At 50.0% G+C, this 139,210-nt stretch overlaps 5 protein-coding genes, 4 non-coding genes and 1 pseudogene across 14 annotated transcripts; 4 read left to right on the forward strand and 6 right to left on the reverse strand.

Moving 5' to 3' along the window:
- Positions 1-255: 255 nt before the first annotated feature.
- DUOX2 (dual oxidase 2) lies at positions 256-19,046 on the reverse strand. 2 transcript variants are annotated; one of them, XM_028126681.2, is made up of 33 exons: positions 18,953-19,046; positions 18,590-18,679; positions 18,169-18,333; positions 17,392-17,579; positions 17,040-17,241; positions 16,754-16,920; positions 16,279-16,339; positions 16,049-16,145; positions 15,531-15,621; positions 15,136-15,238; positions 14,106-14,269; positions 13,376-13,551; positions 13,036-13,154; positions 12,531-12,668; positions 12,195-12,308; positions 11,801-12,003; positions 11,296-11,481; positions 10,092-10,317; positions 9,919-10,012; positions 7,674-7,859; positions 7,079-7,168; positions 6,590-6,673; positions 5,882-6,060; positions 5,507-5,737; positions 5,226-5,325; positions 4,495-4,544; positions 4,099-4,226; positions 3,702-3,855; positions 1,795-2,027; positions 1,413-1,571; positions 921-1,076; positions 684-812; positions 256-378 (listed from the first exon to the last, which is right to left on the reverse strand). In XM_028126681.2, the coding sequence occupies exons 1-33, from the start codon at positions 19,020-19,022 to the stop codon at positions 256-258; spliced, it is 4,656 nt and encodes a 1,551-aa protein (XP_027982482.1). In that variant the 5' UTR covers positions 19,023-19,046. The 2 variants fall into 2 exon arrangements, with proteins under 2 accessions (XP_027982482.1, XP_027982483.1); XM_028126682.2 differs by having other exon boundaries at positions 7,079-7,148; positions 7,678-7,859; positions 18,953-19,022.
- Positions 19,047-20,207: 1,161 nt separating this feature from the next.
- DUOXA2 (dual oxidase maturation factor 2) lies at positions 20,208-23,431 on the forward strand. Its single transcript, XM_028126690.2, has 6 exons — positions 20,208-20,354; positions 21,445-21,502; positions 21,785-21,919; positions 22,172-22,385; positions 22,672-22,886; positions 23,238-23,431. Exons 1-6 carry the CDS (start codon positions 20,208-20,210, stop codon positions 23,429-23,431), a joined length of 963 nt encoding a protein of 320 aa, XP_027982491.1.
- Positions 23,432-24,619: 1,188 nt separating this feature from the next.
- DUOXA1 (dual oxidase maturation factor 1) lies at positions 24,620-30,453 on the reverse strand. 2 transcript variants are annotated; one of them, XM_028126688.2, is made up of 7 exons: positions 30,415-30,453; positions 27,347-27,523; positions 26,949-27,006; positions 26,474-26,608; positions 26,042-26,255; positions 25,577-25,794; positions 24,620-24,876 (listed from the first exon to the last, which is right to left on the reverse strand). In XM_028126688.2, exons 2-7 carry the CDS (start codon positions 27,491-27,493, stop codon positions 24,620-24,622), a joined length of 1,029 nt encoding a protein of 342 aa, XP_027982489.1. In that variant the 5' UTR covers positions 27,494-27,523; positions 30,415-30,453. The 2 variants fall into 2 exon arrangements, with proteins under 2 accessions (XP_027982489.1, XP_027982490.1); XM_028126689.2 differs by lacking the exons at positions 26,474-26,608; positions 30,415-30,453 and having other exon boundaries at positions 27,347-27,493.
- Positions 30,454-35,723: 5,270 nt separating this feature from the next.
- On the forward strand, positions 35,724-64,949 carry DUOX1 (dual oxidase 1). Its single transcript, XM_028126678.2, has 33 exons — positions 35,724-35,781; positions 37,161-37,244; positions 37,434-37,598; positions 38,885-39,072; positions 39,223-39,424; positions 39,537-39,703; positions 40,118-40,178; positions 40,311-40,407; positions 41,970-42,060; positions 43,079-43,181; positions 43,436-43,608; positions 44,771-44,946; positions 45,158-45,276; positions 45,912-46,049; positions 46,705-46,818; positions 47,556-47,755; positions 48,375-48,560; positions 50,637-50,862; positions 51,133-51,226; positions 51,491-51,666; positions 53,564-53,633; positions 54,027-54,152; positions 54,599-54,777; positions 54,910-55,140; positions 55,679-55,778; positions 56,053-56,102; positions 57,483-57,610; positions 61,360-61,513; positions 61,931-62,163; positions 62,412-62,570; positions 63,636-63,791; positions 64,034-64,162; positions 64,827-64,949. The coding sequence occupies exons 1-33, from the start codon at positions 35,724-35,726 to the stop codon at positions 64,947-64,949; spliced, it is 4,656 nt and encodes a 1,551-aa protein (XP_027982479.2).
- Positions 64,950-67,183: 2,234 nt separating this feature from the next.
- SHF (Src homology 2 domain containing F) lies at positions 67,184-86,465 on the reverse strand. Of its 4 annotated transcripts, XM_088025107.1 has the most exons (7): positions 85,965-86,465; positions 77,134-77,275; positions 74,756-74,962; positions 73,077-73,217; positions 71,678-71,849; positions 71,411-71,530; positions 67,184-67,934 (listed from the first exon to the last, which is right to left on the reverse strand). In XM_088025107.1, exons 1-7 carry the CDS (start codon positions 86,463-86,465, stop codon positions 67,748-67,750), a joined length of 1,470 nt encoding a protein of 489 aa, XP_087881233.1. In that variant the 3' UTR covers positions 67,184-67,747. The 4 variants fall into 4 exon arrangements, with proteins under 4 accessions (XP_087881233.1, XP_027982485.2, XP_087881235.1 ...); XM_028126684.2 differs by lacking the exon at positions 73,077-73,217; XM_088025109.1 differs by lacking the exons at positions 71,678-71,849; positions 73,077-73,217 and having other exon boundaries at positions 71,411-71,606.
- Positions 86,466-91,949: 5,484 nt separating this feature from the next.
- Positions 91,950-92,021, reverse strand: TRNAH-GUG (transfer RNA histidin (anticodon GUG)). The gene has a single exon. It is a non-coding gene; the product is annotated as a tRNA-His (tRNA).
- A 1,439-nt stretch (positions 92,022-93,460) lies between these two features.
- Positions 93,461-93,532, reverse strand: TRNAH-GUG (transfer RNA histidin (anticodon GUG)). Its single transcript has one exon. It is a non-coding gene; the product is annotated as a tRNA-His (tRNA).
- A 661-nt stretch (positions 93,533-94,193) lies between these two features.
- Positions 94,194-94,265, forward strand: TRNAH-GUG (transfer RNA histidin (anticodon GUG)). Its single transcript has one exon. It is a non-coding gene; the product is annotated as a tRNA-His (tRNA).
- An 8,217-nt stretch (positions 94,266-102,482) lies between these two features.
- Positions 102,483-102,586, forward strand: LOC114226585 (U6 spliceosomal RNA). The gene has a single exon (XR_003612780.1). It is a non-coding gene; the product is annotated as a U6 spliceosomal RNA (small nuclear RNA).
- A 31,597-nt stretch (positions 102,587-134,183) lies between these two features.
- Positions 134,184-135,544, reverse strand: LOC114226562 (transcriptional enhancer factor TEF-4 pseudogene; annotated as a pseudogene).
- Positions 135,545-139,210: the final 3,666 nt, after the last annotated feature.

Raw genomic sequence — 139,210 nt, forward strand, 5'->3', positions numbered from 1 at the left:
CTGCTGTTGTATCTCTTCACCTCTACGGATGTCACAAGGCAGGGGCTGTCCCCACCCTGCTCTTGTTTGCCATAACCTGCTGTGACTTGAACCAGAGAGGCCTTCTCTACCTTCTCAGAGCATAGGACAGATGGGGCCATGAGGGAGGGGCTCTTCCAGCTTTCTAGCTGAGGCCTGAGGTGGATTCTGACAGAGAAACTGTTGGCAGGGCTGCCCACAGAGGGGAAACAGGAACCAGGAAGTTCTCAGAGGTTCTCAGAAGTTCTCGTAGTGGTGCACGAAGTGGGCCTGGTCCTGCCTATTGATGAGCTGACAAGCCTTCTCTACATTCTTGGTCATTCCTGGAGGGCCACAGCTGAACACCCCAATCTTCGGTACCTGTCAAGTGTGTTGAGGGGAACGGTTGCAGAAAGGAGAGGCCTGAAGGCTTAAGATGCTCACCCCTGGGAGGAAGCTGCTTCTCAAGCCTGCTGGAATGACCAAGGCATTGACCCTGGCCCTAAGGAGGAGGCTTGAGCTGGGGGCAGCAGGGGGTCGGGCTTGAAGCCTTCCTCCACACTTGACCCTATCCTGGGGCTGGCATGGGGTGTTCCTCCCCTCAGACTACATCTGCAGGGTGCTTGAGGGCAGGATATCCTGGAAGGGGAAAGTCAGGGTCCCAGGACAGGTGGGGTGGGACTGACCTGCGGGTGGACCTCCTGCAGGGACTTGAAGAAGGGCTCGAAGGGGGGGCGGCCAAAGTGGGTGATGGAGCGCAGGCCCGTGAACAGACTCCGGTTCAGCACCTTCTGGAAGTGCCGCTCACAGATGTACTAGGAGAGGAAGTAGAGGAGGAGGGTCACAACCAAGCAGAGTCAGGGTCAGTTCTTGGTCTAGATGGTGACCCACCTAGCCGCCCTGGCTGGCCGGCCCTGACCTACCAGCATGGTGGTCCTGAGGTCAAACTTCTCAGCCAGCTGGGTGATGTAGATGTGCACGGACACCAGGTCCTGGCGGTCATTCTCCTCCACCTCCCGGATGATGTCAGCCAGCCACTCAAACTGCCGCTGGGTGCGCGTCACCCAGATGAAGTAGATCTGGGGACACATGGCGAGAGCTCAGGACCTGGCTCAGCTCAAGGTTCCTCCACTCCAGATGCCTTCACCTGAGAGGCCGGAAAGCCTCTGACCACCCACAGACACCAAACCTCAGCAGCCCCACATCTTTTAACCAACAGACCCCAGTAGAGGCCCTTCTGTCTATACCTCCTACCCTCCCTCCAATGTTGGGCACGTGGACAACTGCGTACGAATGACCCCTAGACTCAGCGTCTAGGAGCTTAGGGCTTTTCCTCATATTACTCTGCTGTGACATGGGGACACAATCAGGCAGTCTGTCCCCATTCCTTCAAAGAATGGGAGAGAGACACTCACCTTTTTACAGAGCATTTGGCTGCCCAAGGATGACTTGAAGACCAGGTCTTTGAGGATGGAGGCAAAGGGGGTGACCCCAATGCCCCCTCCCACCAGCACTGACACCTCAAACTTATGCCACTCCTGGTGGCCCTCTCCAAATGGTCCATCAAGGTAGAGCTGCCAACCAAAGGGAGAGAAGAGATGAGCCTGGTCTGGCCTCAGCTCTCAGGTTAGAAATGGGCGTGGGGCAGGGAGAGGAAGGATATGGCAACATCCCAGCCTCTTCTGAGGTACCCCAGCCTGGACTTGCGCTGGCTGGAGCTTCTAGTCTCAGGGTTGGGGAGGGTGGGAACCCTTTGCCAATGCTGGAGCCCCAAAAGTGATTCCCAGTGGTTGACACCTTTGGGTATCTGGCACAGCCATCTCCCATTGGAGGTGAGTAGATCTCCCTGAGCCGAGTGGTCCAGGGGCCTGCTGCCCGGATGTGCAGGCTGAGAGTGTCCTCATGGGGTGCAGAAGTCAGTGTGAACGGGTGGTACTCGTTGGTTCCCAGAGCCAGGCAGGCGATCCGCACCCACTGTCCCGACTTGTACTCAAAGCCATGGGGCCGCTGGAACTGCAGGTGGGTCACTCCTGGAGGTCATGGGCAGGCAAGGGCAGGGATCAGAAGCCTTGCTCCTAGTACCTGAGGACTGGCAGACACCCTGTCTTCTCCACACACCTGAGGCACCCTCCAACTCCCACCCTGACCACAGCTGAGCTTCAGGCCTGTTCTCTCTTTGTTAAAAAAGTTGATTAAAAGAAAAAAAAAAGTTGATTTGTGAGTACCACAGAGTGCAAAGGGTGTACTAACACCATGCTGAGGCTTTGTCCTCGAGTAATCTTAACTGACATAAAGTTGAAATGAGGTTCATTTTCTTACTTAGTCCTGAAGATTAGATGGTCCCACAACAGCTAAAATACGTGGGAGCTGGGGGACAGGGGCAGGCACAGGGAGTGGGCATATGGTCTGAGCAAGTGGGGTTCCTGGGGGTGGAAGTTGGAGGATCCCCTTCTCTCTTTCCTGGGTAACCCAAGAGCTGGGTTTCTCTGCTCCTGGTTCCAGCTCTCTCTTCCCCTCCACTCCTTATTCCCACGAAAGGCCCAGGCCCCATACCACTGTCCTGAATATCAGCCTACAAGTCAGGGGACCTCAGGTTCCCCGAGGACCATCTCAGTGTTTACCAAACCTCCACCATTTGAGAATTACCTTTGTGATGGGCCACTTCTGGACACCTCTGCATTATTGTTTACCTAATGTTTTTCTTTAAATTGACTTACTTTTCAATTTGATTTACCTTGACAAACTTTAGATCACTAAGATGGGTGGAAAAACAGTATCATGTGTTCTAAATAGAAGGCACCACATTTTATCAGATTTTAACTGGATACTGTTTGGTACCTGACCACAGCTGAGCTTCAGGCCTGTTCTCTCTTTGTTAAAAAAGTTGATTAAAAGGAAAAAAAAAAAAGTTGATTTGTGAATACTGCAGAGTGCAAAGGGTGTACTAACACCATGCTGAGGCTTTGTCCTTGAGTAATCTTAACTGACATAAAATTGAAATGAGGTTCATTTTCTTACTTAGTCCTGAAGATTAAATGGCCCCACAACAGCTAAAATCATCTGTCAGCCTCCACAGTGATGTGAACCCCCACTCTGGTCAACAGGGACTGTCAAAAACAGGCTCTCGAAATGTGGGCCAATTGCCCATCTCTGAAGGGGGGTTATTCTAGGAGAAGGGAGGGGTATATATGGTTCCCCAAGCTGCACCCAGGCCGCACACCAGGGGGCGTCTGTGTTGTCCTTAAACCTCTCTGTATGAGGCCTGGGTGGCTCAGTCGTTGAGCTTTTGCCTTCAGCTCAGGTCATGATCCCAGGGTCCTGGGATCGAGCCCCCCATCCGGCTCCCTGCTCAACAGGAAGCCTGCTTCTCTCTCTCCTGCTCCCCCTGCTTGTGTTCCTGCTCTCGCTGTCTCTCTCTGTCAAGTAAATAAATCACATCTTAAAAAAAAAAAAACCACAAAACAAAAAACACCTCTCTGTATGCACTTCCAACTGCCTCTTCTCATGGTCATTTCTCATTGTTTGCAAGTTGTCCTGGGGGCAAGCATAGCTGGGGCTCTGTTCGCATCAGGAAAGTTGCATGGGTTCCCCAAGGGGCTATCAGAAACCTCAGTGGTGGTCTGGAGGCCTGGGGAGCTGTCTCCACACATCCCATGAGTTGGCTTCCAAGGCTCCTCTCCCTGGGGTCAGGCTGGGCCTGGTACCTGAAGGCAGCAGCTCCGCGTTCACCACGCTGATCTCCACCTTCTTCCGGCTCAGGCTCACCAGCTTGTCCCCCACATAGATTAGTGCTGGGACCAGGAAGAAGATGTGGAAACGGGGCAGCTGGATCAGGCCGAAGCTGCCGTGGATGATGAGCTGGAGACACGGCCAGTTAGTACAGCTCAGGCCCAGCCAGGCCCCCTTCGTGCACTCCCCTTGTCCAGACACTTCCTGCCTGGGCCCTCAGCCTGGGCTGGGTAGATGAAGCTGGTATAGACTTCAGAGACTGGGGTCTCCCACCTCAGGGTCTCACTCTGAGATCTTAGGCCCAATTCAGCCTGCTCCCTACCCTGCTCATCCCTGCCCCATGGCTTGGCCCTGCCCAGAGGAAGCCCTCACCAGCACGTAGAGCAGGATGTAGAGGTGGTGGGTCAGCCAGAAGCCCCGGAAGCTGCGGCGCCGGAAGTGGTGGGAGGCGAAGACATACATGATGGCCAGGACCAGGAGCAGGAGCACCCCTGTCATACCTGGGCGCAGGGGGACAAGGTGGGAGAATACTCTCGGGACCTCCGCGTGGGCTGACAATACAACAGAGCCTTCCCCCACTCTGCCCTCCTTCTCCGACCTCCCTGGCCCCCAGAACAGCTTGCCTGCAGGGGCTGCAGCTGGGGCTTGTCCTGGAGACTAGAAAGAAACCATGACCACGACAAACAAGGATGTACTTATGGGAAGATGAGGACAAGCAGAGATTCTCAGATAGAACCCCCAGACCCCACACACAGCCCCACTCCCTACCTGGGACCGTCTGGAAGAACCACCAGTAGAACTTTTGTGGAAGCTGGGACCTGTAGGGCAAAGGTATATGGAGCTTCTGGCTGGGGCAGGTTTGGCTCCCCCATTGGTCACAATGTGACGCTGCTCCCGCCGGCCCTGACTACTGAGCTTACTGGGCCTCCACTTAGAAGGCCAGGGGTCCGTTCCAGGAACAGGGCACCTAGCCTCCCACAGATCTACCCTCGGCTCTCTCGGTCGTTCTTCCTCCTGTGTTATCTTGAACTCTCCTACTGCAGCTGACATTTGCTTCGTAAGCTCCGTGGGGGCAAGGGTGTGGCTCTGCTCTGCTCATTGCTCTAATCCCTATGCTCAAACAATGCCAGGCACGCAGTAGATACTCAGTATTTGCTAAATGGTTGTGTGAATTTGGCCTGCCTGTTCTCTGGCACCTGGATGGACACATAAGATGTGCTCCATAGATGTTTGCCCAGTGAACGGACGATAGGCTAAGATGCCATGCTCTTTGCTGGGTACATGTGGGAAAGGGTCTCCAATTCATCTCCAGAACATCTTTCCTGGCTAATCATGGCCAGCTTCCTTCCAGGGCAAGGAAGTCACCTTTCAGCTTCCCCAGCAGGCTTCTCACTCTCATTCAAAGAGAGAGTAGGGTGTCTAGGGCCATCTATTTCTTTTCCATTATGCCCTTCGGCCTGCCCCAAGTGTCCCAACGGGGAGCCCTCCCCAGAACTGACCCATCATTCACAAAGACGTTGGGGAAGATGCAGGCCAGCAGGCTGAGGGGACTGACTGAGAAGATGAAGACATTGACAGCATGGCCAGCACTGTGCAAAACTGAGAGAGACCCCGTTAGAGATGCCACCCAGGGCCGATGGTACCTCCCACCCTGAGGGACAGAGGAGGCCCAGGGAGGAGAGAGGGGAGTATAAGTAGCTCCGGTCTCCTCACTGTTTCTCCCACAGCTAGACCCAGGGGGCTGCAACAGTGCGGAGGAGGGTGCCCAGGAGCCACGCACTGGCCAGGACAACAGCAGCCATGGCGATCCAGCGATGGAAGTCCACGGCGGCGTCGAAGGGCACATAGCGGTTGAGGAAGGTCTCTCGCAGGAAGGTGATGAGGTTGCGGCACATGGTGAGCAGGATGTAGGAGAACATGAAAGAGATGCTGGCGGCCGTGCCCCGGGACAGGATGATGCCCACAAAGGTGGTCTCTGCGATGCCCGAGGGTGGCGAGGCAAAGGCATAATCTGGGGAGGGGGCGAGGGGTGGATCAGCATGGCACAGAGGCTGGGGGCCTGGGCCTGAGTCGACACAACTGGGCTCCAGTGGGAAGAGCCACCAGAAGGCTCTCCATGTCTCCCTTCCCGCTGCCCGCAACCCGGAGCTCTTACAGTAGGCCCGCTCTGCAAACAGGCCCGCACAGATGGCCGAGAAGATGGCAACGCACACGATGTGCCGCCGGTAGTTCTCCACGAAGCGCTTGTACTGCCGAAGCTTTTGGGCCAGGAGGCCCCGTTGCATCTTCTCCTTCAGCGCCTCTGTGTACAGCTGGGGAGCGGGTCCCACCGCCCTGCAGCCATGGGAGGCAGGTGGCCGTTAGATCAGGGCGCCCCAGTCTCCCCTGAATGCCACCCCATGAAGGAGACCTGGTGACCTGGCAGGGTCAGGAGGGGCCAGAACAGATGAAGGAAACAGCATCTGGGGAGTAGACTCCTCTCCCCACCCCAACTTTTACCTCTCATCTTTATTTGCTCCATCTACCCCCACTCTTCTGTCTCCCCACTACTCCACTTCATCTTCCTCTGTCCGTCTGTCCTTCCCTCTTGCTGCTCCCTACACAGGCCTTGCTGCTGTGCCCAAAGAAGGCAGGAGCCAGGAGACCCCTTACTGCCATCTCAGTATTGCCTCTGAGTGCCAAGCCCCTGCCTGATGATGAGGGTGCAGAGGTTGGAAGATGTTGAAGAATCCTTTGACTCTGTGGCCCACCAGTCAAGGAATGAGACACATGACCTTGTGTGTCCAGGAGGGGTGGGCAGGGCCAGAGACTCTGAGACTTCTCCCCATGTTTCCTTGGGCCCGAGGTTCTGGAAAATACTCACTTTTTGCCAAATCTCTTCTTCAGCCCAGGGCCTCCCAGCTCTGGGGCTTCTGAGGCAGGGAGCTCCAGTTTCTGGGAGCAGGAGCTGAGAAATGGAAAAGGGAGCTTGTTCTCCTCTTGTCTTTGCAGCCAGGAGAAGAACCCCCAGATCAGAACTTCAGGAGATGGGGATGGATCCTGGGACCCATCCCTGCCCAGAGAACCTGCCCATAAAACTGGTCAGAGAGAAGTCAGGCAGGAGAGGCAGGGCAGAAGGAATGAATATGATCCGGTCATCTGTTTTAGTGAAGGATTCTGTCCTGGAGTGGCAGGGAGAGAGCCAGCCTCCTGAGCGACATGGGGTGGGGGAAGCACTGGAATTTGGGCCAGGATCAATCATGGACTAAGAGCTACTTTCAGAGGGCAAATATCTGGTCCCAGAGACTGACTCAGCCAGCCCTACTTCCTTCATTCTCTTCAGGGGGCCTGCCGATACCCCATTCTTGCTCACCGTTCCCCCCGAGTCCGAGTGATGAATGAGACTCGACAGCTGATGTTTGGTTTAAAGATGTCTCCAACACCTGAAGTGAAGAATGAGAGTCTGGAAGCGTGAGAGACTGCTCCCACCCACTTCTCTAGGAAGGCTGCCACTGCACTTGCTAGTGACTTTGTCACGTTCTCATCTCTTGTTCCTGCCTTGTTCCCCTCACTGCCCACACTGAGTACCCATTGTACACAGGGCAGCCACTGCTAGACGAGGTGGTGACTTGGCACAATTAGGAAAGGGAACTGCTACAGGCAGATGCAACCCTGCATCCTTTGTATAAACAAAATAATGCCTCTTCCTCTGACTAGATATGCCCCAGGCCAGTGTGCACTAGCTTAGTGAGTGGCAGGTAGGCTGGATTTCAGCCCACCCCCTGACCGCTCAGGAGGCATCTTTGTGCAGTGCGCAAATTGCACAGCTGTATGTGACATGCTAAGCGCCTGGCTCTATACTACGCACAGAAGACTTGGGGAGAAATAAAACCTGGGTCCTATCCACCAGTAACTCTCATTTTGAAGGAACACCCCTCCCTGATTCCTACCACTTCTAACATACTCACACACCTCCACCTTTGACGCAGAGCTGCGTGAATCGGAGCTCGCTGTCATGGTCCCGCAGCATGAAGTGGAAGTCCTCCCACGTCAGCTCCTCCTTATCCTGGAAGCCAGACTCCCGGAACATGGACTCCACCACCTCTGTTAGCTGGGCCTTGGACAGGCAGTTGTTGGAGATCTCGATGAAGGACCTGGGGGAGGAGGAGAGACAGAGCCGCCTGTCATCCGGCAAGGTCAGGTTCAGGCAGGCGCAGGGTGGGGCAGGCCCCAGATTATCTAATGTGGTTACCAGTGACCCAGGAAATATCACTGAGAAGGTGTTCATCGAGACTGCAGCTGACGTGAGGCTGGGTGGGGTGGCCAAGGGTTTGAAATTGAAAGTGACCTTGACCAATTAGAGAAAGCAGCCCTCAAACAAGGGGCCATTGAGAGGTGGGATGAATGTCCATTTAGTGTAAGGACACGTCCAGATGGGCCATGGGCTTCTCGCGTGGCAGGCTCTCTGCCCACTCTCTCATGTTGACACATCCCACGCCACCGCTGGCCTCCCCCTTTCACAGTCCAGTAGGGTCACAGATAGCCCGGGTGTAGGGGGAGGAGATGTAGCTACAAGGCTGCTACTTCCTTGTGTCAACACCCCAGGGTACATGCAGGAGCGTCTCCACACCCCATCTGATAGCACCCAGACTGGCGGATGAAGTGGCCATACATTTTTCTTGGGCTGTGCTTTGGGACACAAACCAACCAACCATGCACATTTGTGTGAGTCCAACAGAAAAAGACCTTTGTGTGCATGGCACAGCAAACACATTTAAAAAAGGCATCATCCAAGTGAGACTAAGCAAGAGTCACAACTGGGTAAAGGAGGAGACGGTGGTTGCTCAGCCCTGGGGGACAAGGACCCTCTCCTGGATTCCCTAGAGCCTCACCCAGGCCTGGCCCTGCAATGGCACACCCAGTGAGGGATGGACAGCAATCGGCTTCACCCTCGCCTTTTAAAGATTGATTGATTGATTGATTGATTGATTGATTTGAGAGAGAGATTAGGGGGAAGAATGGAGGGAGAGAATCTCAAGCAGGCTCCACGCTGAGCATGGACCCAATGCAGGGTTTGATCCCCCAACCCTGAGATCATGACCTGAACTGAAATCAAGAGTCAGACACTTAACCAACTGAGCCACTCAGGCAGCTCCACCCCAGCCTTTCAGATGCCCATGCCCAGTTGTGGGATCTGGGCTGCAAGAGGGATGCGGCAGTTAGGGGGAATGCTGAAAGCAATGGAAAGGCTTGAGGTAGGAAAGGTAAAAGACCTCGCACCATTTTATGCGTTCTATTTATTCATTTGCTCATTTATTCCATCTGATTCAGGTAAGTTTGTATTGAATACCTGCTGTGTGCCAATCACAGCACAGAAGAGGTGGATCCGGTGGGAAACAAAAGAGAAATAAGACCCCTGGCGTTATGGAGCTGAAGAGGACTGTGTTACCGGAACAGTGTCTTCAGGAATAAGAAGTCTATGCACTAAAAACTGGTCTTTTTTTTTTTTTTAGGATTTTATTTATTTATTTATTTGAGAGAGAGAGAGAGAAACAGCATGAGAGGGGAGAGGGTCAGAAGGAGAAGCAGGCTCCCCGCTGAGCCGGGAGCCCAATGTGGGGCTCGATCCCAGAACCCTGGGACCACGACCTGAGCTGAAGGCAGATGCTTAACCAACTGAGCCACCCAGGTGCCCTCAAAACTAGTCTTTATCAGCACACCATAACCAGAAATAGCTTACACAGCAGGAAAAAAGGAAGGGTTGGAGTATAGAGGAACTTCCCATGTTTCTCCTCCCACATGTCATGGTGATTAATACAGGAAGAGTGATCAAGGTCATCTGTCCTCCATCCATTATTTCACAGTGCAAAGCACAGTGTTATGTATGGTAACAAGAGTTTACAAAGGTCCAAAGCATCCAAAACGGGCTAGTAGACTTTTCTGTTATTAGTTATATTGGTTTGTTATTTGTTTGTTTTAACTAGGGAGGGAGAATTTTCTGGCTGGTATAGACAGTGCAGATAATAGACCCTCCTGGAGGCAGGGGCCTGGCCAGATAAACTTAAGAAGCTGGAGCCTCTGAGAGTCTAGGAAGCAGTAGCTAAGCCACCTTTCAATACAGATGGTCACACAGCCTCCTTGCCCACCCTCTGATTTGACTTTCCCTGTTTCAAACAACAGGGAGTCTCAGAACTAGAAGGGCCCATACCATACCGCATCATGGTGAAGAACTCATCCTTGGAGAGGAAGCCATTTGCATCAAGGTCATACATGTTGAACATCAGGCGGGACTTGTCCTCTGGGGAGCCTAGGAAGAGAAAGAAGGATGCAGGTCACCTCTGTGCTGAAAGATTGCTGGTTCCTGGAATGGCCCACCCTCCCCCTACCTTTCATGAAGACCACCAGGATGTCCAGAAACTCCCGGAAGGACAGGTAGCCATTGCCATCTTTGTCAGCCAGGGAGAACATGGACTCCACAAACATGTCCTGGGGCTTGAGGCCCAGGGACTCGGCAAACTCAGCTCTGCTCAGCTCACAAGTCAGGGCCTCCCGTACCTTCTGTGATGAGTCCAGGGGCAGGGTCCCTGCGTCCGCCTGGTCGATGTTCAGCACCTGCACCCGGGCAGCAGCAGAGGGAGAGAGAGAGAAGGAGGTGAGGCCTGGGCTGGATACAGTTCAGTGATCCTTCCCATCTCCCCAAAGTCCAGTTCAGAAAGGGTGAGCCCCAGTGGACACTCCCGGTCCTTATATATACTTCTGACTTGGGCTTCTGCTCTCCTGTTGAGGCAGTGACTCAAATCTCTAGCAGCCAGTCCATTTTCTCCCCAGACCCAAGATCCAGGAGCTTTATAGAGTAGGAATGGTCTCAAGGGGGGCGGGTGGGAATGAGAAAGGGCAAAGATGGGGATGCAAAATGAAAGAGCCTATCCTGGGGACAGAAGATGAAGTAGACAGGGGTGGAAAGGCAGAAAGAGGCTAGAGATATGTTCTTTCGTCAATTTAGACGGGGCTACCACATGACTGATTTGGTCTCTGCCCATTGTGCAAAGATTTTAAAAGTCCTATACATGTAACTACCATTTGTTAAATGCCTACAATGTACCAAGCACCTGGTCTAAACACTATACATAGAACAGTGTTTTTCAAACTTGAAAGCGTATCAGAATCCCCTGGAGGGCTTGTGGGCCCCAACAGCAGAGTTTCGGATTTACTAAGTTCGGTGGGGAGTGCTGAGGCTTTATATTTCTAACAAATCCCCAGGTGAGGTGAGGTGAGGTGGCTACTGCTGGTCCAGGGGCCACGCTTTGAGAACCACTGATATGGACTATCTCACTGAATCGTCACAGCAACTCAAGGTGGTGGATCCTATTTTAATCATTGTTGAATAGATGAGGAAATGGAGATACAGAGCAGAGATGTGACTTGCCCAAGGTCAGGCAAGGAGGGAGTGGCAAAGCTATGATTCATTCAAGGCTGTCTGTCTCCAGCCCACAGACCAGAAGCTTAGTTCACCCCGTGTAGGATCCTGTCCAGCCCAGGTTCCCTCCAGCCCCTGGGCCAGGTCCTGTCTCCAAGACACAGCCATGGCACCTGGGCAAACAGGTGTCTGAAGAAGATCTCCAGGATGCGGCCCCGCTGCTGCTTGGTCACAGCCCTCCTGAACAGCTCGTTCTCGCTCATCTCAGCCACATCAAGGCCCAGAGCCCACTGCACACAGAAGTCCTGCAGATGCTGCACGAAGGTGCCCCGCTCCTCCTCAGAGTTAAACAGTAGTACCTGGGTGGAAGGAAGCCTGTGCCGGTGCTCGGAGCTTCAGCTCTGGCGCAACCTCCCCTCAAAAAGACCTTGAGTTTAGGGAAGGGGAGAAAAGCTGCCCCCCCTCCAAACCATCCAGGCTGGAACCAGATGAGTGGCCCAAAGTGGGGGGGGTCAGAGGGAGGGTCACGTGGAATGTAAGGTCTGCTGAAAGGGTGCCTCTGCCCAGCATTGCCTTCACAGGGGAGCTCTGCAGCTGAGGAGAGGGTGAGCTGACAGGACTTGCTCAGAGAAGGGAGACAGAGGAGCCTTCCAGGTAGGGCAGGCAGGATGGCCATACCAGGTCATACTCCTTGGGGATCTTGAGCAGCAGGGTCCAGCGTCTGCGGTTGCTGGACAGGATGAGGTTGACCTGCTGCGGGGGCTGCAGCTGGATGGTGCGAAGCACAGAGAGCCGCCTGTCCAGGACCTGCAGACGCCTGTCTGGGAGCAGCTGGATGGTGATGGGGTAGCTCTTCTCCCTGGGGCCCGGCCACTCCATCGCTGGGCAAGGGACGATTGGGCAGAGCAGTTCAGCAGAGGTACCCAGGCCCCTGACCTCAAGCCAATTCCACTCTACCAGTCTGAGCAGGCCACCCCAAAGCCTGGCTTTCTCCCCATATCTGTACTCTGGTTTTTCTCCCAGGGCTTCCTATCCGGCCCCCAGCTCCCTCCCCCCGCCCCACCCCTCTCACCTGGCACACCATCTTTGACTGCTTCTTTCTTCACACTCTCTTTGCCTTTCTTCTGTAGCCTCTTGCACTCTCGGCTCCGGAAATAGGCCACCACCCCAGAGATAAGCAGACTCACTGAAAGGGATCAGAAGGAGCCAGTGGAGAGGGGAGCCCCTCACCTGCAGCTTCACTGAGGGCTCTGCTGTTGCCCCTCTCTTCACAAGGGTCCCCTGAGCCGGGCTTTGATGGTAGCAAGGAGCTCGTCCCACAGACCAGCAGGTTACGAGGAGCAGGGACAGTTGGCGGGCAGGGGAACGGCCAGGGAAAAAGGGGTGGGTGTGGGTGTGAAGAGCTCACCGAGCGGAAGACAGCAGAGAGCCACAATGGTAATGCCAAACCCAGGACCGCTGCCCTCAAAGTAGTCCAACATGGTCAGGGGCACACAGTGGGGCAAGCCTTGGGTTGTGAGCTGCCGAGGCTGAGGGCACGGGGCATCTGAGGGAAAGGACACAGAAGGCCTCAAAGTCTGAGCACCTCACTCATGGCCAGGCACTCCTCCTCTCTCTCCGGTAAAGGAGTAGGTACCATTTTCCTTCCAGGCCCACCTCTCTGGAGCTTGTTCCCCTCAGTAAGTTCCCTTCCATATCCTGTTCTCATCACCCACCCCAGCTTGAGCACAGAGTGCAGCCTGCGAACTAGTCCAGTCCCTACTAGGAGAGGCAGCCTATTGCAGGCTTCCCAGCACCACAGCGAAGGGGCTGCCTGGCATCTGCTTCCCTGGATAGGACCAAGTGATTCGCTGCTCCCCCATCCTTGGTCCTTTCTCTGGTTGCCATTCACTATGTTCTCCCAGGCCACCCACCTGCATGCCAGATAAAGACATTGGGCTGCAGGGCACTGGGATCCACGTTGATAACAGCCACCAGCACATCCCAAAGAGTAGTGTTTCTGATTTCTGCGATTTCCTTTTTGGAGAACAGCCTAAGTTGGAGAAAGCCAGGAAATTTTGGGATGGGAAGGGGCTGCCAGCCTCCAGCATTCTCGGACCCAGAGACCCAGATGAGGGAAGAGACCCAGAGGGGCTGAGGAGCACGGGAGGCCAGCTGGGAATCAAGGGCCCATGGGGCTGTTGACAGCACCTGCAGAGGACCTGGGGCCCAGGCCAAGGTGAAGTCTGAGGAAGGGACCCAGGCAGGCCTTACCCATTCCTGGTGTTCTCAAACCAGTAGCGGTCGCCATCCCGCAGCCTCACAAACTGGTTAAGGACGATGGTGCTGAAGAGGGGCCCGGGGTCCCCATGGCTCTCCAGGAGCCCCCCGGGGAGCAGCTCCAGCCGGGACAGGTCCTGGTTGTACAGGGCAGCTGTGGCCTCCAGCACCTGTGGCACCACGGGAGGTGAGGAGTTTGTGTGTGCCCGTGTGTGTGCACACGCGCATGTGCGTGTGAGGGAGGGCAGCCACTGTGGCTCTATCCTTCAAACACAGGACTCCATCAGCTGCCTGGCTTGCTCCTCAGGCCTGAGGGAGTCTCCTCTTCCTAGGCAGTCCCCCTCAGGAGTGGCAAGTCTGATGGGAGGACCAATGTGTCCCTCCCATGCTGAGGCCACTGTGAGGTGCCTGAGGACCATATCCTGTAACCACCACTACCCAGACTATCTGGCCCCAATGATTAGCAGCTTCAGGGTCACCCAATTCATGAGGAGGGAGCCTGTAGGAATGGTACAATGTAGTGGTGAGGAACATACTCTGGAGTCGGCTGGCTGAATTTAAATCCTGTCTCTAGGACTGACTTACCAACTATGTCATTGGTAAGATAAGGATGATGAGAGTATCTACCCTATAACATTCTTGATGTAGATTAAATGAGTTACATGTGTACCGGGCTTAAAACAAGAAAGTTTTAGCCCCTATTGCCATCATTACTATTTCTCACCTGGGGCTCCACATGGGGGTTGATGTGACTCCAGTTCCGTGGGGTGTCCAACCCCAAAGCCATCAGGGCTTGGGTATAGCTGGGCAGCCCCATATCTCGGCCACGTTGGATACTGCTGGCCACGTAGTCTGTGCGGGAGAACTTGCCAGGGCCGGGCCAGTAGTCTGAGAAGGAGAGAGGACCAGGCTATAGGCCGAATCCTTCCGACCCTGCTTTGCCCAGCAGCCTTACATTAGGCTATTGGCACTACCCGTCCCCAGCACTCCCAACATGTGACCTGTGCCCATATCAACTTTGCCTCCATGGGGGGGGCAATGTTACCATGTGTGATTGGGGGCAATTTTTCTGGCAAGAATCTTCCCCTGGGACTCAAGACTATTCTAGTCACCAAGTACTGTATTCCCTGTTCTTTACCTCCTTAACCTCAAGACAGGACTGGATAAAAATCTTTAGAGACCTAAGCACCAAGGAGATCATGCTGTCACCCCTCCGCCCACATATTCAGACACAGGTAATTTAGAATAAAAACCACACTAAACCCGAATTAAGCAAAAAAAAAGTTAAAAGCTTTTTTCTTCTTTTTTTTTGAGTTATCTCTTTAAAAATCTTTATTATGGTTTTTTCCTTTTTTTAATTTTTTATTGTTATGTTAATCACCATATATTACATCATTTGTTTTGGTGTAGTGTTCCATGATTCGTTGTTTGTTCATAACACCCAGTGCTCCATGCAGAATGTGCCCTCTTTAATACCCATCACCAGGCTAACTCATCCCCCTACCCTCCTCCCCTCTAGAAACCTCAGTTTGTTTTTCAGAGTCCATCATCTCTCCTGGTTCGTCTCCCCCTCTGACTTACTCCCCTTCATTCTTCATCTCCTGCAAAAGCTTTTTTCTTCTAATGGCTATCTGCAGTGGTGTGTGTCTGTGCTTCTGCATTGCAGGTACCTAGGGTCTGCCTGTTGATTCACCCAGGAGGGTCCCCAGGCTCCCTGGCCCCTGGGCCTTCACCCCTCTGGCTCCCAAGCTCACCTCTCAGATCTTCCACCACTGTCCTGTCCTCCAGCTCTGCGATCTGGGAGGCCATCCCCAGTAGCAGCTGGTCCACTGCCTGGGCACTGTTCACAGTGGCGTTCTGGAAAAAAAAAAACAATGCATTCAGGGTAGGCTCTTGGGCCTCTTCCCAAAGCCTGGTCCCTGTCACCCTAAAGCACTGCAGTACCTCAGGACAATGGGCCCTTGGCCCGTCCTAGACTCTTTTGAGCCGTTGTCTCCACCTAATTTTCTGATCATTCTCCCCTTCATCTCCTATTAGCTGGAGCAGTAACACACAAGAACTAGAATGGTTGCTTTTCCCAGCCTGTGTGTCAAGTCTGACATTGACCCACCTTCCCCTGACCCGGACCCCAGGCTGACCCCAGGCTGACCTCCCGACGCCAGTAGCTGTTGCAGACCCTGAGAGCTGGGGAGCTGCCAAAACCCTCGTTCAGGACCATCTGGAAATGACAGCTGGCATTCCTGAAATGGGGAATCAACGACGGGATGAGAACTCAGGGAAAAAGCTGAGATGAGGTTGAGTGGGGTGAGGGACTCAGAGGAGTTTGGCCAAGACCGAGGACTGAGCTTCTTTGAACACAGCAGGGATGTGGCAACATGCGTGGACTGAAGGTATGGGTTGCTCTTTGTCCACCTAGAGTGGGAAGGGAAGGAGGGACGAGAGTACCCAGCTGCTGGACAAATCCTGCTCTCAGCAACTAAAGTTCAGCCATTAGGAGGGGTTGTTAAGGTTCAAACTCCTACCGCAGGGTCCTATTTAGTGTTCCAAATCTGCTTCTCTTCCCCATTAAACCTTGGAGGTGTATAAGAGGCTCCAGGCCCCCAAGGTCCTTGACCCTTCACCTCTGTCAGTGTGCTAAGCCTCTCCCACTGCCAGCCCATCCCTCACCTCATGTAGACCCCAGGAGGCACCATGGTGGAGAAGAACTGCTCAGAGGCCACCAGGAACTCTGGGGAGATGCTGGGGTCCAGGAAAGGGTTGTATCCTGGGGGAAGGGGAGAAGAGAGAGGATAGTAACATTTAGCCCTTAAACCACCCACCCTCCCTCCCCACCCTTTCTCCCCCCACCTCCAAAAAACTCCTGCTAGCTCTCCCATTCTCCCTCCCCATCCCCTTACCTGCATACTTCGGGGGTGTTTTCTGCAGGAAGCTGGGCAGCCACTCATACAAAACGATGTTCTGAGGGTCAACAGAGGGCAAAAGGGAGGCAAGCGCTGGAGCAGCCACGCTGGGAGGGTCTGAGCCCCAGGAAGGCTTAGGTGGGAGGTGAGGGTCAGGCAGGGGCAGTCAGCAGGGAGGCAACTCCAACAGGACAGGTGCGGACGCCTGTCCCCCACTAGGAACACGGGATGGGCGTGGGCTAATGACTAATAACCACGGCCAAGTCTCGTGTGTGAGGGTCCTTTGCCTGCTCCTCATCTTCGGGGTCCATTCCTAGACGCTAGCTCCAGTTCTGGGGAGCAGTGTCCTCCCGGAAAAGGGCGTTTCTGGGGGCTGCTTGCGCGAGGATGGAGGGCTCTGCGGGGCAGCGGAGTCTCCCACGCAGCAGTCGGGGTGGGGACGGGGGGGGCGGGGGGAGGGCGCGTGACTGACCTGGTAGGTGGCGATGACCCTCTTGCGCGCGTGCTGGAACAGCTCCTCGTCCCCCCATTGCGGGTGCTCGCGGGCCAGCCGCTGCGCGCACAGGTTGTGGTAGCGGAACCACAGCAGGCCCAGCGCCTGCAGGAACGGGTCGCGGTTCCCTCGCTCCGCCCCGAAGGCTGCAGGCGACGCGGGGCCGCAGGGCAGGAGAGGAGCGGCGGTGTGACCACCAACTTTGCCGTCCGCAGCCCGCGCCCCGCCCCGCGCCCGGCCGCCGCAGCCCGCCCCGCGGCCTCACCGTACAGCCCCCGGGGCCCGCGCTGTCCGGTGGCGGGGTCGGGCGCCGTCCACATGAGCAGGGGGCTTTGCGCGTTCCGGGGGAAGGCGGGGTCGGGCCCCGACGCCAGCTCTCCCCCGGAGAAGCTCCGCAGCGCGTCGCTCCACGAGTGCGAGGAGCCATAGATGGCGCTGCCGTCCAGCCAGCCCGTCACCTCGTTGGTCTGCGGGGGGCACCGCGAGGGTGAGCCGGGGGTGAGCCGGGGGTCGGGTAGCGGAGGCGGGTGTCAGTGCGCGAGGGGGTGGGAGCCTCTCCCCGCCCCGCCCTGCGCTGGCCTGGCCGCGAACCCGGGACCCCGCCCGCCTCGTCTCACCAGGTCCCGGGGATTACTGGGGCTCTGTCCGGTCTCGGGGTCCCAGCGGCTCCTCTGGAAGGGGAGGACCACGTCCCCGCGCCGGTCGGGATCGAACACCGGGTCCCCGGGCGGGATGTGGATGTTGAGGAACTCGGCTGGGCAGCCGGGGGTCTCCACGCTCACCAGGTCCGAAAGCACGTGGTAGCCTGCGGCCATGGAGGCCAAACTGATGAGAATCGCCACTCCCCGTGGGCAGGGAGTTTCTCTAGGTTTCTCAAGAGTCAAAAGGCATGTTGGAGTGCAAGCTCTGCCACCGGCTCCGGGTCTTTTTTCTAATTTTCAAAGTGGGGATATAGTACCCTCTCCACCCACCTCATAACATTGTTGTAAGAATCAAAATAATATAATTAACGTAAGGGCTCCCCCACCCCAATTCCCATCTCCCAGCAGATCTTGCCCCCCCCCCTTTCTCTTCGGAGGAAAGAGGATATAATCATTCGGTAGGAGAGCGGTGGCAGGGGACTCAGCTCCTAGAGCTATAATGGAGGTACAATGACACTCCTAGGTTTGGCCTACAGGGTAAGAGAAAGATTAGAGGAGCGAATATCCCTGACTCGACACTCCCAAATCCCTCGAGATAAAGAAGGGTTGGAAGTGTTGCTTAGTGCGGAGGAGGAGGTGTCTGGGAGTCTTGGGTCCGCCTCCCCTGCTCTTGCAGACGGCCGCAGGGCCCCTCTCCCCAGGCGCTGAGCTAAGTGACTGCTCACCCCCGGCGTCCTCCCACTTTGCTCTCACCAAAGAAGACCCCCAGCACTGTGCGGTTGCGGCGGGATGGCTGCCCGGCTGTGCCCCGCATGGCGGCGTCGCTGAGTAGGCGCGGGTTGGGCAGCAGCGGCTCCCCCAGAGCCTGGTAAACGCCATCCGCGTAACTGGCTGGCACGAGGCGCTGCAGTCGGAAGCCTGTGGGAAGCAGGGAGCTGGGGTGTCAGAGAACCCCGTCCCCAATAAGCCCACAAGCTTCTCCCTACGCCTACCTCAAATCCCCATCCTCACTGGCGAGACCCCTCTTCTCCAGGGTCTCCTGGCCCCAGGAGTGCGTAGGAGTTCGCTGTGGAGACAGCCCGGCTTCTGCGCGCCGGGTCTCCCGCGGCCCGGCCCCCTAATCCATCTCCCTAAACCCTCCCGCCCCCCTCCCACCCAGGACCACAGGACGCACCCGCTGCGCCACGCTCGTGATGCCTCAGGTTGTTGAACCAGCCGTCATAGCGCTGCACTTCCCAGGACAGTGGGAGTGAGTCCTGGCCGCCTGCCGGTCAGAGAACGGTCCCCTCAGCGCTGGCCTCCCTGCGACCGCTCCGGGACGCGACGGCTTCCGCCCGCGCTTCTCCCGCTCACTGAGCGCCCCCAACCCTACCCGAGAGGCAACCCCTGAGCGGCGTTGCGGCTGCCCTGGGAAGTTTCCCATCCCACTGAGCGGCGCTGCAATTTGACCGATCTTGTAGCTGGGCTGCATCTGTTTCTTTCCCCAGCCTCAGGAGGCACAGGGTGACATCCGAAGCTAGGGGCACCGGATACTTACCCGCTGGATCCAGGGATGCAGTCAGCAGAGCTCCCAGGAGCACCACTGCCTCTGGCCTTGTGCAGAGCATGTTTACCCTGCCGCCTGGGAGGTGGGAGGTGAAAAGTGAGTGACAAGGAGCTGGTGTCCCCCATGCCTACAGCAAGCATGGGGAGGAGGTGTCTGCTGTTTTCACTTCTGGAGCAAAGCTTTTAGAAGCATCACTGAGGACCCAGGGCTTGCTGTAGGCATGGGGGACACCAGCTGCATGCCACTCTTTTCAGGACACCTGGTAGGTACTGACATTGGTCCCCACTGTCCACCTGGTGGAAGAACTAACACTGGCCAAAGAACCCCTCCACCTGCCGCAGCACTAATCTTCTGGGGTTTACCAGTCCAAGGCAGCACCTCCCCTCCCCCCCCCAACTCCCAACCTCCAATCTCCATCCCCAAGCCCTCGGTAACTGCTTCTCCTAGAGGAGGCAGGGAAGGGAAAGCAGTTAGTGAGCTGGCAACCGGGACCTGCAGCCCCTCCTACTCTACTGTGAATGCCTGTGCATGGACAGGAGGGATGGAACGATGAGGCCCCAAACTCCCTCCAACCTCTGGTTTTGGGCCCCTGTCTGGGGTCAGAAGTCTTTCCTCTTGGAATCTTTGCTTTTCTGCCCTCCTCCCAGCCTCCATCTTCCCAACACAGCACCACTCCCACCCCCCAACCCCTCCGAGCTCTGAAGATCCTCCCCAGCAGCACTCTCACCCTCTTCTCTGGATCCTCTAAGGCCAGCTGCCCTGGTGTCTGCTGAGGTCAGACCGGTGCCAAGTGTCCACCTCCTGACGGGAGGCTAGCCCTCTTACTGTGGAGGCTGGGCTTTCCTCATTTGCATAGTAGCCTCCACCTTCCATTTGCAAGATCTCTTCCCAACCGCACCCAGCTGCCAAGCCCTGACATCCACCCAACGACCTACCCAGGCTGCTATAAAAGGGCTCCAGGTCCTGCACACTTCCAAACACAGAGCCGTAAAAGTAACTGGCTATAGCCAGTGAGAAATAATTTCTCTCTCCCGCCTACCCAACCCTGCCTGGGCCAACCCAGAGCACTTGAAGGCAGCCAGCCGCTGCGCTTCCTTAGGGGCGAGTTGAGCAACTCAGACTTGACCAGCCCATTAAGTCCTGTCCAAGAACACAGGGGACCGGCTAAGGAGAAGTGGGACCTGGGCTCGGTTGCCAGGTTCACACTTTTCCCTCTCCAGCGGACCCAGCTTGGCACAGTTGCAGCATGACTCTGTGGAACGGCGAGCTGCCTTTCTACCCCCAGCCCCGGCATGCCCCGGGCTACAGCGTCCCATTGCTCATCGTCATTCTGGTGTTCTTGGCCCTGGCCGCCAGCTTCCTGCTCATCTTGCCTGGGATCCGTGGTCACTCGGTAAGGGGGTGCTAGATGCTAGGGCTTGAGGGTCATGGGCAGCTTGTCTCTGGAAGACCTAGGACAGGTAATACTGTAACAAGGGCTTCCACGAATAGTCAGACGAAACGCTGAACCAGAGGAGCATAGGTGGAGCAGACCCAGAAGTCTGGGGGCAGCCAGCACCGCTCCCTGCCCGGGGACTGGGAGAGAGGTAGGCCCCGTATAAGACATTCTAGAGACTGAACCCACCTGAATCATCCAGGAGGCTGCTGCGGCGAGTGGGTGCCCAGTCCAGTAATCCTGGGGCTAATTCTAGTCTTCACATGCTGCTAGAGTCTCCCTGCTCTCCTCAGACTGTGGCTGCACTCCAATCTTAGCCTTCAGGTGATGACCAGTGGACCAAGAGCTGAGAATGCTGTGTTTCACTAGTGTGCTGGGTTGAGATGCATGTGTATGGGTGCTCCCATCCTAAGGACTCGGGGACTCCCACAAATGATTCGAAGTTGTAACAGACTGGGTACTTGTCCTTGGACCACCCCCCCTTCTCCCAGAACCTAAGTTGTTTTTCCAGTCTAGGAGTACCTGGCCTCCCTGAGTCTCCATCTGTGTCGGTTGCCTTGGGAAACTGGTGCACCTAGGAATATCTGAGAGGCTGCATTCCTACCTCCTCTATGACAGGACCCTGGGGCTGCGCTCTCCTAGGGGTGGTGACCCCAGCCTGGTACTTCTGGACTCACTGAGCCTCATCATAGTAGTGACTTGAGTAGTTGGCAAGACCAGGACCAGGAGCCAGATAGCTGGGGGAGTGAAGGTGATATGACAACACCAGGCAGGGAGCCAGGTTGCAGGGTGGACTGGGAAATGGGGCTAGGGAGGCAGAAGTGCATGGCTAGAAAACATCAGAAATGCCAGTGGCTCAGAGGGATTTGCACAAAAAGCAAGACAGACTTTAGCTTTAAAACGTCAGGAATGTAACTCGGAAAAGGGTGTGGGGCAAGAGGGTACAGTTGCAGGGGCACTAAAGATCTAGGTGGCATGGGGTCAAGGGAGGTCTTGGGGACTCTAGTTGGGCAGTTTTCAGACCTGACCCAGGTGCTTGTTCCTGCAGCGCTGGTTCTGGCTGGTGAGAGTTCTTCTCAGTCTGTTCATAGGCGCGGAAATTGTGGGTGAGTGTGTGATGCTGCAGATGGGGAAAGGACCTGGGGTGAGGATGGAGGTGGGCAGAGGGCACCTGGGAAAATGGAGATTTGGGGGTTGTTTCCTGCTCTTTCTTCCCATTCTTCAGCTCTTTCTAGTGCCCACTCTTCCACCCTTACCGTATATACCACCTTGGACCTATAGACCCTCCATCTCTCCGCACAGTGTCCTACTTGCCATCACCACTCTCCTCATTCCATCTCCCCAATGCTCTCCCTAACCCTCCCCCCACACTGTGTCTCTCCCCACAGCCGTGCACTTTAGCGCACAATGGTCAGTGGGTGGGATGAACACCAACACATCCTACAAGGCCTTCAGTGCAGCAAGGGTCAGCGCTCACGTTGGTCTCCACGTCGGCCTGGGGGGAATTAATATTACACTCACAGGTGAGGGGGCTGGGGCAAAGTGAACTTCTGGATTGGCAGACCCCATGGCTGGGGGGTGTGTGGCAGGGGCAGCTGGAGGAAATCTCCGACCCCACGGGCTCGAAGAGTTTTTATTTCTCACAGATCCGTGTTTTCCGCAACTGCTGCCAAACCTCATGTCTCTCACACCTCTCCTTTCCTACGCGCGCTAGCTTAGTTTCGGTGTCCCGGGTTGTGCGCAGCTCCACGACCCCGGCCGCCCTCCCTTCGCAGGGACCCCGGTGCAGCAGCTGAACGAGACCATAGACTACAACGAGCACTTCAACTGGCGTCTGGGTGAGAACTATGCCGAGGAGTACTCGGAGGCCCTGGAAAAGGGGCTGCCGGATCCAGTTCTCTACTTGGCGGAGAAGTTCACCCCGAGCAGCCCCTGCGGGCTCTACCGCCAGTACCGCCTGGCGGGACACTACGCGTCCGCCACGCTGTGGTGAGCGCTGGAGGGAAGGCACCTGTGAGTGAGGGAGTGTCGGGGCGGGGGCGTGTGAGCCAGAGGATATGAGGTATAGTTACAGCCCTATGGTGCGGGGAGTGAGAATTACTGCTCAGACGGTCGGAACCCAGAGAGCCCCAGCAAAGCCTGGGAGTCGGCTACTCGGCTGGAAGGTTCCCTTGCGCCTTCGCCGTCCCAGCGCCGGCTTTCGTTCTGGGGTAGGGACACAGAGCAAGCGAGGCTGGGGAAAGCCAGCTCACAGTGCGGCGGGTCCCCTCCGCAGGGTGGCGTTCTGCTTCTGGCTCCTCTCCAACGCGCTGCTCTCCATGCCGGTCCCGCTCTACGGAGGCCTGGCGCTCATGACCACCGGCACCTTCACGCTCTTCTCCATCTTCGCCTTCGCCTCCATCTCCCGCGTGCCGCTCTGCCCGCTCCGCCTCGGCTCCTCCACGCTCGTCACTCACTACGGCGCCGCTTTTTGGGTCACCCTGGCCACCGGTGAGGACCAAGGGGGCGGATTCTGGGAGGCTGGGCGTGGGAGCTGATGTGTGTTTTTCCCGTTTGCAAAATGAGTTCACATATATTATCTAATTTGCTCCTCTTAATAGTTCCTAGAAGCAGGCAGTTATGCCCATTTTACAGATGAGGCCAGGGGCTTCTGAAGGGTTCGGTGGCTTGCCCCAGTTAGCGCATGAACTCATGTATCACGTAATCCATATTAGAGGTCTTTCTGCCGTGTGGGTTGGGGGAGGAAATGCTAGGGGTAGCCCCCAGGAGATGGAGGGGGGCAGGCCAGGTTCTGGCTTGGAGCCCTGACTACCCTGTTTCTTTCTGTCCGCGCCGCCGCAGGCATCCTGTGCCTCCTCCTCGGAGTGGCGGTGGTGAGTCTCCACTACTCTCGACCCAGCGCTCTCCGCACCTTCTTGGACGGAAGTGTCAAGGACTGTGGTAGCCAGGCGAAAAGGAACTTGTCTCTCATCCTGAACAACCCACTGCATAAGCAGTTCGGAGCCCTGGACTTAACGACTAGTACTAACCTTTGAGGGTTATTCAACCTCGGACTCCTAACCCCGCCTCGGCCCCCTGCAGGCCGGGTAGCAATACCTGCTGGGCTCAGGCCAGGAGAGCTAGCTCCAGGAGGGTCACTACGCCGCGGGCGCAGGGAAAAGCAGGCGGCCTCAGACGTGCCACACGCCTGCGCCCGGGGAAAAAGGGTCTCCCAAGGTGAGCTGTAAATAAATCCTTTTTCTTTTTCTTTTTTTCTTAAACTTGTTTCTATTACATTCAATGGCTTTTCCAAGCTTGGGGAATATGAGTCCTCGGCCGACTTCCCTGGGTTGGAAGCATTTGCTCTGTCTTGCCACAAAGCTCTGGGAGAGGGGCGCCCTCTAGTGAGCCCAAAGGAGAACCCTCCGGAGCCAGCATCTTCCTGAGTTGCCCCAGGCAGATGGCAGGTAGCAGTGACCAGACAGGTCAACCTCCCATTGGCTCAGCTGAGTGGGAGGGAATGGCATTCCTGAGGTCATTTACTAACTCCAGTTTATTCACTAACTAAGAGGTAGTGTCCAAGGGCCAAGGTAGTTGTCAGCAAGGCATAAAAATGTAAATCCTGGGATTTTTTTTTTTTTTTTAGGTCCTTGGCAAGACCTACAATCTTATTTGGCAAATTTGAGAATTGAAGCTTAAGCTTAAAGATAATGTAGCACACTTTGTTAATATTAGACCTGGGACAAGAAGTTTGGTTTCTTCTGCTGCCCAGGGCTTTCATTGTATCAGGAGATCACACAAGTAAAAGAAGAACAAAAGGGACCCAGGAAAAAGGAAAATAAGAGGTACAGAGGGATGAGGGGGACTCCATGGGAATCACACAGTAACCCCCCACACACACACACACAATATATAGATGAAGCTGAGTTTCAATAAATGGCCCCTCAAAGAGGCGAGGCATCAAGGGAAGGCAGGGTTGCTGGGCAGAAATGGGCAGCACCTGCTTGGTCTTAACATGGAGACAGGGTTGATAGGCAGCCCCAATGTCTGTTTAGCATATTAGGGCTTTTTGTTTTTGTTTTTACATCAATAGAAAGAGGCTGTTTTTCCTACTCCACCTGCAGATTGGGGCTGGGGACAGATTGGATTCAACCCATGCTGCAGTCAGTTCTGGCAGGTTTATGGGGCTCCAGTGAGACCTGCAACCAGATTAGAAGTCCAGGTGTCCACCAGGGAGAAGAACCTTATAGGGCACAGTCAGGCTCTCTGTGATGCTCCTCCTTACACCATGCCTCAGAAGAAGCCTCTGACAGAGGAATGTCCTGGGGCTCAGGACCCTCAGCTGTGGACCGGTATCTGGGGCTCAGGAGTCCCCCTTCCTCAGGATTCCACTCCAGTGAAGGATCCTTCCCCGTACTCTGGTTGAAGAAGGCCTTCAGCCTTTGGGGCTGCATCCTGTGGGCCACTGCCATGGCCAGGCCGAGCAGCATACAAAGCAGTCCTGGGAATGAGACAGCAGGTGTTCCGCCTTGGTGATAGTAATGTCCTCCCAAGGACATCTTCTCCCAAGAGCATCAGAACAACTCAAAGAGAATCGCTGGTATCCCTGTTTCAGGGCAACTTGGGCTCAGAGCAGTGACGGACTTAGGGTCATACGGCTGGTGTGGCTCTGTTGTCCTGAGGTTTGGACTCTAAGCCCAGTGCTCTTTGCATTACATCTCAGAAGAGAGAGAGAGAGAGAGAGAGAGAGAAAAGAGAACTCTGAAAACAGAGAACCTGGGGGAAGGGCAGAGCACAGAGGAGGAGGCATGAGAAAGGGCATGAGAGAAGAGGAGAAGAAATTGCAGGACAATTTAAGGCTATGTGAGGCAGGGAAAGAGAAGGAATGGGGGGCACAGAGAAGAGTGTTTGGGGGAAGTGGGCAGGAACATAAGACTGGAAGATTTAGGAAAGAGCTGGGTGAAGAGAGAGTTAGGGGATGAGGGAAATGACAGAGACAGAAGACACGGGGAGTGGGCATCTATGGAGGGGAGGCAGGTGGAACTGGGGAGATAAAACCCAGAGATGAGTGATGTAAGAGGGATGGGGCTTTAATGAGAGGAAAGGCATCCTGGTCCCCAGAGGCAGATCCTTAACCCCCACTAATATGGTGGTCCCTGGCCCTAAGCCTTCCGGTGTCTGTCTTCAGGGCTGCACCTCACCTGTGGTCAATGTGATCCAGAAGGCAGGCCCATGGTGAGTGTGCAGCGTAGCAGTACCCAGGTGCAGGGCACAGGGTGGTGTGAGTGATGTGGCCGTGGAGAACAAGAGCAGTCCCAACAGCTGGAAGAGGCCTGTGGCCAGCAGCATGTGGCCACCATAGACCAGCACAGGCATGGACAGCATCACATTGGCCAGCAGCCAGCAGAGGAATGCCACCCTGGAGAGCCAGGACCCAGTGAAGGCTGGCCTGGACACCTCTACTTGGAAGGGCCCAGGTGGAGGCTCAGGGACCCAAGAATACCCCAAAGATGTGAGGTAGGGATTTTTGCCTATAGGTTTCCCAACCAAGCACCGTGGGACTGGTGCCACCCTGTCCCACCAGGGATTTCCACATAGGTGGAGGAAAGATGGGTAGAAACTCCATTCCTGGGTCTAGGCCAGCAGGGCCTCCATCCCACCCTCACCAGAGCATGGCTGAGGTGTAGTGTCCCGCCAGGCGGTACTGGCCATGCAGACCACATGGACTGTTCGGGGTGAACTTCTCAGCCAGGTAGAGCACGGGGTCTGGCAGCCCCTTCTCCATTGCCTTTGCATACTCCTCAGCATAGTTCTTGCCTAGGCGCCAGGTGAACTCCTCATTGTAATTGATGGTCTCATTCAGCTGCTGCACTGGGGTTCCTGGGGAATAGGGCAGTTGTGCTCAGCAGGAACCCAAGGACCAGAGTGGGCATTTGCCTGGGTAGGGGCTCATCACATTGGGCAGAGGGACAGGAGCTGGTCTCAGTCTCCGGAAATATCCCTTCCTACCACCCCCCCCCCCATCCTGTAGATCCCAATTAGATCCCAAAGACACAGCAGAATCTTCTCCTCCCTCACAGGTAAGAGCCATCCCTCACCTTTGAGTGTAATGTTGACTCCTCCCAGACCAACCCGCAGCCCCACATCAGCGCTGATCCGTTCGGAACTGAAGGCTTTGTATGATGTGTTGGTGCTGACCTGGCCCACGAACCACTCAGAACTGAAATTCACAGCTGGGGTGGGGAGTTGGACATATGGGAACTCAGGAAGGTCCAGGCATTCCTGGGTTAGAGTCAGAAGGAAAGCTACACGGGGTCTAGGTCTGTTTTGCTCATAACTGTGTATCTGTTAACTAGCTCAGGGTCTGGCTCATGGTTAGTTTGGCAACAGTATGTTTGCCCAAGATGAATAAAGTGGTCAGAATCCAAGATTTCCTTTGGTGAGAGTCTGCTTATGCCCCTTCCTCCCGTCCCTCTCCCGAAGCAGAAGATGCCATGAGGAAACACAGAGAGGACAGGCTGACTGCTGAGGGAACCAGATAGGACAGAGGCAGTTGACCAGGATTATACTCACCCAGGATCACAGCCCCGATGAATAAGCTGGTCACCACCCGCAACAGCCAGAACAGCCTCTGAGTCACAGGGTGGGTGGGTTTAGAAGGAACACCCTCCTTCCAAATCCACCCTTAGTCTTTCCAGACTTGGGTGTGTGTGGTGGTGGTAGGGGGGTGTTCTAAAACTGAGGTCACTTGGTCAGTTGTGACCAAAGTGTCTGGCATGTAATAGGTGCTCAATTATTATCCATTGAATCAATGAGTAGGGAACTCCCTCCTGGGGGTGCGAGTGGGTGACACTTTCTCAGGATTGGAGTCTCTTTCCTGAATCTGGTTGTAGCCAGAGAGTCTGGCCCCCTCACCTTGAGGCCAAGATCTCTCTGGGGCTGGGGTCTCCAGGGCTGGGCTTGTTTCTCACCATCTTGCCCCGAATGCCAGGCAGGATGATGATGAAGGTGACCAGTGCGGTCACAAAGATGGCAATGACGACGGCCAAGGTGGTGTCCACTGGGAAGATCGGCTTGTGGCCCACATAGAAGGGGAATGTGTGTCCCAAAGTAGCCATTTTGCTGGGGTTGTGCAGGGGAGGCGTATGCTGTAGGACAAGAGATGTGTATGTCTAGGTGCCAGGCACTGTTCTTAGTGCTGAAGATACAGCAGAGCATAAACCAGACCGCGTCCCTCATCTCTGGATCTCACCAGATGATACCGCTCCTGCCATTCGGCTGCCCCTCTGCCATTCATCTCTATACGTTTTTTGTTGTTGTTGTAGTTGTTGTTTTAAAGATTTTTTTTTATTTGTTAACACAGAGAGGGAGACAGCAAGAGAGGGAACACAGGCAGGGAGAGTGGGAGAGGGAGAAGCAGGCTTCCTGCCGAGAAGGGAGCCCGATGTGGGACTCGATCCCAGGACCCTGGGATCATGACCTGAGCCAAAGGCAGACGCTTAATGACTGAGCCACCCAGGAGCCCTCATCTCCATACGTTTTGACTGTGAGGGAACGAGGGTCTTGGCAATCAGTCTCTGTTGCCCCGTGCTCCTTTCCTAACCCGTAGGTCCCCTAAATCAGGGCCACAACCACCCTCGAGGCTTCTCTGCTTCCTCTGGGACTGTCTTAGGAAATATAATTCTCTTTTATCTTTCTCAGGCCTCCAGCACAATCAGACAGATCACAGGACATAAAAAGACCTATGTTTACTATCAAGTGAAGGCATAAGGGTGAAAGATGGTACAGATTACAACAAGTTGGCTTTCCTTCTCAGTCCCCAAAGGAACAAAAGCCAGACAGCTCTGCTAAGTATCTAATCCAACTACATTCCCAGTCCTGGCACTCCTCGCACCGGTCTGTCCAGCTTTCTCAGGCACCCTGGCTCCTGCTCTGGCAACTCTAGAATAAACAAAATTGAGTTCACTTCATCTTACAGTCGATGAACCCAGCTCTACCAATATCCCTGTGTGCGATCTGCACTGGGGCCTTGGTTTGCCTGGGAGGCTCCATTATTTACAGTCTGACCTGGTAGTGTCTTGTTAAGAGATGCAGTGAAACAATAAGTTTGGAGTTGTGCAGCTCTGTGTCTGAATTCTGCCTCTGCCTCTTGCAAGTTATTTGGCCCCTACAGAGACTTGGTTTTATTACAAAATAGGAATGATAATGTCTACCTTGCGGGGTCATTGTGAGTATGAAACAAGATTGTGTGTGTGAAGTGCTAAGAATAATACCTGAAACAGAGTGACATCAATAGATGGGAAACAGGGGACATTTTATTACTCCACTTATCTCTCTGTCCAATCCTTCTTGGAGGGAACCCTGGGCTAGAATCAGTTCTGGGTCCAGTTCTAGTTCTTCACCAATTTTAAAACATTGGGCAGTCAAATGACAACCTCCCTGGCCCTTGGTTTCCTCATCTGCAATTGGATATGATGATCTCCAGGTCCCCTCTAGCTCTAAATTCTGTGATTCTTCTATAATACCTTGTGGAAGACTCCCAGCCTTCCACTCTTCTCCTAGGCCGGGCCACCTCCTATGCTATCTCTGGGGGTAGCATAGTGTGAAGACAGACAGTTTGAACTTTTAATCCTGTCTTTTGGACAAATCACATAACCTCTGAGTCTCAGTTTTCATGTGGAGTTTTGCTTTTTTTCTTAACTCTTCAATTCTTCCATTCCAGAGGAACGGGTATCTCTTTTCCTCCTGGACTCTCACTCCAATCCTGTCTGCCTTCACTACCACCTTTCTCATTAGTCATCCCCTTTCTTTTTTACAACTTTTCAGCTTCTCTTTCTCTGCTGGCTCCTTCTTCCAAGGATATGTGTTAATTTCTCCCATCTTAGGAACACAAAGAGAAGGGACTCTCTCCCTTGAACTTCTTACTTCCTTCCAGCTCCTGCCTTATCCCACTCTCCCCTCTTCACAGCCAGGCTTTCTGGAAGAATAGACTATGTTGGTGTTTTCACTGTTTTATCTCCTCAACCCATTGCAATCTGGCTTCTCTCTCTCTGAAAAGTCTCTGACTTCTCCATTAGATTACCACATGCTAAATCCAAAGAGAAGTTTTCACTTCTCATCTTTCTTGACCTCCCTGTGGTATTTGGCATTGTGGAAGTTTCCCTCTTTCTTGTCCTCCTTGGGCCTCCATGATACTATGCTCTCCTGGGTCTCCTGCCTTTGGCCATTCCTTTTGTGGCTCCTTTGCTAGTCCTTCCTCCTTCTGACATATTTCTGTTTCCCAGGAGCCTGTCTTGGCTTTTTTCTTCTAGCACTCTTCCTGATTCCCTAGGTAAACTCATCTATTCCCATGGCTGATGCATCTCAAATCTATGTTTCCAGGTAGACCTCTTACCTGGGCTCCAAACACAAAAGGTCCAATTACCGCACTGACATTTTCACTTGGCTTTCACATGGATGTCTCGGATTTAACAGGTCCCACACTGAATTCACTGTCTCTGCTCTGCTTTTTATTCTGTTTTCTTTGTCTCTTTGGTGGCATCACCATTGTACCAATAAAATAAATCAGAAAGCTAGACCATCTGACCTCCTAAACATTTCTTGAAGCCATCCATGCATTTCCTTCCCTACTGCCCTAGTTCAGCCTCATTCTATCTTGCCTGGTGGCAGAACATTTTTTTTTCTAACAAGCAAATATAATCATTTTACTTCTTTGCTCTAGGTAAAGTCTAACCTCACAATCACATACAAAATCCCCTATAATCTGATCTCATCTACCATTGCATCTCTATCTTTGGCCCAGCCTAATCTCCAGCCATACTCAATTATTGACTTCTCCCTGAATCTGACATGCTCTTTCAAGTCTTCATGCCTCTGTACAGGCTATTTCCTCTGCCTGGAATGCTCTTACCCCTTAGCAAACACCTTTTCACCCTTCAAGTCTCAGCTCATGTTACCCCCTCTGTGAATTTTCCTCTGAAACCATTGGGCCAGTGTGGATGTTCCCACCTCTAATATTCTGATTGCGTTTTGAATATACCTCCACGATCACAATAATTACACTGTATTATAATTATTTGAATATCAATCTCCCCATTAGCTTCTAATCTCCATCTTTGAATCCCCTGCATGTAGCATATACTAATAGTCTATGGGTTGAATGAACGAATATATGAATGAGTTCCTCTCCCTGCCGGTAGCATCTTCTATTTCACACACAAGAGGGAGCTATGCTCCCTCTGTGCTCTAGACAGTATTAAACTCTCATTCAACATTAATTGTCACAAATATAGGGCTAAGGATTGGGCAGGAAAGGATTTGACCAACCCTGCTCATTTTTAGTGCTTTCACAAAATTTTCAGAGGGCCTCTTCCAATAGTTGGAATCCAAAGCATGAGTGTTCATGTTTAACTGAATCTGAAACATGTATTTCAACTCTAGCTAAAGATAAATAAGAACGTGTGGATTAAGTTATCTTTTATAATATGTGATATGATATTTATTTTATTTATTGGCCTAACAACTTTTTATCAATGACACCTAGACTGAAGCCATTACAATTGTGATGGAAGGCTATATTTTTTAGAAAAGGCTATAAAATGTAGAATATCTTGGGTAATAAGGTAGGAAGATAAAGCAGGTTTACTGATACTATGAATACATGTTATATGCTAAAATTTCAAAAACAAATATTTGCAATATAAGCAGATAATAATGTAATGTATTTGGGTTAGCGTTAGATGTTAGCATTATTCCTACATATATTTTAATGGGAGGTTATAAAATATTTTACAAGAATGGCTCATCTCTAGTAACATGGTGCTTCAAAGAAACACTAACAAAAGGCTCTCTAAGTACAAAAGAACAATGTTAACTTATTTCCAATTCTCCAGAATATTTATTTAAGATGACTAAAGAAAAAAGATAGTTGGGAATAAAATTCATCTTCTTTAATTTCTTCTTGCTTAACTTAATGAATTCGGTTTTCCTTAATCTACATCGCCTAGTCTAAAGTTAATTTTGGATGACCCTGATCCAAAATTAGTTTTAATTATTAAGGTAACAGGCCTCCTGCATGAAGTGGTGGGACTGAAATGAAAGTCTTTTTGCCCAGCCATCCTGCTTTTCCTACAAAGCTTGTAGTTTCCCTCGGGAACATCTCCCTCCTTGGCTTGCCAAGGAGGTTCTGACAGTGGAATTTCTTCGAATCTGAGAAAAATCTCTTGTCAGTCTTCACTCACTTCTCCCCTAGCTCACCACCACGACTGACGGATATACACAACAGACACTGATATAAATAAGACAAGATACAGTCAGACATACACCTACAATTTCACGTAAAAACATTGACACAAAAAGAAAGTAGCTCTCAGTAACATAAAGACCTAGATACACAAGCCCTCAGTCAGAGGCCCCAGTGACAAAACTGAAGTGCTTTCTCAATGGGTTGGGTCAATCCCCACGCTTTCTCCCTGGCCTGGAGAAGGGAGGGCCACTCTTTTCCCTTTCTGAACTCCCTTAAAATACTGAAGCATTTCTAATGCTCAGTTGTGTTGCAGACACAGTTACCTAACCCTTACCTATCTCAGGTTGAAGTGGGGTTCCTGTGTGTGTATGAGGGGTGGGCAAGAAATAAAGTTACACATCTTTAAGAAAATTCAGCCTAGTACAGGGTCTTCAGCATTCAAAGTTGTCACATGCTTTCTTAGTGCTCTGTGGCCCCTCTTGTAGCCTCCCTCTGCCCACCTCCCCCATCTTCTGGAACCCAGACAGACTCCTAATTCTCTACAAAGGAGGGGGAATGGGTGACATGGCTGGAGTTGCCACGAGCTCTGATTGATGATACACAGCTACTAGAATGTAATATTTTGTTTCTTTGGTTGGGGTTGATCCCATTCAAAGTTTACAGCTCTGGCTGGCTACAGGGACCCTGTCAGGCACTCCTGTCCCAGCCTCTTCTCATCAAGAAGGCGTGTGGACATGTGTATGTGTGTTGTTGCACCGAGGAAAGAATTAAGGGTTGAAGAAATAGAAGATCTGAGGAGTGGGTTGAGGCAGGAGTACCCAGTAAGGGCTGGGGTGAGTAAGGAGCCCCGGGGTGCTGAATCATGCAAGTCAAACTATCTAGGCTCCAGGTAAGTCGAGATAAGGAGTCCGTGTCTGTAAACCTAGTGGCATTTATGGATGCCCTCCTCTTAATTTCTTATCAAGCTCCCTTTGAGGAACTCCCACTTGATCTAAACTTGCCCTGGGTGGACGCGGGAACCCGCGGGGCAGTGGCGGCACTCTAACGTCCCCTTCAAAACCCTCCGACCGCACCGACCCCAGCAGCCTCATCCCCGCCACTCACACCCGGACCACCATTTCCTACCTTCGCGTCTCGCAAACGACGCGTGCGTGGCAGCCCTCGCAGCTCGCCTCGTCCTTGTGGAACCTCACAAGCAGCGCTCCTGGGGGTGGGATTAGGGCCGGAACCGGGTCCAGACGTTCTGTCCCCGAAAGCGCACTGCCTTTCTCTCGGCGGAGCCCGCTTCCCACCCCACTCTTCTCCTAATGCACTGAAGGACCCGGCTTCGACCGGACAAACCGGGTCCCGGGTGCTTCCCCGCCCACCCCTGCAAGTCGCTCTCAACCTTCTCAGACCGCACCCGAGGCTCCGAGGCGCTGCCTCCCGTCCTCGGCCTGGGACAGAGGAAGGACGGCGCGCAAGAGCCGTCCCCTCCGCAGCCATCCCCCCGACCCCCATTCCTCCTGCCCCCTGCCCCCTGCCCAGAACCCCGGGCGGCTCCGGCACAAACCTAGCGATGCAGTCCGGGGACCGGCGGGGCGCGGGCGGGCCTCGAGCGGGCCTCGAGCGCGGGAGACCCCGAGAGCTCACGAGGAACCCTGCGCGGGGAGGGGTGGTGCCACAGACTCTTTCAGGGTCTTAGGACGAGGACCTCGCTTGGACGCCTGGCCTGGTCTGCCGGCATTGATCTATCCTCTTGGTCTTGGAGCCCAGCTCCGAAGGTGTGGAGAGTTTGGGGGTCCTCCCCGGTCCCCCCGCACCCGCTCGGCCTCCCGCCCACACCCCAGCCCCGGCAGACTTGCCCTTTTCGCTGTCCAAGTGGCCGCACTAGCCGAACCCTCGCCAGGGACCGGACAGATCCCCGACCTGAGCCCTGCGAGCCGGCGCCGTCTCACCTGGCGCGTCCCGGTCCCCTCGGAGCACCTCGGCGGGTCCCCGGCGCGCCCGCGGGTATCCCGCCCCACTCCGCCCCGCCCCGCCCCGCCCGCCTTAGAACCCGGCGGTGCGGTCTCTTCTTCACCGCCAGCCCCGCCCGCCCCGCGCACAGCCGCGGAGAAAGCCGGCCGGGAGCGGGCGTCGCGGCCCCGCTGCGAGCCGGGAGGGAGCCAATCCGCTCTCCGGGGTCGAGGGACGCCGCGGCCACAGGTCAGACCCAGAAGGGCTTCTCCGGCCCGCGGACCCAGGCGCTCCGGGGGAGGGAGGGAGCTCCACTCGCGTGGCTTCGGTGGAGTGTGCCCCAGCTCGGCCACGCTTTCTGAGGGAAGGGGAATTCTAGCCCTGGCCCCCATGCGCCTCCGTTATTAGCCTGACGCTAAAATGGAGCCGGTTCAGGCCTATTCCTCCCCCACCCCACCACCAAATTTTCAGGTTCTTGGAGAACTGGGAGTGTTGGGTGACCTAGTTTGCTTGGGCCTAAAGGATCTCTCTGGAGTTCTTCCTGACACAAGCACATGACGCCAGGGAGAGAACTTTGGGCTTTTAGACTCCAGGCTGCCCCTCCCCTCAACCTTCCCTTGGGACCAGGTTGGAATCCCTATGGCCTTGGCTTATATTTCCCCCACCCCAGGGTCATCACTGAAGGACTTCAGGCTGGAAAAGTAGCCATGTGGGGCAAGAACAAGGTAGGCCTGTGTTCTCTCCCTGGTTCTGCCGCTGCCTGGGGCTTCACTGCCCTGTCATAAGGTTATGCTTTCCACCCAAGGCTGTTAAAAAGTTACTGAACCAATGTTGTATAAATCATTGTGGTTACCTACCCGAAAGGAGTGGTTATTAAGCATACCCACATTCCTCTTCAGGTTTATCTGCACAGCCTGGCCTGAAAGCTCACTACATTTTTTTTGTGGGCTGAGTGGTCTCTGAGGCCCAGGATCCTGAAGACACAGTGGTACGGGGGAAGGGGCAAGGCATCCGAGATCAGGGAAGGACCACTGTGGCCACATAAGCACATCCATCCTTATGGCTTCAACCATTCAGGACCCTGCTCTTCACACACTATCAAAGGTCACCATCTGGACAGTCTCTGGGATGGAGTGGGTAGAGTGGCTGAGCTTTTGAGTTATGACAGGGCCTAAGGTTTTTCACTTGTTTAATGGGAGATGGCAAGTGGGGTTGAGATCACCCTCTGGGGCTCCTCCTCTGGGACTAGACAACCTGTTCAGGAGTCCTGAGGGTTTGGTTTGAGATAAGGCTTTCTCTGAGCTCCCCCTTTCTTCCACTAGATAGTTCCCCACCCCCACCCCCACCCCCCAGTTTCTATACCGCCTTTAGAAAATCTTTACTGGCCTGAGGCACTCCCTGTGCCAGTCAGGAGTCCCAGCCTGAGTCCCCTGCTGCCTCTGTTTCCCTGTTGCCCCTGGGTGATCTGTTGGCCTGGGGAGAGAGAGCAGAAAGTTGGCACCAAGCACAGGAGTGCCTGGCGCTCCATTCTTTGATTCCACCGAGAGGAGCCACGCTCTCCCTACATCACATTTACATAACACCTGTGGCCTTTCTTGCTTTGAATTCAACCTCATTCTCACGTTTGATGTTTGATTCCAACAACCATGCTAGGAGATAGACAGTTCAGGCATGTTTACTCCCATCGCTGGAAGAGGTAACCAAGGTCCAGATCAGATAAGTGACCTGCCTAAGACCACACTCGTGGACTAGCAGCAGCTCAGTGTCCTGGCCCCCAAGCAAGGCTCTGTCCAAGGAACATACACTTTGGGAAGCTGGGCCAAAGCAAGGTTTTTCAGTTAATCTAAGAAGGTAAGTCCAGGAAGGCAGAGGTTTCTGTCTGCTTTGTTCATCACTTAACCTCCAGTTCCTAGGTCAGTGCCTGATACATAGTGGGTGCTTGTCAAGTGTTTGTTGAATGAATGAAAGATTCTTGGGAGACAGTGTGTCTCCTGCTCTCTGCTCCTCACTGTGGTGTTGGCCCAGGCCACACCTAGATTCACAGGGGCCTGCAGAGGCCCTGGCCTGACTCTTCTGAATTGCTGGGACTCATTCTTCCTGTTCTCTTTTTCTAGGGTCTCCATTTTAGGGTGTTCTAATACCTAAGCCCTATTATCATATTCATCATGGGCTTCTGCCTGGCTCTGGCATGGACACTCCTGGTTGGGTCATGGACATCCATGGGTAAGTATAGATTGAAGAAGTATAACTAGGAACAGAGGAACCCTGCTGTGTCAGCATTTCCTCTTCATTCCTTACCGTCTGGAGGCCCTTTCTCTCTCCCCTGTCTTCGCTCTTTCTTCATAATGTAAGGACCCCTGATCCCAAGTGGGAAAAGACTGATGAGGCATACAAGATAATAAAGGATCTTGTGGTCAGACTAGACCCAAAGCTGGAGGGAAGTCGCCAGTGTTTTAAAACAATATGGAAAAAAAAGAACAACACAACCAACCACCACCACTAATAAGGTCGGTCCATTCGATTTTGTCTTGTTTCTGTCAGCTTTGGACAGTCTCTTACTAGAATCTGAGGCCATTCTCTGAAGTCTGGGTCTCTGAGAAGGGAAGTAGGTTTAAGGTGCTACAAGTTAGGTTAAAAAGAGCCAGTTCCTGGGGCGCCTGGGTGGCTCAGTTGGTTAAGTGTCTGCCTTTGGCTTGGGTCATGATCCCAGGGTCCTGGGATCGAGCCCAGCTGTTCAGCAGGGAGTCTGCTCCTCCCTCTCCCTCTGCTGCTCCCCCTGATCATGCTCTCTCTCTCAAATAAATAATTTTTTTTTAAATAGCCAGTTCCTTATCATCAAGGGTGGGAGGATACAGGAAAAGGAAGCGGAGAAGACCTTTGGAATGATCTATTCTGACTGGGCAATAAGACCCCTGCAGCTTCTCCCAGGACAGAGCTGTTCCCATTCCCATTCCTTCCAGCTCTCTCTTTGCCTTGACCTTGGATTTTCCTTTTCTAGTCAGCTCTTGCCACTTATTCCCAGAAGGCATTCTCCCTTATGCTCCCTCCCAAAGGCCCTCCTCCCCCTTGTTCTGCCACCAGTTCATCTTATTTTAGAAATCACACGTATATAGGTGTGCTAGTTGCTGCCCCAAGTCCTGGATCCTTAGCTGAGTTCTCTGCTCAAACACCAGGGCCTGAGTCATTTTCCTTCTCTGACCTGCTGGTGAGCGAGTGTGCACACATGGGTGTGCACATGCACGTGGGAGTGTGGGGCAGGAGGGGAGCTCCGAGATCTTGTTCTTGGTCTGAGTGGAAAGACAATCAGGAATGGGTCTCGCTGGCTGATGAGGGTCCTTTTCTTTGTTCTGTTCTATGAAGTGAGCAGAGAGGGAGCTTTAGCCCTATAACCTTCTAGTTTGGGGAAAGGAATCTAACTGGTCATCTGATCTACTGACCAGAAGGACCCCCATTCCACCTCTGATTCTGGACCCTTCCTCTGCCCTCACTGCCTGAGTTCTTCCCTTGACAACTGAGTGCTCCCAAGAGCCATATCCTTCAGGCTTGCCTGTCCTTTCCTGCCCGGACTCGCCCAGCTGCCCCTTCCCTCTGTTCTCACACAGGAGCTCAGAACCCCATTTCCTGGGAGGTACAGCGATTTGATGGGTGGTACAACAACCTCATGGAGCACAGATGGGGCAGCAAAGGTAGGTGAGGGCCAAATAGAGACAACCCCAGGGGCAGGGGAGCCCGAAGGGGCAAGGCCTGGCAGGTACCAGCAAAGGCTCATCCATTCTTAAGGTTTTAGGATCTGTGGTTTGGAGGGAAGCCTGGGAGAGAAGAGGTAAGGGAGCCCCACTGGGGATTTATCTTTGTCCCTACCCCTCCTACCCCAGGCTCTCGGCTGCAGCGCCTGGTCCCGGCCAGCTACGCGGATGGTGTGTACCAGCCCTTGAGAGAACCCCACCTGCCCAACCCGAGAAACCTTAGCAACACTGCCATGAGGGGCCCTGCAGGGCAGGCCTCCCTGCGAAACCGAACAGTGCTAGGAGTCTTCTTCGGTGAGGCCCTCAACCTCTGGGGGAGGGAGGCCAGTAGGGTCAGCTGGACACCTCTGTGTCTGAGGGGGGAGTCAGGGAGTGAGGGAGAGAAGTGATGGAGGATCTTAGAGATGCGTGTGAGAGATGGAGGGGGAGGCAATGGGATGGGGTATTCTTACCCAAAACTGGATTTGCCTCTCGGTGGATATTGAACCAAAAGACAAAACCAAGACAAGAATAGGAAGAGTTTTATTTAGAACAAGTAAAGGAAAACATGGTGAATATTTCCTAAAGCAGTGTCTTCCCAAATAATAAAACTGGGGAAGTTTTAAGGTAAGGGTACCTTACCTTAAGTGCATTCATGAAGGCACTTGTCCAATGGGGGATAAGCCTAGAATTTAGGCAAAAGTCATCTCGGAGTGACAGAGTCCAGGTCTTAATTGATGGAAGTCACATGGGCCGGCAAGGGTTGGCATCAATTTTCTGCCTTTTAATTGCTCTGATATCTCAGTGCTCAAAGGGGTTTGAATCCCACAACGATAACTCAAGAATGTGCTTTGTGCAAGTAGGCATAAATCACAAGATGTCTGGGGCCTAAAATGACTTTGCTTAAGTCAAGAAAGCTATGTCTTGTATTTCTTTTTCTGGGGAAGAAAAAGTAGAGGGAGAAAGTCTGGTTGGGGGAGGCATAAATTTGCCCCACATTGAGCTGTTGATGGGACTGCAGGTAGAGGCAGGAGCATGACAATAATCTGGTAGGGACTTTTGGTGGGACCCTGTTCTTACTCTTTGCCCACTGTGACTCCTAGGACAGTCTCAGGGCAGGATTCTGATTTTGACAAGAGGGCTGGTGGGCGTGGGTGTCGAAATGGGGGTGCTAGGGTGGGTGGCCGGACCCCAGTGACTGTGGGTTGTTGGCTCCCAGCAGGAATGCCAGGCTCCTGCTGGCCACCCAGGGTGCCTACATTTGATTCCCAGTGTCCAGTGTTGTAGTGAGACTGGCAGGTTCTCTGGGCAGGCTGCTCCCAGCTGCATGTTGGAGCAGGTGTTCCCAGCCTGACTGCCTAGGCACACTCACCCGGCACCTCCCAGTTACCAAGGAGAAGACCAAACTGGCAATGAAAACACTTTGGACCAGGGTGTAACAAAGGATTGGGAAGGGTGGGGGAGGTCAAGACTTGGACTTGCCAAAAACGGCTGAGGAGTCTTTTGAAGCTTCAAGGGGAGTAAGGGAGGGCTAGATACCTGATGCAGAAGGGAGAATGGTCCTTAGGCAGGTCCCTGCACGCCCTCCCCACTGTGGACAGGCTACCACGTGCTCTCGGACCTGGTGAGCGTGGAGACCCCCGGCTGCCCAGCCGAGTTCCTCAACATCCACATCCCGCCCGGGGACCCGGTGTTCGATCCCGACCGGCGCGGGGACGTGGTCCTCCCCTTCCAGAGGAGCCGCTGGGACCCCGAGACCGGACAGAGCCCCAGTAATCCCCGGGACCTGGTGAGACGAGGCGGGCGGGGTCCCGGGTTCGCGGCCAGGCCAGCGCAGGGCGGGGCGGGGAGAGGCTCCCACCCCCTCGCGCACTGACACCCGCCTCCGCTACCCGACCCCCGGCTCACCCCCGGCTCACCCTCGCGGTGCCCCCTGCAGACCAACGAGGTGACGGGCTGGCTGGACGGCAGCGCCATCTATGGCTCCTCGCACTCGTGGAGCGACGCGCTGCGGAGCTTCTCCGGGGGAGAGCTGGCGTCGGGGCCCGACCCCGCCTTCCCCCGGAACGCGCAAAGCCCTCTGCTCATGTGGATGGCGCCTGACCCCACCACCGGACAGCGCGGGCCCCGGGGGCTGTACGGTGAGGCCGCGGGGCGGGCTGCGGGCTGCGGGCGGCGTGCGGGCTGCGGGCGGCAAAGTTGATGGTCACACCGCCGCTCCTCTCCTGCCCTGCGGCCCCGCGTCGCCTGCAGCCTTCGGGGCGGAGCGAGGGAACCGCGACCCGTTCCTGCAGGCGCTGGGCCTGCTGTGGTTCCGCTACCACAACCTGTGGGCGCAGCGGCTGGCCCGCGAGCACCCGCAATGGGGGGAAGAGGAGCTGTTCCAGCACGCGCGCAAGAGGGTCATCGCCACCTACCAGGTCAGTGACGCGCCCTCTCCCCGCCCCCCCCGTCCCCACCCCGACTGCTTTGTGGGAGACTCCGCTGCCCCGCAGAGCCCTCCATCCTCGCGCAAGCAGCCCCCAGAAACACCCTTTTCCGGGAGGACACTGCTCCCCAGAACTGGAGCTAGCGTCTAGGAATGGACCCCGAAGATGAGGAGCAGGCAAAGGACCCTCACACACGAGACTTGGCCGTGGTTATTAGTCATTAGCCCACGCCCATCCCGTGTTCCTAGTGGGGGACAGGCGTCCGCACCTGTCCTGTTGGAGTTGCCTCCCTGCTGACTGCCCCTGCCTGGCCCTCACCTCCCACCTAAGCCTTCCTGGGGCTCAGACCCTCCCAGCGTGGCTGCTCCAGCGCTTGCCTCCCTTTTGCCCTCTGTTGACCCTCAGAACATCGTTTTGTATGAGTGGCTGCCCAGCTTCCTGCAGAAAACACCCCCGAAGTATGCAGGTAAGGGGATGGGGAGGGAGAATGGGAGAGCTAGCAGGAGTTTTTTGGAGGTGGGGGGGGAAGGGTGGGGAGGGAGGGTGGGTGGTTTAAGGGCTAAATGTTACTATCCTCTCTCTTCTCCCCTTCCCCCAGGATACAACCCTTTCCTGGACCCCAGCATCTCCCCAGAGTTCCTGGTGGCCTCTGAGCAGTTCTTCTCCACCATGGTGCCTCCTGGGGTCTACATGAGGTGAGGGCAAAGCGTAAACATTTGTGTGTTGGGAGGAATGGGGATGTCATTTGAGAAAAATCTGCCCTCAGGAAAGGATTATCAGTCTGAAGTGCTAATTTCCCCAGAGAACAATGAATTTGGAGGGGGAAGAACAACTGTTTAAAAAGACATCATTGTGGTTTTGAAGCACTTTATGTCCATTTTCCTACAGCTGGTGTATATATTAATCCTCCAGTTAAACACAGGCTAATTGAGGCTCAGAGGGTGAGTCACAAAGCCTGCTGGTCTGAATCTTAGGTCTTGACGCTACACTGGGGGCATTTTTAACTATAAGCACAGGACCTGGATCTTGCAAGCCTTTCTAGAGAATTATAATTAAAAAAGCGTGAGAGCTGAAGAGAAATTTTGACTCCAAAATAAGGAAAAGGGAAATTTAAACTAAAAATATACATATTTAATTAAATGTATATGGAACAAAACATGTCAGTTTATTTTTATAATTGCATTATAATTTAAAACAATTTGTAGGTTAGGGGCACCTGGTTGGCTCAGTCTGTTAAACAGCTGCCCTGAGCTCAGGTCTTGATCCCAGGGTCCTGGGATTGAGCCCTACCTCCAGCTTTCTGCTCAGTGGGGAGTCTGCTTCTCCCTCTCCCTCTACCCCTTCCCCCTGCTCGTTTGCGTGCGCATGCGCGCTCTTTGTCAAATAAATTAATAAAATCTTAAAAAAAAAACCAATTCATAGGTTAGATTTTCTTACTCTGGAACAATTTTTGGATATGCCTAATCATAGCCAAGAAATCATAGCATTTGACTTATCCATAGACAAGTAATTTCAAAAGAACAATTAAAAATCCTTTTAAAATGTTTTAACATAGGGGCGCCTGGGTGGCTCAGTTGGTTAAGCAACTGCCTTGGGCTCAGGTCATGATCCTGGAATCCCGGGATCGAGTCCCGTGTCGGGCTCCCTGCTCAGCGGGGAGCCTGCTTCTCCCTCTAACCCTCCCTGCTCTCATGTACTTTCTCGCTCTCTCAAATAAATAAATAACTCTTTAAAAAAATGTTTTAACATATATATGTATGTATATATATACATATATATACACACACACACATATATATATACACACTCACTCTTTGGGAATCAGGAGAGAAGAGGTGCTCTAAACAGAGCCCCATGCTATTTAGTAATATATACATAGAGAGATGGAGAAAGAGATGGGGGAAGGGAAGCATGTGCATGCTTTAGGCACATTTTTAAATGTTTTTTTTTTTAAGACTTTATTTATTTTTTTGACAGAGAGACAGGGAGAGAGGGAACACAAGCAGAGGGAGTATGAGAGGGAGAGGCAGGCTCCCTACAGCAGGGAGCCCAATGCAGGGCTTGATCCCAGGACCCTGGGATCATGACCTGAGCTGAAGGCAGACACTTAATGACTGAGCCACTCAGGCGCCCCATGTTTTTAAATGTTTACAGTGACCTGGGCCCCTGGCTATGTACAGTCTTGGAGACCAGAGCTGATGCCTGACTTTAGGACCCCATGGCCTCAGTCATCATTCCCCTGCTCCTTGCATTTCAGAAATGCCAGTTGTCACTTCCAGGAGGTCATCAATAGGAACTCAAGTACCTCCAGAGCTCTCCGGGTCTGCAATAGCTACTGGAGCCGAAAGGTCAGGGCTGGGGGCACATATATGGGTGGATGTATGTGTGTAGTGTGTGTGTGTGTGTGTGTGTGTGTGTGTGTGTGTGTGTGTGTGTGTGTGTGTGTGTGTCTGAGGTGTATGATGAAGGGGGGCAGTAGGGCCTAGGCAGCCAGCTTTACATGCTCGAAAGTCAATCCTCCACCTCCACCTCAGGCCTGTGTGAGGGACAGCGAGGCCTATGAAGGTGTGGCTCTACATTCATTCCTTCCTTGTAGGTTTTTTTTTCCTCCCTTGACAGTTCTAAGTCCCCCATAGGCCTTGGAGTACCCCAGCCATCCCACCCCCCCCAAGGAAATGTCCCGATTAGACATACCTAAGGCAATGTGTGAATGTGTGTGTTGAGGGGGGAACAAGGAGGAAGGAAGAGTTCTGAGATTATCAGGGATAATCTGTCCCATCCAAACCAGGCCAGTGTGGGTAAAGAGCATTGACGAATAATTTAAAGCAAAATCTGATACTTTGTGTGGAGCATTCACAAGAGGAGAAGAGAGGTAGAAGGAAAAGGGAGAAGAGGGAAGAACAGAATCAGAGTCATAAAGCTGAATTGAAGAAGACCTCAGTATCCTCCTAATTGTTTTAATTTAATTTAACTTAATTTAATTTATCCCTAATGCCCTTTTTATTAAGGAAAAGGCACCGAGTTCAGAAAGGTCCTGTGATTTGCCCATGGTCACACAGCTGCTCACTAACAGAGCAAGGACCAAGACCTAGATGTTCTAGTGTCTTTGTTGATCATACTGTCAAGTCTCCTAAAATAGAAGTAAAGTTTTAGATCCCTTGTGTTTGTGGGGACCTGTCTCCCAGCAGCATGAGCTTTGGATGGGGACATCACTCACCCTGAGTGGGGAATCAACCTATGGAGGAGGAATGGCCTGCTGGTTTCAGAGCAAACATCAGCACTGGGTGGGCCCAGGACATGGATTGTGGTGTGGGGAGAGCCTGGCTGCTCAACCTCCAGCCCCATCTTCTCTCCCCATTCCCAAAGCATCCAAACCTACAAAGAGCTGAAGATGTGGAAGCGCTACTGCTGGGCATGGCCTCCCAGATCTCTGAGCGAGAGGACCATGTCGTGGTTGAGGATGTACTAGGTGAGGCTGAGGCTGTCCCTGAAGGCTGTGCCCTGCTGGCCCCTGGGTGGGGATTCTGTTGGAGCTCCAGTGTCAGGCCAGGAGGAGTGTCTGTGCCTGGGAGTCTGTACTCTTTCACTGCTGAGAGATGTGTTGACCATGGTTCCCTCTGTGTCATTCTGGTCCCACCTGGGGCTGGTTGGAGCCTGGGTCCTGGGATAGTGGAGCTGTGGTGGCCCTGAGCTCCCTCAAACTCTCTGCTATTTCATCCCCAGATTTCTGGCCTGGGCCCCTGAAGTTCTCTCGTACAGACCACCTGGCTGGCTGCCTGCAAAGGGGCCGGGATCTGGGCTTGCCCTCTTATACCAAGGCCAGGGCAGCCCTGGGTCTTCCTCCCATTACCAGATGGCAGGACATCAACCCTGCACTCTCCCAGAGCAACCATACCGTAAGGAGGGGTTGGGACACAGAAGGCAGGGTGGGAGGGCCCAAGGCACATTGGCCCAAGTCACATTGGCCCAAGACATGGAAGGGAGGCAGTGAGACACAAACACTAGAGACAAGTCCCTGGGGAGAAGGATGGGACTCACCCAGGTGGCTTTTCCCAGTATCATACACCAGGATGGAAGTTACCAGACCAGCAGGATTTGGCAGTATATCTTGTGACTCTGCAGATCTAGCAAATGTTTGTTGAGCATCTCTTGCATGCTAGACACTTAATAGGCATTATCTCATTTGCTCTTCCCAACAACCATCTGAGCAGGTGTAGAAGGTCCTCAACCCAGGAACAAGCTATACTTTTTTATACACTGATACTCAAGCTGCCTTTGGAGAGTCAACTGTCACACCGTGAGCTATCGCCTGGGAAAGTGGTATTGCCTGCCAGCCAACAGACTAGTTTTGGTGGCCTTAGCATCTTGGCATAGTAGCATTTCTACAATTGCATGCTTGTTTTATTGCTTTCGTCCTTACCATTTTATAAGATTGTTGGAAAGTGGAGAATTGAAAGGCTGATGAAGAAGCAATACACACATGGGGCTTGTAAACTTTATAAAATCAGTATAAAGATAGGAATCACCAGGCATACCGAAAGTAGCAAATCTTTAGCTTACCTGGGCCTCACTGGAATTAAGCTGGGCAAATGTTTGTTTACATTGCAGAGAAAAGAACAAAGTAAAGGTCAGGTAGAAAATGCTGCTCATATAATGTTGAAGTCTGTCTCCAAAAAGCAATGTATATGCAGGGATTTGATTTTTAAAAACTTTTTTAGCTCTAAGAATAGAAACCTTTTCTAATACATCATTCTACCTTTCCAACTTTTGTACTGGTTTTGACCCTCAAATTTCATACCATTTTGAGCACAAGCCACATAGGGAACTGGCTGCCCGTTTTGTTCAACTTTCTAAAATAGGTAGCTGAATCTGTGAGCGAGTTCCCATAAATGAGTTAACTTGTGTAAAGCATTTGGAGCGGTGCCTGGGGCATAATAAGTGAGTGATTGTCACTGTCATTTATCATTATCACCCCAGGGGCTGATCCCTGCGCACTACCTCTTTGCCCCAGGGTAGGTGCCAGGTCCTTGCACTCACTCATGTCCCTTCTTGGCCCAGCTGCTGGAGGCCACAGCTGCCCTGTACAACCAGGACCTGTCCCAGCTGGAGCTGCTCCCCGGGGGGCTCCTGGAGAGCCATGGGGACCCCGGGCCCCTCTTCAGCACCATTGTCCTTAACCAGTTTGTGAGGCTGCGGGATGGCGACCGCTACTGGTTTGAGAACACCAGGAATGGGTAAGGCCTGCCTGGGTCCCTTCCTCAGACTTCACCTTGGCCTGGGCCCCAGGCCCTCTGCAAGTAATGTCAGCAGCCCCATGGGCCCTTGATTCCCAGCCGGCCTCCCACACTCCTCCGCCCCTCTGGGTTTCTTTCCTCATCTGGGTTCCTGGGCCAGAGCAGGCAATTCTCTCCCAATACAGCAGCTCACCACTTCTCCCACCCCCAGGCTATTCTCTGAGGAAGAAATTGCAGAGATCAGAAACACTTCCCTACGGGATGTTCTAGTGGCTGTCACCAACATGAACCCCAGTGCCCTGCAGCCCAATGTCTTCTTCTGGCATATGGGTGAGTGACCAGGGGGTGCTTGGAGGGGCCTGGGGTCTGGTGTCTCATCCCTCCTCATCCGTGGGCCTGGTTCAGGTGCAGTTGGGCAGTAGACTCCAAGGAGGCAGTGAGCCATGTTTCTGCCCTTGAGAACTTTGGTTCTGGGCACCAAGGTGGCCACATGTGGCTGTATAGGTCCCCTTCTGCACAACTTGAGAGGGTACCCAAGTGGGGGCAAGACTGAGACTCAGAGAGACCTAGGGAGGAAGGCTCCCATCAGCTGGGCTGAGCCTGGGGTGGGTGTGGTATCAGGAAGGTCCAGTGCAGTGAGGATAGCCTAATCCCACAGCAGTGACAAGGGAAGGGCTGTGTGTGTGTGTGTGTGTGTGTGTGTGTGTGTGTGTGTGTGTGTGTGTGTGTACATATGTGCGTGTGAGGGAGAGAGAGGGCTGAGGTTCATTTTTGACCCCACATGTTACCCCACTAGGCAAACACCACATTTTTGGTATACTGACAGGGGTAAGCAGCTCTCACCCCTCTGCTACCCAGAGGCCCCCCTACTCTACCCTTTCTGCCACTCTGACCTCTTCGGTGATTCTGTGCCGGAGCCTCTGGCCCGGCACGTCCCAGGACTCTAGCTTCCTCTGTCTCCCCAGGAGACCCCTGCCCGCAGCCAAGACAACTCAGCACTGAGGGCCTGCCAGCCTGTGGTCCCTCCATCATGTGGGACTATTTTGAAGGCAGTGGATTTGGCTTTGGCGTCACAATCGGGACTCTCTGCTGCTTCCCCCTGGGTAAAAGTGATGGGCAGGGTGGTGTTGGGTGAAATGCATAAGCTAAGGGGTGGCAGTGGGGTGGTTTCATCTCTAACAACTGACCATGCGGAGTACTGTTTCTTTGGGCACATGACGAAAACATCAGAGCAGGAGGGGACATGAGAAGTGTCTGACCTGCAGATAAGTCAGCTCCAGCGAAATTTGCCTTCCTGTTCTCCTGGGGTCCCTCCAGGGCCTAGGTTGGTCAGGAGTCACAAGGAATCTGTATTTCACAGTTATTTGCAGGAGCCTGGGCCTGGGAAACTGTCCAAGGCAAACCCTGCTTGAGAGCCAGTTGAGAACTAGCTTGAGACTTAGAGTTCGGCATGGCTATGTGTGAGTCCACCAGCTGCATGGCAGAGTGGGTCCAGTCTCTGGCACAAGGACTCTGGCCTTAGTCTCTGGCTGGGAAGGGAACTGAGTGATGGAAGCAGCAGAGGCTGTGTTGGCATCTTACCCAAAGCTCCTTCCCCACCCCTACCCCACTCCCCACCGGGGAGCTTCACAGTTTGAGACAATGAATGAGCCGACCTAGGAGGTGGGGAGAGCAGGGGGCCTTGCCAAGGAAAGGGGCCACTGATCTCCTCAGACTCCTACCATTCCTCTGAGCATCCTCCTGCCTCTGCCCTCTCAGTGAGCCTGCTTAGTGCCTGGATTGTTGCCCGGCTCCGAAGGAGAAATTTCAAGAGGCTCCAGGGCCAGAACCGCCAGAGCATCATGTCTGAGAAGTTCGTGGGGGGCATGGAAGGTAGGCCTGGAGCTGGCCAGGGTGCTGCGGGGGAGGACATGACTCAGGGCTGCAGACCGCTCCCACCTCAGCAGCCTAAGGAAAAGGCCTCACTTTTCTAGGCCTCCAAGCAGGTCAGGGCAGGTGGGAAGAGCCATGGAGGCATCAGGTGGAAATTGGACCTGGAGTCCTCCACCCTCCATAGATCCTCCCCGTGGTCCCACATAAAGGGGATGTGATAGACTCATGGGGAGGAGTCACAGGGCCTTGACTACATTTCATAGGCTTACCATGACTCTCTAGAATCCTCAGCAACAGATGCTTTGTGGCATCTTACACTGGAATTTCAGGCAACAGAGAAGTAATTAATGAAGGTCCAGAGTCACACTGGTGGAGGATTGGAATCTTGATTCCACCACTTGAGCTTTTGGGCCTTAGGCAGATTTTTTTAATCTCTCTAAACCTATTTTTTAATCTGTAAAACAGGAATAATAACAGCACTTACCTCATGAAAGTTTATGAAGATTATATTAACTAGTTCATGCCAAGTACTTGGTACAGTATTGGGCACACAGTAAACACTCAGGAAATGGTAGTTATTCTTCACGTGGGCTAGAGGCACAGCAGGACTACTGGGGAGCGGACGACCCTCAGTACTCAAGAAGGGGCCAGGAACTACGGAGGCCCTGACCTAACTCCAGCCCTAAGCTAGCCTCCTTTGTCCTGGCCCCAGCTGACCCTGAGCCCTGTCTCTCCAGCATTGGAATGGCAGGGCCACAAGGAGCCCTCCCGGCCTGTGCTGGTGCACCTGCAGCCCGGGCAGATCTGCGTGGTGGACGGCAGGCTCTCTGTGCTCCGCACCATCCAGCTGCGGCCCCTGCAGCAGGTCAGCCTCATCCTGTCCGGCAACCGCAGACGCCGCGCCCTCCTGCTCAAGATCCCCAAGGAGTATGACCTGGTATGGCCCAGTTGGTCCTATTCCTGGTCCATAGCCAGGGAGGCAGCCAGGTGGAGGGGAAGGAGCACTGAATCAGGCAGGGTTTCTGGCTTCTAGTTCCCAGCTGTAGTACCTGATAGAGAAACGTGAACACATTCATCCTGCTCTGGGCCTGTAGGGTGACATGATCTCCACAGTGCCTTCTTCCTGCTTAGTCTTCCTCCCCCCATCTAAGGATGCTTCGGTGGGTCCTAGCTGGGAGTCCTTGGAAGAAGCCAGGCCCTCTTTCCTGCCGCCTGATTTTAGGATCTAGTGAATTGTTAAGAGATTTTGGAGGGGAACTCAACCAGAGGCTGATTTTCAGCTCTGTCTGGCTCCCAGTCCCCTCCGTCATCTGTCCTCCCCACCTTCCCTTCTCTTCTCCAGTGTGAACAGAGAGGGAAGGATGGCTGCAGACATGTGTCTCTGAATGCAGTCTCTGTGCCTATAATCGAGCCCAGAACCCCGTCGAGCCCAGGACATAACAGTAAATCCCTTTTACAAGGGCGCTCTTCCCAGTGGCCCCTGACAAAACCCACGCAAAGCCCCTGGCCCCAGGGGGCCCTGACAAATGATTGCTCTCCCTGTTGCCACTCTGTAGGTGCTGCTATTTAACCTGGAGGCAGAACGGCAGGTGCTGGTGGAAAACCTTCGGGGGGCCCTGAAGGAGAGCGGGCTGAGGTTCCAGGAGTGGGAGCTGCGGGAGCAGGAGCTGATGAGGGCGGCTGTGACGCGAGAGCAGAGGAGCCACCTCCTGGAGACCTTTTTCAGGCACCTTTTCTCCCAGGTGTGTAGCTAGACTCAGGTCTGTCCCTGCATGTCCGCCTATGGCGGTGCCCTTACCTGAGGGTGGCCGCGGGGTGACTCCAGGGAAGTCAGGAGCCCTGACACTACTCATCAGGTCTGCTGCGTTTTGGGCCCAACCACCTGGCCTTTCTGTAAGGAGATGCTCCACAGCGCCTACCTGTGGGACTCCAGGGAGGCCATGTCAGGAGCTTATCTGCCTGTGTCGCTCAGCGTGCTCCTCAGGGCTGTCCAGCTTTTCTGCCCTCACTTAACTCATCCTGGCCAAAAGCCCGCAGAAACCCAGGGTCAGTGTGGGGGCAGTGAGGACCCTTGGTCCCCCATCCTTGGTGGAGTGCATCTGCCAGAGGCCTCCATGGGGCATTGGTGCCCACCTTGCAGACTTCCATGAACTACTGAGAGGGTGTGGGGAAACAAGCCAGGAAGAGAAATGCAAGGAACTTGCATCCATATCTGGCACATAAATAAAGCCTCCTGGGTCCAAAAGGGTGGAGAGGAGACACTTGGTAAGAGATAAGATCCATCCAGCCTAGGCCCCACTCAAAGAGTTCGTCATCCCTCTGGGAAAAAAGAACAGACACAGGAAGGAAGATAACCAGCACTTCAGAATAATGGCTACAAAACTGAGCCGGGAGCTAAGCAGTGCAGGAGTTCAGAAAAGGTGGTGGACGCTCATGGTTCGAGTCAGATTTGGCGAGGACTTAAAAAGAGGTGAAAAATTTTTGGCTCAGAGGAAAGGAGCAGGGGGTACTGAGCAGAGGTGCCCAGTAGAAGGCCAAAAAAATTAATGTTTGAGGAGAAGGAGCAGGGTTGGCTGGCCTGGGAGAGGATTCGTGAGGGAAGCGACCATTTAATGGTCATTTACGATGTGCCAGGCACATGGCTTTTGTCATTTACTCCCCAAGCCTGTTGAACTTGAGTATGCACTAGAATGGAGGGACCCCCAGGCGGGGAGACTCATTGCCAGGGCCCAAGTAGGGCTGGGGCACATCTACTCAGTTCGGGACCCATCAGGGCTATGGGGACTCCTTGTGCGGGGGGTGTGAGGGTGTGTTACTGTGTCTGGGGGATAGCTGCCAACCCTCTCTGTCTGCACAGTACTTCCAGGTTTCAAGATGTTTTCCATACAACGTCTCTTGTTGATTCTCACAATAGCCCTGTGAGATAAGTAAGGCATGTAAGAAAAATTGAATGCCAGACAACTGGAGAGACTTGCCTGAAGTCACACAGCAAGTGGGTGGCAGAGCTGAGACAGGAGCCCAGTCTTTTGCCTCCAGCCCCAGGCTCTTTCCACTAAAGCTCCTTGTTTGAAGCAACAAGGTTTGCCTCGTGAAACCACAGCCAGGTTGGGACTGGGGGCCCCCGGCTGACAGGCGGGAGAAATAGGTGCTGTGGCCTGAGGCCTGCCTGCTTCCCTCACCGCCTGTTCTGATGCTGGGGCAGCCCCTGGGTGGGCTGAAGATAGCCTACCGTGAGAATTCCCCTTTCCCAAGCACAACTTTTTCTCAACTCAGCTGAGGCTTTTTCTCAATCAAAACACCTTTGGGTGTAAGAGCAAGCTAGCACTGACAAAGGGTCAGTTGACTCTGAGGCTATGGTGATGTCTCAGGAATTCCAAAGGGAGGACTGTGACCTGGCCTGGAAGGGGCGAGGAAAGGGAGAGTTGCCAGCAAACAAGGTCACTCGCTTCTCTCTCTTGGCCTGCCTCGTTTTCTCTGTGTGTTTACTTCCCTCTGTGTGTGTCCCTGAGCACTTGGAAGAACATGGTGGTCCACCACTTTTGAGTTTTCTTGTGCTCAGGTCAAGACAGACCTGGGACCTCTTAGTCCCAATTCCAGATCGTCTGCTTGGGTCAAGTGTGCATGTCTGGTCCAGTGAGCTAACACAGAGGGCCAGGGCTCTGTAGAAGAAATGGCCCCAGGGACTACCTGCTGGGCACGCGGTAGATGCTCAGGAGACAGGGTGCTGGGCAGAAACCTGGAAAAGGTGGCTCCTACAAGCCTCAGCCAGACTTCAAATCAAGGAAACCTTGTCTCCCTCTGCTGCTGCCCGAGTGCAGGTGCTGGACATCGACCAGGCAGATGCAGGGACCCTGCCCCTGGACTCATCACAGAAGGTACAGGAGGCCCTGACTTGCGAGCTGAGCAGAGCTGAGTTTGCCGAGTCCCTGGGCCTCAAGCCCCAGGACATGTTTGTGGAGTCCATGTTCTCCCTGGCTGACAAAGATGGCAATGGCTACCTGTCCTTCCGGGAGTTTCTGGACATCCTTGTGGTCTTCATGAAAGGTAGGGGAGAAGGGAGTGATTGTCCAGGTAGGAGAAGATGGAAGGGGCTAGAGACTGAAGCTGAAGGGTAGCTGACCCATTGGAGATGGGAAGGTGCCAGATCAGGTCTCCAGCCGCGGCCGACATTTGGGAGCACCCAGGTAGAGCTCAGGAAGCACAATGACCCCTTGTTGTGTTCAGCAGTGGGTCACACTCATGTGAGGCCCCTTCTGGCCAGCCTGGGGTTTAGGCAGGTAGGTTGGGGCTCTCATGGGGTCCTCCTCCTCCCAGGCTCTCCTGAGGAGAAGTCTCGCCTTATGTTCCGCATGTATGACTTTGATGGGAATGGTCTCATTTCCAAGGACGAGTTCATCAGGATGCTGAGGTTGGTCCTGTGGCATGGCCAGAAGAGTGGGCCAGGACAGGGACTGCTGGTGGAAAGAAGAAGGGGCATGAAGGTGGGAGCAGGAGGGTAAAGAGCTGGGGCCATATAGCCGAAGACTGTTATAACTAGGAGGGGGCTTGGGATTTGACCAGTTGGGGCCCTTCCATGTGGACTCTGAAGGCCTGGTGGGATGGCCAGTAGGCCCTCCTGTCTAGGCTTCAGGCTTCTTTTCAGGGCCTGATGGCTTCCCTCCCTTGACCCCAGGTCCTTCATTGAGATCTCCAACAACTGCCTGTCCAAGGCCCAGCTAACAGAGGTGGTGGAGTCCATGTTCCGGGAGTCTGGCTTCCAGGATAAGGAGGAGCTGACGTGGGAGGACTTCCACTTCATGCTGCGGGACCATGACAGCGAGCTCCGATTCACGCAGCTCTGCGTCAAAGGTGGGGCGGCCTGGCCTTGGGGCTGACTGACATAACCATTAGACACAGCAGGCACAGTGCATCGGGCCCACCTACTTTTAGGAGCCTACAGAAATGTTTTAATCTCTTTTAAAATCAGAAGAATGAATGAATATAATAATAATGAATAGGTGATAATATATCCAGCCTGGATTATATCCTTTAATATACCGACACAGTTGTAAAAAATATTTATCTTTTATAAATATATGTATATACTTTTTTTTTTAAGGGCGGAAGTGGTTTAGGAAGGTGACAGTGCCTAGGGCCCACAAAAGTCCTAATGCAGCTTTGCTCCCAGGGTGGGCAGGGTCAGGATGGGGTGTGGGACAGCAGATAGAAATCTGCTTCTCCCAGCTCTCTGTCAAAGGCCCCTGTGCCGGGTGCCCAGGTCCAGGCAAACAGTGTCTCCTTGTTACAGCCCTAACCAGGCCATATTCGCCTGAGCCAGGGTGTCTGGTGGCAGGGGGTGGGGGGCTGGGGGGCTTGTTTGCCTTTATATCCCTTGGCTGAGTGCTCGGTTAACGTTTGCTTGGGTGCATGGAGAGACCCACTTCTGTTGTCCATCCCCCTACTTCCTGTCCCACCTGTGTCTGACTCAGGTGGGTGGGGGCTAGAGCCAGGGTGAGGAAGGGGCAGGTAGCAGGACTCTCTGTGGCCTACTCTGAGCTGTTATGGTACCTTCACAGTTTCTCACTGGGGCATGTTGAGACCAAACCCAGCCCCTCCCAGGGGAGCTGAGCAGCCCAGATGGGGGAGAGGGGTGAGTTGGGCAGGACATAGCTCACACAGCCCAGGGCTGGAGGGGAGCTGGTGGAGTGCAGACCCAGCACTCCTGATTATTCAGCCTCTCACTTTTCCCAGGCAATGAGGGCAGTAGGCACCGGGGCCTGAGGGCAGAGCAGGGGCAGGTGCCTGGAGGTAAGCCCAGGCCAGAGTCCCAGGAACATCCATCCAGCCCCTGGGGTGGAAGACCAGGCTGGGGGAGTGAGGATTATGTAGAAGGGTAGCATTGAGTCCTATTTTGTTTTGTTTTTAATTGTTGTTGTGCCTTGTTGTTTCCTTCAGATTTTACTATGAAACATTTTAAATATACCTACAGAAAAGTTACAAGAATAGCACAAGGAGCGTCCCTTTACCCTTTTCACCTAGATTTGCCTTTTGTTACCATTTTGCCACACTTGCTGTTTGCTAAAATTTGAGGGATAAATACCTGTACTTTGTTGTAAACATTCTGATTTCATGAAATTCAGCTTAATCACTTTTGCCCTCTGGGCTGTAGACCAGGGTAATCTTCAAGACTGGTTTAGCACTTGGAAGTGACTTGGAGATTCTCAGGCCTCCTGTGAGAACATGGCTTTGCAGCTCAGTCCTGCCCTGCCCCTCAGTGCTCAACCCAGACAGAGAGGAATGGGTGGCTCATGGCAGAGTATTTTCCCCACAACATTTTATTATGAACATTTTTTTAGACACAGGAAGGTGGCAAGAATTTTTTGGTGATCTCCATATATGCACCACCCAGAGCTACATTTAATTCCCAGGAGGTTTTAAGCTGAAGGGTTTAGCAGGGTTTTTGTGGCAGGATGGTCTCAGCGGGCAGGTTGCACACAGTTCCTGAACTCTACCGCATAGGCCTGATACCAGTCCCGGGAGTGGGGCTGAAGGTGGACACGCATCCAGGGGACACTGCCGGGCCAGCTTTGTTTCAGGCCCTCTCCCTGCCCGCTCATGGCTGGGTCTGGCTCCCACTGGTGGCACAGGCTGAGGCTGGGACACCCAAAGCCAAGGGTACTGGCCAAGGACCCTCTACAGCATGGGCATGGGGTGAGTGCCAGGTCTTCCTGGGCTCTGGGCCCTGAGCTGTTGCTCTGTGTTACAGGAGTGGAGGTGCCGGAAGTCATCAAGGACCTCTGCCGGAGAGCCTCCTACATCAGCCAGGAAAGGATCTGGTGAGTCCTCCTCCGGGAATGTCGGAGGGAGGGCTCGGGTGGGGGCATTGCCTTTTCTCTCCCCAGAAGGCCTGGGATCAGCGGCTCTACCAGCCTACGTAGTGGCTTCATGCAAACTAGAAGAAAGGGCTCCTTGCTCTAGGCAGACCCAGCCCTGCACCAGGAAGAGCAGAGAGCCTGCTGCCAGGGTCAGATGCCCTTGTGAAGGGCTCAGCTGTATGTGTATCCCCAGGATCTAACTCATTCTCTGTCTAGGTCTCAGTGGGAATCCTGCTGTCCCCTGCCTGAGAGCTCTGACCCTTCCTCGACAGAATCCGTCTGAGGACAGACCAGGGGCAGCAGAGGATCGAGTGGCTCAGGTGGCCAAAATCCTCTCTCTCTCGTTCCTGTTAGTCCCTTCCCCAGCGTGAGTGCTCGCTGTCCCCGCAGCAGTGCTGATGTGGAGTGGGCAGCACAGAGACTGCAGTGCCCCATGGACACAGACCCTCCCCAGGAGACTCGACGGAGGTTTGGCAAGAAGTACGCCTGCTCTTCTCCTTAAGCCCAGGCGGTTCATCCATCCCTTTAGCATGCCGGGGTGCAGGCCGGATGTATAGTTCATGCCCAGGAAGATCACAGTCTGACAAGATGGTCTGGCACATTGATAATTACAGTGTCCCACTGATGAACGTTGCAATAGTGCTCAGAGCAAAGGGCTTCAGAGCTCAAGGAAGTGCTCACCTCAGCCTGGGAAGTCAAGGCAGGCTTCCTGGAAGGGGGTGTCTTCTGAGCTTCCAGTAAAGGGTGAGAATGGAGCAGGGTAAGAACACGGAGCTGCAGACTGGGAGGGGAGAGGGCTGGCTGAGTGTGAGTGGGAACTGGGCTAGAGGGAGTGCGTCCCCTGGGACGAACTGACCAAGTGAGCACTTGCAAGGCTGTCCCTATGCAGGGGTGCATAGCCAGAGCCAAGACTTCCCGTCCCCCAGGGTAACATCATTCCAGCCCCTGCTGTTCACGGAGGCTCACCGGGAGAAGTTTCAACGGGGCCGGCGCCACCAGACCTTGCAGCAGTTCAAGCGCTTCATCGAGAATTACCGCCGCCACATCGGCTGCGTGGCCGTGTTCTACGCCATCACCGGGGGCCTCTTCCTGGAGCGGGCCTACTGTGAGTGTGGGCAGCTCTGGGGTCGGGGCTCCTGTGGGTGCAAGGGGCCTGCCTGAATGGAGGGGTGGTGCCTCTCAGCAGCACTCTCTCCTCCACACTGCTCCCCTCTTACCCGCCTGGGCTCCCCAACAGACTACGCCTTTGGGGCTCACCATACGGGCATCACGGACACCACCCATGTGGGCATCATCCTGTCCCGGGGCACGGCCGCCAGCATCTCTTTCATGTTCTCCTACGTCCTGCTCACCATGTGCCGCAACCTCATCACCTTCCTGCGAGAGACCTTCCTCAACCGCTACGTGCCCTTCGACGCCGCCGTGGACTTCCATCGGCTCATTGCCTCCACGGCCATCGTCCTCACAGGCAAGGCCCCGGAGCCCCAGGAGTTCTGTCCATATCCTCCCTTGCTGCCTGCCCCTCCTCTTTTGTGCTTCCGTGTAAGCCCTAGATGTCCTTCTCAGAAGGATGGAGCTGGCCCTGCAGTGGTGTGGAGTGAGCCCAGGAGCAACCCCCCGCCCCCCCGGGCCCCTTCCCATGCTTTCAGGGCCACCTCACCAGCCTCCAGCTGACAAGTTACCCACACCCCAGAACGAGGGCACATCATGTGCAATCTCTCCCAGCTTTTGTGTTGTAAAACATTATCTGTGAGAGAAACCCAAAGAATGAACTTCTAATGGTATAATTTCAGACTCCTCTGACTGTGCTCATCGATGGTATATATGGGGGCACGGTGGGGACGGGGAGGGACAGGAAGATGATGAGCGATCAGAGGTGCAGGCCCCTAGGGTCCTTCAGGCCCCCAAGGCTGGGTGGCTGGAGTCCTCCAACTTGGGCTAAGTGGGTTGAACGCCCCCACCAGGCTGCCCCCTGGCTCACTCCCACCCTGTCTGGTCTTCCTTAGTCTTGCACAGTGCGGGCCATGTGGTGAATGTGTACCTGTTCTCCATCAGCCCACTCAGCGTCCTTTCCTGCCTCTTCCCTGGACTCTTCCATGACGACGGGTGAGTGAGTGGGCAACAGTGTGTGTGTGTGTGTGTGTGTGTGTGTGTGTGTGTGTGTGTGTGTGTGTGTGTGTCAAGGTGGGGGAAATTCTCTTGGCTCAGAGGACAATCACCTTCCAGGCTATAGGACAGACAATGACCAGCCAGAGCCCTGTGCCCAACTGGGCAGAAAGGGAGACTGGTGGCTGGGTTGGGGTATTTCCTCTGGAGGATTCTTTCTGGAAGTCCCAGACATCTCTTCTCAGCATCCTTCCTTGCTTTTCCTTCTCCACAGGTCTGAGTTTCCCCAGAAGTATTACTGGTGGTTCTTCCAGACTGTGCCAGGTGAGAGCCCTCCCTGCTCTAAATTTCTGGGTCTGGCTCTGAGCTCTGGGCTCTGGGTTCGATCTGCCATGAGGCAAGCCCACTAGCACTCACTCAGCTCTCATGGTGGGCCAGGCTCTGCCCTCTGGTCCTGAGGACTCCCCTGGGCAGTAGGAGCTTCAGCTCTCCAGTCATTCTCTTGGAAGCTTGGTTGGGCTCCTGCCCCAACTCTGAACATCCTCCTTCTGTGGAATGGGAGTGGACCCCCTCTCCCCCCACCCGAACATACACACCTCCCATGACAGTGGCTTTGAGGAATAGCTGTGCCCCAGCTGCATGGTGGAGGGACCTGGTTTGTCCCAACTAGGCAGAGCCCCCCACCTCTTGTAGTCTGTCTTGACAAGAGCTGTTTAGGGACAAATTCCTAACTCCCCATAATCACCCATTTTAGAACTATTAGCTGTGAATCTATTCAAAAGCTTCTTGAACCTATTTATATTTTCAGTCTGTTTCCTCCTTGGGGTAACACATTTTCTACACTCCTCTCTGTGAAACACAGCATTTTTTTTTTTAATCCTAAAACAATCTGCTTTGAACTTCAGAGTGCTTGCTAATACCTGCACACTGGGATTTAGTGTGGATAAGGCTGTCATTATGCCCTCCTCTCTGCTCAGGCCTTTACCGGCTTTGGTTAGATCCCTTCTTCACCTCTGCTTTTCCATACTGCAGGGCTCGAATCTTCGTAATCTCTGCCTCGCTCCTCCTTGATCGCTTGAGGGGCCGTTCTCTGGCCCCACACTCCCGTCCTGAATCTAGTATTGCTCTCTTGTGTACCCCGGGTCTGGGATCCCCTGTGAGAGGAGGGGCCTCCCACCAACACTGGGCTGAACCCAGGGGGCTCAGGTGGTCGCGCTTGCTCACTAATGGCCCCAGCTCATGCTGTGGTAGCCACGTCGCGGCTACGGGATCATAGACTGAGTCTTGACTCCATGGGGGCGGGGCCTGCAATGTCCAAAGTCTGACCCAGAGGGCCCAGAGTAGATGCCCCGTGCGTTCATTCAGTCAGTACACGTTTATATGAGGCCCCCAGGAGGCGCTAGGATTCTGTGCTGAACCAGCAGCAGCCTGGTCCCTGTTATTGTGGGCCTGACAGTCAGGGAAGTGACAGACAAAACAAATGATACCGGTACTTGAAAAATAACAATCGGGACAAGGCCTTGGAGGGGTAAGCAGAGTCTGTTGAAATAAAGGCACCTATGATCAGTGGTGTGCGAGAACAGAGGAGGAGCCTGGGCTTCCACGGCCCCCACCTGGAGCAATGAAGTGGGACGGGGACCCTGACCCATGGCAGCCTCAGAACAGCCCCGCTCCTCTGCCCTTCAACCCATGTTCATTTTGCAGGCCTCACAGGGGTCCTGCTGCTCCTGGTCCTGGCCATCATGTATGTCTTTGCCTCCCACCACTTCCGGCGCCACAGCTTCCGGGGCTTCTGGCTGACCCACCACCTCTACATCCTGCTCTATGTGCTGGTGAGGGCTACTGGGGTCTTGGCAGGATGATCCCAGGGAGGCCATGAGGGCTGAGACATCAGTTCTCCATCCCCTTAGGCATTTCAGGGATCCCCTCCACTTCTCACTTCAAAGCTGGAGAGTATAGTGGGGGGCTGTCAAGCAGACGGACCCAGGGATGCAGTGCCTGGGAGACGGATGCCCTGGCATGGGTCTGGCAGTGACAACCCTACCAGGCTGGACTCATTCCTTGCAGATACCCCCACATTGTTTCTGCCCAGCCAGTCATTCCCCAGTTCCGGTGGCTGGTGTGAGCTCCTGGGTGGACTGCCCACCTTCACAGGAGCATCACCCTTTTGTTGAGAGAAACGTATCTTAATTTGGTTCTGCCACTTTTGTTCTGATCCTGTTTTCTGGGGTGTCAGCACCCTCCCCAGTGAAATGCCACTTGTAGAGTTAACGAGCTTGCTCAAAATGTCTTCACTTGGACTGTTGGTAAGATGGATTTTTAAGACTACCTGTTCCCTTTCCTTCTCTTAACCCGGGCTCCTGCCTCCCTTCCTTCACATTCCCTCCCTTCTCTTGTCCTTTCCCTTTACCTTCCCTGAGTTTGCCATCAGCTGCGTCAGCTAATTAGATCCAGAGCTGACTCCGATCTGTGCCTGTGTCTTGGCTCTGCTTGGCCTGCCTTCCTCACGGACACAGGCAGTTCCCTAAAGAGCACCTGAGGGCCTGCTGAGAAGCTAAACTAAGTCCCAAGGCCCCAGCATCCCCACCAATGATAGCTTGGCTGCCAGCATACAGAAGCGCAGAGCCCAGATGGTTGCCATCTGTCACCTGGCTCCAGGCAGAACTGCACAGAGTCCTGAGACAGAGGGAGACAGTCCATCATGGCCTGGGTCAGGCTGGCACCCGGGGGGCTGCCCTGCCTCCTCCCAGGTGCAGTTCTGTCCTCACTGATCAGAGAGTCTGTTTCCCTATTGCCCGAGGCTCAGCACTTCACGGTTCTGAAGATGACTACCCAGCCTTGGCTTAGGTTGTTTCCTAGAACTGATGTTTGTTTACAAAGAAATCTCTGCCTTCTTTGGAAGCTGTGGCTAATTTATCCCTCCCTACCCACCCTTGCTAGGGTGGAGCCCTAGCATCCTGGGTTACTGTTTCTGTTAGGGGCTGGAGATGATGTTCCTGGTGAAAAAGCAGCTTCTTTTAACTCGATGGGAGACCCAGAAGAGTGGCCAGACTGGCTCCCTGAGACCAAGACCCCTTTCTGACTTATTCCTGGGTTTTGGGGATCAGTGGAGTTCAGAGCCACCCTTCCTGCCAGCAGGGAAGTCAGCAGCTCAGAAAGGTGCAGGACCCTCTGCTGGGCAGTCCTAGCCCTGGCCGCTAGGAGAGTCTCACCTGGGGGGGATATCCGGGCTGAAACACCCACTTCCTTCCCATTTATCCCTGGTGTGGCCACTTGACTTGGGGCAGAAAGAGAAGCTACAAGTAAAGGACCCCAGTGTGGAGTCGACCCTGCAGAAGGATGTCCAGGCTGCTGATCCAAGCAGAAGAGGGCAGGGATAGCTTCCCCAGCCCTCAGCCAACCATGAATCTGCAGTAGTTTTGTGGTTTAAAAGTAGAGCCAACACCAAATGGGATGTATAAACAGAGCAGTATGAGGTCACCCCGACATTGTTCTCAGCCTGGTTTGATGCTCAGGAAGCCTTGGCGGTGGGTGTGGGCTCCATAATGAAAGAGGAACTTGGGGAAACCGGAGCCAGTTCAGGGAAGAGCCCAGAGAGGTTTAAGTTAGTCCTGTGGGCAAAGGAACACTAAGCTGGGGAAAAGGAGAGCTGAAAGAGGAGCCAGAGTTCAGTTTAACAGTTATCTGTCAAAGGGTCTAGTATGCACTTGTTCAGTGGAGGGGCGGGGCGGTGGGCACTCAAAGCTCTGCCCTCAGGAACTTAGGATTTGCTGCAGAGATAAGTGCCATTAACTTGAAATGATCAGAATGAGCAGACAATATAGGATTAACTGCTGAGCTGAGTGTTCCAAACAGTGAGTTATAGTAGCTCACTGAAGGGAGTTTCATTTGGGCCAAACTGGTTAGGGAAGACTTTGGGGAGAAGATGGGACTTGAGCCAAGCCTTAAGGAGAGGTAAGCTAAGATTTGACAAGGCAGGGTGGAATCTGAAAAGCATTCCAGGTAGAAGAAAGGGCATGAGCACTGGTACAGAGGTGGAAATAATGATTCAGGGCACAGAGGGGACAGGCTGTGGATGGCCCCAGGGCATTAGGTGGTGGCAGGACCTGTGTGGGCTGCGGTGGCCACTGAGGGGCTGTGGCTCAGCAGAGGGGCCGTGTCACATGGGACAGCATAGACAGAGGAGAGCAGAGAGTGAGAAAATCAGGTTTGAGCAACATGAAGGATCAGGGCTGGGAGAAGGAACAGGGAGCCAGTGGAGGAGATGGAAAGTGAGTGGCCCCAGAGAAGCAGCAGATGTGGCAAGGAGTGGGCGGTTGCTGGTGCCACAGAGGGCTAGCCGTGGGAGCAAATGAAAGGGGACCTTGGGGTCTAGACACTCGTGGGGCAGGTGAGCCCCAGCGAGCAGGTCCTGAGAAGAGGTGGAAACAGGAGCCAGACTGACCAGACTTAGGAGCAAGCAAATGGGAAGCATGGGGGCACGTCGTGTTTGACCGTGTTAGACCAGCTTGTTGGGGAAATGACCAGAGCTAGACAATACCTGTCAGGTATTTCAAGGAAAAGGGAGGACTAGTTAGGTGTTCTTAGTCTCCAAAGGGAGCGGATAATTGGGGAAACTTCTTTTATTAACTCAACAGTTTTTAAGTACCTGGTATGGTGCCAGGCAGTAACTGCTAAGAGCTGAGAGTATGGTAGCAAAAAAAAGGGACACCCACCCTCCACCGGGGAAAACAACAGAAACATGTAAATGAATGATGAAACAGTGTGGATGATGACAAGTGCTCTGACGGGAGTTAACTGGGAGATATAACAGAGGACCGAGGGAAGGCCTGAGGAGGTGCCGTTTCTGCTGAGCCCTGACAAATGACATAGAGGGGTACGCCTGGGTGGCTCAGGTCATGATCTCAGGGTCCTGGGATTGAGCCCCTCATCATGCTCCCTGCTCAGCGGGGAGCCTGCTTCTCCCTCTCCCTCTGTTCCTTCCCCCCCACCACTCATGCTCTTGCTCTCTCTCTCAAATAAACAATTTTTTTTTTTTAAATGAGACAGAGGTAGCCAGGGAAAGAACCAGGGAGAGGGCTTTCCTGGGAGAGGGAACAGTGGGTGCCAAGGTCCTAAAGCAGAGAGGACTTGGCACGTTAGAGGCCAGAGCATCTCAAGACCTTGTGGTGTAATGGGAAGTCCACTAAGACGTGTTAAGCTGGGATGGCATGATAAAACGAACTTTAAAAAGTCACACTGGCTGCCTTGAAAAGAATGGGTCACAGTGGGCAACCCCGTAGAAGACCAGCTAGGAAGCTACTGCAGGAGACCAGGTGAGAGTCAACGTGGCTGGTTTAGATGGTGCCGGGAAGGCACAAATAGTCTCACTGGTCATGGGTGCTCCATAGGATGGGGTTGGGGTTGGGACTGGTTAGATTTGGGCACCTGGAGGGAGTATGGTACACGGATAGGTGGGGATGGAGGGTGCCTGTGGGGTGGGGTGGGGTGTGTGGAGGATGCAAGGGACTAAGGCCTGAGCCGGCCACAGACATTATTGTGGGTATGGCTTGGTCAGAGCTGAATTCTTCACTCTATCTAGCTCATCATCCACGGCAGCTTCGGCCTGATCCAGCTGCCCCGTTTCCACATCTTCTTCCTGGTCCCGGCACTAATCTATGTGGGGGACAAGCTGGTGAGCCTGAGCCGGAAGAAGGTGGAGATCAGCGTGGTGAAGGCGGAGCTGCTGCCTTCAGGTACCAGCCTCTAGGCTGTCGGGGGCCAGCTGGGTAGTTCTGAGAAAGCCCACAGGGCAGTGCCAGATCCCGGACCTTGCAGTCCCCTGGCCTGGCCCAGTGGAGTTGGCAGGGGCCTTGAGGTGGCAGCGATAAGGGAGCTGGCAAGAGAAGCCAAGGCCAGGGGACCTGAGCCTCTCTCACAACAGAGAGGAGGAGCCTGGGCCAGGCTGCTCCTTTCCCTGCTGACCACCAGCACCAGTGCTGCATTGCCCCTCCTCAGGGTGGACATGGCCCAAGGGGAGTAATGCCTTCTGATGGGTGGAGGCCTTGGCATATTCCAGAAGGAGAGCTGAGGCTGCAGGTGGGGGAACCTTCTGGAGGCCACAGTGCTGCTGGGTCCTGGATAGCAGCCTCCTGCCCACTTCCTTTCCTCAGGAGTCACCCACCTGCAGTTTCAGCGGCCCCAAGGCTTTGAGTACAAGTCGGGACAGTGGGTGCAGATCGCCTGCTTGGCTCTGGGGACCACTGAGTACCACCCGTTCACACTGACTTCTGCACCCCATGAGGATACACTCAGCCTGCACATCCGGGCAGCAGGCCCCTGGACCACTCGGCTCAGGGAGATCTACTCACCTCCAACGGGAGATGGCTGTGCTAAATACCCAAAGGTGACCAGACCCAGGCCAGATGAGCTACCCGCCCCCACATCCCCTTAGCAGGCCTTGGCCCTGCATCCCCAGGCTCCCCACTGTGTTCCTCCCCTCTCCCAATTTAGAGACTGGTCTTTCCAAATAATGCCATGGTACCCCCTTTCTCCTCACCCCATAAACATACCTGCCTTTCCCTGCCTCCCATTTCTAGCTTCAGAACTATTGTGGTGGTGGAGCTTAACTCAAACCCACTCCTCCTCTTGCAGCTCTACCTTGATGGACCATTTGGAGAGGGCCACCAGGAATGGCATAAGTTTGAGGTGTCAGTGCTGGTGGGAGGGGGCATTGGGGTCACCCCCTTTGCCTCCATCCTCAAAGACCTGGTCTTCAAGTCATCAGTCAGCTGCCAAGTGTTCTGTAAGAAGGTGAGTGCCCTCTCCTCCTGCTGACCCATGGTCCCTGTTCCCTATCACTGTGTCCATCTCTGCCTGTCTCTCCTGCCTCTGTTCTTGGCCTGATCCGGGCAAGGCCCAGTTGGCCTGACACCAGAGGGGTCAGGATATCCTCAGACCCTAAAGAACAGAGTTGGAGAGGGGTAAAGAAACCCACTCTGTCTTACAGAGGAGGCCAGCCCCTGAAGGGAGCATTATCAGCTTGGGAGAAGGAAAGGAACACTTGGGGTGGGGCAGAAGTGAAACTGGCTCTGCTTTCAAGAGGAAGAAGAGGGGAGGTGGCCAGGCAGGGCTGGTGGGCTGGGCTGGTTCCAGGAACACAGCCCAGGCCCTCAGGCCCCCTCCATCCCGGGTCCCTTCACCCCAGCGTGGACCTGGTAGCAGGCCCCTGCTTGTCTCCCTGGGCCCGGCAGTTGAGTCAGGGGCACAGGAATGCGGCGGCAGAGGCCCAGCCCATGTGCTGTCAGCTTTCGGAGGGTGCCAGGCAGCTCCCCTGCTCCTCCATCTGTGCCAACTCTGCCTCTGCTTCTTAACCCACATGGCCCCTGCTTCATCCTCTTCAGAAGTTGGAGGTGGCTCCCTCTGTGGCAACTTCCGTCCCCTGGAGCCCATTCCCATCTGCTCCAGGCAGCCAGCGGGGTCTTCCCTAAGGCTGTTCTGTGACTGCCCCTTAGTGGAACCCTATCCCTCTGGGCTAGGGTTGCTTGGGAGCCTAGCAGCCTGAGGAGGGCCCATTGGAGGGAGCGGCAGGGCAGGCTCCGTGTGAAAAAGCTGCTTCCCACCCCATCAGACCTTCAGCTCACTTGACAAGTGTCCTTTTTCATCACCTCAGGTTATCACTCCCTTCTCCCTCTCCATGCCCTGGGGTAACCCCCATCTCCCGCCCCAGAGCCTGGCTCTGTGGGCCCCGCAGCACTCCATCTCTGCAGGGTGTCTGGGGAGAGGCACAAGCTGACCACGGTCTATTCCTGTGGAGATCCCTGGGATACAGGGAGCCCGAGCTGAGCCAGGTCCTGAGCTCTTGCCATGTGTCCCCAGATCTACTTCATCTGGGTGACGCGCACCCAGCGGCAGTTTGAGTGGCTGGCTGACATCATCCGGGAGGTGGAGGAGAATGACCGCCAGGACCTGGTGTCCGTGCACATCTACATCACCCAGCTGGCTGAGAAGTTTGACCTCAGGACCACCATGCTGGTAGGTCAGGGCCGGCCGGCCGGGGTGGCTAGGTGGGGATATGGGTTGGTGGAGGGAGGCAGATGACCAGGGCAGGTGGGTGGACAGCCAGGTCCAGACGGCAGGAGGTACAGAGATGGCGGTCCCGATCCTCAGCCTCCAGCTCCCTCGCCACCCCGTTCTCTGTCTCCTGAGCTGCAGGCTAGCTTGGGCTAGGCATGGACCCTGACTGTCCTTGGCCTGACCTGCCCCTGTGCCCCCAGTACATCTGTGAGCGGCACTTCCAGAAGGTGCTGAACCGGAGTCTGTTCACGGGCCTGCGCTCCATCACCCACTTTGGCCGCCCCCCCTTCGAGCCCTTCTTCAAGTCCCTGCAGGAGGTCCACCCGCAGGTCAGTCCCACCCCACATCAAGGTTCTCCTGGCATTTATCACCTGAGGTCTGAGCAAACCTCCCGACCCAGCTCCATGAGGGAAGGAACTGACTGCTGAGGAGAACTCATCACCCAGGAGATAAGTGGGGATAATGGAATAGAAAAACAGTAGGGGTCACTCTGAGGAGTGAAGGGGGGAAGCAGCCACAGGGACTTGCCACTTCTAAAGCCATGATGCCTGTCCAGAAGGAACAGCTCAGTGATTGAGCTCGTCCTTACCATAAACTCAAGAGCTACTCTTACCATGAATACTGAGCCAGTCCTCACCCTAGACACTGATCTTTACCATGAACACTGGGCTAGCCACTACTCTCATAAATAATGGCCTGGCCCTCAAAGAGACAGTAAGCTAGCCTTTAACTGGAACATTGATTAACCCAGCCCCTATCAGAAACACTGATCATGTACCTGAAGCTGACAGATGCCTTGGAGGGGGTGGAGGTTGGACCCACACAGAGCAAGTCTACCAAAACTGAGCTGATGTAAACACACTGAGCCACACCTCACCACACATGGTGTGAAGCACACCTTTATCAGAAACATAGAAGGAGTCCTCACCAAGGACTCTTGCCTGTCTTTGACACGAACACCGAGCTAGCCTTCACGTTTCCCTCCCCCAACAGGTCCGGAAGATTGGGGTGTTTAGCTGTGGCCCGCCTGGCATGACCAAGAATGTGGAAAAGGCCTGTCAGCTCATCAACAAGCAGGATCGGACTCACTTCTCCCACCATTATGAGAACTTCTAGGCCTCCTGCCCAGGGGCTCTTCCCACTGCCCAGCTGAGCAGAGGTTTGGGCCCCCACCACGCTCTGTACTTCCTATTTCTGACTCCTTCTGCCTCCTCCTCATTCCTACCCCCCAACCTTGGCCCAGGTGGTCATGGTCAGTCACCCCCTATGGGTTCATAGACCCCCAAGTCCAGAATGTCTCAGCCTGGAGAAGTGGGAGGCCCTGTCTGGGCAACAGAGGTTGGCAGGTAGGAGAGCTATTATTACTTTGGGGCAAAGTGACACCTCTTCTTCCAAACTAAGAAAAAGCCTCAAAAGACTGGAGCTAAAAAGCCGTGTGTATGTGTATTAGGGGGCTGTGAGCCTAAGGACAAAGTGGGAGCACAGATGCTGGCATCTTGGAACTTCCCCCCCACAACCTCCCCCTCCTCTAGGCTCCCTACTGTCAAAAGGGCTGGCAAATGCCTTGGGGTGGGGGTAGAGGCTGGGGCCCTCAGAGAGAAGTCTACAGGAACCCCCTCAAGCATCCTAGTGTAACAGCACAACTGATCTTTTCTCCCCAGTTTTTAAATATGTACTGTAGTCAGAATCTGGCCCAATATCTGTGTAGTGCTCCTCAGGCCTTGTCTCTTCTTCCTACTGCAGTAGTCTTCTTTACAAATAAACCACTTTTCTGCACTCTGGGTTTCTTTATTCTGCCCTGGGATGGGGATAGGCACTGGCAGAGAAAGCTACTCAACCAGCCAGCTCACCGAGGCTGGTGCAGACAGTCCTCTGAACTTCCCAGCATCTACTGAATAAAGGAACCAGCTCAAGGCCGAGTGCTTTAGCTGGAGACCCCTTTCCCAGCTCAGGGGCACGCTTCCTGACCGAGGACCTCTCAGGGTGGCTAGTGTGGGGCTTCTGAAGCCTGATCAGGAAGGGAAGGGAGAGAGAAAGGGGTTCTGAAGAAGGTGGGCCAGGCGCAAAGTGCAGGTGTGTGTGGCAGGACAGAGCAGGAGCCCACAGGGAGCCAGTGATTGCCTGGCCTGGCTCCAGGACCTCTGGGCAACAGGAGTTGACCCCCTGTGCCTACATGGGTCTTCCAGGTAAAGAGATGAAAGCAAGGAGACGGATGAGCACATCACCTAAACACTCAGAGCCTGTTTCCTCATCTGCAAAGTGACTCAATACCCTCCAAGATAGAGGGCAACCCTCTGAGGGAATTTCTAAAGCAGGGCCCAATTTCAAGTGAGACTTTGGATGGTCCCCACAGAATTCTTACATTTGTCAGGTCACATGTCCTCGATTTCGATAAAATAGCCAGGGGATTAGAAAATCCAAAATTCCATGATTGACACTACATTTGGGTGATGCAGGTTTAGGTTCTGTAAGGAGGCCCTCAGACTGCGCTCCCAGGCCAGCGGATGTTTGTTCGGCCCCTCGGGGAGCCCCGTGGGAGCAGGAGGGCGGGCCTGGAGTGGGTCAACAGCAGCTCCGACAGGCGGCCCGGTGGGTATTTCCGGGGGCTGGCCCCACAGGCCTCGGCCGGGTCCAGCTGTGGGCGCGGGCTGGGGCGTCTCCAGGGCCGGGGTCTGGTGTGGCCCGGCGCCCGCGACCCGCGGTTAGAGGCACGGCCAGCAGGGGGCACGCGCGGACTGCCCCGCCACGCTCGGCTGCCAGCCCGAAGGCCCAGCCCCAAGGGAGCTCCGAGCCCAGACCTGCGGGCTGCAAGTCTCCAGGGGCCGGACTCACGGTCGGAGAACGGGGGAGGCGCGGCAGGCCCCGCTTCCTCCGGAAAGAAGACGCAGTCGGCCGCGCCAGCTTTCCCGCCTCCGCGGGTGCGCGGCTTCCGCGTGGCAGGGCCGCCCGCTCCACCTCGTCTGGCGCGCTCTTTGTCTCTCCGCGGCTCCCCTCCTCCCAGACGAACGGCTGTTGGCAGGAAATTGGACGCGCTCTTGGGGAGCCGCGCTCCTCCGCGCGGCGGGGAGGGGGCGCCACGCGGCCGGTCGGCTCCGGGTGCCCCCAGCCGGGGCGGGGGTGGCAGGGGATGTTTTGACATCTCGTCAAGGGAAGGAACTTGATGCTTCGAAAGTGCTTTTCACAGCCGGCTTGTGTCTGCTCCAGAACTGATTTATAAACAGAATCTGCGCTTGCTTCGCCTCTCCCTCCCCCGACAGCCCGGGGGGGGGGGGGGGCGGCGCTGGAGGCGCGGACGCGGCTGTGCCTGGCAGGACTGGGTTTATTTATTGCATCTGGCCGGGAGCCGGAGCGGCCCGGGGACTGCGCAAGTTCCCTCTGGCCCGAGCCCTTCCCCTCGTCTCCCCACCCCCACGGCCAGCTCCATCCTTGGGGGGTCTGCCTTCCCAAAGCCACGCACCGGACTCTGGACGGAGCCCGCCGGCGCTTTAGGGGTGGAGGCGGCCAGGGCGCCCCGCAGGCCCGCGTCCTGCCCCACCCCGCATTGACCCAGGGGGAAGGAGTCGGTGGGGAAGGGGGTCGCCACCTGTGCCCTAGGGGCGGAAAAGGCGGGGAGCTGCGGATCTTAAACTCCTCTGGAGACCAGCGGCTCTGAAGCCCCCTTCCTCCAGGGGCTATCCTTTCTCCCCAGGGATTCCTCTGTCCTCGGCTCCAGACCACCTTTTACTCCTTTTACTCCGAGGCCCCAGTAGGCCTTCCCGTTTAGAATAAATTAAGGAATCTCCAGCTTCCACTCGATCTCAGGGAGAGGGGAAGAAAGGTTTGACAGAACAGGTCCCTGGGAGGGGCCACAGCCCTCAGCCAGGGGATGGGCACAGGGCTGGGTCCAGATCTGTCACAGTGCCCGGGCCACCCATCTACAGAGTCCGAATGGCCACGGGGTAGAGCAGGGACATGTGCTCGGCCCCCTTAATGGGCAGCTTGCGGCTGGCGTAGTGGTGCACGATTTCAGGGACGCTGCTGAAGGGTGGGCTGTTCTGGCCCAGCACGTACTTGTGTTCCTTGGTCCGGGACAGCTTCATGTGCATGAAGCCCTGACTGCTCCTGGGAAGAGGAGAGGAGACCCTGGTGAGTAGGGGCCCTCTCCGGTCGCCCTCCCCTCCCCCACCCCTGCAGCAAATGTGGTTGTTCCGAGCCAGCTGTTGTGGAGGTGAGGAGGGAAGGTGGAGGTCAGTCCAGAAAACAGGGAGGAGGCAGAGGGGATTTTGTGAATGGGTAACAGTAGGCATTGGCTTTGTGGTGAGGGCACTAGGCATGCCAAGAATGTGTGTGTAGTGAGTGTAGAGGGCGTGTGCAGGTGGAAACTGGAGCGACCACTCTCCCTGCCCCAAACTCTCGGACCCAGGCACCAGCGCCCTCCAGCCTGTATGGCCAAGGCTGGTCTACCCTCCCCATCTCTGAGCTGTGGGGGACGACACCTGTGGGGGGCTCCTAGTGACTGATGTGGAGACACAAACATCCTTGGCAGGACAGTGTGTGGACAGATGTGACAACCAAGTGAATCTTGGTTGAGGCTCTCTCTTGCAGAAACCAGGGGAGGGGGCGAGCTAGCTAGCTGCTCTGGAGGTCCCTCCCAAATCGGGAAGGCTCCACTGTCTTGTCCCGGGGATATCCCTTTACCCTCCTGCTAACTGGGCCTTGGGCCAAGCCCCCAGCTCCTCTATCCCTTCAGCCCGGGATGACATCATCGATGAGGCTATAACTCCATTCCCTCCCTCAGAGAGGAAAGGCTCCACTGCCTCTCCCAGCTCCCTGACACAATCCAGGAAATTGACATTAGTGCCCGGCCCTGCCCACAGACAAGGACCCTGCTGCTCAGAGCTCTGGCTAGCTCCCAGCTGCCCTGGCACCCTGTCTTAGAGAGAAAGCATGGGGGTGGGGCCAGAGCAAGAACGGCACCTGCCCAAGCTACCACAGGCCCCGTCCACAGGCAAGGAGGAAGCAGTGCATGGGGGAGCCCTGAAGCCTGAATACTTGTCTCTCCAGGCCAGAGCCTACGTGGAGACAAATGAGGGCTCAGAAACTAGTATAGGCGGTAGGACTGGTGAGGGGGGGCCCTCAAAAGAGGTGAGGCTGGCAAACCTTATTTCCCTCCCCTGCCTGGGTACAAAGAAGGCTCTGACTGGACCCATTTCACTGGGCCCACAAGTGGAGATGGAGAGTGGATGACTGAAGAGAGGAAAGTGATGACAGGAAAAAACAGTCCTTTATCACCCACCCTCCCAATTTCTTCTCCCTGCGCCAGGATCCAGTGCCCTAAAGCCTACTGCGGGCCCCAGGCTGGGTGTATGTGTGTAGGGCGGCGGGGGGGGGCGCGGGGGCGGCACGGGCATCCTTCTTCTGGAGGCCTGAGATAACAGCTGAGGCTGACAGTGACCACACAGGCCCTGGGGAAGGGAGCTATGGGCCCGAGGAAAATGTGCAGTCCCTGGGGGCGGGAGAGAAGGGAGGCAGTGAGCAGTCTCCCCGCCCCCCCCCGTCTGCCCTATGCCATGGCCCAGGCCCAAAGCTGTGGGCAGCAGCTTGGCCCTTGCTTTCCCTCACCCTCTCACAGTTTGGGGACAACCCCTACCCACAGTCCACTTGGGATGATCACCTCTCCACAAAACTGCATTATATCTTCTCCTTGAGGGACAGATTTGGCCAAAAAGGGCAATAAAGTGGCAACAAGCCTCCATCTGGATAACTGACCTCCCAGGATAAAGTCCCAAGCTGAGTCCTTGCCCAACCCTCAGGAGCCTGGGTGGGACTAGCTGGGCCGCAGGGCCAGAGCTGACATGGCTTTGGGAGGAAGCTGTTTAATTACCAGTGAAAGCCCTTCCATTACAGAGAACAGAGAAACCATAATTGTATTTCAGAGAATCCATTTATATGCAAACGAGGCTCTGGCAGACAGATGCTGGTGGGGCCAGATCAGCCAGGGCTGAAGCAGCATCCAGGCCTGCCTCCCCTCTTACTCCCCAGGCTAAGGCGGAGCCCTGCCCTGCTCGGTTTAGGGAGCCAGACCCTTGCTATCTAACCCAGCCTTGGACTGTTCCAGACTTGAGGACGGGTGGAGCTATGCAATGGAATAGTGCTGTTCTTGTAGTCAGACTGAACTGAGCTGGGTCCAAATGCTGCTTTTGGCACTTTACTACCTGGTGGCCTTGAGCAAGTCACATACCTCTTTGTATTTCTTTCTGGCTATAAAAAAGAGATTCATCTTGCAGGTTGGTAGTTGGTTTGGAGAGGGTATATACGCTGCTTGGCACATAGTAGATGCTCTATGACTCTTAACTATTAAAGCAATACACATCCTAGTGTTATATCAGATTTTTGACAGATGAACTTTTCCTAAATGCTCCTTTGATTTTATGATAATTTGCAGAGTATGAGAGCTGCAAGAAACCTAAGAGGTACCCATCGATGCATTTTGCAATGGGAGAGACCAAGGCCAGAGAGGTTACATGATTTGCCTACGATCACATAGCTAGTTTTATTAAGCCCAAGAATAAAATTCAAGTTATTTGACTATAGACTGGCATCTTCCCATTATCTTTTAGTTGAAGTTGAATAATTATCCTCAAATGGATCTGTTTAATAGTCCCAAATTTCTGTATATTGCATTTGTTTGAAGTGGGGATATACCTGTATTCTAATATCCCTGGGAAATGTGGTAGGAGGTAGTACAGATGTCCCAGTAGTGATGGGGGGATGTGAATGGACACACCATCTGACAGGCTGCCATGTGGGGTGCAGGCTCTACCAGGCAGAACTCCTGGGTCCCGAGGGGAGGGCTGGCCATTCTACCAGGATGGCCTCGGAGGCCAGTGCTCGTTCTGTGTATATCTGCTCCCTAGGAGGAAGGTTGAAGGGAAGGGAGGGTCCTGCCTCCCCCTCCTCTTCCTGGATCCTTTAAAATGCAGTTATCAGCCACTAGTACCCAGACCTCCTGCCCACTTCTTTCTTCAGAGTGAACAACAGCTTCGTGTCCACTGCCCCACCCTCCCCCCAGGACCCAGCCTCTGCAGGCAAAGTTCCCATCTCTTTGCCTGTGCTTGAAGAACATTTGGACTTCCATTAATAAAGATGATGGCGATAATTTATTTAGCACTTAGCACCATGTTAAGTGCCTCCCATATATTATTTCATTTGATCCTTCCCTATAAGGTAGATATTATTATTCCCCCATTTTATAAGTAAGAAAACTGAGGCCCAGAGAGGTTAAGGGGGCCCCAGGCCACACAGCTAGTAAGTGACAGAAACTTTCTGAGATGGACACTGTAGCTTGACTGTTTCCTCTAATGGACTCTGAGCCCCTTGCGATCTAGGGCTGAGCCTCAGACCGCTCCGAATCCCCAGGGCCTGGCCCAGAGTCAGCAAATGTTCATGGGGATGGAGTTCTCCCCAGCTTGGCTGGGCACGGGGAGAATGTTGGAGTCTCCTCCTGTCCTGCTGGTTGTCTTCCCATGGATTCTCCTTGGTGCCATGGTGACAAGCTAATCCTGCCTAACGCTGGTAGTTGGCCCACCCCTACTCACTTGAGGGACAGAGAGAAATCATTCTTGCTGGTCTCACTGTTGCGCACCAGGTAGCTGGCCTCTTTGCACAGTCGGAGCAGGTTCTCGGCATCTGTTCGACTGATGGCCCCATGGTACCAGCTGAGGACAAGAGAGAGGAAGGGGGGCATCTCTGCTGGGTCCCTCGCCGTCCTGGCCCACCCATTCTGGGTGTCCCCTGCAGGCAAGCCAGTGGCAGGAGGGGAAGGGAGGAGGGGAGAGAGTCCCCAGCTGGACACAGACACTCACACCTGGTTTTCCAGAGGCAGTGCTGGGTCTGTCCACTCCCCAAGGGGGCTGCTGGGCTCCATGCTTAGGGGCTTGGCTGACTTGGGGTTCCCTGCAGAGAGTCGGGGAGGTAGCCGCCCCTTCTCCTCCCGGCCGGGTGACAGGCAGCTCTTCTCAGATCCTTCAAACTGGGCTGTGGGGAATATACCAGTCATAGACTCTGAGGACCTTAGAGATAGAGCCCTGTAGAATAACTGGGGCCCCACCCCCATTTTCTGCCAGAAGGGGTCAAAGGAATGTTCTGGAAGTGTGGGACATGCCCCTGGGCTTGACTGGCTCAGGGGACAGAATCCTGGGTCCACTCCCTCGTTGGGGGTGGGGCTCAGCCCTCCCATGCCACACTGTGCCTACCAGTCTCCAGGCTGTGGGAGGAGAGGGGAGAGGAGCAACATGAGAAACCACTTAAACTTCTCCCTCTGGAGCAGCGGCCTGCCTTCCCCTATGCCATTCCCCCTCGGGGTGGCTTCAGCGCTGATAATATTGTTTCTTTCTCCTCCTCAGAGTTCATTACCGTTCTCCATATCACCCTGCCAAGCCATTCTGTAGAAATGACTTATCGATTTGAGAACAATTATCCGATTCCCCTTGGTGCCATCCTGACAGGCTAATCCTGCCCAAAGCCGCCAGCCGGCCTGCCCCTCCCCCGCCCCCAGGGTTGCTGCCCACAGGCTCCCTGCCCCCACCCCGAGGAGCCCGGCTGAGGCGGCTCTGCCCTCCCAGACCAGGGCAGGCCTGACCACTGAGCCAGCACAGGGCAGGGAGGAAGCCAGTGGTCTACATGAGCGCAGGCACACGCGGGCAGGCGACGGAGACCCTCCTTCATCCTGTATTTACAAAATACCCCTCACACTCAGGCCCAAATGTGCAAACATTCTGTACAAAACTGAACAGAGATGAAGCGTTCAGTGCTTCCTTTCTCATCTGGGCTTTTTCTCTCCTTGGAGCACTTTCAGGACCTTATTGTCTCTCAGTCACCAGATGCAAGGATCAGACCCTTCCCTTACTCGAAGGAGTCAGACACTTCCTATGCTAGCATCACCCCCACCTCAAGAGTTATCTGCATTGCCAAAGGACTGGAGCAGGCAAAATCCTATGCAAAGAAGTGAATTTAAAATAGTGGATTTTTGTGGCATGGTAGGAAAGACATTTGGAAAGGGACTCCTTTAGAAGACACCTTCCCCACACCTTTGGGAGGAAGGAGGAATGTGTGCTTTGTCCCTTCTCTCTTCCCTCCAGGACGAGGGGGATTCTTCCTGGGTTCTCCAAACCCTGCCCCACTTCAGCTCCTCCAACCCAAGCTGACAGGGCCTGAGGCGTGAGAGGACATGTCACCCTGGCCAGAAGCTCCCACAAGACCCACCGCTGCCGTCCTCCAGGCTGGGCTCGGGGAGGGGTGAGGCTGGACCGGAGATGTCCCTGTCCCCGTCAGGCAGGGAGGGGCTGCTGTCCAGCTGTCCCACCGGCGGAGGCCAAGGTAGGTCTTTGATGACCTTAATGTCAACTGGAACCAGTAGCAGCAGGGAGAAGAGGCACAGACAGGGACAGAGACAGAGAGACAGAGAGAGGGAGAGGTTGAGACACCAAAACCCAGAGCCAGGACACAGGACAGCCTAGAAAGGAGGATGGTCAGAGCAGAGGCAGGGGTGGCTTCTGAGGGGGGAGCAGGACTCTCAGAGGGTTGGATGGAGCCACAGTGCCCACACCAGGCTGGCTTAGTCAAAGGGTGGGAGGCACAGGTAGCAAATAGCAGGATGCACAGTCTTGCACTGCCAGCCACGTGGGCCCCCTTCATTTGAACCCTCATAAGCCTTCTGGGCCCAAAGGGACCAGGAGAGGAGGGAGGGAGAGACAACAAGCTGCCCTTGCCTCCCAGCACCCACACCCAGGCTCCCACAGCCTCCTGGCACCCTCAGACTTGCCACCTTTTCCCCACGGCCTGGGAAGTCATGAGCAGCAAGACTGACAGCCCAGCTCCAGGCTGTCAGGAATACTCCGATGTGGGGGCAGATGTTTTATTGAAATTTACCCCCCACACCCTCAATCCTGAGCCTTGACAATTAAGACAGGGATGCCACTGGCGGCTGCAGGACTGCTAACGAGGTTTCCTAATGACGAGCATAGATTTTCCCATTAAGCAATCCAAACAGTATTGATTCTCCAAGGAGGCTTCTGGAGATAAACGGTCCATCCTCAATGGTGCATGCTTTACAGGAAACAAATTAGAAACCTGTGGTTTCCCAGTCTGGCTGCCAGGGTGGGGAGGACAGGGCAGAGAGCTGAGTCCAGCTCCAGGAGGGGTGAGGGGGCCATGGGAGTCCGGGTGAAGTTGAATGGCATTTCCACCCTTTGTGTTCCACTGTATCAAGAATCCGGGGCTAAAGCAATCTCCAGGCTCTCCAGACTGGAACAGCACCCACTCAGACCACCAACACACACCTCCCCAGGCTGGACTCCAGGCCTGGGACAGGAGAAACCTAACCCTCATTCAACAAAGGGGATTTCTCACAACCTCACTCTCCCCGACCAGTTCCTGCTCGTCAGAAATCCCCCTGGGGCACAGGTGCCCCTGGTCTGGCACAGCCTCCTACGGGGGGGGGGGGGGGCGGGGGGCAGTGCACAGCTCTCTGATTCAGGGCTGGGATCTCTAAAGGTTACACACGGCCGTTTTCATTGTCTGGGGGCTTAAATACCTTCCTTTGTTAAGTGTAAGTATTTAACATGTCGCAAGTTTTATCATTTTGTTTGGGAATTTCTTTATTTTAAAATATGCCCTGTCTCCCAAAAGACGGAAGTGGCCTAAGCCTCTTGGCCTCTGAGAGGTGGTGATGCAGGGGAGACCCTTCATCCTCTCGTGCCCGTTCCCTGACCCTGCACCCACCCTGCCCAATTCACCAATCTCTGGGATGCACTCAACTATGCTTCCCTTGAGCCCAGCTTTGGGGACTCCCCGAGCCCCTGGGGTCCACTCCTTCCACTCCCCTGGGCCTGGAGAGCTGTTTAGAGGCCCCAGCAGACCCACCCTCTCCGCCCAGGGCTTACCTGCAAAAGCTTTGGAAATCCGCTCCTTCTTCCACTCCCAGGGCTGGTCATACTCCTCAGGGGGCCTCTCGTCATCCTCTGGCAGCCGGGACTCCCGGGGCCAGGGGGCCCCCTCACCCTCTGGGGTGGCCCCCTCCTCCTCTGGTTCATAGGGTGTGTCATACAGAGGCAGGGGCTGAGCTGCTGTCTCCTTGGAACTCCGGATCTCTGCCAGGGCAAGGCAGGAGGGGAGGTGTGAGAGCAGCCCTGGCTGCCCAGCTCAGCTCCTCCGGCAGCGCCCTCAGCAACACACCAAGCCTCCTTCAGAGGAGATGCCACTGGCTTTGGGGGCCCAGTGGCCACACATCCGGGGTCCCTTGCCCTCAAAACACCTCTGGGGTTCCAAAAAGCAATGGGATCCAATGGAGGCAGGGGCAGAAAAGCACCAGCGTGAAAGACAGAAAAAAGATCTTTAGATGGCCAGCAAGGACTTGGGAAATGAGGCTTATGCATTTTGGAAACTGAGGCAGGGTCCTCTCCTAATCCACCTCCTCTTGGCTACTTAGCTCCAATTTTTTTCCTTGCATCCCAAGTAATATCACTTGACAAACAGAAAATCCTTCTTTGTTGCTCAGATACTGCTGGTCACTCCCTCCGTGAAACTGTCCCCTCTGACAAGTCATGTTCATGGTCGTCCTCTCTGAACACCCCTATTTGGACTCTTTCCCTGGCCCCTCTCTCGGTCTCTGTTCCCCAGAACCAGGTCTGATTCGCCCTCACTCCTTGCCCAGTCTCATGGCACCCTATACACTTCCAGTTGCCATCAAGATCTTTCACTTGAATGTTTCAAACTTGCCACTTTCCCCAGAAGTTCTTCTAGTCTGTTCTGTGATTCTTTTTGGGATCGTTGACCCCAGTGAAAATCTAATAAAAGCTATGGAGCTACTCCCCAGAAAAAATGTGCCAATTTTCACATACAACTGCAGGTCATTTACGGACCTCCGAGGGGGACACACCCCTCTGGTCTAAATTCGGTAGTCACCCTCCCACCTTCTCCCTTTCTGTCCACTATACTGCTCTCCTCGGTCCTGGCCCTCCTTCATTCTCCAAATCCCATCTATTCACCACCAGTACCTGATGACTCTCAGCCTCGTCTCTCCGCATCTAGATTCCTCCACTCTACTGGCTCACGTTTCCATGAGCCCCATGGAAGAACACTCCTGACCGCTCTCTGCCCCCTCACCCCTCTCCCAAGGAGGGAGAGCAGCTTATCTGATCACCAGCGGATGCTCGCTCTCTTTCTCAGCTCTGCCTTCTGGCTCTTTCTCCTCCTGCCCCCCGTGAAGGGGCTTATAGCTGTGCTGCATGGCCCAAGCCTGAGTGGGCAAGTTTAATTCTGTGAAGTATTAAGCAGCCCATTGTGGAGACATAGCTAAGTAATGTTCTCCAATCTACTTTGTCAGTAATAAAGCTGACATAATCTTATCTTCATCTGTCTGTTTCCTTATTCTTACTTCTCAATGATCTCCACGCTCAGGAGGGGAAGAAAGCGGTGCTAATTACTGCTCCCTTAGAGCCTCAGTAATTTCCACAACTGCTAACTCATCTTTCTGATGCCCAGTTCTTCTGGTCTGTTCTGTACACCGAAGCCTCAGTAATCCCCTTAAAATGCCCTATTTGCCCTGTTTCTGTCTTGCTCAAGAATCTACATTGGTTTCCCTCCTCTTCGAGAGCAAGTCCAAATGCCTCATTCCAGCCTTCAAGGCCCTTCACTGCCCCTCGTGGCCTCTCTCATTTGGGCTCCTTGGTATGCCCAACACTAAAACTGTCTGCCCCTGAGCAAACCTTCCTTCCATCCTGCCTTGGGGCCTTGGCTTGGACTGACTCACCCCTGTCCTCCTCTCAGATCACCCCCATTTGTTCTCTTTCCCTGGATCCTCTCTTGACCTCTGCTCTGCTCCCCAGGACCAGGTCTTATTCATTGCTCTCTGCCCCCACTCCTTGACATTGCCATAAAGATGTTTCACTCTGGCATCACATCATCTCAAGGTCACCACCTTCCCTAAAGCTAGTGATTCTCTTTTTGGGTTCCATGACCCCCGGCCCACACCACTATCCTGCCCTCCTGACTATCCTAACTCTATCTGCCTGACTTTTGGTTGTGTGGCCTTCTCTACCACCTCACATATCAGGTACCACAAGTCATTGCTCTTTCTCCAAAATGTCTCTCTTGAAGGCAGTGGCCAAGGACCCAAGGTGGTCCATGGTGGACCCATGGTCTCCAAGGACCCAGTGAAGGGATCATGGAATCAGTCCTTAGTCTTGTGGGTCCCAGAGCCTGTTGTGCAAATACCAAGGCTTCAGAGAGCAATTCCCCTACCCCTGACTCCATCACGCACCAGCCATCATCTTTTGGGCCTCATAGGGCTCCATGTAGCCGTCATTTTCAAGGACCTTCTCTGGGGCTCCCAAAGCTCCTGCTGAGCCTTCACCAGTCTCCTGAACATCAAACGGGTCCGCGTAGTCTTCAAGGATTGCCAACTGTGGGAAGACAGTGAGGAGAGCAGGCTTCAGACATCTGAGAGATAGCTCTGCTACTCCCCAGATGCTCTGTCCATGGGAGTGAGTCCCAAACAGAATGTCTTAGACCCAGAGCCCAAGGTATCCAAGGGCAGGCTCTGAGCTCGAACGGACACAAGCTCTGGCTCTTTCTCTGCAGAGTTCCCCTACTAGATTGCCAGCAGAGTGGCAGATCTCTCTTTTCTGTTAATTTTGTGCCTCTGGGCCATCCCTTAGGTTAAATGGCCAGGATGAGGCTCTAGGGAGGCTTCATTAAGGCCTGCCTCAGTCCAGGTCCAGGCAGGGCGATAGAGGTGTTCAAAACCAGATGGTTCAACAGAGGGGATTAATTCAGAGAGCTGGTTACAAAGGGGTTGGAGTTCAAAGAACAAGTAGGGAATAGCAGGCAACTCAGAGATTAACTTGGTCCACGATGCCTACAAATTCAATCCCAGATGCTGAACAAAGAAAAATTTGCTGACCATCAAGAAAAGAAAAGCCAAATACTCCTTTTATGGCACAATTCTGCTGGGCTATCCTCAGAACATTCATCACCATGTCATGTGCGTATTATTATACTCATTTTAAGGAAATGGAGGCTCAGGGCAGGTAGGGAACAATATGCCCAAGACCATCCTGCCTAAGTGGAGGAACCCAATTGGAAACTGTGCCCTTTGTGCAAAATTATGCTGTCAACCAGCCACGAGTAGGCATGTTGGCCATCCCGGGAGAGAGACCACCTAAGGACAGCCCTGAGGAAAGCCAGGGTTTGCACTCTGCTGAAATCCCCTGGTTCCTGGGGGCCAGGAACAGGAAAGGCATAGCCTTGACCCTCCACATCCCACACTGCCCCTTTCTCCTCCCAGGTGGCTCATGACCAACCCTCTGTCCCTGCTCCAGTCAAGGCAGAGCGAACTGTAAGCCACACACCCTGAGGAAGAGCTCAAGGTGCTCAGGGCGGGGTGCAGTGGAGGACAATAGAGCCTTTCTCCAAGCTGGGCACAGGCTCCTTGAAGGGGGGAGGCCGAGGCGGAGACGGAGCCCAGCCCACCCAGGGCTGCCAGCACCTGAGGGGAAGCACTGCACACTGAGTTGACAGGCATTGACAAGAAGTGGCTCTGGGGCCCGCGGCACGAGGAGGGGCCACTCCTGCCCCTCCTCCATTCTTGGTGTAGGCTTTGGGTCTGGGCCAGATCAGGATTGCGGGAGCCAGTTGAGCAGGGAGGCTGTGGGGTGACTGCCCGCCCAGGGTCAGTGGATCTGGGACCCCTAGCAAAGCAGAGATGGAGAAAGGAAATTGCCCCCCTGACAGACCTCTCATGCATGTTCCTTGGGCCCCCCCCCATGAGCCCCTCTAGGGGTCTCTGAAGCACATCCCAACGACTCCTACCATCTCCCCCTTCAGTTCTTCAGCCCCTACCATGTTCCACCTTGTTCCACCCAAGCCCCCCAGTTCCTTCACCTCCCTCAAATCTCTACCTGCTTCTGAGAAGACCACCATCTCAGGTCATACCATCCCCACCATCAGCTCATCCACTAGCCTACAGTTCTTTGTTGTTTCTGTGTCTCAAGCTCTAAGAAGCACCTGGCTCACAGCAGGTACTAGAAAAATGTTGCTACTAGATCACTGCCTATCTCCCCTTGGCGCTCTCCACCCCCAGTCCTCTTTCCTCCAGGAAGCAGAGAAAAGAAATCCACTCCCACCCCAAGCTGCTTCCTCCCAGGCCTACTAGCACCCACAGCCGCACCCACCTGACTAAGGGGGCTCTGGAGTTGGCAGCGGGCACCCAGCCTCACGCTCCTATGTGGCAGCTACTTAACAGTAACTGAGTCACTGGACGTGCCATCCTTAAACAGTGTAATGCCCACAAGAAAAAGTCCAAAGTTAAAGGGATTTAAAGATTCTACTTTTCTCTTCGGTTTCTCCCTACCCACCTTGGATCATTCTGTTACCTGAAAGTTCTGGGCTTTGTTTCTTACCAAAAGAAGCTTTCCCTCTGCCTGCATTAGATGATTTTCTTTCTTCAGAAAGCCTTTCCATTCTCCCCCCAGGTATGGTTAGGTGCCTCTGTGCTAGGCTATTATTACACTGTGTAGTAAATACTTGTTTTATCATCTGTCTTCCTGTAGACCGTGAGCTTCCTGAGGGTAGGAACCATGTTTACTGCTAAATACCCAGTGCCTAAAAGTGCTCAGTAGATATTTGTTAAGTTAGTTCACATAAACCAGGAAGAATGGACAAAGGAAGCACTTTTCCTTGTTTATTCAGAAGAGAAAGGCATCATGAATCCAGCGGGGAGGTGGCGGGGCACTGAGTCCCGGAGCTGCTCAGTGAGAAGTGCCTGGCCTAAGCTCCAGTCCCCCCAACTCTACAGAGCTCCCCCCAACAGTCCTTCCCACTGGAGTCCTGGGCTGGACTTGAGCTGTGACCCCTCCCAGGCCCAGCATGGGCCTCCTGAGGGCCAGCCCACGATGCCTGCGGGCACCCAGGTGGCACCTCTGTGGGCAGCTCAATGGCTCCTCTGTTCCATCCCTAACTCCACACCCTGCTCCAGGAAACCCTAGCCCCCCGCCCTGGGCACGTCACCCAGAGAAGCCACCCACAGGGCTGGGAGTCAGGAGCAGAAGCAGAAACACCTGCTGGGAAGGTTGGCAAGATGGGCACCCACCCTGGGCACATAGGATCCCTGTCAGAGGCCAGGCCTGCCTTCCCAGTGGTTTCTAGGTCATGTGAGGAGGCAAAACTGCTCAGTGGGGGGGGGAGAGGGAGCTGCCTCCACAGGCTTCTGACACCTTTGCTCTATCATGATTTATTTTGCTTATGGGACCTTTACCTGACTACTGTACTCACTGTTGTATACCGCATCCATCACGGGGCCTGGCACGAGGTAGGTGCTCAGTGCACATTTCCTGGATGTTCAAAAGGCCTCCCTCTCTCAGACTCTATCTTCTGGAGCGACACAGGCTCTCAGATCCCCATTCACCCCAACTCTGACCACTCTCACAGGCCAGTAGCCACTGTAGGAGCAGGCTGTCTGGAGAACCAACATTTAATGGGGATCAAAGCCTCTGGTTCAAGGGCAGAAGGGAAGAACTGGCAGGGAAGGTACCTAAAACCAGGGCTAATATTTAGGCAAACCCTCTAGTAGACAGAATGCTACTGAAAGGCTGAAATAATTCCAAACTAGTAGGCAAGTAGCTGCTGCTCAGACGCCCCCTTATCCCCATGCCTCCTGCCAACCAGATCCGCTCCCTCCTGCCATCCAGCAGGCTCCAGACCCGGCTCTTGTGCCTGTTCCTACTGGGCAGTGCCCCTCCCAGAGCAGCTGTCCGGCTTTGAGTCTCCTTCCTGCCCAAGCCTCTCCTGAGATAGCTGGCAGGCCCACCATCTGGTGTGACCCTCCGCTCTACAGCTGGGCCCTGCTAGGAGTTCCTGACCCCACCCATGGGGCTTGCCAGTCCAGGGGGGAGCTAGGAGGGGGCACAAGTCACAGGATTTGGGCTCTGCAAGGTCCCCAAAGTCTATCCCTGCCCCTTTCCTCCATGTCTTCAGTTGACATTTAATGTCTGGAAGCCTCTGGTTTTTCACCTGTAGAATGGGGATGGTATTAGTACCTACCTCAAGAGGACAATGAGCGTCAAAGTCCTTAGTTCAGAGGCTGGAATGCAGTCGGTGCTCAATAGATGTTAGCCCTGCTGCTGTGATCTCTTCTATTCAGACACTAAAGCCCAGAGTTTAGGTGCCTGACAGGGTACACAGATGGTGGCCATAGAGACAAGGCTAGGACCCAGGTCTCCTGACTCTCAGTGCCTTGCTGCAGATTTTCCAGACAACTTGAGAAATGTAGCATCTTCTCTCCTCTCCTTGTAGATTTAAAATACACTCTTAGCACGTTAAAGGCTCTGAGAAATCGTGTAGCAGAGAGCTGTCTAATTTTGTTTAACTCGGCATTTCTCCAAAGTATTTAACCGTGAAATCCGTTTTCCGCTGCAAGTCTGTCAGTTTTGGAAATGGTATACTATTTACCTTTCCCAAGATCAAACTTTCTGCACCCTCTTGCCACTTATTAGAATGCCTTTCCCAATTTTATCTGCCATGGAAACTCCTTCGCATGAAACAAATTTGTTCTCATCTTTTTCTAATTACAAAGAAATGTCATGCTTATAAGACGTTCAAACATCACAGACACACAATGGATGTCGACAACCCTTTTAAGGTGTGTCTGGGGCCACCTGAGGACTGGGTGGCAAGTGCTGGCCTTCAGGTTCGGGAAATGGTGAACTCAGCACGGGATGCACTCTCCATTCCTTCTCTGAGTCTCCTTCCCCTTGTTCCTCAGCAAATGCTCGGTGAACACCTCCCGTCTCCTGTCTGCAGGGCTCCCCAGAGGTGCCACGGTCCCACGGTACGGTGTTGGCAGCCAGCCTGCCGTCAGGCTGCCTGGCTGTGCACCTCAGCTCTCCTACTTACCAGCTGTGAAACCATGCAAATGTGACTCAACACTCCTGTGCTTCAGTCTCCCTATATTTAACCTGGGGATAATAACAGAATCTTCTTCGTAGGGTCGCTGTCAGAAGCAACTGGTCTAAAACACATCAGCTGCTTCAAATTGGTACCAGGCACACGGTAGGTACTAACTAGGTAACTGTCTGCCATTATATGATTAAAGATGAAAAGACCAAATTTCCGGGTCCTCCAGGAGCTCACAGTGAAAGCCACAAAGGGAGCTCCAAGAGTGCGGCACCTCGAGGTGCTGTGAAGCCCCGTGGCTGCGCCCCAGGCTCTGGAGGTACCGCAGGCTCACTGCACGCGGGGACTGGGCTCCCCTGCTGCTCTCGCATAGTGTCCCACTGGTCCGCAGCGCCCTGGCTGTTCCCAGCTCCCAACAGGTGGAGTGCCAGGGCTGACTGAGGTGTCACTGAGTCACTGGCCAAGCCAACAAGCTGCAGATGCCTTCCCGAAAGAGTGAGTGCCACAACGTGAGGAGGCGGCAGTGGGAAGAGTGGATGGGCCCGCCATAAAATGCGCCAGTAGCCAGCAAGGCCTCAGCAGTAAAGCTGAGCACCAGTGGCAGCAAAGATGGCCCGCCCAGGCCCCAAAGGGTTAAGAGCTCTAACCAGTCCACAAAGGTCCCTTCACCTGGACCCTTCTGTTTTCCTCCCCCTGCCTCCACCGGAGGACATGTGCAAGATAAATAGATCAGAACTCCAGACTCTGTGGAAGTCATAAGAAGGAAAATTAAAGCAAGACCAAACAAACTCAAAAAAGGCAAGGACCAGGTTTTGTAGGTGGTGAGTCCCTTCAGCGCCCAGGCCAGTGTCACTTAATGCTATAGAAATCCTCAGTGAACAATGGCTAAGGCACTATCCTGCAGCAGCCCCTACCCGCCCTCCTGATCCCAGGGCAGGGATGTCTTGTTTGACTTCGGACACCCTCAAAGTCTCCTTCCCTTTCCTCTTTCTACCTGTCTTCTCACTTGTTTCTAAATTTGGGCCTGGAAGATCCAAGTCCACATGGACACCACGTATGAGGTGTATCTATTTTTTAAAGTTCTTGATATTTTGGGCCCTATGAACTCCTGTGAGAATCTGGGAGCTGTAAGCCTTTTCCCAGAAAAATGCTAATGCACCCAAATATTTGCACACAATTTCTGGAGGTTCATGAACCCCAGAAGCTTCTCCATGAGCTAAGAACAAGAGCCCTGGTTTCAATGCATCCAGGGTGCCTGTCTTATTGTTCACATCATCTCTTTCACTGTCTCTCTGTCACACACACACACACACACACACACACACACACATCTTGGCAGGATGGAGGCAAAGGACAATGTGCAGATGGTCACAGGCAGCTCAAAGCTTCATCCAATTAGGCCCCCTTTCCCATCCCCATCCCCCTTTCCTAATTAGACCAGGTTTTTCCTGTTGCAGATCTGAGAAAAGGGAGCAAAGCAAGGAAGGCCCAGTTTTCTCACCCCTCTGCCCAAGTGTGGCCTGGAGGCCAGACAGGGCCCAGCACGATGAGGGAATTCTTCCTATGGCCAGACGGTGAGGCCCTGCCTGCCTGGTCCAGGGTGCGGCTCCCACTGCTCCCACACCTGCCCTGCCAGGCCTGCCCAGATGGCACCCTTGCCCCCTTGCCAAATGCGGCAGTGGGCCTCAGGGAGGGCCAGCAGCCAGAGCCCTGCATGGGGAGACACTAACGGTCTTAAGCTCCCTGGGCCTCTCAGGGTCCTGCCTAAATCCCCATTCTCTCCTGCCCCCCCACATTCACTTTCCACGGGGCTCGTTCCCCCTCAATCTTCTCATCACGGAAGTATTTCCACCCATTTCGTCAAACCTCACAACCCAGGCCCTCTCACAGGGTTCGGGTCCTCCCGGCACCAGCCACTGGGCTCCAGGAGAAGAAGAAAAGGGGGCCAGCCTATGGCACATCCTGGTCTGCAGTCCCTACCTCGCCTCAGAAAGTGACCCCAAAGCAAAGGGCCAAGAAGACCTGCCTGGCTGAGAGGAGAGGAACAGAGAATCGAGACAAAACACCTCACAGAACAGAAACTCCAGATGAACAGGCCGGCTCACTGTTCAGGGACAGCAACCTGGGTTTAGGATAAGGGGCCCAGGGACCTAGCCTGTATTCGTCCTAAGGGAAAACTCTGGGATCCCCCCAACTCTGCTCTTAAACGAGTGGAGCTGCTCTCTCTCAATGGTGGGAGGCTCCAGGTCAGGGCCCGCAGAGACAATGTCCCTGCCCCTGAGCCAGTTTGGATGGCATCCTGGATCCTTCTCATCACACCCACTAAAGAAACCACAGATTGTGTAGCTCCTGGGAGATCCTGCTGGATTTCATTCCTGCCCCTACAGCTGACAAAGGAGTCAGACACCTCTTGGGCCCTAGGGTCTGAACAGCCCACAGATCACAGGGCCGACCCAGGTTGAGGAATGGATGCCCTCGGTGAGAAGAGGCTATGGATCATCCACGGTTGTGTGGATGCAGCCCCTTCCTTGCAGGTCTCTGTGGGGAAATGTACAAAAGGGAGCTGTTGTTAAGGGAGTCTCTGACCTTCAGGTCACCCTAGCAATGGGCATATTTCATTCACCCCTTTTTATGCCAAGCATGTCAGGCACTTGGGAGATACAGACATGAGGAGCCCATGGCTTGGGGGGCAGCCTGTTAGGCTATTCCAAGACTGCAGAGAGGAAGGCCAGGGACAGCTCAGGCCCATGTGCCAACGGGCAGTGGTCAGGGAGAAGGACACTAACTGGTCAATAGTGAGAACAAGGCCTAACGCTCCCTGTGCCTCACTGCCACCACCACCTCACATCGCCCAACAGTGGGCGACAATGAGGAAGGAGAGGAGCTGAAGGACGCGATGAAAGCACAGCCTCCTTCCACAGGCTAAGGATCCTGGCCCAGGATGGGCAGTCATGCCCCATGGCAGGAACTAGGGGAAAAATAATTCACATTCCTGAGGCTTCTGCTCTGACCCCGACACATCTTTCTTATCCAGGAAATCGGGCAGAACGGCGCTCTCTCCAAAGGCTTAACACGGGAGCCAATGGATTCAGACAGCAACTTTGCTCTCCAATCAAATAAAACTGTGTTCTCCACTGAAGAAAGGGATTAGGCCCCGAGCTGAGCTTCCAGGGTTGCGTGAGGAAGGGACAACAGAGCCAGGGCAGCCCACAGAGTCACTGTCGTGGAACTTAGGGCTAGAGGGACCTGGAGATGGCTTTCAGCTATCAAGGAGGGAGAAGGCTGAATTGGGGTTGGGCAAGGGATGGCTTCTCCACCAGAGCCTCTGAGGCACCGTGGATGTTCTCCAGAACAGTGAATGCCCAGCTTTCCCTTCATCCCATGCCTGCAGGTACCCCAAAGGCTCTGGCCTCCCTCAGAATGGGCCCGGGAAAGGGGAGGCCAGGAGGAGACAAGTGGGCTCAGCTGCTCAGCCCCTTCTGGGCAACAGGTTCTAAGCACTGACTGCCCCCTCACCTGGGGGGACAAGGGAAGAAGTGCAGGAGTGGGCCTGCCTGGACCTCAGTGGTCAGTATCCTTGGTGAAGAGCTACATTCCGCTTGTTCTGGCTTCCTGAGAACAACAGTCCACCTGGCTCCAGTACCACACTGGGTAAGGCAAAGGCCAGCTCTTGCGGTAGCCACAGGGAGAAACCCCAGCGCCCCCCCCCTTCCTGGGGCTCCAGCACCTGCAGGGAGGCTTGGGCTCCCTGAGGAGGAGGAATGGAGCTCTGTGCTGCCTCTGCCCCGGGGGGAGGGGTCAGAGATCAAAGGGCAGGGAGGCCATAAACTGCCGTAGCGTAGGGTGGGGGGGGGGTGCTCAAATTCCGTTAGAATAAAGCTCGCTGATTAGGCCCCGGGAGGAGGCGGAGGACTGAGATGGGGAGGGCAGAGCCCGTGAGGAAGAGGGCCACTGGTCCCGGGGCGATAACAGGGACAGAAGCAGAGTTTGGGGCGCACGTCGCAGATTAGTCGAGAATTTGAACAAAGGTGGTTGAAGGCTCCGAGCCCCCGGGTCAAGGATTAAAATCTTGTCCGCCAGGAACCGTGACATTGAGGGGCCCAGGCCGGGCCCCGGCCAGACCACCTTTGTCCCTCTTGAAAGCCCCAGACCTCCTACCACCTCTCCTCCCGGCCACCCCCGCCCCGGCGCAGCACTCACCCGGTCGCTACTGGCGGGGTGTCCAGAGATCCGCTCCTCGGGAGGGGGCGCTGGGGGGCCAGGGGTCTCGACCCGAATAAGGCGGTGGGGAGGCGAGCCGTGGCGCGGGGGCGGTGTGGGGCCGGGAACCGCGGCGGTGGCTGGGGCAGCAGCGGAGCTGGACGGCCCCCCAGAGTAGGGGTCTTCGAAGTCGCGCTCCCTCTGCAGCCGGTAGGCGGCCAGGATGTCCGGGGGTGGCGCAGGGGGCGCGGCCGGGGAGGGTGCGGGGGGACGGTAGTCCGGCTCCGGGGGCGCCGGCTTGCCCCCACCTCCGCCGCCGCCCCCCCCGCGGAAGCCCAGGTGCTCCCGGAGCCACTTGGCCACTCCGCCACTGCCGCCCCCTCCAGGGCCGGCTCCCGCTCCCCCGGCGCCCCGGCGCGACCCCCCCGGGCCGCTCCCCGCGCTCCCCTGTGCCCGCTGCCCCGGGCCGGAGCCCGCTGGAGGAGCTCCGCTCAGTAACATGGGGCCAGCCAGACTGAGCGAGGGGAGCTCTGTGGCCCGGCGGGGGGCGGGGGCGGGGGCGGAGCTCCGCCGGACGGCGGGAGGGGGCGGGGTTCGTCAGTAACAAGGGAGGGGCGGGGTTCCGCTCCCTATCGGGGTCTACCTCCCCCTGCCAGGGAAGAGAAGACGGGGTGCGGGTTTCCAGCCGGGGTGGACGCACGAGAAGTAAGTGGGCGACCCCAAGGCAGGGGATGCGAATCCTGGACTGAAGGTGAATCCTCCACGTGTCCCCACACGTGCCCCTGTGGGGGCGCACCTGTCTCCATCTGTTCCCCCTCCCCAGCTCACGCGCGGCGCCTCACAATCCTGGTTTCCCAGTCCTTGGACGCCTACCGTCCCTCCCCTCCCTTCCCCCAAGGCTTCCTAACTGGGAAATATCCCAAGAGGAAAAGCTAGGGAGGGCGAGGGAAGGGGCTGTTCCATAAGATGTGTCTGTAACAATCCCCTCTCTTCTGTGTACCGTGGGAGCCCCACCTACCTCCTCCCATCCAACTGCTCCCACTGCATTGCTTCCCAGTCCAGGCAGGCATGTCTCACATCACAGATAATCAACTCTCTAGTGATACCCACTTCTCTCGTATCGTTTCCACACACGCCCTCCTTCCATGCAAACAGCCCTCACACGAACGCCTCGCACCCACCGGCGCAGCCGCTAGGAGCAGGCCCACCCGGCCCTGACGGCAGCGTGCACACACGCAGAAATCCCTTCGAGTCAAATCCCAGGTTTCATTGTCAATCAGGTTAGTGACAGAATAGAAACAGACAAGTCAATAAATCAAGTCTAGAAACAGTTCCAATGTTGTCTATCACAAAACCCTTATCCTCTCGAGGCTCGGATGCTCAAGCGACAGGCATTTTTGTCTTAGAAATAAAGCCAGTTTCCCCACAGAAATAGTGTAGACCCGAAGCAAACGCCAACATTTGCTTTTGGCTCTGCTGGGGAGGTAGCAGCTTCACGTCCTCATCATCCCCCTGGGCACTGCCTCAGAGTCTCTCTCACCCTTGGGCTCACATCTGCCATGGGAGGGAGCAAAGAGCCACATTAGGCCCCAAAGGGAAGGGGGCTCAGAGGTGGGGGGGAGTAAGAGAAAGATGTGATGGCAAAACTGTGAATCCCCTAGGAATCCCAGAGCCCCGGTCTCCAAATGTTTGTTGGGTTTCTGCTTTGTGCCTCTTCTAGTTGGCATCATAGGACAGTGCTTCTCAAACTTTAATGTGAACACAATCACCTAGGGAACTTGTTACACTGCCGTTTCTGATTCTGTACATCTAGCTGGGGTGGGGTCCCGGACTGTAGTTCTAACAGGCTCACAGGTTATACAGACGCTGCTGGTCCCCACTCCCACCCCCAAACATACACACACGCTTGGAGTAGTAGGGTTGTAGGAAACATAGGAGTCCAACAGTTGCAGGCTCTAGCCTGATCTCTGGGCAAGGTACTCAGTGCAACCGATCCTCACTTTCCTGATATCTGCGGAGGGCATAATAAACTGTTGTGGGAAGATTAGGGGAGATGATGGACAATGAACAGGCTCTGAAACCTGTAAAATGCTTACAATGGTAGGTGTCAAATGAAGCCACGTTTGCTTAAGAAGTAGGGAGTTAAGCTGCGGACAGCTCAGAGGAACGGAATCAATCAAGTCTACACAAAAGATGGCAGGCTTCATGGGGCAGGTAGACCTGAGCTGGGTAGGATTTGGGCAGAAAAAGCAAAAGAGCAAAAGGTCACTCCAAGCTATGAGGTCAGCATGAGCTGAGCCAAGGCAATGAGGTAGGAAGTAGCATAAAGAAGGGGAGGATACCTGGTAGAAAAGAATAGAAAAAAATGTTAGATGAGGAGGGAGGTGGATATCATAAAAGTAGAATTTAAATGATAATTTTAAAATTAATACCCTGTGTACACCTTGCACTTCCTGTTTTAAATTATCTGTTAATGTACTTTCTTCCCTCACCAGAGTGTGCACTCCTGGAAACAGGCTGTTGAGCACCTCAGAGGGGCCAAGCAGCTTGCTAGGAACCCGGGGTCTAGAGGTGAGATCATCACAGCAAGGCTCTCTGAGACTTGGGTGAGGTTTGCCAGATCCAAAGTCATCCCTTTTAAGCAGTACACCATAAAATCAGGATTCTGTAGGGGAGCAGGGTCCTCCCATCTCTTAGCGTAGAGCCTGTCGTGTGGCAGGAGCTTAACAAATGTTGAAATGAATAAAGATCATTTCTCTTGTTCTTATTTTTATATAGCTATAATTGTGATATACACAATTTTATGTCCTTATTTTTTTTCACTTAACGTCGCAGAGTTTCCCCCCATTTTTATTATGTAAGCTTTATTTTCTTCCAATTTTTTAAAAAAATGTCAAACCTACAGACAAGCTCAAAGAAAGTACAGTGGAAATCTGTATACTCTTCACCTAAATTCACTACTTTTTAACATTTTGCCATATTCACTCTATCCCTTTCTCTTTTTTCCTTGACCGTTTGAAGCAAGTTGCAAATATCATGACACTTTTGCTGTAAATAATTCAGCAGCCATTTCATAAAAATAAAGAATTCTTCTATAGGGCCATTCGAACACGTCCACAATAGTGTTGTTTATTATGCAGTCCATATTAAATTTTTTCCATTTTGCCAAAATGTCTTTTATATACATATTTTTTTTGTCCTGATTCAGGATTTAACCGGGGCTCTCCCATTACATTTGTTTGTTAAGTTTCTTTAGTCTTTTGAAATCTTGACCAGTTCCCCCATTTTATCGTTATTTGTTTTTCATGACATTGATTACTATGAAGCGTCCAGGTCAGTTGTCATGTAGAATGTCCCGCATTCTGGGTTTTTCCAGTCTCCTCCTGATTTGATTCAGATTAGATATTTTGGAAAGGACCACTACATAGAGGATGTTGTGGACTTCCCACTATATTACACTGGCAGGCTGGGAGCACATATTTGTCCCTTCACTGGTGATGCTGGGCTCGATCACTTGGTTAATTTGGAGTCCATCAGATCTTTCCTTTACAGTTTAAAGTAAGCTGCGGTGGGATATCCTGAGATATCCTTGATTATTTGCTCCCAACAGTGTTTTGCCCACTGGTTTTCAGCTTCCATTGATGATCTCTCCTTCTATTGGTCATGATGCTGGGGGTTGCAAAATGGTGACTCTAATTCTGTCATTTCTTTTGCATTTATTATCTGGCATTTTCTTGTAAAGAAGAGCTGCTGCTGCTTCTCTCTCTGCCTCTCTGTTTCTCTCTCTCCTCTCCATGGTCTCAAAAATTATTTCTCTATCTACCTATTCAGTGTGATATAATCCGTTACTATTATTACTCATTATTTTTTGATGCTCAAATTGTCCCAAATTTGGCCAACAGGAGGCCTTTAAAGAGGCTTCTGTGTCCTTTTGACTTGGTCCCATCAATCTTTGAGCAGTTAACTTTCTTACAGAAAATATTTCAGACTTACGCTTCCCCTGCTATAGACCTATAATCAGGCTTTTTTTTTTTTTAAGGGAACCTTACTCCTTTTGGTTAGAAATAGGTATTTAAAAGTTGACTTAATACTTCATTTATGTACTTTTGATACTTTAAAAAAAACTATTCAATATATCATCAAATGAACATATTTTATTTTGGTTCAATCTTACTTTATTTGTTGAGCATTCAGGATATTTGCACTCTCTTCCCTTCTAAATAACCCTGTAATAAACATCTTTATGCAGATACCTTTTCCAAGTTTAGGATTATTTCCTTTAGCAAGATCCCCAGAAATGGAATTACTGGGGCAAAGGGTGTACATTTTTTTTTCTGACTCTTGATACACATTGTCTAGTTGCTCTCATAGAAGGTTTTTAAAGTGAACAATGACTTCTAAGTGTCAAACCCAATGATTTTATCTTATTCCTCTTTCTTTTTTGCAGCACCTGAATCTTCTGACCTCTATCCCTGAAACCTCCTTCTCCCACACTTTCCTTAAATGACACTATTATGATTCTCCTCCTTTCTTTCAGGCCACACCCTCTTCCTCCTTTAACCTCCTACATTTGTGCTTGTCCCAAGGCCTAGTCCTTAGCCCTTACTTTTCTTAGTGGGTACTAAGTGGGGTGTCCTCACTTCTGTTTGTCTAAATTTGGATGCCCAGTCCTCTCCTGAGTTCTGATCCCTTCTGGGTTTTGCCTTCTTCTAAGACTGGTCCTTGTCTTCTGTCTCCAGCCTTGCCTCAGGCCCATCTCTGTTCACAAACTTGAGAGGGCAAACATATCTTAGTACACTCACACATGCTCTCTGTTCTTTGAGATTCTAGATAGAGATGGAGTTTCATTTGGGCCAAGTTTTCTATTTGTCTGATATGAAGATAACATGTATTTGAAAGAATACAACGTAAGGTACAATCATGAAGTAAACTGGCCCACTTCACTCATTTATGGACTCCATAAGAAACCTCTCTTCAAATATTTATGGAGAGGTTGTATGCTTGGAAAATATACATAGGAAGATTCAGTTCTGCCTTTGATTAACTTGAATTTTCTAACTCTAGTGGCCTGTAATTTAAGTTTGATCCTCATAATAAGATATCAGAGAGATGGAAGTGAAGGGTCTCCAAATGGACTACCAGGTCAAGTCCCTCTTCCCAACCCCAAACCTAGGATGCTACCCTGCCCTTCCAATGTGAAATCAAAATAGGACTGCTTCTCAACAGAGCCCAGGCTCCCATCCAAAGGTTTTTATCAGCACAATAAGGAATCTGTTTCCTCTATCTCACCAACCCAGCCATCCCTCACCTGCCCCAGCCAGGATCCAGGGCCTAGGGAGAAAAAAGACAGGATCGGTGGGGAGCTATGCCCTCCCGGAATGTGTACTCTTCCTTGCAAAGGGAGATTGCCTATTAGTGCAAATATATCACCTCAAGTTCTGCCTGACTTCTGCGGGTGAGGGCAAGGAAGGGAAGAAGTCATTTGTATTATGCAAGAAGGGGGGGACATATTTTTATACATATATGTTATGTAAATGTTTGTTTATACAAGGACTGTCATGGAAAGATATGAAGGAAACTGCAATAAGTGGTGGATGACCTGAAGAATGAGAGGGAGACTTACTTTTCCTTGGACTTGTGCGCATGTATTCTCTATTTAAACATAAACAACTCAATTTTTAAAAATTCATAAAAAGGAAAATATCGTAAGGTCACGGGGGCGCTGTTTTGCTGCTGTGGAATGATTTAGACACCGATTTTCAATTTCTTCGGGAGGGAAGGGATTATAACTGCTGCGAAACTGAATTCACAGCATTAAGTGAGAATTACTGGAGGTGGCGATCTTAGGGGTGGCTCACTCTTCAAGGTAGAAAGACGCGGTGGTTCATTTCAAGAAAGCGAATTGTGATCTCTATAAAACATTATCGACTGCAAGAAGAAAAATTTAAAAAGACAAACCCCCTTGCCGTGCCATTGTTCCCACAATGCCGTGACTCGGATTCGAACCGAGGTTGCTGCGGCCACAACGCAGAGTACTAACCACTATACGATCACGGCGAGCTACCGGGGACCTGTAAGGATGGCCTTCTGATTGTTCTCTTCAATAGTCATAGGCCTTCGCAGTGTGCACGTCACGGAGGGACCCACCTATGGGGCGGAGTTCCAGCCCAACGCTGAATCTGAGAATGCGCAGGCGCATTGCGCTCTGGCCAGTTGCTCGGGTTCTCTCAGGTTTTGGTCCCTTAGCCATAGAAGCGGCGACGTTGCGGTGGGGAAGAGTGGGTTCTATGTGAATAAGGTGGGAGTTTGGGGGGGGCACTTGGGCATCCAGGGACGGGACTGGCCGGAACTCAGTGTTCACAAGTTGTGTGATTCCCATTCCTAGGAAGATGCCCATCTCCTGTGCCTGGGAGGGTCTGCAGGGGACGCTCGTAAGGGGTTCTCGTCCCTGCTGATTTCCCCAGAAGTGACCCAACATCGCCTCGGTGGAGGATGTGGACGCCCGCAGGACCGGTTGGCCACGTAGAAGGGGCTCAATGAATGCATCTCACCCTGCTGATCCCCTCCCCACCAACTTCCTTGCAGCTTCTGTTCCTGCCCCGACGGCCCTGACTCCTCCCTCACAGTACTGCCGCCGCAGGAACCGGTGCCCACCTTGGTTGTGCCCCGGGCGGCAGCAGGCACCAGTCCGGTTTTTCTTCTTGTCCATCACTGCTCCCGCCCCCACGACGTTTAGAACCAGGCCGAGTCCACAGTAGGCAGACGCTTTTTGCTAAACTGAGAACGTGCCACTGGTTCTAACAAGAGAATCCACGGTGACCATCTGTCTGCTCTAATCATCACCCCCACCCCCTGCAGCGTCACCGGAGGGGTGTTACTAAACACGAATTGAATCCTTTCACTCCTCCACCCCTCACCCCCACCCACAGACTGCAGGAAATTCGTCCACCTTTTCCAGCCCTTGGCCTTGCCTCAGTGTCGTTTCCCATTCCTGAATTAACTTGCATACATTCACTCAACAGGTCCTTTAGAGGAGGGGAAGGGGGAAGATTTATAAAGAATTGCCGATAGTTCCTTCTTGAGACCTCCTTCATACCTTTGCACACAAGATTATCCTGGCTGCTCGGCAAATTCCTTCTCCGCCTTTAAAAGCTACTTCAAAAGTCACCTCCTCTGCGAAGCCTTCTCTTTCTATTATGATTGGGAGTCCTTTTCCAGTGCTGCCATAGAAATTCGTACATATGCCTATGACAACAATTAGCCTTGTGAGTGCTCTGTGCTTTGTCCGCCCTGAACGGCACCGCGGGTAGGCCGAGTAACCCGAAGCCTATATTCTTTGGAAGTCCAATTTAGCCAGAGCCGGCGTGACGTAAACGTCGTTTCCAACTGTCAAAAGGGGATTGGGATCCATTTTCGAGAATGTTGTTACAAATTCGAAATAAAAATGGAGGACGGCGATAAAAAGCGAACCCCCTGCCGTGCCATTGCTTTCGCAATGCCGTGACTCGGATTCGAACCGAGGTTGCTGCGGCCACAACGCAGAGTACTAACCACTATACGATCACGGCGAGCTACTGGAGATTCGGCCTTCGGTTTCCTCGCCTGAGTTCTTCTGTGTTGAAAGCCCCGCCCCCTCATAACGTCATTATTTGTTCCCGCTGAGCTGGGGCTTCGCCTCGCCTCGCGCGAGCGCAGACGCACTGGTCTTCCTGCTTTCTTGAGTTCGATCCGCACTCGGCGCGGGCCAGATCCCGCCGCTTCACCAGTTTGGAGGCTGCGCTCGAGCTTTCCCTTGACCCCGCGCCTCGAAGGAAGTTGTGTGGGTGGGTCGGAATTGATTTTTCCTTCTTGTAGAATTCGAGAGACCATTCCCAGCCAGAATCCGCTCACATAGCGTGAGCGCCGGGGCCTGGTGGGTGTGAGAGGGACGACCCCGGGGCATTCGGGCGACACCGGGGCATCACATCCTTACAGGCTACGGGAGCGTCCCGGCCTCCTAGGAATCCTTACGTTTGCAAAGCACTTTCCCGTCCTTTCTTTTACGATCGGTGCGCACGACCGGCGGACACCGGCGGGGGAGACCACGGCGCCCCTACTTCGCTTCGGGGTCAGCGAGAGGGCCAGGCAAGCCTGGCAGACCGCGGGAGACGTTGGAAGGCCAAGGAGGCGGCCGGCCAGACCTGAAGGCCCACACTCGGAGGCGAACGTTTCGTGGCGTCCCGGTAGCTCGCCGTGATCGTATAGTGGTTAGTACTCTGCGTTGTGGCCGCAGCAACCTCGGTTCGAATCCGAGTCACGGCATTGTGGGAACAATGGCACGGCAAGGGCGCCTTTTTAGATTTGGGAAGCCACATTGCCTTCCATGGCTGTGCCCCGACTGACCCCTTTGATAGTCGGTTAGGTTTGGGCCGAAATTGGAATGTGGCAAAAACGGACAAGTTCTGCGGATTCCTGGGACTTTACTTCCGCTGTCTAGTTCTCTTAAGAGCGAGTGAAGCGGCCCATCTCCATCCTCCCCGCTGTGTGATTGTTTTAGGACGTCGTTCTGTGTGGTACTTTCCCTTTCCTCATTTGGCCGCTGTCCGTGGTCAAACCGTACACCAGATCCTCAGAAAAGCCTCACCCTGCTACAACTTCAATACTTTTGAGTGTAGGGGTTATAGGAACAAGGGGCAAACATTTCTTAAGGGTTAGACTAAGAATGCAGGTTAGACAATACGGTGAACCATTTCTGGTGCAGATCCTGTGACCAGTGAAAAACATGACCACACTAGAGGCACCGTTTCCCATAGCCACTGTGAGGGGTGCTAATGAGGGGCTTGTGGCCTCCGCTTCCACAGCCTCCTAGGTGAGAGGCTGTTTTCTCCTGGAGAATTTTTTTTTTCCCATTCTACCTCAGTTTTAAAAGCAAATTTCATTTGTTAGTTGGTTTTATGTGCGCTTAAAAAATCCGAGCTCCACAGATTCGGGTCTGTGGACCCGAATGGCATTAGGCAAAATGGAAGTGAGTTTTGGATTTGGCTCTCAGGTGGCTGCTGGCGGCTGTGTCACTGTCAGGGAGGGAATGAGGTAGGACTGAGTGAGGAATGAGCTTCTCCAGCTCCTCTCAGGGGACCTGGAGGTGGCAGGGCAAGTCAGGACGCATTCCTGGAAGAGATGGACGTTTCGCTGGGGCTGTGCCCCTTTTACCCACAATCCATCAGCAAGGACTCACTTGAACAGCATGTAAAAAGCAAGACACTACTGCGGGCTGTAATTTCCTAGGGTCTCCCAGATCCAGGTTCCCTAAATTTGATGAGTTTAAAGCCACAAAACAGACAGCTCAGAGCATGAGAGAATAGAATAGCAGAAGGTCGACCTGAGAACTTGCCATCCCTTCCACCTTGAGGTCTTTCCTAGGTATCAGAACCAGGAAGGAGACAGGGAGGTTTAAGACCTCTCTAGTCACACATTCCAGCTCCAGCTGTTTCTGTTTGGGTTGGATTTGTTATTTTTTGTAGGCTTCCTGTCTCCATTGTAAGTCACTTAATTTTTTTCTTTTCCTTCTGATGGACTCTGTAGTAGCTGACACTCTTTAGGCTGGTCCTAACTCTAATTAAGGTTAGCATAGCTTAATAATTAAGCCAGTGACGCCTGGAAGCAGGCTCCCTAGGGTTTGAATCCCGACTCTTGCTTTAATTAGCGGGGTAACTTTAGGTAAGCCACATAATTGTCTCTGTGCCTCAGTTTTCTCATTTGTAAAATGGACATAAAAGCAGGCTTATTATGAAAATTAAATGAGTTAATATTTGTAAAGCAACAGTGCCTGCTACTCACTAAGCCCTATTTAAGTTTTGCTTAAATAAACTAGTAATGAAATCAACTCCTTTAAAAGGACATAATAAAATCAACAACTTAAAAAGGACCGCAATGGTACTAAGCAGCTAAATGAGTGTTGTGTTTCAGAGTAGACATTCCACTTTCTCCAATCAGCTACCCCAAATATTTTTGGAACTCTTGTTTGGGGATTACCTTCAGGCCTAATTTATAAGTCATATAAGGAAATCCATCTCAATATTTATAGTCACATTTTATTTTGAAATGTTTTTTGACTGCTTTTAAATCCACCTTCAAAGAAAAAGAAAAACTGAGTTTTAAAGGTGCAACAGGCTTCAACGACCATTCCAAAAATATTTTAGGCAACATTCCAGCAAAATATTTTTCGGTATCAGTGTGTTGACTTTTTTTTAAAACATTATTTTTATTAAGTTTTTAATTTTAATTCCAGTATACTTAACACACAGCATTCTATTTTTTAAAAAAGATTTTATTTATTTATTTGAGAGAGAGAGAGAGAGAGAAAGCATGAGCATGGGGTGAGGGGAGAGGGAGGAGCTTGCCAAGCAGGGGATCCTAGGACCCCAGGATCATGACCTGAGCCAAAGGCAGAGGCTTAACGGACTGAGCCACCCAGGTGCCCCCAGTGTGTTGACTTCTAAGGGGCAGACCTTGAAGGGGACAACTGTAATTTATCAGCTTCAGTGTTTGCATAAACAGCCAACCCCATGGCTTCCGGGTCACACCTGGTGCATCTGGGGGCTGGTCACCGCAGAGGTGCAGTACAGACTGGACCAACAGCCTTGGTAGCTCCTGGAAGGTGGTTCAAAATTCAGAATCTTGGTTCACAACCCAGAACTACTAGATCAGAATCTTCATTTTAACAAGATCTTCCCAGGTGATTCATCTGCACATTCAAGTTTGAGAAGTGCTGCTGTTTAGAACACTCGGCTGGAATGGAGCCCTTGTTCACCTTGTTGGTACTTGGAGTTACTAGAAGGGACCTGCTAGAGTCTACTGGACCTCATCTAGAGGAGTAACATTACGGTTTTGAGGATGACAAGATGGAGCTCTGGGAGGGAGTCACCAAGAGGCCCTATTTGGGGCATCTAAGGAGGAGGCAGCACCCCTGGACTTCCACTAGGAGGTGCTGCCCCTCCTAGGAAGTGGATGTGGAATGCTGAGGCTGGATAAGACTCAGTCTGGGAGATACCACTTTGGCCTTAACCCCCAAGAGGGAGCCCATTCCTCAAAGATTCTCTGGATATTCAGACTCAAGTTTCATTCATTCATTCCATAAACTAGGATCTTTTAGCTCTCAAAGTGCTTTGTATCCTGGGGAGCTGCAAAGGTATATACTAATACTGCTTGCCCAAAATAGTTTAGTTTTCCAGCTAAGAGAAACAGCCCAGAAGCAACAATCAGAAAAAAAAAAACAAATAAACAAACACAAGAGGGGAGCCTGGGTGACTCAGTTGGTTAAGCGTCGGACTCTTCATTTTGGCTCAGGACATGATCTCAGGGTCCTGAGATCGAGCCCCTACCCCCACATGGAGGCTGCTTAACATTCTCTCTTTCTTCTGCTCCTCCCCACCCTAAACACACACACACACACACACACACACACAGAATGGTAGAAGGAAGAGGCATTTCTTGCTTCAGTGGAACGAAACTTTCCAAGAGAAAACTGATACAAACTTCCACCAGAACTATAAAAGAATTGAAGTTTATTTTTAGCAATTCCAGCCCCCTCCCTCTGACACTCTTCTACCTCTTTGTGTTGTTCTTATCTCGTCATTCTCATTCATTAGATCAACAATATTTATTGAGGGCCTCCTACGTGGCAGGCACTGTTCTAGGTTCTGGGGCCATAGTCATAAATAAGATAGATGTGTTCTCGGAGCCCTATAATCTAGTTGAGGAATCAGAAAGGAAAGCTAAAAAAAAAAATAAGAGAATTTGAGCCAATGGAAAATAATATAATACAGTGTCCTCCTGTTCTCTGCCTATTGTCCACCCTACTATTCCCTCAGCTCCTTTGTCTGTACAAGGTATGATGACTGATATAATAATAAGGGTTGCATTTTAAAAGGGATCAAAGTTTTACACTGAAGAAAGAAATTCTAACCCTGAATGGCTCAAATGTGGCATAAAGAGCCTTCAGATCTGAGGCAGTCTTGTGTGTGAGAATGACTCTCTGGTGATCTGTATGGACCCACAAAAAAATCAAATATATCCAAGTGGATGCTAAGGACCAATGAGCAGAACCAGATGACCCCACTGGTAGGCTTAGAAATTACCAAGGACACCAGGGAAACAAAGCATCTACCCCAAAATGTAAGACAGGTTTTGAAAGAATAAAAAGCACTGAAGTGATGATTTCAGGAGAGAGAGAGGGAGGAAAAAAAAAAGGGAACTTTGTTGGGAAATAATGAGCTATACGTATGTAAAATTTTTTCAATTACATATGAGACATCATAATCTCATCAGTGCTTAAGACCTCGCAAGGTTTCATCTAGCCCTGCCTGTGCACTAAATCAGTCCCCTGGATCAAAGATGAAAGAAAGGGAGAGGGACCCTGAGTTAAGATGATATTTGTCACCCAGTGGGACGTATTCAAATAGAAAATAAATTCAGTAAGAAAAAGAGATAAAGTTGCATTTCTTGCATTCTTGAGCTTTTAACTGTGATGGTAAGTGCTCAATATGCATTAGTTGGTCTCTTATTTTCAGGTACTTCTTTCTGTTCCTGCAACAAGAAACCCATGGGGAGATCCTGCAGGACTGTTCCTGTCATGAGGCCAAAAACTCATTCCTGAGGAAGAATGCAGGAGTCACCTTTCAGAAGCAAAGGTCTAAATCAATGGTTTCCAAACATTATTCTGAACTGATAAACAGGAATTTTTCATCATGGAATGAGAAAAAATAAGGTAAATGTGGTAAGCTTTTCAAAAGGCTAAATGTATTTAATTCAAAGGACTATCTTCTAAAGTCTTTACTTGGAAAATTAAAAATTGGCGATCCTATGTGGATCTCCGAAATTATTTTTGAAATTTTACTGGTCAGTAAGATCTAAAAGTACAAAGCTCACTACAGAGCAAAGCACTAGGGGGAGAAGAAATGGTCCTCAGTTTATAGGGGGTCTGCAGGGGAATGCTCATAGGGAGGTTATCCCTGTTCTGTCAGGCAGTGGTCAAAGCTAACATCCATCCACCCACCCAACAAACAGTAGGTCCTAGTATGATCTATGTTGGGCTTTGGAGATATAAATTTGAATAAGACTCATTTTAACTCTGAGATGATCATTTCAGTCCAGGGTTAATCAGAAGAGTGAAGAAACAATTACAATTATGTTAGAAGTATATACAAAACGCATTAAGCTTAGATCATTCATTCCCCCAGGATCTGACATTTGAGCTGGGTTCCAAGGCATGCATACTCATTTTCCTAGCAGAAAAGAAGGCAAGGTATTCTAGGCAGAGAGAAAGGCAGAAACAAAGGCAAGGAAGCATGAACATACAGGTAGACTAGGGAAAGACAAGTCATAACTGTGACATAAGATATGGAAGGAAAAGGAAGGGTGGAGTCAAATTCTGATGATTCTCTTGCCCCTTGTTGAGTCAGGCCTTTTTCCTGGAAGCTGGTGGTTCTTGACATTTTGTGGTAACTTACTGTTTGGGGGATCCATTTAAAGCCATTGGCTTGTTCCCCAAATGATGTACCTATGACAAAAATGTCAAGAATTCACAGATTTCCTGAAGGCCATTTATAGACTTTGTTATAGATATTGGGGGACCATTTAAGTCTCCATTTTTTAAAGGATTTTACTTATTTATTTGCCAGAGAGAGAGCACAAGCAGGGGGAGCAAGCAGGCTCCCCACTGAGCAGAGAACCTGATGCAGGACTGGATCCCAGGACCCTGGGATCATGACCCAAGCCAAAGGCAGACACACTTAACCAACTGAGCCACCCAGGCATCCCTTAAGTCTCTATTTTTAAACAGAAGAGGACATAATTATATCTGTATTTTAGAAAGATGAGGTATAAGTGGGTAATTATTGACAAAGTCTTAATTCAGAGGAGAGACAGAAGAGAATTTTAGCTTCTGGTTGTTGAGGTTGGGGCTTGGGGACTAATCTGGGGGTGAAGGAGGGACTCTAGATGTGTGATCAGAGGGCAGTAAGTTCAGAGGCTCTTTAGCTTAGAGGTAGAGGGGATGGACATGTTGGATGAAGGAAATGGATGTGAGGTTTGAGAGGAAGCTCTAATATCAAGGATGGAAAACTTTTTGGAGTCATGGTAATTAAAATAGTATGAAAATAGATGTATCTGTGTTACCCTGTGGTATTGAGAATCTGACATGATGACAGAATATGCAATTTTCAAGTGTAATTTTAAGTTAAAAGGGAGAGACACATGTAAAAATTGCAAAAAAGTGACTTGACTCTTTTCCCAATTTCTCCTAAATTTCAGAGTCAAAATACTTCCGTGTCATGACTACCCTTTGGTTCACTGGCCTCATCCTGAGTCTGGATGACTTTCTTTCTTACTATATCATCAAAACTGCTAAGAACTCCTTTCCTCCCTAAGTCTCTTTAGATCAAATGCTTCAAGAGAACTTGTGGTTTTAAAATATATTCACAAATTTTTTGATGCTCCTCCCTTCCAGAAGTAGAGATTCATTTCTCTCCCTGGACTGAGGACTAGACTTAGTGACATCTTCAAATGAATAAAGTAGAAGTGATGGTGTGTCATTTCTGAGATGAGGTCATAAAGTGCCTTGTGGCTTCCTCTTTGCTCTCTCTCTTGGATCTGTCAGATAGGAATAATTTACCCTACAGCGTCCTTCTATTTGGACTAAGAATTAAATTGACATGAGACAGATTAACAGGAGAAAATCACATTTAATAGTGTTTGTACAGAGAATCCACACAGACATGAAAATTCCAGACAGTGAGGCAACAGGAGGCTTGTATGAGCTAAGGGGAGGGATAGGAACCTGCGGATACAAGGGGGAGAAAGACCAGTAGCAAGAAGGTGAGAGGAGATGTCTGGAAAACAAAGGTTGCCCTATTATGTAGATTACTTACTTAGGTAAAGAAGAATCTGTTAATAGCTCTCTTCCTAGTACAAGCCAAGCTGCGTTGAGGGGGATGTAAAGAGCTTTTCCTGATTCTACTGGGTTTTGATTGTTTTTAACTCAAAATGATGTTTGTGCCAGAGTGGCCCATCTTAGGGCAGCCTCCCCTTGGCACCTACAGATCACTAGCTCCAGAAGAAGCTAGCTGCTATGTCATGAGGACACTCAAGCAACCCATGGAGATATCCATGAGTTGAGGAACTGAGGGGTCCTGCTAACAGTCATCAAGAAAATGAGATCTTTGACCAGTAGTTATGTGAGTGAGCCATCTTGAAAGCAGATCCTCCAGCCTCAGTCAACCTCCGGATGCCTATACTCTGGCTGATATTTTGACTGCAATTTCACGAGAGATTCTGAACCCAAATCACTCAGCTAAGTCACTTCCAAATTCCTGAGTTTAGAAACCGTGAGATAATCAGTGTTCATCAGTTTAAGCTGCTAAAATTTCAGGTAATTTGTTACACTGTAATAGATAATTAATATAGATTTTATTACTAGAAGTGGGGCACTGCCATAATATAAACACCTAAATATGAAAGTGGCTTTGGAACTGGGCAGACAGTAGAAGAACTTTGAGGAGAGTGTTAGGGAAAGTTTGAATAGTTTTTTTTTTCATTATGGTTAAGTGTACTCTTTAATCCCCATCACCTATTTCACCCATCCCCCACCCACCCACCTCCCTTCTGGTAACCACCAGTTTGTTCTCTATATTTCGGTCTGTTTCTTGGTTTCTCTATCTCTCTCTTTTTCCTTTGGTCATTTGTTTTGTTTCTTAAATTCCACACATGAGTGAAATCATAGGGTATTTGCCTTCCTCTGACTGACTTATTTCATTTAGCATTATCCTCTCTAGCTCTATCCATGTTGTTGCAAATGGCAGGATTTCATTCTTTTTTTATGGCTGAATAATATACCATTGTATATGTATACCACATCTTCTTTATCCATTCATCTATCAGTGGACACGTGGGCTGCTTCCATAGTTTAGCTGTTGTAAATAATGCTGCAATAAACATAGGGGTGCATGTATCTCTTTGAATTAGTGTTTTTGTATTTTTTTGGTAAATACCAAGTAGTGTGATTACTGGATCATAGGGTAGTTCTATTTTTAACTTTTTGAGGAACCTCCATATTGTCTTCCACAGTGGCTGTACCAGTTTGCATTCCCACCAGGAGTGCATGAGGGGTCCTTTTTCTTCATATCCTCATCAATACTTGTTGTTTCTTGTGTTTTTGATTTTAGCCATTTTGACAGGTATGAGGTGATATCTCTTTGTACTTTTGATTTACATTTCCCTGTTAATGAATGATGTTGAGCATCTTTTCATGTGTCTGTTGGCCATCTGGATATCTTCTTTGGAGAATATCTGTTCATGTGTTCTGCCCATTTAAACAGATTATTTGTTTTTTGGATGTTGTATCAGTTCTTTATATATTTTGGATACTAATCCTTTTTTGGATATGTCATTTGCAAATATCTTCTCCTATTCTTTAGGGTGCTTTTTAGTTTTGTTGTTTCCTTCACTGTTCAAGAAACTTTATTTTGATATAGTCCCAATAGAGGGCTTACTTTGGCAGCACATATACTAAAATTGGAACAATGCAGAGATTAGCATGGTCCCTGTGCAAGAATGACACGCAAATTAATGTATAGTCCCAATAGTTTATTTTTGCTTTCTCTTGCCCCAGGAGACATATCTAGAGAAGTGTTGCTACAGCCAATGTCAGAGAAATTACTGCCTGTGCTCTCTTCAAGGGTTTTTATGATTTCAGATCTCACATTTAGGTCTTTAATCCATTTTGAGTTTATTTTGGTATAGTCCAGTTTTTGTTTTTTGGGGTTTTTTTTGGGTTTTTTTTGCAGGTAGCCACCCAGTTTTCCCAACACTATTTGTTGAAGAGACTGTCTTTTTCCCATTGTATATTCTTTCCTCCTTTGTTGAAGATTAATTGACCCTATAATTGTAGTTTATTTCTGGTTTTCTATTCTATTCTATTGATCTATGTGTCTATTTTCATGCTGGCACCATACTATTTTAATTACTACCACTTTGTAATATAACTTGAAGTCTGAAATGTGATAACTCCAGTTTTGTTTTGTTTTTTTTTTCAAGATTGCTTTGGCTATTCGAGGTCTTGTGGTTCCATACAAATTTTAGGATTGTTTGTTCTAGTTCTGTGAAGAATGCTGTTGGTAATTTGATAGGAATTGAATTAAATCTGTAGATTGCTTTGGGTAGTATAGACATTTTAACAATATTCGTTCTTCCATCCCATGAGCATGGGATGTCTTTCCATTTCTTTGTATTGTCTTGAATTTCTTTCATCAGTGTTTTATAGTTTTTAGAGTACAGATCTTTCACCTCTTTGGTTAAGTTTATTCCTAGATATTTTATTGTTTTTGGCACAATTATAAATGGGATTGTTTTCTGAATTTCACTTTCTGCTGCTTCATTATTAGTGTATAGGAATGCAACTAATTTCTGTACATTGATTTTGTATCCAGTGACCTTACTGAATTCATTTATCAGTTCTGGTAGGTTTTTGATGGCGTCTTTAGGGTTTTCTATGGCTACATAGTCATTTGTAAATAGAGTTTTACTTCTTCCTTACCAATTTGATACATTTTATTTCTTTATGTTGTCTGATTTCTGTGGCTAGGACTTCAGTACTATGTTGAATAAACATGGTGAGAGTGGACATTCCTTGTCTTATTCCTGAACTGAGGGGAAAAGCTCTCAGTTTTTCACCCTTGAGCATGATGTTACCTGTGGGTTTGTCTTATAAGGCCTTTATTATGTTGACTACTCTGGAGTGGGTTTTTATCATGAATAGATGTTGTCCCAAAGTCTGAATAGTCTTGAAGAAGCTGCCTCTCTTCTGTTCTCTTAAGTTTCATGCAAGTGCCTCTCATTTGTGGAACCTAACATGGAAAACAGTTCTCAAAGGATTCTAAGAAATATTTTCCAGAATGCCTAACTCTTGGGGGAGTACAGAAGTGAGATGCTGAGTTGCCAGTAGACAGTCCAGTGCAGTTCATTATTTTAGGTACTCAGGATCCATACATACCATTTTACTCACATTTAGTTTCCAAACGATGATAATGACAATATAATGCTTGTACCTAATGTGCTGTGACTACCTCTCTTACAAAGATGCCTTACCATCTCCCCTCAAAAGAGGAGACCCAAAGTTTTATCAGTCATTTTTCTTGTCTTTATGATGGTCATCCTTTTTCTTTTTCAGTCACGATCCCCCCCTTGATGTCCTGTAATCTAAAAACAAAATATAAGGTTAACTATCATCAACTCATCCTATATGGAAGAGCACAGGAAGGGAAAAGAGAAGGAGAAGAAAGAAATTAACAAGTATACATATATACTGAATAAACCAAGGAAAAAATATGCCTAGCTACTAAGATCTTTTTTCTTTTTAAAAAGATTTTATTTATTTATTTGACAGAAGGAGACACAGCGAGAGAGGGAACACAAGCAGGGGGAATGGGAGAGGGAGAAGCAGGCTTCCCTCTGAGCAGGGAGCCTGATGCAGGGCTCGATCCTGGGATCCTGGGATCATGACCTCAGACGAAGGCAGACGCTTAACAACTGAGCCACCCATGTTCCCTTGAGATCTTTTTTCTTAACTGGTGATCAGTTGGTTCTTTATCTGATGACTCAAACCTTTACTCTTAGGTGTGTGAACTCTTAGTGGTCCTGACTGAATGGTATTGCTATAGTCTTCCCTTAACTTTTACTATGCAACATCAAAGTATTAGGGGACACCATATCCAGAATAAGTGTTAAGTTCTTTGAGGAATTGCTACCCGATCCATGATGGGACAACATAATCAACCTGTTATCAGGTGACTGGCTAGTGTCCCTGAAGAATGATGCCGTACTATGGACTTAGTTAGCACTGGACTCTGTTCTTGTAGATTCAGCAATCACCAGCAGGATCACCAGCAGGAGAGGCCAGATTTGCCTTGGTGAGAAGTCCCTGTTGTAGAGCCTATGCATAACTTCCATCTCTGCCACCATGGCCATTTTGTTTATGAGTCCATTGAACAAGCACTAGGGTAGTTGATGAAGTAGACTGAAAGATATCCAGTCTCCTGTCAGTGGTTCCCAATGGCTAAACCCAACCAGAAACCAGAGACTGAGGCAGCTTGATGATGTAGCTCACACTAGTCAGAGCAGGATGAGAAAATGGAAAGGGAATCTGGAGGAGGAAACAAAACCTATATGGTGTATTCTCCATTGTGGTGCCTCAAGTAAGATCTCTGCTTACCAGATCTAGACATTTTCTTTTCTTTTTTAAAGGATTTATGGACATGTTTTTATTATTATTATTACTACTACTACTACTATTTTATTTTATTTTTTTTAAATTTTTTTATTGTTATGTTAATCACCATATATTACATAATTTGTTTTGGTGTACTGTTCTATGATTCATTGTTTGTTCATAACACCCAGTGCTCCATGCAGAACGTGCCCTCCTCAATACCCATCACCAGGCTAACCCATCCCCCCAGCCCCTCCCCTCTAGAACCCTCAGTTTGTTTTTCAGAGTCCATCATCTCTCCTGGTTCGTCTCCCCCTCTGACTTACTCCCCTTCATTCTTCCTCTCCTGCTATCTTCTTCTTTTTCTTTTTTTCTTAAAATATGTTGCGTTATTTGTTTCAGAAGTACAGATCTGTGATTCAACAGTCTTGCACAATTCACAGCGCTCACCCTAGCACATACCCTCCCCAATGTCTATCACCCAGCCACCCCATCCCTCCCACCCCCGACCACTCCAGCAACCCTCAGTTTGTTCCTGAGATTAAGAATTCCTCATATCAGTGAGGTCATATGATACACGTCTTTCTCTGATTGACTTATTTCACTCAGCATAACACCCTCCAGTTCCATCCACGTCGTTGCAAATGGCAAGATCTCATTCCTTTTGATGGCTGCATAATATTCCATTGTGTATCTATACCACATCTTCTTTATCCATTCATCTGTTGATGGACATCTTGGCTCTTTCCACAGTTTGGCTATTGTGGACATTGCTGCTATAAACATTGGGGTGCACGTACCCCTTCGGGTCCCTACATTTGTAACTTTGGGGTAAATACCCTACTACTACTATTTTAAAATAAACTCTATACCCAACATGGGGCTTGAACTCATGACCCCAAGATCAAGAGTCACATGCTCTACCGACTGAGCCAGCCAGGCCTCCCAACTTTTTTTTTTTTTTTTTACCAATTAAGGCTTTTGTAGACACTTGTCTTACTTCTAGGGAGATCATGAACAACTAGCAAATGACAAGGATGCCTATAGTTCAAACCATCCTGATTACTATACAAGACGTGCTGCATCCCATTTCCATAACCATGACTATACTGTCTCAGGCATTTATATGTTGCTGTATAGCTCCTGCCACCCTGAGATCCCATTATTCCCATTGAGATCAAGAAGTCTAGAAAAATGCCTGGCACATACTGTATGCCCAGTAAATCCTGTTGATTGCATACAGACTTTGTGAGTTACGTATTGTTATCTGCTGTCTATGTATTTTGTTGGAGTCAACTGGCTTACCTTTCTGGCTGTATTTTATCAGTTCTCTCCTCTAGATCTTAGAATGATTCCCTAATGCCTAATACCAGTCTTAGTCAGATATGTTACTTTGACACCCAAAAGCTTAGTTGTTGGATGGACTAAGCATCAACTGCTAGAAGAAGCAGCACCTGCAGTGCTCTTCATCGCCCCCATCTCATAAGTCATCTTTTCAGTGGTAAAGAGTGTGAATTTTTTCATGTCTCTGACAAAATCAGAGCTTAGGGGATGTGAAATGGTGGCAGGGAAATAAACGTAAGACTGAGGGAGTCCGGAGATTTGGGTTCCAGCTTAGTTCTGCCCTTTGGGCACTGTATTTGCTCCTAGGCTGCTGTAGCAAATGACCATAAACAAGTGGTTTAAAACAGAATTTTGTTCTCTCACAGTTCTGGTGGCCAGAAGCCCGAAATCAAAGTGTTTTCAGAATTGCACTCTTTCCAAAGACTCTAAGGGAAAATCCTTCCTTGCCTCTTTCAGCTTTTGGTGACTCGAGGCATTCCTTGAACTGTGGCTTGCCTAATTCCATTTCTGCCTCAATCCTCATATTGCTTTGTCTCTTCTGTGTCTCCAGTCTTCCTCTGCCTTTCTCTTGTAAGGACATCTGTCCTCATAAGGCTGTCAGTGTTGCAGACATAATGTTCACTCGCCTTAAGGAAACAATGACTTTTGGTAAGAAGAAATAAGGTTTCAGCAAAGAACTTGCTGCTCCAAATTTATTAAAAATCAGACTCAATTTATAGTCACAGGAAATCTGTAAACTAATGAGTGAAGTCTCCTTGAGCCTTGTGTCTGTAAAAAAATGAACTTGTGCTTTCAAAAGTGTACATTTTGCTTGTTTAGAAACAAAGCCAAGTTTCTGAAAGATCTTTTTTTTTAATGGTCAAAATTGCACAGACTAAAGTAAATGAAAGCTGTACTGTGGTCATTGCCAACTGTTATGGACTGCAAGTTTGTGTCCTCCCCAAATGTTGAAGCCCTAACTGCCAATACGATGGTATTTGGAGTTGAGCCCTTTGGGAGGTAATTAGGTTAGATGAGGTTATGACAGTGGGGCCCTCATGGAGAAACCAGAAAGCTCATTTGCTGTCTGCCATGTGAGGACATAGCAAGAAGGCAGCCATCTGCAAGCCAGTAAGAGAACTCTGACCAGAACCCAGCCATGCTGCACCCTGATGTTGGACTTCACCCTCCAGAACTGTGAGAAATAAATTTATTATAGTCTATGGTATTTTGCTATGGCAACCCAAACAGGCTTGCCTGTTTACACTAGTAAACTTTTCAGACTATGGTTCTGTTTTGTGAAAAGACAGATCTTTTCACATGGACTAGTATCTGTGTTGAAATTATCCCATAATCTGGCTCTGAGGTCACCTCTTGGACCTGAGAACAAATGTGGCTCTACCACTTTGGATCTCTGTCCTTGTACCTCAAACATGGCCTGGGGCTTTCTTTCTGGCTCTCTAGCCCAAGCCCAAAGCCAGCCCAGCCCAGCCCCTGGTCCCATCCTGCTGGGTTACCCCCAGGTGAAGGGTCAGATGATCGGTCATGTGACAGGGGCTGTTGAAGGTACAATGAAACATAAGGAACAGGGCATGGTAGAATGAACATTGAACCTAAATTTAGCAATAGAGGGCACGTGGATGGCTCAGTCAGTTAAGCATCTGTCTTCAGCTCAGATCATGATCCCAGGGTCCTGGGATCAAGTCCACAGTACAGGGTTCTAGTTCCACATTGAGCTCCCTGCTCAGTGGGGAGTCTGCTTCCTCTCCCTCTGCCCCTCCTCTCATAAATAAATAAAAAATCTTTTTAAAAAAATTTAGTGATAGAGAAAGAAGGGAGGAGAGAGAAGGGAGAGAAAACTTATTGAACATCTCTATGTACCAGGCAACATGTCAAAGACTTTAACTATTTCATTTAATTCCATAGTTCTGTGAAGATGCCATTGGCATTAGCCTTCTAAATAGCAAATAGCTCATCTAAAGGTTTTGCCCTAGGTGGTAAATGTGAGATTTGAGGGGGGCAGACAAATTCCTCTGTGGGGCTAGAGAGGACACAGACTGTTGCATGAGTGTAGCTCTATCTAGATGGTAAGAGAGGGAACGGAAAGTTAGATTTCACCTTGACATCCAAGTTTACCCTCATGCACCCTCATGCCCCAGGCTTGGCTCACTGTTTGTTGGCCCTAGAACCCAGGGAACAGGACGTCATCACTCTGAGGCTGCATTTTCTTATCTTGAAAATAGGAGCAATACACTGACACTTGGCATACTATTTGTGGGTTACTGCCAGGATCTGGTTTGTCCATATACAGGAATGAAATTCATACAGGGTGAAAAAGCCCTACAAATTCAGTTGCAACACCCTGTTGTAGGTGCAATCCCAAGGAGGTTACAATATAGCTAAGGGGGCATATCATAAACCAAGTGATAATAATATATATGTGACTGAAGTGTTACCCACTTAGATGTCCCCAAACTCCTCTGGCCTGCTGGGAGCTCCCATACTTTCATATTTAAATAAAATTGTCTTGAATCCTCATCTCCTGTAGAATGAGAATAATCACCATCACTCCCAGTATTTCTAAGCAATCCTGGCGATTCTCTCCTTGTTGTCTCTGGCTCTGTTTGCACACTTCTGCTGAATTCTCTAACTGTACTAGGTGAACTGTCTTTTTAAAAGTATCACCTCCTTTTCCCCCTCCATGCCTCACCAGCCTTGATTAAAGATACCCTAGCTTCCTGAATTCTCCAAGTACCACTGACAGCAAGCTGTACATGTAGCAGAGTTTACCAAAGACTTAAGGGAAAGAGGGGAGCTCGGCACAGCAGATGTTAAATGTCCTTTTTCTTAGTTGCTCCTTGGCCATTGCCACCTCTGAAAAGACCTTACTGGCCTGTTCTTTACATGGATCCCCAGCAACCACCATATTGCCCCATTTCTTTCTATTCTCTGCTCTCTGCTGCCTTCTCTCTCCTGCTTCTTTTTTTTTTTTTTTTAAAGATTTTATTTATTTATTTGACAGAGAGAGAGGGAGACACAGCGAGAGAGGAAACACAAGCAGAGAGAGTGGGAGAGGGAGAAGCAGGCTTCCTGCTGAGCAGGGAGCCCGATGTGGGGCTCGATCCCAGGACCCTGGGATCATGACCTGAGCCGAAGGCAGACGCTTAACGACTGAGCCACCCAGGTGCCCCTCTCTCCTGCTTCTAAGATGTTCTAGTGATTCCTGCTATGCTACTTATGTAGGACAGGATCGCTAGCACCAAGCAAACATTTACTTTGTACCAGGCACTATGCTAAGTGCTTTGCACTTCTTGGAGCACTTTGCCATTTATACAAATGTCTTTTTTCCCCCTTTCACTTTGGTTCTAATTTAATCATTCCCAATCTTGTAGGCAGATATGCTTATCACCACTTCCATTTTGCAGAAGTGGAAACTGAGGTTCAAGGAAGTTAAATACTGTACTTTCCCCAAGGTCATGAGGTCACTTTGCCCATAGAGCCTCTGACTCCAAATATTTCTAATCCTGCATTAAAAGTAAAAAACCCCAAGAGAGATAAACCCTGAAATGCTTAATAACAAATAGGCCAAGGATTACTTCCTTTTAACTTATTTTCCAGACAAGGATAGACTTTCATCAGCATTAGAGCATTGGTGTTGGGAGACCAACACCGACTGTTTTAGACTTTATCCACCTCACAATTTAGCCATGGAAATAATTAGCCAATCATAAATCAATAAGAGATACTGGAGGTCAGGATTTTCTAACCAGAACCCAACCAAAAGTCTCCCATGAAGTTTAGCAAACAGAAAGTAAAGATTTGAATCCACATCCTTATAAGACTAATTGTAGAAGGTTGTTGATGCTGAATGTCTATAGCACGAGCACACTCACAGGCCTCCCTGGGTTCTCCCCAAGCCTCGTCCATCCCCATCACAAGGCCATGACTGCTCACCCACCTGCTCTCTGACACACAGAGCACACACACAGCACCATCTGCCTCGGTCACCAGCTCCACTCTGCAAGGACTGCGGTGGCCCCACAGGCATTCCGCAGGCTGTTTTCTCAGAGCTGTCTCCATCACAGCATTCTCAGGAAGAGCACTGCAAAGTGTGCTTGGAGAGACAGGAGAAAGGAAGGAGGGGCTTTGAGGGAGAGAGAGGGAAGGAGAGTCAGAGAGATAGAGAAAGTACAAACAGGATGGAGAAGCAGAGGACGGGAGGGAAGATAGAAATCCCCAATGCCAGGACAGAGAGGTTATAAGCCCTTAGTATTTACCATATTCCCAACCTCCCTATTGTGGTCGGATAACGTGTGGTTGATCTTTCAGTTAGGTATTTTTAGAAACTCTTTCCTGAAAGAGCAGGTGATCTGGTATGGCCAAGCCCAGCGCTGCAGCATGGAGGGGCATTTATCATGTCCTTCCTCTCTTTCCACAGCCTTCACACATCTGGTGTCTCACTGTCGCAGGAACCTGTGTGTGGGATAAAGCTAGAGAGAAAAAGACGTTACCGTTCTTGCCAGCAAAATTCAAAAAGCATCAGAATTCCATGAGAAATGGCAAGCATTTCAAAAAATAAACTATAACTGGATACAAAAAAATGGGATTATAAAAATAACGGGATCCTTGCAAAACACTTGTTGTCACCTCCCCTTTAAACCTGCCATTTTAACTGCCTGCAGTAATTCAAATAGCCTGGTATTCAGGGTCCACACTATCCAAAATTGTGATGTTGAAGAAATATATCTTTAAATGCTTCCCTCTGCACCCTACTCCCTATCTCTTTTTCTACCTCACAAGCTCTTCACTCAAGGAACTTGCCCTCTGGTGAGAGGGCATAAAGGCCCTAGCTCTAACATAAGCTCTGCTCCAACACAAGGCCTAGTGGGGGAAAGTGCCAATGGTGGGGGTTGGGAGGGCTGGTATAGGAGGAAGCAGCAAGTATAAGGAGTGCTTTACCCAGGGGGTAACAGAGGGGAACTGGGAGGAGGTGGCATCTGAGAAGGTACAGGAAGTTCTTTTTTTTTTTTTTTAAGGTTTTTATTTATTTATTTGAGAGAGAGAGCACACGAGCCCAAGTAGGAGGAGCAGAGGGAGAAAAAGAATCTCAAGCTGGACATGGAGCCCGACGTGGGACTCGATCCCAGAACCCTGGAATCATGATGTGAGCCAAAGGCAGATGCTTAACCAACTGAGCCACTCAAGTGCCCTGATACAGGAAGTTCTTGTGTAGAACATAACGGTGCTGGACATCAGTGGGTCTGATGGAAATGACCTTCAGGGTTTTGGGAAGACAGGAGCATGGAAGGAGACTTCTTAAGGTCAGGTTAGAGAGAGGAACTGGATGTCCTCTCCAGGAAGTGGGAGGTGTAATAGGCTGTTGAGTTCACTGAGGGCCTGAATGCAGAGCCAACAGAGTATAGAGTCCTTATGCCATGCCCATCAGGTGACTGCCTATGGCTTGATGATTTGGATTATCTACAATCAGTGCAGTTGTGGTTAGCAGGAAGATCTTTATTTTGCTCTAAAAATCTATATGACTCTACAAGATAATCTGCTCTAAGCCCCCAGATAATAGCTATTTTATGACCCTGGCTGGCGCCAAGGACTTAAGATGGAATTGAGTAAGAGAGGAACAGGAGGGCATCCAAATACTCCTCCTTGGTACTTGATTTCTTCAGTCATTCTCTTGGAAACAGGATAATTTCTAGATCTGTTCTCTTCCTTAGCTGATAGCAAGATAATATAACCACTCAGCCTTAGCTTAGCCAATGATTAGAAAGTTGGAATTTTCAGTCTCTTGAAATTTTCAGTCTCTTGACCTTTCCCTCTTAATATAACTTTTAAACAAATTTTCAGCATTTTCCCCAGAGGTGGCTAAATGACATCAGCATTGTGTTAACACTGGTAGACCCAACCTTAGAGCTCAAGAAGGGATCACCCACAGGGGAGGATTTCAGGAGTGCCTAAAAGATCCTGGTGTTCAAAGTTATCTAGCTCCTTTCCTTACAGCATGGTTTCTTCTGTCTTCATTATTTAAAAAAAATGTTCCCTTTTTTAAAAATTGAAGTATAGTTGACACACAATGTTAGTTTCAGGTGTACAACACAGTGATTGAGCAACTCCATATGTTATGCTATGTTCATCACAAGTGAGGCTCTCATCTGTCACCATACAACACTATTATAATACAACAGATAATATTCCCTATGCTGTACCTTTCACCTCTATGACTTATTCATTCCATAATGAGAAGCCTGCACCTCCCACTCCCCTTCATTCATTTTGCCTATCCCTTCCATCTCCTTCCTCTGTCAACCATCAATTTGTTCTCTGTATTTATGGGTCTGTTTCTGCTTCGTTTCCTCATTTGTTTTGTTTTTTATATTCCACATGTAAGTGAGATCATATGGTATTTGTCTTTCTCTGACTTATTTCACTTTAGGTCCATCCATGTTGTCACAAATGGCAAGATCTCATTCTTTTTAATGGCTGAGTAATATGCCATTGTAGGTATATACACACATATATATGTGTATATATGTATATGTGTATATATGCATATGTGGAAGAATGTATATGTATATACACATCATCTTTATCCATTTGTCGATGGATGAACACTTGGGCTGCTTCCATATCTTGGCTATTGTAAATAATACTGCAGTAAACATAGGGGTGCATGTATCTCTTTGAATTAGTGTTTTTGTATTCTTTGGGTAAATACTCAGTAGTGAAGTTACTGGATCATATGGTAGTTCTATTTTGAATTTTTTGAGGAAACTCCATACTATTTTCCACAGTGGCTGTACCAATTTACATTCCCACCAGAAATGCGTGAGGGTTCCTTTTTCTCCATCTCCTCATCAATACTTGTTCTTTCTTGTCTTTTTTGATTCTAGCCATTCTGACATGTGTGAGGTGATATCTCATTGTGGTTCTGATTTGCATTCCCCTGATGATTAGTCATGTTGTGCATCTTTTCATGTGTTTGTTGGCCATCTGTATATCTTCTTTGGAAAAATGTCTATTCAGGTCCTCTGCCCATTTTTTATTTGGATTTTTTTTGGCGGGGGTTGTTGAGTTGTTCTTCATTAGTAACTATCCAACAAGTATCTATCAGGTGCCTGCTGCATAACAGCCTAGGAAGCACTGTGCATTTGAGTTGTAAGTGGTGAGTGTTTTGGTTGGTTGGTTTGTGTGTTTGTTTCAACTGGGTTACTGGTCTGCTGGAGAGGCTTTCTGTCTGTGTGACAGATGGCTGCGGAAATCACAGAAGAGAATGGAATTTTTCTGGGGGTGAGATAGGAGCAGAAAGGCCTTCTGTGTGTCATATAACCTGCAGACAGTTTAAACAACCATAAACAAAATGTTTTAAATTGAACTTCTAGAAATGAAAACACAACATCTGGAATGAAAGTACACTGAATGGGATTAATAGCAGTTTAGACATTGCGGAAGAAAAGATTAGTAAACTTGAAGACATAGCAATAGAAACTATCCAAAATAAAACACAGTGGGGGAAAGACTGAAAGAGAGAGAGAACAGTATTAGAGATCCCTGGGATATTATCAAGTGGCCTAATATACATATAATTGGAGTCCTAGAAAGAGGGGTTAGATGGGAGAGACAGAAAAAAATATTTGAAGATACACTATTTTAAAAATTATACCTTTTTTAAAAAGATTCTATTTATTTTTTTGAGAGAGAAAGAGAGCAAGCACGAATAGGGGGCAGAGGGAGAGGGACCCTGGGATCACGACCTGAGCCAAAGGCAGACGCTTAACTGACTGAGCCACCCAGGTGCCCCTAAAAATTATATCTTAAAGTGTCTTTCATTAAACTTCATTTCTTGGTACACAGAAACACAGTTGATTTTTGTATTTTGTTTTTGCATATTCTTGTGGAAATCATCCCCACCATCAATGTATGAGAAGTCCAGTTGCTCTGAAAGCCCGTTAGTACTTGGTATGGTCCTTAGCTGTCCTGTAAACAGCTCTCTCATAAGAACCAGTCACCTTTTCACTGCCAAATCTAGCATATTCTTCTCATTTGCCATGCTACCTGATTTTATACATCACTGAAAATCATTGATTTCTCCCCCTTCTTACAGATTATATCTCTTTTTCACTTTTCCTCCTAGCTCACCAACTGCTTCTACCAAGTCTGCTGTCTCTTCTGGCTGTCCTATCAGAGCAACTGTTCTGACTTCCTGGGAGGATGGTAAGCCTGGCAGGGATTGGTGGGCATAGCAAGATAGGTGGGTGGGTATGAGCTGTACAGGTTCCCAGGTCCTTGGTAGGGGCTCCTTCCCATCCTCCACGTTTTTTCTCTCATTAGGGCCTGAATCTGCTATCTGCAGCTGAAGAAGCTAGAGCTTTTGTGTCCTCAAATTCCTAATGAAATTATTAAAAGAATGTATAAATAGGAGCAAATTGTATCAGCATAGGAAGTCCCTGATCAGCATTAACTGGATACTAGAAACCAGGAGAAACTTTTGCTAACAACAGAACCTAGGACTTGGCTTGAAAAGGCCACTGGAGATAGAGTCGTGATTCTCCCCAATGAGAGAAGGATTCTTATCTGGGAAGACTTTACTGCCTGTCAGAACCAGTGTTATCTCTAACTCTGAGAGATAAGAGTTCTGGAAGGAAGAAGTTGAGGGTGGGTTGAAGGGCCATTTGGATATCTCACTTTACTGCCTTCCTGGACCTTTGGGGTTGGATCTCCACCCTTAGTGTGAAGAAGATCTGATGTTTTCTGTTTCTGAAATGGGCACATGAAACAGATTTGGGTACTCTGTGGAGAAAGCATTCTTTTCTAAGGTAATACATCCATCATAACTCAGCAATTAAGCACCTGGCTTAATTGTTCAGTTTAGGTTGCCTTCTCACTCAGCCTGGGCTGATGGCTCTCAGAACTGGTCATCCCCAGGTTCACAGAGTCTCTGCCTCCATTGTAAGTTTGCTGGCCTCCATCTGATAGACCTTTCTCTTGTCTCCCATGGTTTTCCACCTCCTATTTGGCTTTCCACTTTGGCCTATTGATAACCTTTTTTGCTTTTCAGACTCAGTCATTCTTACTTTAAGCGAAAGCAACAATAATCAGCCTGGGTCACAATGTCAACAGCACTGGAGATGGATTTTCTGAAAGTCATCCTAAGCTCTCCATTCTAACTGCTAAGTGCTAGTACCCCAGACCCTAGGAGTTTCTATAACTTTGTCCCTCTTAGTTGGGAGTTTCTGCATCCTGTGGATAAGGTCATTGAGAAAATGCACAAACACCTTGGCTGCTGAGCCTGACCTGTAGTGTCCACTAATGCTCTGTTCAGCTAGCACTACCCACCACCTTTACCCTACTCTTTCTTGCTCTGTCAGTTGAGGCTACAGGCAGTAAGCACGAGACAGGGCTATTGTTAGTCCATATCTGAAAAGCCTCTCATACACATACCTGGAGAATTTATCAGTGGGTAAATACTTCACAGCAAGCTATGGCCAAGGTATTACGTTTCACCACTTATCAGACAGATTTTTTTTCTCAACTCAGCTTCCAGATAGAACACAGTTACTAACCCTCAAATTGTACCGTTATGTAAAGTAAAGAGCTTGGTAGTATTAACAAGATCCCAGGCCAAGTAGGATACCAAGGCCATGAACTCCCACACCTCTGTGCCCTGCTTCTCAATTGGTTTAAAAGGGTTTGAGAGTTTGTTTTCTCTCTTCCTTTGCAATGCCTCTTACGGCTTTCTTTTTATTTTAATTTTTTACCAGAGAGGTCCAGTTTCAACTTGATATTCTAGGATCAGGCTGTTAATAGATTTTGCTGAAGTGATTGTTCTTAACTGATTTCTGGTGGTACCCACTGAACTTTAGTTCCCAGGAAATAGGCAAATGTGGTTACGAAGTAATTACAGAAATCTTTTCTAGGCATGTGATTTTTATTTATTTTTGGACTAGTGCACCCCCTCTAATTTTGCAGTGGCTTTACTGAACTGGCATTTGACTGGGTATAATTTTAAATCAGCTTCACCTAGTGTATCAGTTTGGGTCCCAAGAGGAAACAGATGGAATATTTAAATTCAGATTATAGGAGGGTTTGTTTACAAAGAGACCATTACAAAGATGTGTGCCAGATGTAGCGGAGCCACAAGAAAGAATCGTGCAAGAACCTGAGGCAGTAAGCAGTGAACCCTTACTACTCCCAGGCCTGAAGGGATAAGATGTAAGAGAACCCAGGAGAGTCAGATAAAGACCTCCTCAATACCCTGACTTCAACCTTTTCATACTCTCTGATCTCTTTCTGGGTCCCCCTGGTAGAACCCAACTAGATGAGCTGGAGGGCATAGGAACCCATAGTCCACAGGGTCAGGCTCCTAGGGTCCAGAGCCAGGTAGAGTAGATCTGGAGGGGCAAACCAAAGGTACCTGACACACACACAGGAAGTCTAGGATTAAAACTAAATTAGTTCCTTGATACACTTTGCAAATGATGTTCCAGAGATAATGATGTCCCTTGGGCACACTGACACCTCTAAGCAATCCTTTTTACTCACTACGTTCTCTATCAAGCATGGAAAGGCAACAGAGTTCTTGAGATCCTAAAGTATCCTCTTGAATTGATTCAGTTAGGTGGTGATAAAGATTATTTTCTCTTTTCTCAGATTCCCTATATCTGGTAATATACACTCTACTCAGCTAACACAGGCTTGGGCTCCCTGCAAAGGGAAAATGAGGAGGAGGGAAGAGTGAAAAGGAAGGCTATGTATAAGGAAGAGGGAGCATCTCAGATGGGAGAGATAGCAGTGGAGAAAGAGTCATGGAAATCTGTGAGCCAAGACCCTTGGGTATCTGAACTTAGTGACTGGTCCCAGCTCTGGCCAACCTGTCCTGCCTCAGCGTGATGGCCAGCTGGGACCTTCATGCTGGCCTCGCCTTCTTTGGACCTTCCAAGAGTTTGGAGATTGGAGATCTTTGCTCTTATGACTTCAGTGTGCTGAGGATACTTAGGAAGGTCAGAGATGGGTGAGCCTGGCCCAGGTAAGATGCAGCATAGGAGGACGGTTGAGAGCTCAGATTCTGAAGCCAGGCTGCCTGAGTTTGCATTCTGTCTATGCTCCTTATAGCTTCTGTGACCTTGGGAAAGTTACTTAACTTCTCTGTTTTCTGTAAAATGGAAAAGAGAATAGTAACCACCTCAAGAATTCTGAGGAGTCAGTGAGTTACTCCTTGTAAAGTTCCGACAAAGAGCCCAGCACATAGAAAGCACAATATCAATGTTAAATCAAACTGGAATAGCTCTATTGCTGGGCTTCTTGGTTCAGGCCCTGCCCACCAGGGATTCTTGAGGGTGGTGGTGTTTTCCTTCCAGCCTGTCAGTGCACATCTGATTTACTGCTCAGGGGTAGGGGTTCATGTGGCTTTTAGGGAAGAATGGTCAAGGCTACCTCTGAGAATAGGCCCTTTTCTGAATCTGGAAGCTAAACCATCCTTTGTCCCTAAGGAACAAGGGAGAAGTAAGTCTCAAGAGTCTCTCCTGATGTGACAAGTGTCCACTTCCGTGGTAGGAGATTACTGATTACTAGTCCAGGTTGGGTAGGCCTATTCTGACTTGCTCCTCCTTGGCAAGGTTTGATCTGACCTTTTTGCCATTGCCACATTATCTAGTGTCCCCTGGCTGAATACTTTTCCTCATTGATTAATAGAAAAATCTTCCTCAGGCCAGGTAATCTAAGTTCTGGGTATTGATACAAATGGGATGCAGTAATTTTTGTAACTTAGTTTTTGGGTGCTTATCAGGAGGAACATACAACCTTTCATCAGAGCAAGAAGTTCCTACAAAACACATGCTGGCTTGTTCAAGAAGATCCTGCTGAGCCTGTTTGGGTGAGGTGTTGAGAATTCACGGAAGCAAGAGACGCAATTATTTTAGGAATGTGACCTTGTGTCAAGACAATTACTACATGGAAAGCAACTCTCTTCACAAACTGATCTAAAGGGCTATTTGATGTATAGATCTTAATTACTTGTAAGTGAACCGTAATTTATTGGAGTTGCACTTCCAGGAATAGGTAAAATCTGAGGATAAACTATTTCTGAGGATAAACTATTTTTCAAAACTGTACTATTTGATAGACTTAAATATTTGAGAGAATCTGGGTTTGGCTCTTGATTTACAGCAGGGCCTGGTTCTTGTAGCCTTTACAAGAGAAGCCTAGTATGTATTACTTATTTCTAGCTTTATTATTAAGATCAATGATATAAAATACCTTAAAAAGGGAGAAAACATCTGTTTAAAATATACTGTCAGTGATGTATGGGACATTGATCCCATTATGAGAGAGAGGTGGGATAGTGAAAACAAAAATCTTTTTTTTTTTAAGATTTTATTTATTTATTTGACAGAGAGAGAGATAGCTAGAGCAGGAACACAAGCAGGGGGAGTGGGAGAGGGAGAAGCAGGCTTCCTGTGGAGCAGGGAGCCCGATGCGGGGCTCGATCCCAGGACCCTGGGATCATGACCTGAGCCAAAGGCAGACGCTTAACGACTGAGCCACCCAGGCGCCCCAAAACAAAAATCTTATTGTGAGGTGAGTCATGGAGCCATGAAGTGAGAACCATATGGCTGTACTTCTTATTAGTAGCCTTGCTTACGTGGTTTTGCTCCAGAGGGAAGATTAAAATGACTGAGGTTATATGGTTTTGAGGACAGATGACTTTTGAAGAGTCCAATGGTAGATGCTGATCAAATCTACTCCAAGGGACAGAAAGAGGTTATCAGATAAAATAGAAGTGAGATTTCATTAGAGATAAATGAAAAAAATGTAGTATTCAAACTAAGCCAAGAAGAAAACGGCCATCTATCCTGACTTTGAGGACTGCAGCTCAGCCTGGCACTTAGGACTGGGTAGCAAGGTCGCTGGAGGGTTATTCTTGCTTTAAGTCTCAGACATTCATGACCAGAACTTCATCTGCCCCCGAGGAGCCCTGTTTGCTGATCCTCACTCCGTACCTTCTCTTTTTAGCTTAAGCTGCTTACTTCCTGGCATCTGCATCGTGGATTCCCAGAGGGCACTGACCTTGTCTGTCCTCACCTGTTTGGTGCTCTTGGTCCTGGTTCACCACTTTCTGAAAAAGGTTCTTTGGTAAAAAACTAACAAGATGTCTAAAGCCCTTTAAAAACTCCTGCCTGAAGCTCTGGATGAAATGATGAGTAAGATTTCAATATCTTCCCTTTTTCTCTGTTGACAGCTCCTGAGCCATCTCTCAAACCACTCCCCTACACTTACAAACCCAAGGCTCAGGGAGCAGACTGCAACAGGCCTCCGGGCACTGGACTTTGGGTTCTTGTAGCCTCCTGTCTCAACATTGCTAGGGGGCAGGAGGGGTTGTTTCAGAGAAGAGTTTCAGTCTGTTTATTGTCAGGGCTGGTGTCAAAAATGAGAAAAAACATGCTCCTTTTCAATGAAGTAAAACAAAGAGGCTTGCAGCTGCATTAAGCTATTGAATTGATTTGGTGGTCATATGTGTCTCCCTTACTTCCCTGAGACTCTTTATGCTTTTTTTCCCTCGAGTCCTCCAGACTTCTTGAGTCCGTTGCTATCTTTTACAATTCCTTAGAGTTTAAGGGGCAAATTTACTGTCCAGTGTAAACTGAGCAGGATTCTACAGCAGCCACAGCTCATCTAACTATGGCATGCACGTGTCCTTTGATCGCAGGCCTGGGGTGAGAGAATAACTTTCAGACTCTCTATGAAGTTCCTCTTTTCTGCCTATTCTCCAATGGATGCACAGAAAATGTTCACACACACACACAAGAATGTTCACAACAGTGATAATTTGGAGAAACACACCAGACTACAACCTTAATTTTCGATCCTTGATTTATTTGACACTGAGAAGATAGAGCTAAAAAGACATTACTCATTAACAGGATGGATTTTGGAAGCCAGATTTTATTCACTTTAAGTGAGATGAGTTCACAATGAGAACAGCTCTGAAATTCAGCTCTGACCTGTGAAGCCTTTTGTCATTGTTGGTGTTCCTGATGCATCTCAATGGACAACGTGTTCTTTTTGTTTTCTCTTCTTTTCATTTGAGACCTCTCTTCTAATTTTTTTTCCTTGTCCAATACTCAGACATGAGGAAACCAGTTTGTGTATTGATCAAATATGTCTGGTACATCAAAGGACTGTAAGACCATAAGTAATTGATTTGTGGCTTAGCCTTTACTTTTGCCCTTGGAGTAGTTGGATATCGGGTAGAGATCCATAGGGGAACAAGAATACTTTTCCTCCTTCTTAAAAATACTTTGGTTACGGGCGCCTGGGTGGCCCAGTCGATTAAGCAATTAAGCGTCTGCCTTCAGCTCAGGTCATGATCTCAGGGTCCTGGGATTGAGCCCCTTTTTCCTCTTCTGCTCCCCCTGCTTGTGCTTTCTATGAGTCAAATAGATAAATAAAATCTTTTTTAAAATACTTTGGTTATTCATTAGAACAGTCTTAAAAAATAAACCTTTTTTAAAAATTTTTAAAAATATTTTATTTATTAAAGAGAGAGAGCACAAGTGGTTGGAGGAACAGAGGGAGAGGGAGAAGCAAGCTCCCCACTGAGCAGGGAGCCTGATGCGGGGCTCTATCCCAGGACCCCGAGATCACAATCCAAGAAGAAGGCAGACGCTTAACCAACTGAGCCACCCAGGCACCCCAAGAATAAACCTTTATATCACATCTTACCGATATGGAAACTTGAAGAAAAGGAAGTCACACGACTTGTGTCCTCAGATTGGACTCTTTTATTTATTTTCCTTTTTTAAATTCAGATTTCTTTTTTTAATTAACATATAATATATTATTTGTTTCAGGGCTCTCTCCAGTCTTAAACAATTCACAGCGCTCACCATAGCACATACCCTCCCCAGTGTCCATCACCCAGCCACCCCATCCCCCCCACCCCCCTCCACTCCAGCAACCCTCAGTTTGTTTCCTGAGATTAAGAGTCTCTTATGGTTTGTATCCCTCTTTGATTTTCTCTTGTTTTGTTTTTCCCTCCCTTCCCCTATGATCCTCTGTCTTGTTTTTCAAATTCCTCATATCAGTGAGATCATATGATACTTGTCTTTCTCTGACTGACTTCTTTCGTTTAGCAAAATACCCTCTGGTTCCATCCATGTCATTGCAAATGGCAAGATTTCTTTTTTTGATGGCTGCATAATATTCCAGTGTGTGTGTGTGTGTGTGTGTGTGTGTGTGTGTGTGTGTGTGTGTGTTTACCCACCACATCTTCTTTATCCATTCATCTGTTGATGGACATCTAGGCTCTTTCCATAGTTTGGCTATTGTGGACATTGCTGCTATAAACATTGGGGTGCACATGCCCCTTCGATCACTGCATTTGTATCTTTGGGGTAAATACCCAGTAGTGCAATTGCTGGGTCATAGGGTGGCTCTATTTTCACCTTTTTGAGGAACCTCCATACTGTTTTCCAGAGTGGCTGTACCAATTTGCATTCCCATCAATAGCGTAGGAGGGTTCCCCTTTCTCCGCAGCCTCACCAACATCTTAATTCAGAGGCCTGAAACACAGTTCGCTTATGGCACAAATGAGCACATTTATCTCACCAGTTGCCCTGCCATTCGCACTACAGACCTTACCAATCATCCCTTCCTTTGGATGTGTCATGTCCATGCTCTACTACTTGGGCCTTGTGCAGTGGATGGTTCAGAAGGTGAGTCATTCTCCTGTACCAGTCAGGACGTGGGCTTTCAGCTCGTGATCTGTCAAGAGGCATGAAAATGACACTTATTTTGGGAAAATGCGTATGTGTAGGATGTAGAGCAGTAAAACCAATGTGAAAAGGCAAACCCTTTCAAGCATGCCTGATTTCAGATGGTCAGGTGCAGGCCCTATGTAGGCTGAGGGGCAGAGCAGAGACAGAAAATAGGCTGAACTCTATTTCAAATGAGTTCTAATCTACTTGTTCTGGAAGCCAGGAGTCCTGAGTTCTGGTCCAGGCTCTGTTTGTAACTTGCTTTGTGGCCTTAGGCTTGTCACTCTACTTCTCTAGGCCTCCGTTTCCTTACCAGTAAAATGGAGGCGGGGTTTTGTGGGATACTCTCCAAGATTCCTGCTAATGTTAATTCTTTAGGTCATTATATCCCTTTAGGTAACCTGGTTTTTCAAATCACCATGGGTACCACTGCCACAGACACCCTAAGCTGTGGCAGGAAGCATCCTTGTGGGGTTGGTAAGCACTCTTAGGCCTTTTGATCTTCTTTTCTTTGGGGAACACAAAGTGTGGCAGAAAGCAGGTTGAGAAAGCATGTTTTCTTTCTGATAAGTCAAATATATGAGGACGGTATGGACAGCCAATCACTGATAAAAGAAAACTCGGAAGCTCAAAGAAAACTCTGCTTATTGCTTTCACACTTCATGCCTAATAATACTTATCTGGGCATACTTAATTTGGATATCCTTAACCACTGATCCAACTTCTTACACAGGAATGTATGGAAATGTCCTGGTCCAAAAATTCTCCTTCTTCGGGGGGCTATGCAGGATGTTAGCTCTATATTCTGGTTTCTCTCTGTGACCCCTGTTTTCCAGGGTTTCTAAGGAGACAACAGCTTGCCTTGATCAGGGCTAACACTAAGGCTGTCTCTCATAATACTTGTTTGATACATTTGTCTGTATGGAGTAGGTACTCAATATGTGCTATTGACTGAAGAGCTCAATGATAGGGACGGTGGCTTGTCAAATTGACACAGAGTTAGTATTGAGGTCTTTCTCTCCCAAGGCCTTGGGCAGATTAACTGTTTCTGAAATATTCTTAGGGTACCTCTGCACACTTATACTGTAGCACTCTACATTTTGCTGAAATTATGCATTATCAGCTTAGTTTCTTCTGCTAGACTCCTAACAGCAGAAGGTTGTCTTATTCATATTAATATCCCTATCATTAAAAGATAAATAACATTATTTTAGCTCAATACTAGATACAGTTTACATAGTTGGGTCTTCGTAATTTCATAACATTTTCACAAACATTATTTTGCGAAATGAAGTATAGTTGACATTCAGTGTTACAACAAACATGGTTTCTTTTGATTCTGTCATAAACACTGGGCTTTAATCATCTATTTGCAATTAATTTAATAAGTACTTTTCAAGCAACTAATATGTACCCCATAAGGTCATTCATTAAGTATATGGCTTCAGACACTGAGAACATACAAAAGAAATGTACCATTTCCTTTCTATAGCATTTTAAAATTTAAATGGATGAGACAAACTCCTGTGAAAACAGACAGAACAGTGCCAGCCAGGATATGAGCAGGTGCCAGAAGGAGTGAGGTGAACACTGGGATGCTCTGAGAGCAGAGCTGGGTGCTGGAGGGGCACTCACACTGAAGAGATGTGTCCTGGGGGTTGGGGTGGGCACTCTGGAGCTGGGGAGCTGCACCCTCTTGAAGCTGCCAGCAATGGAGCCATGGACACCGTAGTCCTTGTTGATAATGTAGCAGCCATCCTGATCACCTTTTTTGGCTGTGTTGTCCTTCATCAGTGCTGCCCTCTGCTGGTTAGAAGAATTGGTAGACATACAGGATTCCCCCTTTTCAGGGAAGGTTGGGCTATCCCTCTAGAGTGCCGTGAGTAGTCCTTGAACTGTGCATATCCTGACCCACCGTGAGCTAAGAGAGAACATGGATAGGAGAAGGGTGGAGACTGAGTCAAGGCTCCAGAGAGAGTCCTTGGCTCCTGGCCTCCTTTTCCTGGGATATCGCTTCGCTTCACCCAGGTCATCTGCTCCTGAGAAGTGGAGGGGTAGAGGAAGAAGTAAGGAAGGGTGGTTCCCATGATAAGAAGGTACTGTATTTATTGTGATTGGAATATAGATATGTTGTTGGCAAAGGTTTGGCAGTGGTCCTAAGTGACTAAAAAATTATGGACTGCTTCTGACAGAAATGAGGAAGACTGAGAGAGGATAAAGTTGTCTTGATAAGGTACACCTGAGTGGCTCAGTTGGTTAAGTGTCTGCCTTTGGCTCAGGTCATGATCCCAGGGGATCGAGTTCCCATTCTGGCTCCCTGCTCAGTGGGGAGCCTGCTTCTCCTTCTCCTCCCCACTTGTGCTCTCCCTCGCTATCTCTGTCTCTCTCCAATAAATAAATAAAATCTTTAAAAAAAAAGTTGTCTTGCTAAAACCATGATGCATTTAGATACTGCAAACATGAACTTGCTTACCAAATTCTGGGATATTATTATAATAGAATGTAAGGAGTTTGGACGTCACTACTCCATCCTAACAACAACTGAAAAAATGAACAGTCTGAAAAGCCAACAACACTTCTTGGATCTACAGGAGAGGTGAGGACATAAGGCAAACCACTGCCCCCAAGATCTCTGGGGGGACCCAGTCATAGAAGACTTCCCCATACTTTTGTGAGTTTTACCTCCAGTAGCTAGACTAGGTTCTCATAATCATATCGGACAAAAATCCTCTAATGCTTTGGCAGGGAAAAGGGAAAGGAACCATTTTGAAACCAGAGCACTCTGTTCTTTTTAATAAGGACTTCCCTCAGGGGAAACTAGTTAACCAGAGCCTAACCTTCTGGGTATTATCAGGACCTACCTGACCCAGGAGAAGGGAAATACCCAACTCCAGTCTACTGTAGCCACCCTGTCCCACCTAAGGAGGGAGGAAAAAAACGAAGAAATACTTGTGAAGTTTACAGTCTAGATGCATAGGTCACTAAAAGACTGAGACCTAATCATAGGAATAGAGCACACTTCTCTCCCCCTACCCCTTACTACCACATTACTAAAGATCTATTTATAGCAGTTCTTTTATGGGTACATCATTCCTGGCTACCAAGAAGAAATTACAAGGCACACTAAAAGTCAAAAAACATAACTTGAAGACATCCTGCCATGTCTGGATGTTGGAATTATCACACTGGGAATTTTAAACAACTACAGTTATTATGCAAAGGGGACTAATGGATAAAGTACATAGTATGCAAGAACAGAAGGGCAATGTAAGCAGAGATATAGGAATCCCAAGAAAAAAACAAAAAGAAATGCTATATATCAAAAAACACTATAACAGAAATGAAGAATGCCTTTGATGAACTTATTAGTAGACTGGACACAGACACAAGAGGAAAGAATTTCTGAGCTTGAAGATATATCAGTAGAAACCTTCAAAACTGAAAGCAAAGGGAACAAAGACTAAACAAGAAAAAAAAAAAACAGAATAGACTATCCAAGGACTTTGGGACAACTACCAAAGGTGTAACATACACATTATGGGAATACCAGAAAGAAAAAAAGGAATAAAAGAAATATTTGAAACAATAATGGCTGAGAATTTCCCTAAATTAATGTCAGACACCAAATCACAGATCCAGGAAGCTCAGAGAACACCAAACAGGATAAATGCCCCCAAGAATTACACCTAGACATATCATTTCAAATCACAGAAAGTCAAAAATAAAAGACAAAATACTGAAAGAAGGCAACAGGGAAAAAAAATAATCATTAAGCTAAAAGAACTATTTACAGAACACACAAAAAGATTTGAGGAACTAGAATGTTTGGTTCTCCCAAAGCTAAAGATATGTGTATTAGTAGTGATACATGGGTAAATGAAGAGAGTTGTTTTGGGAGATGAGGTTGAAAGATCTTTAAAAACCTTGTATGAAATGCTAGGAATTTAGATTTTGACTGTCAGAATTTTGAACACTGGCATGTTAAGATGTTTTTTCCAAAATCATTCTGGTAGCCACTTGGATGTCAGGGAGACCAGTAAACACATTGCTGTAATGGCCCAAGTGAGACATGATGAGAGCTGATACTAGGTGGTTGTGAGGGTGGAGATGCACTAGACCAAGGAGAATCAATAGGATTGGTCATTGCTAGGAGGGAAGGGTGGTGAGAAAGGGAAAGGACTCATAAATGACTTCTTTCTGGTTTGGGCAAGTGGGCCTAAGGGGTGCCATTCATTCACTGAAGAACAGAACTAGTTTTAGGAATAGAAGTAAAGAGGAGAGATTATGGCTTAATTCAGTTGGACATGTTGACTTGGAGGTACCTAGGGGACCAGCATGTGAAGCTATTCACAAGCCAACTGGGGTCTGGGGTTCAGGAGAAATATCAGCTGGAAATAGATTTGAAAGTTATCTATCATTAAGCAAGTGATTCATTCACTATACAGATAGATGTTCAGGTGCTAGCTGCTTAACAGGTTACTATGCCAAATTAACAGATGTTACCGTCTTGTGTTTGGAGATTATCATCAGAGAGGGCAACCATCATCCTCTGAGAAAATAATCCTTTTGATGTACTATTAAAGATGAATTATAAATTGGAAAGATCATGGTCTGGCAAAAGTTTTGATTCCTATGTTCTTGTGGCAGTTCAGTGGATGTCATTGTAGGCACAGTGAAAATTACTAATTTTTGTTTAACGAGTTGTCTTTACATCACTAAACTTACCTTAAAATTTAATAAAATATTCTTCCTGCTCATTTCTGCCTTCAAAGCTGCAACTGACTTTTTGCCTAAAGTCACTTACTGAGCATCATTAGGATTTGGATTCTGAAAGAGATAATGCTTTTGTCCAACTCATTTATACTAAGTAAGTCTGGAGTGACTGCAGACCAAGACGGACGCATAAAAGGGTGCAGAATTTCCCTTCTCCCATAGATGTGCCAAATGTACAGGTACACATGGAGTAATTCCCTCTGAGAGAAATCCAGAAACTAGTGGCTGAGTGACTCCTACATATCAGGCAACTGAGAAAATACATCTAATTGGGTAGGGAAACCTGACACAGTCTCCCCATAAACCATACCCCTGATACAGCACCATACAATCCAAGGGAACTCCTAACTCCCATCTTCTCCCTGAGAAGGAAAGAGTTTGAACTGAGCATCTAGTGCCTCAACTTTTAAGGCTCCCTACCCTGAGCGATGGGCTCCCAAATCACCTAGCTGTGAAAGCCTACAGGGCTGGGGTTCCTGAGTCCCACAGAACTACAGCGAATAAAGAAGCCATTCTTAAAACAAAGTATGTAATATATGGTGATTAACATAACAATAAAAAAATTAAAAAAAAAAGAAGCCATTCTTTTTTTTTTTTTTTTAAAGAAGCCATTCTTAATAGTACATGACTACTCACTGTGGCTGTGCCTCCAAGCCTCAGTGCAGAAGGAACTGGCAAACATGCCCGTTTCCTAGTCTTTCTCTGGAAGGGGTTTGACTATATACTTTACAGGCTGCTGCCTGAGGGTCCAGCTTCTAATTAGCATGTATCCAAGTGCTGACCATCTTCCTGGAGCCTGAACAAGCTGATAGGCACTTCCCCACCTTCCCCTCAGGCTCACTCCAATGGTAAAACCAGGTCATCGGCATCTCTCTGGAAGGAGCTTGTATACATGTCTGGTGCCACAGCTTTTGTGGCTGCCACCCAAGGGACAAGCTTCCGGATTGCCTGGATCTGATAGCCAACAGGACCTGCATTCATGAGTCCCACGGGACTGAAGCAGACAAAGAAGCTGTTAATGGGCTTGTGCAAGAGCACTCACTGTGGCTATCCCCCCAGGGCTCAGTGCAGAGGGAGCAGGCAAAAACACCCATCTCCCAGTCTTTCACTGGAAGAGGTGTGACTGCATATTTTACAAGCCACTGCCTGAGGATCCAGCTTCTAATCAGCATGCATCTAGGGGATGACTGTGATCCCCCCTTGGAGTTCAACTTTCCCCTCAGGCTTCCTCCAACAATAAATTTAAGTTGCCAGCATCTCTCTGGAAGAGCTTATATACATATCTAGCCCCTCAACTTTTATGGCTGCCACCCAAGGGATGGGCCCCCAAGTCACCTAGCTCTGATAGTAAATGGTGTTTGCATACATGAGTACAACAGGACTATAGCAAACAAAGACACAGTTTTCAAATGGGTGCAGAAGCAACCCCCAACAGGTGTCCAGCCAGGCTCAGCATAGAGGGAGCAGGCAAAAAATGCTTATTTCCCAGAGGGGTTTAACTGCATACTCTCCCACCTGGTACCTAAGGGTCTAACTTCTAATTAGCCTGTAAGCTGTCAGAAATTAAATATAGGGGTGCCTAGGTGGCTCAGTCGGTCAAGCCTCTGTCTTTGGCTCAGGTCATGATCTCCAGGTCCTGGGATCGAGCCCCACGTTGGGCTCCCTGCTCAGCGGGGAGTCTGCTTCTCCCTCTTTCTGCCTCTCCCCCTGCTTGTGTGCTTGCTCTCTCTCTCTCTCAAATGAATAAATAAAATCTTTTTTAAAAAAGAAGTTAAATATAAAGAGTGATTCTTAAAAACAGCAAGAGAAAAGCAAGGGAACCCCCATTAGACTACTAAAAGATTTTTCAGCAGAAACCTTGCAGTCCACAAGGGAGTTGGATGATATATTCAAAAGAAACAACTGCCAACCAAGAATACTTTACCTGGCAAAGTTTTCCTTCAGAAATGAAGGAGAGATGGAGTTTCCCAGACAAGCAAAATCTGAAGGAGTTCATCACCACTAGACTGGTCTTAAAAGAAATGTTAAAGGAAGTTCTTTAAGCTGAAATAAAAAGATATTAATTAGTAACATGACACATAAGTATAAAACTCACTGGTAAAAGTACATATATAGTTAAATTCAGACTAATATTGTAATGATGGCAGGTAAGTCACTCATAACTGTAATATAAAGGATAAAAGACAAAAGTATTTAAAATAACTATAGCTACAATAATTTGTTAATGGATACACAGTATAAAAAGCTGTAAATCAGAACAGCAAAAACAAAATGGGGGGTGTATAAATCTATGCATTCAAAGTTAAGTTGTTATCAGCTTAAAATAGACTGTTATAAGATGTTTTATGTAAGCCTCATGGTAACCACACAACAAAAACCTGTAGTAGATACTACAAAAGATAAAGGAATCAAAGCATACTACCAAAAAACCATCAACTCACAAAGGAAGAGAAAGAGAGGAAGAAAGGAATTTCAATAAATTTAGAAAACAATTAACAAAATTGCAATAGTAAGTCCATACATATCAATAATTACTTTAAATGTAAATGGACTAAATTTTCTAATCAAAAGAGACAGAGTAGCTGAATGGATTAAAAAAAAAAAAAAAAGACCCAACTGTAAGCTGTCTACAAGAGACTCACTTCAGCTTCAAAGACACATATAGACTGAAAGTGAAGGGTTGGGAAAAAATATTCCATGGAAATGGAAACCAAAAGAAAGCAGAGGTAGCTATACCTACATCAGACAAAAAGACTTCAAGCCAAAACAGTAACAAGAGACAAAGGTCATTACATAATGGTAAAGGGGTCAATTCATTAGGCAGCTATAACAATGTAAATATGTATGCACCCAACATAGAGTACCTAAAGATATAAGGCCAATACTAATAGATCTGAAGAGAGAAATAGACAGCAATACAATAATAGTAGTGGACTTCAATACTCCACTTTCAACAATGGATAAAGCATCCAGACAGAAAACCCACCAGGAAACTTAAACTACATGTTAGCAGACATTTACAGAACAGTCCATCCAACAGCAGCAGAATGCACATTCTGGTATACATGGAAATCATCTGATAGATCATATGTTAGGTCACAAAACAAATCTTAATAAGTTTAAGAAGATTGAAATCATATCAAGCATTTTTTTCTGATCACAATGCTATGAAACTAGAAATAAAGTATGAGAAAAAAACTGGTGAATTGACAAATATGTGGAAATTAAACAACATGCTCCTGAACAGTGGGTCCAAAAAAGAGAAATTAAAATATCTTGACTCATGACAAGAAACAAAATTGTAACTATGTGAGGTGATAGATGTTAACTAAACTTAACCATGGTAATCATTTCATAATATATACATGTATCAAATAATTATGTTGCATGCCTTATATTTATAAGTGTTACATGTCAATTATATTTAAGTAAAACAGGCAAAAACTTGAAAAAAATAGAGACAAATGAAAATGGAAACACCACATACCAAAACTTCAGAGCAAGAGCAGTTCTAATAGGAAAGTTTATAGCAATAAATACCTACATTAAGAAAAAGGAAAGATCTGGGGCCCCTGGGTGACTCAGTCATTAAGTGTCTGCCTTCGGCTCAGGTCATGATGCCAGGGTTGATCCCAGGGTCCTGGGATAGAGCCCCGCATTGGACTCCCTGCTCAGCAGGAAGCCTGCTTCTCCCTCTCCCACATCCCCTGCTTGTGTTCTCTCTCTCGCTGTCTCTCTCTCTGTCAAATAAATAAATAAAATCTTAAAAAAAAAAAAGAAAAAGAAAGATCTCAAAATAAACAACCTAATTTAACACTTCAAGGAACTGGAAAAGAACAAACTAAGCTCAAAGTTAGTAGAAGAAAGGAAATAAAATCAGAACAGATATTAAATGAAATAGAAGCAAAAAAGACAATAGAGATGATCAATGAAACTAAGAGCTGGGTTTTTTTTTTGAAAACATAAACAAAATGGATAAAACTTTAGCTAAGAGAGAGGGAAGACTCAAAATCAGAAATAAAAGAGGAGATATCACAACTGATAACACAGAAAGGATCATAAGAAACTGCTATGAACAATTATACCCCAACATATTAGATAACCTAAAAGATATGGATATATTTCTAGAAACATACAACCTACCAAGACTGAATCATGAGGAAACAAATTCTAAAGAGATTGATTACTAGGAAGGAGACTGAGTCAGTAATCAAAATCCTCCCAACAAATAAAAGCCCAGGATCAGATGGGTTCACCAGTGAATTCTACGAAACAGTTAAAACAGATTTAATATGAATCTTCTCAAACACTTCCAAAAAACATAAGAGGAATGAACACTTCCAAACTCATTTTATGAGGCCAGCATTACCCTGATACCAAAGCCAGACAGGAGCACCACAAGGAAAGAAAATTACAGCCTAATATTCCTGATGAATATAGAGGCAGAATTTCTCAACAAAATATTAGCAAAACAAATCCAACAGTACATTAAAAGAATCATACACCATGATCAAGTGGGATTTGTTTCCGGGAACCAAGGGTAGTTCAACATACACAAATCAATAAATGTGATATACCAGTTTAACAAAAAGAAGGATAAAAATCATATGATCATCTCAATAGATGCAGAAAAAGCTTTTAACAAAATTCAATATCCTCTCATGATGAAAACTTCCAACAAATTGGGACAGATGGAACGTACCTCAACATAATAAAGGCCACATATGACAAACCCACAACTAACATCATACTCAACAGTAAAAAGCTGAACACATTCCTCTAAGGTCAGGAATATGACAAAGATGCCCACCTTCATCACTTTCACTCAACACAGTACTGGAAGTCAGGGCCAGAGCAATTAGGCAAGGGAAAAAAAAAGGCACCCAAATCAGAAAAGAAGAAGTAAAGTTGTCTCTGTTTGTAGATGACATGATCTCCTATATAGAAAACCCTAAAGACTCCACCAAAAAACTATAAGACCCAATAAATGGATTCAGTAAGTTCAGGACATAATCAATATACAAAAATCAGTTGTGGGGGCACCTGGGTGGCTCAGTCGGTTAAGCGTCTGCCTTCAGCTCAGGTCATGATCCCAGGGTCCTTGGATCAAGTCCCAGATTGGGATCCCTGCTCAGTGGGAAAGCTGCTTCTCCCTCTCCCCCTCCCCCTGCTTGTGTTCCCTCTCTCGCTGTGTCTCTCTCTGTCAAATAAATAAATAAAATCTTAAAAAAAAATCAGTTGTGTTTCCATTCACTAACAATCAACTATTGGAAAAAGAAGTAAAATCCCATTTACAAAAAAATCCCACTTACAGAAGCATCAAAAATAATAAAATACTTAGGAAAAAATTTAACCAAGGAGATGAAAGATCAGTACAATATTAACTATAAAACACTGATGAAAGAAATTTAAAAAGACAGAAATGGAAAGATACTCTGTGTTTCTGGATTAAAAGAATTAATATTGTTAAAATGTCCATACCACCCAAAGTGATCTACAGATTCAATGCAATCCCTATCAAAATTCCAATGGCATTTTTCATAGAAAGAGAAAAAACAATCCTAAAATCCATGTGGAACCACAAAAGATTCTGAGTAGCCAATGCAATCTCGAGAAAGAACAAAGCTGGAGGCATCACACTTCTTGATTTCAAACTGTATTACAAACCTATAGTATCACCATAGTGATTCGCATAAAAACAAACACATAGATTAACAGAATAGAGAGTCCAGAAATAAGCCCATGCATATGTGGTCAATTCATTTTCAACAAAGGAGCCAAGAACATACAATGGGGAAAAGACAGTCTCTTCAATAAATGGTGCAGGAAAACTGTATATCCACATGCAAAGGAATGAAACTGGATTCCTATCTTATGCCATACACAAAAATCAACTCAAAATGGATTAAAGATTTGAACATAAGACTGAAGCTTTAGAACTCCTAGAAAGAAAAACATAGTGGGTAAGCTCCTTGAGATTGGTCTTGGCAATGATTATTTTTTGGATATGACACCGAAAGCACAAACAACAAAAGAAAAATAAACAAGTGGGACTACATAAAACTAAAAAGTTTCTGCATAACAAAGGAAACTATCAACAAAATGAAAAGTCAACCTACAGAATGGGAGAAAATATTTGCAAACCACATATCCAATAAGGGGTTAATGTCCAAAATATACAAGGAAACTTATACGACTCAATACCACAAAAATCATAATCCAATTAAAAATGGGCAGAGGAACTGAATAGACAGTTTTCTTTTTTTTTTTTTTGGTAAAATAGTTTTATCCTCTGTCAAAACACAAACCAACACACTTTGCGGGTGAGGGGAGGCAACACAGTATATAGCCCACGTCTTTTTTTTTTTTTTATTAAAGATTTTATTTATTTATTTGACAGAGAGAGAGACACAGCGAGAGAGGGACCACAAGCAGGGGGGAGTGGGAGAGGGAGAAGCAGGCTTCCTGCGGAGCAGGGAGCCTGATGCGGGTCTCGATCCTGGGACTCCAGGATCATGACCTGAGCTGAAGGCAGTTGCTTAACCAACTGAGCCACCCAGGCGCCCTATAGCCCACGTCTTATTGAGAGGAGAGGATGACATTTAAAAGCCTCATCCCACAGCTTGCCCTAATACCCACTTATAAATATCTCTTGTTATATTAAAAAAAATATTTCCAGGGCCCACCTGGCTCTGCTCCTGCACAAAGGGTTAACCTTCAGTATTTGATCTCAAGATCACAGGGTTGGGGGTGGTAAAGAGAGGCAGATTGGGAAGGGGGGGTGCTGAAAAACAGAGGGACAAACCAACATACTTTCTAAGGCCATCCAAAACATCCAGAACCAAGTCGGGGGAGGGCGCCTGTTAGAGACTGAGAAACCAGTGCTGTACCTCGGGGCTGTCTCACTCCTGTCCCCAGTCCCTGATGCTCTGGAGTGATCTGTCCTTTCAGCTACCACTGTGAGGTCCCAGTATCAGAACCCATCTTTTCAACTCACCACCCAGCTTTTAAGGTCCTCTAACACGGAGCAGCCCCCTCCCCAAATGAGCATGAAGAAAGCTGGAGGTACTTCCTGGGAGGAGGGTATTCCGGGGGGTGAGCCACTTTTGGGGTCCCCTTTCAGTCCCTGACCAGGCGATAAATGTGGTGCTGGCCCCCCCCCCCCCCCCCCCCCCCCCCCGCTCACTGGTGGAGACCTCAAAGACGTAGGCGGTGCAGAGCAGCAGCTCCTGGGTGTCTGTTTGTCACCACCTGGAGGATGGTGAAGTTCTCCAGGACACTGTTCATCATATAGCGCTCGGGCAGCTGTCGCAGTTTGTGCAAGAAATTCACCAGGTACTCACACATGGGTGAGCGCAGCAGGCGGTACACAAACCTCCCATCCTCCAGCTGGGCACGCTCCGTCTCCACCTTCTCCACCACCTGCTTGCCAAAGGAGCAGACCTTGGAGGAACAGGTGAGGGTCATGTGCTCCAGGCTCTCGTACTGGCTGCTCACTCCGTAGAAGCCACCGCCGCTGCCACCAGCCCCTACCTCCTCGCCACTTGGGCCCCAGTTCAAGTCCGCCCAGAACTTGACCAGGAAGAAGGCGTGAGTGGGCCCGCGATCGTACAGCTCCCGAAGGCCGCCCTTTTTCTCAGGGATTTGTCATAGATCTGCCGGACGTCCACACTCTCGAGGGGGGGCGCTCCAGGGCTGGGGCAGTGCTGGCTGATGTGTACGAACAGGTGCCTCTGGTAAGAATCAACGGCATCCGGCGGTTCCACAAAGGCTGAGAACTCCACCAGCTGCAACCGCGCAGTGCCCAGGGCCCGAGCCTGCCAGGCTGGGGGTGATGGGGCAGGTGGGGGCAGGGCAGGGGGTGACAGGGCTTGGGGGGGCTCGTACCCTGGGAGGTCAGTAGATGGGGGGGTCAGTGACAAGGAGAACGGTGTCTGCGAGAATGGCTTCACATCTGGAACATTCCGGGGGGGCCAGAGCACCCCGACCAAAACTGGAAAAGCTCAGAAGCCTGAGGACCAGCAGGGCCCAGTTTGGCCTGCAGGGAAGGTGCTGAGATGAGCTGGGCTGAGGACATGGTGGCCATGGTCTGGAAAGCCTTGTCCTTGGAAACCTGGTCCTTGAGCTTGGACTGGATTTCCCTTGATTTCCTTCCAGCCAGAACCTGGATGTGACTAGAGACCTGTTTGCGAGTTCGGGTCTTCCCTGTTCTCAGCTTGATGTAGCGGGCAATCAGCTCATTCCGACCATACATCTTACCTTCATCAGACAGGATGATTTTTCCACCGGCCGCATGGCGGGTAGATGGCCAGGGCCTCCTGGAAGCTCTGCTCGATGTCTGGACTCCACACACCTTCTGCGTCCGGGCCCCCATCGCCCCCAGGCCCCTCGCTGCCGCCGGTGCCCTCCTCACTTCCTTCCTCACTTCCTGTCCAGCCACTGCCATCGTCCAGGGGAGCCCCAGCCCGGGGTTCCCCCATCTGGGCCCCAAAGCTGGATCCCCGACTCCCGCCAGCGCCTTCCTACCTCCCGGCCTGGGGCTGGGGAGCCCTGAATAGACAGTTTTCTAAACAAGATATCCAAATGGCCAACAGGTACATGAAAATGTGCTCAACATTACTAATTACCAGGGATATGCAAATCAAAACCACAAAGAGGTGTCACCTTATACCTGCTGGGATGGCTATTATCAAAAAGACAAGAGACAATAAATGCTGACAAGGATGTGGAGAAAAGGAAACTCTTATGCCCTATAGATGGGAGTGTAAAATGGTGCAACTTCTATGGAAAAGAGTATAGAGATTGCTGAAGAAATTAAAAATAGGATTACCATATGATCCAGCAATCCCGCTTCTGGGTATACATATAAAGGAAATGAAATCACAATCTGTACTCCCATGTTCACTGCAGCATTATTCACATCAGCCATGGAATGGAAATACCCTACATGTCCATTGACTGATGAATGGATAAAGAAAATGTGGTATATGTATACAAAGGAATATTATTCATCGTTATAAAAAAAGAAAATCCTGCTATTTGCAACAACATGGATAAACAATTATGCTACGTGAAATAAGCCAGACAAAGACAAATACTGCATGGTATCATTTATATGTGGAATCTAAAAAAAAAAAAAAAAAGTCCAAAACAGAATCAGAGAGTAGAATAGTGGTTGCCTTGGATTGGGGGCTGGGGGAAATAGGGAAAGACCAGTATAAAGGCACAAACTTTCAGATATAAGATGAATAAGGTCCAAGAATCTAATGTATAACATGGTGACTATAGTTGATAATACTGTATTATATAACTGAAATTTGAAACTTGCTAAGAGAGTAGAACTGAAGTGTTCTCACCAAAAGAGAAAAGAAGGGAGGGAGGGAGGAAGGAAAGAAGGAAAAACGTAAATATGTGAGGTGATGTATGTGTTAATTAACTCAGTGTTGGGAATTCTTTCTCACATATACAGTATGTCAAATCATCATATATACACTCTAAATATATTACAATTATATTTCTTTTTAAGATTTAGTTATTTATTTGATATAGAAAGTGCAAGCAGGGGCAGTGGGGGCAGAGGGAAAGACGATCTCAAGCAGACTCCCCACTGAGCGCATAGCCAGAGGTGGGGCTCAATCCCACGACCCTGAGATCGTGAGCTGAGCCAAAATCAAGAACCAGCCACTCAACCAACTGAGCCACCCAGGCAATCCTACAATTGCATTTCTCAGTTACACCTCAATAAAGCCAAAACAATAAATAAATACATACATATAAATATGTCAAATAAATAAATAAGCAGGAGCTGTTTTCTTTTCTCAAGAGGAAAGTGGCTTTGGAATACCACCTTACTTTTTAGAATAAATTGAATTCTATATCACATTACAAGGCATAAATTTTGCCTCAGTGATTTGGATCCATGTATAGATTTTCGTTCTTGTTTTTCTTCAGCTGTTTGGTAGAACTTATTGATACACTTGTTGCATTGTTTTTATCTGACCTACTATGTATCTCTTTGGCTTTTCATTGCCAGACTTCTCTGAATGGTACCAACCTTCCTGTCCCACCCCTCCGCCTCCATCCCTGGGAAGATAGAGTTCATTGCCATAGCCCTTGCTAACTGCTGTGAGCTCTACACGAATGCTGTCTGTGCATAAAGCTGGTCCATTTCCGTAACAGTCCTGATCTTGATGGCATTTTGATGGCAAAGGTGCTTATGTACTTAGAGTTCCCACTCTACAATTAACTCACCGTGATCTTTAACAGTAAATGTAAAAATTTCATTTTGGTTCACTGTACCCCAATAATGAAAATTAGCATATATCTTTCCATTATTTGGCTGAGCCAAATAGGAAATTCCTTGTGGGCTCTGTCTCAGCCTAGATTTAAAATAATAAATACTACCATATCAAAAAAATCTTGCAAATCTTGCTTTTAGCTTCCATCTTAAAAATTATGTGATGCGGTGTGCTATAAAAGTGATTTGGTATATAACATGTACTGAGGTGAAAAGCTATATTTCTTGGAGTTCTGTGGGTGAGCTGGGTTTATGGTACAAAAGTAGATATGAATGTTACATGAATATTTAATGATACAATTTTCTGGTTGTCACACATTTGTAAATCTGCAAACTCCTTAACATCATCGCACAGTAAATAAAACATATTTCCTGTATGCAAATTTGCAAGGAACATCCGTTTCTTAAAGGCCCTTACTTTGTTCGACTGTTTTGTTTTAGTGACAGCTTTACTTCAAGTGTGCAGAGAACCCTTTAAAACAACGGATTTCAGTGGGAAGAAGTGGAAATTTTCGCCACCCGTGGGACATTTGGCAATGTCTTGAGACAGCAATAGTTGTCACAACTGGGGGGATGCTACTGACATCTACTGGGTAAAGGCCAGAATTGCTGCTAAACATCCTCAAATGCACAGGTTCAGCCCCCACAACGAAGAATTCTCTGGCCCCCATTTCAACAGTGCTAGGTTTGAGACACTCTGATTTAAAATGCTTAATATATATCATCTATCTAATATTATTTATAATATGAATAATATTATAGCCTTAAGAATGAGTTTCAAAAGGACGCAGGTGTTCCTCAAAAAGTTAGACATAGAAATACCTCATGGCCCCACAATTCCACTCCTAGGTATACACCCAAAAGAACTGAAAACAGGTATTCCAACACGTACGTGTACAGGCGTGTTCATGGCAGCACTAGTCACAATAGTCACGGTGTGGAAACAGTCCAAATATCCATCAACTGCCGAATGGATAAACAAATCGTGTTAGGTACATACAATGGAATTGTATTCAGCCATAAAAAGCACGAAGTACTGATAGATGCTACCTAGTGGAATCTATGAAACATTACCTAATTCAAAGAAGCCAGACACGGGGAACCTGGGTGGCTCAGTCGTTAAGTGTCTGCCTTGGGCCCAGGTCATGATCCCAGGGTCCTGGGATCGAGCCCCACATCAGGCTCTCTGCTCAGCAGGGAGTCTGCTTCTCCCTCTCCCTCTGCCTGCCGCTCCCCCTGCTTGTGCTCTCTTTCTCTCTCTGTCAAAAATAAATAAAACTTAAAAAAAAACAAAGAAGCCAGACACAAAGTCTTATTATTGTATGATTTCATTTGTATGAAATATTCAAAATAGATAAATCCAGAGACAGAATACAGACTGGTGGTTACCAAGGACTGGGGGAAGGCAGGAACTCAATGAATATAAGCTTTACGTTGGGATGGCAGAAGTGTTTTGGATCTAGATATAGATGGAGGTTTTACAATATTGTGAATGTCCTAAATATCACTTATTGTTCACTTTATTTATTTATTTTCTTGACAGAGAGAGACACAGCGAGGGAGGGAACACAAGCAGGGGGAGTGGGAGAGGGAGAAGCAGGCTTCCTGCTGAGCAGGGAGCCTGATGCGGGGCTCGATCCCAGGACCCTGGGATCATGACCTGAGCCGAAGACAGATGCCCAACGACTGAGCCACCCAGGCCCCCCCTATTGTTCACTTTAAAATAATTTTATGTTAGGTGAATTTCACCTCGGTAAATTTAATGGATGTCAGGAGTCAGAAGCCCAATGGACTGTGCCACACCGGCGCCTTAGATTGATTTATATTTGGCCAATTATTTCTAGAGGCC

The sequence above is a fragment of the Eumetopias jubatus genome, unplaced genomic scaffold, assembly GCF_037043125.1.
Source record: "Eumetopias jubatus isolate StellerSeaLion01/CBP00866 unplaced genomic scaffold, mEumJub1_p1.0 scaffold_7, whole genome shotgun sequence".
NCBI lineage: Eukaryota > Metazoa > Chordata > Mammalia > Carnivora > Otariidae > Eumetopias > Eumetopias jubatus.

Coding starts and splice junctions, on each gene's coding strand:
- SHF (XM_088025107.1), bottom strand. CDS start 86,465: ATGTTACTGAGCGGAGCTCCTCCAGCGGGCTCCGGCCCGGGGCAGCGG. Junction 73,218..74,755: donor GATTTCCAAAGCTTTTGCAG/GTAAGCCCTGGG, acceptor TACTGGTTCCAG/TTGACATTAAGGTCATCAAA. Junction 71,531..71,677: donor CTGCCTCTGGAAAACCAGGT/GTGAGTGTCTGT, acceptor TCTTGTCCTCAG/CTGGTACCATGGGGCCATCA.
- DUOX1 (XM_028126678.2), top strand. CDS start 35,724: ATGGGCTTCTGCCTGGCTCTGGCATGGACACTCCTGGTTGGGTCATGG. Junction 40,408..41,969: donor CCTCCTGGGGTCTACATGAG/GTGAGGGCAAAG, acceptor CTTGCATTTCAG/AAATGCCAGTTGTCACTTCC. Junction 45,277..45,911: donor TGTCTTCTTCTGGCATATGG/GTGAGTGACCAG, acceptor CTGTCTCCCCAG/GAGACCCCTGCCCGCAGCCA.
- DUOXA1 (XM_028126688.2), bottom strand. CDS start 27,493: ATGGCTACTTTGGGACACACATTCCCCTTCTATGTGGGCCACAAGCCG. Junction 27,007..27,346: donor CTGGCATTCGGGGCAAGATG/GTGAGAAACAAG, acceptor CCTGTGACTCAG/AGGCTGTTCTGGCTGTTGCG. Junction 26,609..26,948: donor CATCGGGGCTGTGATCCTGG/GTGAGTATAATC, acceptor TCCCCACCCCAG/CTGTGAATTTCAGTTCTGAG.
- DUOXA2 (XM_028126690.2), top strand. CDS start 20,208: ATGACTCTGTGGAACGGCGAGCTGCCTTTCTACCCCCAGCCCCGGCAT. Junction 20,355..21,444: donor CTGGGATCCGTGGTCACTCG/GTAAGGGGGTGC, acceptor TTGTTCCTGCAG/CGCTGGTTCTGGCTGGTGAG. Junction 21,503..21,784: donor CATAGGCGCGGAAATTGTGG/GTGAGTGTGTGA, acceptor CTCTCCCCACAG/CCGTGCACTTTAGCGCACAA.
- DUOX2 (XM_028126681.2), bottom strand. CDS start 19,022: ATGCTCTGCACAAGGCCAGAGGCAGTGGTGCTCCTGGGAGCTCTGCTG. Junction 6,061..6,589: donor AAGAAGAGATTTGGCAAAAA/GTGAGTATTTTC, acceptor CCATGGCTGCAG/GGCGGTGGGACCCGCTCCCC. Junction 1,077..1,412: donor GCCAAATGCTCTGTAAAAAG/GTGAGTGTCTCT, acceptor ATGTGTCCCCAG/ATCTACTTCATCTGGGTGAC.